General features: G+C 26.8%; 7 protein-coding genes across 17 annotated transcripts; 3 read left to right on the top strand and 4 right to left on the bottom strand.

Moving 5' to 3' along the window:
• Positions 1–15512: 15512 nt before the first annotated feature.
• Positions 15513–20999, bottom strand: LOC113548912 (neuroglobin-like). Its single transcript, XM_026950014.1, has 4 exons — positions 20781–20999; positions 19672–19897; positions 17735–17860; positions 15513–15793 (listed from the first exon to the last, which is right to left on the bottom strand). The coding sequence occupies exons 1-3, from the start codon at positions 20879–20881 to the stop codon at positions 17735–17737; spliced, it is 453 nt and encodes a 150-aa protein (XP_026805815.1). The 5' UTR covers positions 20882–20999; the 3' UTR covers positions 15513–15793.
• A 7505-nt stretch (positions 21000–28504) lies between these two features.
• Positions 28505–34273, top strand: LOC113548884 (protein PFC0760c-like). 5 transcript variants are annotated; one of them, XR_003404904.1, is made up of 13 exons: positions 28505–28652; positions 28905–29028; positions 30140–30266; positions 30391–30535; positions 30900–31041; positions 31213–31309; positions 31445–31511; positions 31576–32145; positions 32949–33192; positions 33281–33342; positions 33403–33486; positions 33564–33623; positions 34043–34125. XR_003404904.1 is itself a non-coding variant. In XM_026949974.1 (13 exons), the coding sequence occupies exons 1-13, from the start codon at positions 28647–28649 to the stop codon at positions 34204–34206; spliced, it is 1785 nt and encodes a 594-aa protein (XP_026805775.1). In that variant the 5' UTR covers positions 28505–28646; the 3' UTR covers positions 34207–34273. The 5 variants fall into 5 exon arrangements, 4 of the variants coding, with proteins under 4 accessions (XP_026805775.1, XP_026805774.1, XP_026805776.1 ...); XM_026949974.1 differs by having other exon boundaries at positions 30140–30261; positions 30500–30535; positions 33396–33486; positions 34043–34273; XM_026949973.1 differs by having other exon boundaries at positions 33396–33486; positions 34043–34273.
• Positions 34274–38653: 4380 nt separating this feature from the next.
• On the bottom strand, positions 38654–54680 carry LOC113560823 (putative uncharacterized protein DDB_G0271606). Its single transcript, XM_026966915.1, has 2 exons — positions 54609–54680; positions 38654–40992 (listed from the first exon to the last, which is right to left on the bottom strand). The coding sequence occupies exons 1-2, from the start codon at positions 54618–54620 to the stop codon at positions 39169–39171; spliced, it is 1836 nt and encodes a 611-aa protein (XP_026822716.1). The 5' UTR covers positions 54621–54680; the 3' UTR covers positions 38654–39168.
• Positions 54681–56776: 2096 nt separating this feature from the next.
• LOC113548972 lies at positions 56777–71536 on the bottom strand. Of its 5 annotated transcripts, none has more exons than XM_026950090.1 (12): positions 71459–71536; positions 66455–66579; positions 65618–65656; positions 65419–65560; positions 65188–65307; positions 63634–63835; positions 59521–59594; positions 59339–59431; positions 58926–58997; positions 58486–58601; positions 58233–58305; positions 56777–57586 (listed from the first exon to the last, which is right to left on the bottom strand). In XM_026950090.1, the coding sequence occupies exons 4-12, from the start codon at positions 65521–65523 to the stop codon at positions 57374–57376; spliced, it is 1068 nt and encodes a 355-aa protein (XP_026805891.1). In that variant the 5' UTR covers positions 65524–65560; positions 65618–65656; positions 66455–66579; positions 71459–71536; the 3' UTR covers positions 56777–57373. The 5 variants fall into 5 exon arrangements, with proteins under 5 accessions (XP_026805891.1, XP_026805892.1, XP_026805890.1 ...); XM_026950091.1 differs by having other exon boundaries at positions 65419–65506; XM_026950089.1 differs by lacking the exon at positions 65618–65656 and having other exon boundaries at positions 65419–65596.
• A 2780-nt stretch (positions 71537–74316) lies between these two features.
• LOC113550177 (protein draper-like) lies at positions 74317–104675 on the top strand. Its single transcript, XM_026951878.1, has 18 exons — positions 74317–74537; positions 90819–91016; positions 93345–93474; positions 94308–94476; positions 94545–94791; positions 94961–95081; positions 95712–95849; positions 95907–96118; positions 96478–96644; positions 96909–97145; positions 100373–100537; positions 100725–100934; positions 101372–101524; positions 101601–101777; positions 101899–102009; positions 102977–103192; positions 103471–103785; positions 104042–104675. Exons 2-18 carry the CDS (start codon positions 90898–90900, stop codon positions 104155–104157), a joined length of 3003 nt encoding a protein of 1000 aa, XP_026807679.1. The 5' UTR covers positions 74317–74537; positions 90819–90897; the 3' UTR covers positions 104158–104675.
• Positions 104676–114510: 9835 nt separating this feature from the next.
• On the top strand, positions 114511–128297 carry LOC113550178 (protein draper-like). 2 transcript variants are annotated; one of them, XM_026951879.1, is made up of 14 exons: positions 114511–115092; positions 115527–115656; positions 117002–117176; positions 117258–117338; positions 118510–118638; positions 118741–118869; positions 118983–119075; positions 119427–119564; positions 119684–119812; positions 120751–120927; positions 125843–125956; positions 126545–126706; positions 127352–127612; positions 128057–128297. In XM_026951879.1, the coding sequence occupies exons 1-14, from the start codon at positions 114734–114736 to the stop codon at positions 128176–128178; spliced, it is 2199 nt and encodes a 732-aa protein (XP_026807680.1). In that variant the 5' UTR covers positions 114511–114733; the 3' UTR covers positions 128179–128297. The 2 variants fall into 2 exon arrangements, with proteins under 2 accessions (XP_026807680.1, XP_026807681.1); XM_026951880.1 differs by lacking the exon at positions 125843–125956.
• On the bottom strand, positions 128272–143280 carry LOC113550176 (aminopeptidase N-like). 2 transcript variants are annotated; one of them, XM_026951876.1, is made up of 15 exons: positions 143155–143280; positions 142301–142511; positions 138887–139183; positions 138461–138807; positions 137363–137662; positions 137099–137285; positions 136869–137013; positions 136716–136797; positions 135832–136012; positions 135543–135720; positions 133578–133855; positions 131567–131754; positions 129733–129900; positions 129534–129662; positions 128272–129476 (listed from the first exon to the last, which is right to left on the bottom strand). In XM_026951876.1, the coding sequence occupies exons 1-15, from the start codon at positions 143184–143186 to the stop codon at positions 128588–128590; spliced, it is 3612 nt and encodes a 1203-aa protein (XP_026807677.1). In that variant the 5' UTR covers positions 143187–143280; the 3' UTR covers positions 128272–128587. The 2 variants fall into 2 exon arrangements, with proteins under 2 accessions (XP_026807677.1, XP_026807678.1); XM_026951877.1 differs by having other exon boundaries at positions 138887–139156.
• Between the last annotated feature and the right edge of the window lie 899 nt (positions 143281–144179).

Raw genomic sequence — 144179 nt, 5'->3', positions numbered from 1 at the left:
ACAGCTTTCCTCATCCTCCTTTACCCCAATTCGAATTGAAGATATTAAGATGTTTCATAAAAATAAGCTGAATGGAATGGCATATGCGTGTAAAATGTTATATACTCATAACTCATATCTTAAAATACGGTTTACCTAATAATTTGTACGACTATTTTTTTTCTCCGTTAAAATTATTACAACCGTCAATCGTCTTCGACAAATAGCGGTGATTGATGATTGCCATAGATGATAGATTAATATGATAAATCCATAGACTATATTATACTATATTATTATATTGTAATAATTATTATTAGCCAGACATTTAAATATTTAAACAACAACTAATAACTAATTTAGATATTTCAAAAACAAGTCAACAATGACTGATTAAGAACCCCGTATTAAATTTTAAATCATATTTGCCTAACGATTATTTTTTTCGGAATAAAATAAAATAAAAACATCAATTGTTTAAAATTATACAATGTATAGAAAGTCATAATGTAGACAGTTGATAAAATTGTCAACATTCTACAGTTATAATTGTTGAGTTAAAACTAAATTAATAAATTAATTTTGTCCAAATTATACAAATATAGCGTAATAATTCCAGTTTTCTTAATTTTGTTGTTGTTTTACCGATATTATGACAAAAGATCAGACTTTTTTATTTTATTTTGCTATTAATCATCCAAGGTACTAAATAGGTTATATTTGCTACAAGAATTCGAGACAGACAAAAAAAAAATATATAATTGTAAAACCAATAATCATTCATCACTACGTCCAAGATCCAAGGTATACTTGACGACTTAATTTTATTCTTGACTATTTTATGTAATGGACCAGTGGGTGGTCGGCAACCTTTTTGAACTTAAAGTTTATTTCGTAATTAATATTTATAATTTAATATTAATATTTCGTATTTCGTCATAACCAGGCCTTGGAAGTTCTAGCAAATGCATATTTTTCTTGGTTCGTCCTAGAACATCCAAAGTAAGATACAAATATGTTTCACACTTCTCTGATGTCATACACGAAATTTTATTTTGCTATTTTGCATATTTACGGTTTTTACTGCTATTTAGCTAATTTAAGATTTTTAGTGCTATTTTTGGGTATATTTTCACATAAATACATATTAAAAGGAGCTATTTTGCTAACTTGGAATTAATTGTTTATGGGAATATTTTTAAAAACTAAATTTAGTTAACCTACCAAACAGCCGCCTACGAATATGTGAACAAAAACAAATTGTTTTATTTTATGATGGTACGCATCCGAAATAAACGAACTTAGACCGTTGTTATAGTCGATTAAACCGGACAATTCCGTTCGTTTCCAATAAATTGTTTATTTTTAAAATCGTGTCAGTCACATCGTACTATCGCACTATCATTGGATTCGTTGTATTATTGTGCTGCAGTCGTATTCCTGTCGATACCTACCATAATATTCTATGAAAAACATTACAAATCTGTAAAATTAAATATATCTTAAATTTCATGTTTAAAAAAATTTGTTGAAAATTTTGCATATTTTCCAATTTTTAGTGCTATTTATAGCGCTGATATTAATGTTTTTATGTGCATATTTAAGCGCTAAAAATTAATTGTTTTAGTGCTATAACTTCCGAGCCTTGGTCATAACAAATTATGCCTAACATTTCTACTATTTCATATTAAACTATCCACCATATAAATTTTATTACTTTCTGAAATAGTACTAACTGTCCGCGGTTTTCATTTTTCTGGATAACCGTACAAAGTGTCCTACCATCCATCCTACCAATCCATGGGCCGCGAGCAGCGTGATACTATGCCGTGAACCATATAATATTAAATATTATATATATTTAAAATAATAGTAATACATATTTTTATTACATGAATCATGATTACCAGTTAAATAACAATAAATATATATTTTTTTTAATAAATATAATATGTGTTTTAATATTACTACTTAACTAATTTTTCTACATTTTTGTTAATGTAGAAATTAAATTTAAAATTTATAAATAATGTTCCAACTCCTAAGAGTTAGTATAATTGTATAACGGCTTTTGACATACTAGATATTGTTGGGTGATCCTTCATCTGTATTAGTGTAAGAAGGCCAGAAAATAACAATATTGAATTCTGTAACAAATAAAATGATTAATGAAATTCAATGAAAATATTTCATATTTCATATTAAGTTTAAAATTCAAAGAAGAGCGATAAATTTATTAAATTTACAATGATATTATGTCTTAATAATTATTTTTTGTTTGTGTGCCATACAATAGGTAAATAAAAAAATGATTCTATCTTGGAATTTAAGAATAGTTCCTGATAGAAAATTTATTCTAGCTATTGCTCTTGAGAGGTCAAAATTTGGATTTTTATATTTTTCAAAAAGATAACCAGAAAAATAATCAAAATATTGAATAAAACAGACATTTTTACAAAAACTTTTGACGAAATTATTTTTTTAATGTAACTCATAAAAGAATAACTGTAGATGTTTGATGTTTTCACTATTTATTTAAAAAGCATTTATTGTACATAGTTGAATTTTAATTTTTTTTTTGAATCTTTGAACGATTTAGTTTTAGTATTTAAAAGTATAAGCAATTTTCGAGAAAAATAGTTTTACGTAAAAATTTAAAATAAATAAATATAAAAACTATAAAAACTTATAAAATGAAAAATACAATATGTTAGGAGGCCGTAACACCAACATGTGTTGTCTCCATCTTACAAGTACGTAACATAGCAAATTTATGCTCAGCAGATCACGTTTAGCTCCGTTATTTTAAAAATTAGAGTCAATCGACCTATTATGAAACTTGATGGTAAGAGCATTATCTGTATTTGTATGTTGGTTTTGTACAATTATTAAGTTTATAAGTGAGTAATGAGCATTTTTAATTTACGCTATATTATATACGCATACTTACTAAAAAATTGAACTATCGTAAAAAACCAACATGGAAATACAGATAATTTTCTTACCATCAAGTGTTACAATAAGTCGATACACTCTAATCTTTAAACTGACGGAGCTAAACGTGATCTGCTGAGCATAAATTTGCTGTTACGTACTTGTAAGACATAGACAAGTGACAACACATGCGGGTGTGACGCCCTCTTAATGTTACATAAATAAAAAAAAAAATACATTTATCACTCTACTCTAAATGTAATATCATAAAGATTACTTATATGACTATGACCATATAAAATTCCATGTATTATGTATAATAGAAAATTTTGAATCAGTGCAGTAGTTATTATAAAAACAAATTGTATTGATTTCAGTAGTAATAGGTTTGAAATTTAAATAATTTCTTACTTTTTCGTTTGTCAATGACAATACTCACGTGAAAGATGCTGTATTGGCAATATCTAATTAGCAGTGGTAAACACCAAACAATGATCGATTTCAATGACGTGTTAAGTGGTGGATATCCTACAGCAAAGTATAAATAAATAAACATCAATGAACTTGTAAAACTAAGCGTGAAATACCCTGACAGAATCATATCGTAACCTAAACTGAACACTTTTATTATTTCACAAAAATCAGCATGCAACAATCGTAAACACTCTATCGACATTGTTGTATTCACCCATTCACCCGGAATTTCTTCCAAACCATGTGGCAAACGTTTCCAGGCATCGTTTAAAGCACAAAACCTGGATGCCACGCTATTGATATAAAAACATCCTCCAATAACAATTACCATGTCTAAGAAATTTGGATCCAAAAACCAATGGAATGTTAGAGTAGGAAAATCATATGCTTTCGGCGGCATTAAATAACACCTAGAAGTGTGATAAAGGATAAAATATATTGATAACACGATCGATATTTTATTCAAAGTCATGCATTTATTTGTTGCACGTGGGTTTTCCATTAATATTGGTCGGAGTAACATTAACTGTTTTCGGTCAAATTCAATGATGTCGTTAATAAACCTAAGAAAAAAAAATATATAAGTTATACCTAATGATCTAATTTGATGTGCTAAGTATTCGCATAATCCGATTTCTATAGGGCTTAAATATACGTAATAGGACTATTAGAATAAAAATACTTGAATACATAAATATTAATATTTTACCAAGATAAGATGTGTGTTTTTTCACATCAACCTTCTATTTTGAAACTAATTAATTTATATAGGTAATTATTATTTTTTCTTTCTTACTTTACGGTCTGATTATCTGATAGTCTTGTGATGAAAATCAATAGCCATTATTTAATTAAAGCATATTGTCGCGAGAAAAAAAACCAATCTTGTGAATTGTGTATGTAGAAATTAGCATCACAGGAATAATATGTTGAGTTAATTGTATTTCTGATTAGCAGTCCCGCTTCGAATGTATATGACCAATGCAGAAGCCCTACAATTTTTGACCATATTATTAAATTTCTGGTTTCTGTTTGAAAAACGTTGGCCATTTTTACGGTAGATAAGTTAAATCGGCATTAAGAATTGTTTAGAATGTTATTTTACATGTCTATACTACCTTAAAATACGTATTGACCAACTCTATTAACTATATGTATTTTAATAATACAGTTTACCATCAATCTAAATAATCTGTTTATAGGAAATTATTATTTATTCAAATTATTTGTTCATTCAAATATTGTTTGTTGTCAAACAATTACCGTGTCGACACTATTATATATTATTATTATTATTATTTTAATTTAAATTTTGTGTTACGATTAAAATTAAAAATTTAGATTTGCCTAATATTGTTGAATATATTATAGAACTAAAAATAATGAGTTAAAACTATGGTTCACTTGGTTCACTAGATACAAGTTTTGAATGAATGGCAAATTTCCAATTTTTAATGACTAGTAGTAAATAAATTGTACTGAAAAATATCATGTACTTACATTTTTCAAGAAAGTTCCATGAACACCATCAGAGCTCAGAATATTGTTCTAATTTAATCCTTCGCGTTATAAATGTTCATTAAATCTATAAAATGTCCAATGTGATAGCAGATCGATATCATTAGTTATGATCTTACTGTGAAGTTAATATTATTTATGGTAAATCCTTTTTAATTAATGAATTATTATTTTTTAAAACTACTATATTAACTCGATTGGAAGAAATTAATATAAAAGTATTTTAATTTGGTTTTTCATGAAATTAAATTGAAATAATATAATAAAATCGAATGAAATTTCTTATATTGTAAAATGAAAATTATAAGAAGATGGATTTGTAAGACAATTATTTTAAAATTTTTTTGTCAATTATTCGAGAATCTTTGTGTTGTTTGTAGAAGTGATAAATGATTACTACAATTTTATTAATACGTCAGATACACCATATACTATACATACACAATTAAAAATATATTATATTTAAAAATATAATCATACACGATAATATTAGCTTATAATAAAATCATTGTTAACTCGATATTAAAAATGCATTGAACACATAGGTGCAAAGGAAAATTCTATGAATCATTACATTATAGTTTTATGGTGGTTTTCAATTAATATGAAGCCACGGACCCCTAGCGAGAACTTAAATTGGTCTGCGGACCCCCTTTTTGTATATCCTCTTGTTTACCCGTGTTACTGTGTCATAAACGAGTACCCCCTGCTAGTCTTACTGTCAAACACACACAGCCGTGGACCACGTTTAGACCATTATATTTGAAATTTAAGTACTTAATACTTATTATGCATTTATTTAAATACAGGCAATACAGCGTAACTAAAATAGCTTAAACAAACTAACCTATTCAAAAAATATTTACGAAAAAAAGTTACTGTGAAGTAATGGATTAAATAGGCCTACACAGAGCCTCTCGTTTTTATATAAAATATAGAATAATATATTAATACGATGTCTTTAAAAGTAAAATCATACCTATAATTTTTTCAGTGATAAATATAATAATATAATATTTCCTGGTTAGGTTATCTTGGTACACAGTAAAAAAATTACTATAGCTTATTATATCTATATAGTTTATCGATCTCTGTAAATGTATATTATACTGTCTGGTACCTAAATATTTCGTTTTTATCACGGAATATTATAAATAAGTTGTACTTGTAAATTGTGTTTTTTAAGTTAACCACTTTACTGGTTAGATTAAAATAATGAAATCGTTCCGACAATTTGGTATTCGTTAAGATTTTGTAAAATTGATTATTTTTATCATTGTAACAGCCGGAAACGCAATAATTGAATAAACGATTTTTCGCAACCCGAATAATGTGTATGTTGTAACGATACAAAATTAACGTGTATATTTGAACCAATAATAAAAAAAATGCTACTGTACTGCGATCATGTGACTACGCACTGTATTTCCCCTAAAAATCAATCGAAAAAATCAATTGTTTTATCTCAAGTCACATTAAGAACAATATTGTAGATTTGAAAAAAAAATATTAAATTATGACTTATTTAAAAATATAATATATATAAATACTGCTTCCAAAAATCAACGAAATTATTAATAGGTATCGCGTATTGTCCGAGACGCATTTACTAGGCCGATAAAGTCAAAATTGAAAATATTATTAAACTCGCATCCTAGCTGTGAAAGACTGTTTTCTATTAAAATATTTTTTGTATGAATAAGTATCTCATTCGTTTTCTTTTGTTACTAATTGAATATTCAACTGCTACAGGATGTGAGACCGAACTACGCAAATGCACAAATGACGAGGATTTGCATTCTAATTAGTCAATATGCGCTAGTTCAGTGGCGAATTTATATTGTCCTAAACACGTGCGTATGTTATTACATCAAAGTATACGTTATACATAAATACTTAGTCTTGACGTATTATTCGTATTTTGTGATAAGCCATTTGAAGAATTTAATTCCTTTTCTACGATCCGCGTCGTCGTAGACGTTTTTTGACATTTAAAATATTTTACATTTTGTTTTTCAAGAATAAATGAATTAATAATAAATAAATAAGAATATGTCATTATACTAGGTATACAAATTTATATTATAATTTGTTTAAAAGTTTTGATGGAATCGCGATGAGAGTTGAAAGCTGATAATATTTTGTCCGGGAGAAAGTTTTCATAAGTGCGTCATTCAGTTGGTATAATATAACATGCTTTAGGTATAATAGTTAGGAAATATCCACATAAACGACGCATTGAAAGTAATTTTATATTCATTAGGAAACTGTGTGCAAATTTGGTACAACTTGGTTAATAATCAGATTAACCTGCGGGTTATTAGTAGTGCCTTGAGTTTGTTTTTGAATTGTTTAAAAGCGACTCGTGGAGTGTTATTGATGCGTGAACCGCTAAGTTTAATCTCAATGCGATAATAATTTTCAGTCGCTGTCCGTGTAGATCGGCGCTGTATTTACAACGCACATATATATTATAATGTAATATGTAATGTATGCATTATATCATAAAAGTCATCGCACCTACGAATGGAGTAAATCATCTCCCGTGTCGTATCGTCGTTGAAAAGACGCGAAGGCGATAGGTACCTCTTAGAATGCGCGCCGGCTACGCAATAGTTATAGACCAGTACATTAGACCTAAGACTTGGGCGTTTATGTGCGTTGCCCGTACATTTCGCGAGTTCATCTTTTATCCGCGCGGCGAACCTAAGAAAATCCAATATTGACATTATTGCGGAGCACTTTTAACGCTTCTGCTCGCAACCTTGGCCAAACAAGAACAACACGGTGTTTTAATTCTATACACTCGACTGTAAAACATAAAATATACGTATGTTTATATACCACGTGTATACATATAGGTATAATACATATATAGTGTTTTAACAGCTGACAATGTTTGCACGGTGTACGCCACTTGAACGCGCGTCGGGTTTCTGCGTGCGGGGTAGTATTATTATACTATACCTGTACGCATACCTACATGTATATTATTGCATACCGCACGAGCGGGCGGGGGTAAGGGGGGGGTTGTCCTGCGCCGACGATCGATTCAATACGGACAAAATATAACGATGTGGATGAGAGATCACCGCGCGGTCCAGCCGTTTCATATAATAAGGAGTATGGGTAGGTGGTGTAGGTAGGCAATAATAATATTATCGTCCTGACTACACAGCACAAATTAGCGCACGTCAATCGGCTCCCGAAACACATAATCACACGTTGTTTACGAATGTTACCTACTATTACCTCCCCCCCCCAACACGAGCGTACGTCGGAGCAAACTATAACGTATTCGACCGTTTAACGGAGGCGGCGGTGCGATACCCCCGTACTACAGTGGCGCGAAGCTTCATAGGAGACAATGAGACAACGTCTAACCCCTATGAAATTAGAACATCGGACAGACAATATTTTGTCTTATAAAATATTTACAAATTTGAACGTCATTTATATTAAAAAAAAATGATATATGTTTTAATATTTGTTAAAATCGGTTTTTCGTTGTGCAGATATAGTCTTAAAGAATTCTTAAAATAGATTAGACGCGGTCAAATATTACTGGTATTATATATTTTATATATCAAAGAGACGTTGCGGGTACAAGGGGAATTTTAATGTGAGCGGGGTTTACTATCTACGCTATGATACGTCTCGCCATTCGTATTTCCTCAATTATCGACATCGCCTAAACGTTGCCACGCCATCGTTCCCTGAAAATCGTAGTAGCCGATATACCTACCTACGTGTTTCTTAACATTTGTTGTTTTTATATTATAATCTGTAATTTGTCCTCAATTTCTCGAACGATGGAATTATTAATTGTTCGTACGAACAAAAAATGTATTATCGTATAGATAAATTAAAAGGAGGAGAGTACAAGCGTATTAGTGTCATTTTTTTCAACGTCTTCCCAACCAAAAACTCACGCCATAAAGCGCCATACTCACTGGCCCCGTGGTCCGATAGCGCATAAATCCGCATGTGTGTAATTGCAACAGCAGCTTAATAAACGATAATTGCAACGCATATATAATTACGCGCGTTTGGCAGATACGAGTCCGCGTGTGCAAGTACATGCGATTCAATAAATAATACAATAATAATAGTAATATGTAACAGTGTATGAAGTCCGTAAAATTCTCGTTTTACGCGCGCTTCCAACGACGACCGTATATCATAATAATAATATCGCAAATATATAACATCCGCGCACACGCGCTCTCCGTGTACATATATTATAATATTATTATATATTTATGTGTACGTTCAAATAGTCGCGTTCGGACGTGCGCCGCACTCTGTATAATAATATTATGATAATATAATATACGCTCGAGCACGGCACCGTCGTTTTTCGTCTCCGTTTATGCCGCGTAGAATATATATATATACACATACGATTTTAAATCTACGACTGCTATAGAGGTATAACGTCTACACGGCGTCGTCCCGCGCGTCAAACGCACTCGCCTCCCCGCCGTCTGTCCGTATCATAAATGCCATCTAAATTAAAACCGTCAGCCGTAGGGGGTTCGAGTGGAAATCGTCCTGTCCGAAATTTAGCGTTTAATATTTTCGACAAGCGTATATAATAACAATCTTTGAGTTACTTATACGTCATACACGCAGTTACCGCGTTCGGTTGCATGTAGGACTGTACGCATTATAATATAACATATCTTGTATACATTATTATATTATGCGTATGTATTATGTACAGTCGACTTGTCTATAATAGCATTACACTCCTCATTTCTGCGCGCACACGAACCATAGTGCGTATTACGGTTTTCGAATATTATCTGCGTGCGACATTTCGTGGATTCAGAAAGCGGCCAAACCTGCACATAAATCACCAAGTGATAGAATGCGATAGAATGACGCCGTCGTGTGAAAATTATCGCATCTACTCGCCTATCGCTCACGTGTAGTTGGAAAATTGAACATTGTTTGCGCTTGTAAGAGGCTATTTATTTTTGATTTTTTGACGGATCACTCGTCTGTTTTCCAGTACGCTCTGAACTATTTTCGGAATCGCTTTGCGAATGCAATAAATTAAGCTATATAATTTGAATTAAAAATAATAACCGTGTCCTATGATAGTTTTGTGCAAGGGGAAATATGACGAGTGAACTACATCCAACGGCTTTTAGCTAGTCTCCTTCCGGTTCTTTATATTATTTTTATTTTTGCACATATTAAAAATCGACGATAATTAATGTAAAATTACAAACCTAATATTTTGCTCTACCTTGCAAAACTATAAAGTATATTTGTACAATAATATATTCAAAATAAATACAATTTCAATAATTAGTGAAATTCAAAACACTAATTAGTACTCATAAAGTTGTACTTTTTTTCCTCCAAAATAATCTTATTAGTTGCTATTTCCATTTCCATTTGACGCAAACATGATATTGAATAATTCAAGAGATAAAACCTAGAAAAGAATATAATATAGCAGAAAAGGGACTAAAGACTATATTTTGAATAGGTAACATTTTTAAATCCCCAAAGATTTTTGAAATATCATATAGGTACTTATCTATCTCGACAATTTCATTACTGTCTATATTGTACTAATAAAAAAAACTTGTTTTTAAAGGATAAATTTGAAAAAAATCAAAGTTTAAAAAATTGAACATATTATAATATAACTATTGCACCGTTTGTGTAAAATAATGTACACAATTATAATAATTAACAACATACGTTTTCTTGAAATTTGCTAAAAGTATTTGTATAATTACTCGTTATTTTATAATTCTTTTATTTTTATACTTATAAAATAAGTTGTAACAAATCAATATCAAATATACCGATATTTCGTATATTATGTAAGAATATACGCAATTTAGTATATATCTTACCTTTTCATTCCGTCAATGATGAATTCACAAAAATGCTTGTTTGGGAAATGCTGTATTAGAAATATCTAATTATCAGTGGTAAACACCGAGCAATGTTTATGTATATTACATGTCAGGTGGTAGATAGGCGACAGCAAAGTAAACGATAATAACCTTATGAAACTAATTTATTTATTATATTTTTTTTAGCAATATAACAATTGATAATATACAATTATTTACAACAATTTACATAAATAATAATGAATAAAATAAATGATACATAAAATAGGTATAATGGATAATATTATGTATGCATAATTTTTTTATTATTCTTATTCTAATTGTATTAAGTGAGAACATCATGGCGATCACCTAGCTTGGAATACCCTAATACTGCAACCCATAAACAACTGGACACTTGTTATTTCATAAAGATCAGTATTCAATAATCATATATTCAGCATCGACTTAGTTATTTCGGGTTATGTCTATTCACCCAGAATTTCCACCAATCCTAGTGGCTAATGTTTTTTGGCATCGTTCAAAGCATAAAACATTATTATATGGATATAAATATACCCTACAATAACACTTACCACGTCTATCATACTTGAATCCATGAACAAACTAAACGTGATTATTGGAAAATCGTACGATTTCCGTGGCGAATTATAACACTCCAGTGTTGTAAATAATTACTTAAACTAATAACACGACCATAATTCTATTCTAAGTCATACACATTTTTTTCGTTGCGCGTGGATTTCCTATCAGCGTTGATCGGAGTAGCATTCGCTGTTTTCGGTCAAACGCAATAATAATATCGCTCTTAGCCATTATATTATTGTCGGTACACAGTCTATCTGTCTACCCCTAGGCCCATGGTTTACTAAATCACTGTAAGGGTGACATATTTTACGCAAAGATAGACAGGCGTTAAAACCCTTCTGCTAGTTGTGTTTGCTGCGAGCTATATGTATCGATCGATAATAGGCAACGCTGTTCCAGTTTCGGGTTGAAATGAGGTACTACATGTAAAAATTTACTCAATCGAATAGGTGCATAATTTCTTGACAACATTAATTGAATATCTAAGATAACAAATAAATGATACAATAATATAATAAATGAATAAACAAGATAGGGCGGAGCCCATGGTTCTCAATAGCCGTCAGATACCAATAACAGACAAAAACTACGAACGACCCCGGGCGACGCCACGAGTAAAGACCAATCACTGACGATAATGAGCCGATCCTGTTTTGTGAACAGTCACGCTTGAAACTGGGCTGTGTCGACAGAATTCATTTAAATACTATGTCTATAAATACAAGTGCGAATTTTCAATTTATCTCAATCGGATCAATAACTGTTGCACAAAAAGAAGCAAAATTGAGAATCTGACGGGATCGAATAAATAATAATAATAGGGCCTGGAAGTGGCTTGAATGAACAAAAAAATCGCCAGATCAACTACAAATTTGAATTATACCTTTACCTACGAATCAAAATATCAAATTTTATTTTGCATATATTTGCATATTTCAAGGTCTTTTTTGAATTAGCTTACATATTTTTCAAATTGTTCGTTGCTAACTGTATATATTAGAGCCAAAAATTATGTACTTAATCGTTAAAATAAATTACTTCTAAAACGCCTATCAATATATAAAAATAAAATATAAAATTAATTTATAGCTGAGTTTTGCAGTATAGTATTTAATTGTGAATTTAAATGTTTTTAAAAAAAAAATTGATATTCATTTAATAATTTGTATTATTTTATAATTTTATAATTAAATATTTAGTTTTATTTTTAAATGGAAGTGAACGAAATTCATATAAAAATGTTTATATAAAAGAAATAATTTTTTTTTATTTATATTTATAAATTTAATAAACAATTTAAGCACATAATAATATATGTTTGTGAATTTATCAATAAAAAATCACATACGTACACGTATACCTATTACAGTAGTTCTTAATGTACAAAATTCTGGGCCCTCGTAATATATATAGTATTATATATAATCGTACTATATAATATTAATATATATTTATTAATAATACGGCTTAATATCGATCTAAATAATCGTAAAAACGGAATAATTATATTTATTATTTAGTATCTACTCGTCGAGTACTTCGCCAACAATTAATATACATTATACATTAATTTAGGTGCTAATCATGTGAATAAAACTATTTGATCTCAATTTTTTTTTTCTGAGAATATTTGGGAGATATTTTTACATTTTTACGATTTGTTAGCTTGTAATGTTGTAATATTTATGGTCTAGTTTTTATTTTATTATGCGGATATGTAGGTTGTTGTGTTAATTAGGGTTAGAATAATAGAATCCATCTAGTAATTATTCGTTAATTAATCGTCTGTAATGCTTATACAGTAAGTGAATGTTGGGTTGTTTTACTTGACACCAGACTTGGATACCGTATATACCTACGTCCAAATTTAGGCTATATAATAGTTGTATGACTAAAGTTTACTTTACCACGCCCTTCAGAAAATTAAAATAAATTGTTGGAACTTACTATTTCACCGAGTTATGAACGATGATACAATTAGAAATGTTCGCGTGAACTTTGTTTCGAAGCTGGAAAGTTTGGGGATCACCACCCAAGAAGAGGTCCATCGTCCGTAGGACCTTGCGTTTTACAACTGAAGTTGGCGAATACGATAAAAGGCATACCAGTTACTACACACGGACGTTTCACGTTGTAGCTGTAAATCCAGTTTTATACTCTATTCACCCTGTTATCACTTTTCTAAATTCATTACGCATCGACTAAATCAATATAATTTATCAATCAAATTGATAAATGATGAACTTCGATTAACTATAACTTCGAAACAAAGTCCGAACAACAAGTTCTTATTACATGTATCGTTCTTAACCCTCTCAACAATTTTTTTTTTAATTTCCTGAGGGACATGGTATGGTAAACTTGTTTCAGTTACCTAACCTAGGTATTGATGTGCATTTTATTTTAAAGCTTAATATTTAGATTTATCTGGTGGATAATAAATGTTGACTAATTCATATGAATTATATATTTTAATAATATTGTCGAACACCAATCAAAATAACTTGTAATAACGAAATTATTATTTAATCATCCAAATACATTGACAAGTATCTATTAATTCAGACGCTTATCGTTTCAATACAATTTTATGTTAAGGTTAGAGTAATAGTATTAAGAACAACATAACATTGATTATATATTATTATATTAAGTATTCAAAATAATTTGAAATTTTGGTTTAGTTTTAGAAATTATTCATATTCAAGAATCGAATTATTGCTTTATTAATATAATTTGCACTGTAAAATAAACATATTGTATAATATATGTACAGTGTATAAATTATAATATTGAAGACAATCAATATTTATTCTAGAGATATGCATTTTATATATATAATCAATTGTTGTTATATTTAGTAATACACATTTTTACACTCTGACTAATTTTTGATTAAAATTGTATAGAAAAAACTCATTTTAATTGTATATTTTACATGAGTTTGTTATTCTAAAATCCAATTTATAGTTATAGTAAATGAGTTGTGTAATACTACAATTATAATGACTTAAGTCATAATAATTACCTAATTGTAGTATTTACGTTTAGATTTACAGATTTTATTGTCTGGATTTCATATCAGGTAATACCTACGCATATTAATCTTATAAACGTATACTTAAACTAAAATTTTATACAAGATGATAATGGGCTCTACTGAATATGTTCGTGTTAGCTTATTAAAAGTATTTAATCCCATCAATGTAATATAATTTGTATACAGATAATCTTTTAGTTAAAACCTGTAAATATATTGCATAACGATTTTTGTTGTTATTTGTATCGAATAACTGTTGTAGAACTTCTAACTGAATATTTATTAATGTTAAAATCATATGTACACAATGATTATTAAAAACATCTCACGTCATAAAACTAATCATGACATCGTAAAACAACAGTTTTTTTAGATACTTATATATACTATAGACAGTAAACGTTAATTATGTTAATTATTATCGTTAAAATAATTCACATATTTTTTTATAAATCACCGGCTATATAAAAAAAAATGACTATAAGTACCTAGTGCAAAACGCTTTACTCTGAATTAAACCACTATTACTTTTAAACAATTGGCAAAGAGAAAATTTGCGGAGCCAGATTTCCTATGTGGCTATATTTTAATATTAACCAGGATATTACTTGAGAACTTTTATTCGATAATTTATAACGTGGAAATGCGTAATATTTAAAACTTCCAGTTTTGTTTTATTTCAATAGTAATACTGCGTTACATTATAAGTAGTAGGTACAAAAAAACAGTTAAAATATATGTATATATTATATATTGTATATTTTGTATATTTATACTAAACATTTACAATATCTAAATGTAATTGAATAATTGATTATAAAAACCACATTTTCACAAAATATAAGTGGTTAACATTTTGTAAGGATAACTTAATCATAATATACACACAATTAAATTTAAAAGTAAATAATTATAAAATATACATATTACATATATCAGGTAGTATTAAAGATATTTACAAAGATAAAACATATGTACTTCAAGATGACATGTATACATCGTTATATTATTTGTACAGTATGCATAATAGTCATATAATTTATATGATAAAATAAAATAAGTTTCAATGAAACAAAAATTATTTGAAAAAATAAATAAATAATAATAATTGTATCAATCAACTGAACGAGTGTTATAAGAGTTTCGTTAAATTAAGAACATGACATGTATTATTAATTTATTTGAACAATATATAGTACATAGTATATAGTATATAGTATATTAGTATGAGACCATAAAAATTAACAACCCTCGACAAAAATACACGAATAACATTATTACGAAAAGTAATAACACTCATCATCCATCAAATGACATATATAGTAACAATTAATAAATTGAGTAGTAACGATACCATCACTAAAATATTGTCACGAATCTAAAAAAATACATTTTATCTAGTTAAAAAATTATTTATTGTATTAAATGACAAAATTAAAATTGCAAAATACATTTATAGTAGGTGTTAATGGTTGTTAGTTAATATTTTAAATTTATAACTAAAATTTGAAATAGATAAGAGAGGAGGAGCTGACCCAGTGGAACACTAAGTTGACTAATGTGGTCACCGGTTACCATTAAAATAATATTTGCATTTAATATTAAAGTATAATGTGTTTATAATTTTTGAATAAAATTAAAAAAAATATATTAGAGTGAAAACGATTATTATAATTAATCCATAATTTTACTAAATAAGTTTAACAAACTAGTATAATATATAATATATATAATATAATAGTATAATACATAATGTACCTACACGAAAACAAGAACACAAATTTAATAAACGGTATTTGTGAATACATTTTGGTATAAGTAAACCAGATTTAAATCTAGAGTGGCCACATTTATTTACTTATATTTTTAAATGGTTTTTTGTAACATACGTGAAAACACTTGAAAAAATGATAAAGTATAACTACTTTAGCTGTGAGCGTATATTATATAAAATTGTAAAATGTTCTTTATTTTATTAACCACCATTGTAGATATGTAATGGTAGTAACTGATAAGTATTATGACAAATATAATGTTCTTAATATTAATTTTAATTTAAAATTGTCTTTTTTAACTTTAACTCATTAGGTTTTTACTTTTTACTATATTTACAGAAATCACTCAGCAATAATTTATCAACACTAAACATATTTGTGAAATTCTAGTTTAATTCTCAAACAATTAAAAACAATGGAAAAGTATATAATCGATCTTCTGTATAGTATAGGTCGAGTGTAGGTACATCATTAAAGAATAGGTCACTGCAATTAATACGTTGAATTAAAATTCAATGATTAATCATTGTATACGAAAAACTTATCTAATCTAAGATGGTTTGTCAACCTATATTACAAAATAAATTTTAAAGCTTAAGTTATAAAAATAAAAAAAAATAAATTTTAACACTTTTCAAAATATTTTCTTGATTTAGACGAATTTTGTAAATAAATTTGAATTTAAAGCACTTAAATATAAAACATCTTAGTATATACTTGATATTTTTAATATTTAAAAGAAAAATTTACGAGGAACTCGTACTATAGTTTTAAGCTTTTTTATCAACACTATACTAAAACTGAAAACAAAAAATTAAATACCTATAAGTTGTTTAAAATTAATTTAAATATTTTAATAATTTTATTGAGTATTGAAAATAATTTTTTCAATAACAGTAGAATGTATTAAAAATGTCTGCAATTAATACTCTCAGGATGACACTAAAAAAAACTAAAATCAAGTGATGAGAAACTGTAATTTTATGCGTGATTATTCAAGTTCATCAATTATAAACTTCAAACGCTCTTAAAAAATATTTATGTAATAAACTCGAATTTTTTTTATAATTCAAACAATAAAAACTTTTATGAAACACCTTGAATTAAATCTAGGTAAGAATTTTTAAAATTTTATGAATTTTAATTACAAAATAATTTACAAATTTTCATGATTTTTATAAATTTATTTTAGTTATTCGTTTATGAGTAACAAAAATAAGAAAATCTACTCCCTCTCCCTACAATTATTAGGAAAAGTACTTGAAAATTATTTATTTTAATCCACCACACCTCTCAAAAAAAAAAAAAAAAAAACAAAATAGTATCAAGGTATTGAAATTTAAAATAGAAGACATTTTTTTACTTTAACCAAGTGTCTTCAGACATAAAAAAAACCACATAGATTGTAAAATGAAAACATACGTTGCTTCACTCAGATCTAAAATTAAGTACCTAATTTGAATAATATAGAAAAACTTTCGAATTATTTTTGAAAATGATTTAAAACGCTTTTTATTTTTATTCAACGAACATGTTTTACTCACTTAATTGCATGCTGCAATCACAATACTTAGTACTGAAGTTAAACTGGACTTCCACAAATCTAATAATTCTGGATCAGTATCACCGATTGCTTCTGCTATCATAGCAACCAACACGTTACCAATAACCTTAAAAATTAATAGTACAGACAATAAGTTTTACGCCATAATTTAGCTTATCATTACAACTTTAGATGACACATCAGATTTTATAACAAACATATTATTTAGTATATACTGATGTTGAAATTACTGATCAATAATGCTGGTACTAAGGTCAAAAACTTATCAAACGCATGACACCGTTATATTTATTGTGTCCATCAAAAATCAAACATTATTATTATTATTATTATTATTACATACCCTCTTTAAACAGTACGAATCTACAAATCACATTTAGGTAAGTATAGGATAAAATTATGTCGGTTAATAATCAAGTTAACCTTGATGATTTTTCTCAATATTAATTTTTATTAATTTATGTAAATTCAAATATCTTGAATGTTATATCACTGTGACATCTTAGTATACTACGAGTATTTGTTAACAATTGCCAATCGATGTGCGAATACATGACGTAATGAAATAATTTAGTATTTATCAAATTTTTGTAGTACGTTATTTTTGCAGAAAAGTTATTAAAACATTTTTATCAAACCATCAAATATAATTTTAACTTAGCTTATACAATTTTAATACTTTTATGATATATAGGTACAATGCACATATAGATTTTATATATATAATATGGATATATTATAATTGAATAAAATATTCTGAGTTGGTTTAATATTAAATTTTATATTTTTTATCAATTATTTTATAAAATACAAAATTAGTTAGATGGGTAACTTAAAATACGGAAGCATAAATTCATTAGCATGTAAAAATTCAAACATCTACAAATAACAATTAATTTCAACCTTTGAAATAAGACAATATTTTAAATATTTAATTATTATCATACAATAAGTTAAAACACTTAAGTATCCGATCAGCAAAATAAATATATTTAATAAACCTTCATTTTATTTAAAAGTATCAAAATTATTACACTATCGTAGGCTACCTACCTCGTTTAAACTACCTCTTGTTGTTAATAAATAAACAATAAAATAAATATAATCAAGTAAAACGATATATATTCAATTTATGATTTTACTGATAAAATTATTATTTTTTTACTAGGTATGATATATTTACCATATATGTTTGAAAATTATTTATTTTATTGATTATGTGTGAATATAGTGCGCTATACTTCAATTGCTTATTTAATAAAATTAGATAAAATCCGTTTTTTGTATTATTTATTTTATTATAGATGTGATCAAGTTCATAATCAATAAAAAAATATATATCTATTTTCAATGATACATCATGATAATTTAAATAGTGTACAAGTATAATTTTTTATAAAATATTAAAATTTTCCTTTTAATAAAACAAAAAAAGGTTCTCAAATAAAACAAGATATAATTGAAATAAAAATACTAATTACTGTGCTATTTATTGTGAATGATTATTATACATGATTAATATTTAATTAGTTAATTTTTAAAGTGTGTAATATGATTTTTTTTATTACTTTAACAATCGATTTTTATACTATACGTATCTTGGTACTAAACATTTATAGTTGTGTTGAAAACATTTTACTTTTCAATTTATTTCTTTTATAGATTCTACGCTATGTAGATGTACAACTAAATTTTAACATTAAATCTAATCTTCCTTTAATATCAATCATACATATCGTTATTTTTCGTTTATTAAATTTACTATAAATTTAAGTATTTTAATCTATAATTATAAAGAAAAAGGAAATAGGCATTTAAATTCAATTGTTGTTATTTTTTAGTTTTCTAGCTTAATATATATTATTTTATTTTATTTTATCAATTTGTAATTAAAAAAAATAATGAATATTCACTCACCTGAAAATGTTTCGGTGTAAGCCCATATTTTTTATGTTTAATGCCAAGATTTGTAAGTATTTTTTCTAATTCTTCAGGTTTATCAAGGTGATCAATAGTCGACCCTAGTGCAGCACCTACTTTCGATGCATGTGACATAAACTGGGGATTAGACGCAAGTTCATCCATCGGCAAGTTCTTAAGCCGTTTGAATAATGATTGATACTCAGGATTTTCTTTGAATAACCTTATGGTAATAAATATTATTAAAAGCAGTATTAAATTAATTATATGCGGAGAAAACATGTAAAATCAAAAATAATTTGTCAGTATTGAATATTGATGATTGATGGTATGCATAAAACATAACATAAAGACTATTTGATTTCAAACATTTTATAGAAGAGTTATCGTAGCTAAAAATTAAATAAATTATTTTAATTAATATTATTTTTATTGTTTTAATATTTATTATAAGAAATACTACATTTTAAGAGTAATAATTTCATAGCTAAATGTCATTTATCAACACGACCTGTCGTGTTTAATGTTGTTGTGTCGATCAAACGTCAGCGGTTGTTTTAACAGTTAAAATTTCAAAATATAAACCAATTGTTTATAGTAATTAAATTAATAAACTTATAATACTAAAATAGGCTAAAACTTAAATACAAAATTAACTTTGATAATATATTTCATAATTGATTGAACTATCAACAAATGTATAAAAATTATATATGTTTTAGAGCTATATTATATTATTAGGTATGATGCAAAAGTATACGATTTTAATGAGGCATATTTTTTAGTTAACAATACCGTGCAAAGATATTAATATTAAATATGAAATCTTTTAAATGGTAACTTTTATTTATACGAATATTTACATTCTTGGAGATATTCAAAAAAAGTATGTAATTTTATATTAAAATTAATTTGTATGGGTGAAAATTTTAAATGTATTTTATTAAAATTGGTTTCATATTGGATTCACATATCAATATATCATTCATCTGTTAATTCGTTATACAAAGACAACATCAAATTTTTTTTTTAATAAGCCATAAACATATTTATGAGCACAGTAATTATATATTTTATATTTATGTATAAATAGGATAAACAGGTACCTGATGACTAATGCTGACGCCAATTGGGTCGGGTTCTGTGCAAGCACTGACCATGAATCTCTTAGTTGCGAAATTTGAAGAGGACTCAATGAACTTGCCATTTTATGTTTAAGTGTGCAATATGCCTGGCGACCGTTAGCGAAAGTCGGCGAAACGTAAATGCGTAACGTTTCGAGACAGACTGAAACAGTTGTATGAACTGTACCTACTCGTATAAGAATCCGCTACACACTGTACACGCACACACGCACAATCATACACACGCACGCACACACACAACGCACTCACACACACACACACACACACACACACACACACACACACACACACACACACACACACACACACACACACACACAAATTACGTCATATGTGTTTGAACACTTGTAGTCACGTCTAATACTTATTCAGATAAGGCGCGTTAAATGGCCAACCAGAATACATTTCGATCACATGTAGGAGCACTGATAGCCATATAATCGCCGGTTAAAAAGCGTTTCATTTTTAGACCCGCAGTGGCTTATTAAATTTTACTGTAGGCTTAATTGGAACTGAAAAAAAAATCAATCGACACTGCTAACAGAAAATGCAAGGGAGCCGAAGAATAGGTCATTGTGTTCATGTATACGCGGCTGAGATTTATACAGAGTGTAACAAATCGGAAAGATTCAATCATCTAAGCGTGGTGTATATATACTAACTAAATTTTACTCATTTTCGAAATAATCTAGATTGAAATGGGCATTTTACATGTCCGTTAGTTGATTTGTTAGTTTTTCTTCTGTCAATGGGTGAAACGATGATAGGTAAAAACAATAACTCTATACCTTAATACAATAATTAAATATGATTACTTATAAGATATAGTTTTTACATATTACATTTATTAAAGTAACAATAATTCCATCTTCTTTGACAAATGTTATTTTTTCATTTTCAGCGATAAGAATATCATAATTTAAAACAAAATTTCTTATAGAAAACCTTCTGAGAAGCTTAGTAAGAGTATTTGACGTTCATAATTCATTTGGTCTATAAACTAAAAATAGTACGTGATTTTAAGTTTTAACCCACTGTACTATAAATGTGTAGTATTTTTCTAACTAATAAAGCTTGTGGTTTTTGTCCATCGACTTTTTTAGAGTCCAAATTTGAATTATGAGGTTTTAGTATGTAGCCATATTAACATTTAATATAAAACTGTTTATATATATATATAATAAGTGTTTTTTAATTTAAATAAATTATCACATAGTTCTATCACTAGATTGCTCCGTTACCTAAGTCCCATTGTCTTTTATAAATTAACTAATTTTATTTATATAAAACCTACATTATGTGTTTTTTTTATTATAAAATACTTCATATACAAGTTATATAATTTAGAAAATGAGTATTAAAACTAAATTATAAACAAAAATGTAAAATAAAATAAATTGTAAGTAATAATCTTTTATATTTACTTATATTTTAGATACTATTTTTTAATAGTACGTATAGTATATTCGTATAATATGTTACATGTATCTAGAATTTTTTTTTTAATTTCGATAACTTTATTTTCATTTGTATAAGTACCTACCTATATGTTTTTATGTATCTGATGTTTTTTCAATGATGAATTTGGTAGAAAATATTACAGATCTACAGTCATTACTTAATACTTTTATAGTTTATCTTATGTTGTTATGATATATTGGAAAACTTTAAAAACATACCTGAAATGTTAAAACTTATAGACCTGTATTATGTTTTCATTAAAAATTTGAATAGTTTTCGGTGAAACAGAAATCTGCCTTCTTTATTGAACTCTAAAATGCTTCACAATGATGTACAGTTCAAAGTTACATTGGATTAAGGCCTAATTTTTGCCAATGTCTACAATTTAGTAAATAACTAATGTTTTTTGTACTATATAAGTATAATATATAGCATGGATAATGTTTAAGTCCCTCGTGTAAACTATTTCTCGATACGGCTTGAAAATAGTCTGCAGTTTTGAAATCACGTGCATACCTATCTTGTACTCTACCTGGCTTTGATGTATCACCAATCATGACCTCGTGCCTTGTCTTGTGTTGCAGTTCTGTTGTTTCGCTCGTAATGATCTAGATTAGGAGCTACCAATCAATATTTATATATATTTGGAAATCGGATAGTTTTCGGAGGCCATCAAAATGCAATGCACGTGTTCATTGTTCAACTAAAGAAAATAAAGACAAATTAAATATTAAAATAAAAACCTCATTTTATTCACCATCAAAAATAATATAATTTACAAATTAAATTTATTGTCTTTTAGCGTGAGCCAAGTATAGTACTTCCATGGACCACGGACCACAATTTAGTTATTACCATTACTTTAAAAAGAAAGCTGAACGAACATCAAGTCACCACGTTCCAAATATTTTTTTTTTATAAATAAGGTTCCCATAAATTCAAAAAATACAAATATATCATAAACATTCCATATGATCATTATTTAAACAACTTTACATAAAAATAATAATAAAATGATTGTTAAATAACTAAATTTAAATCGGTAAAACTTATGTTTGATGATAAGAAACATTATGTAAATTTTTTATTTATTAACATTCATCCGTCAACTTATTATTTACATATTATTATCGTGTTCATTCTTCCGTTTACAACTTATGACTTTTAATATGTATTTTAGACGTCGAGGATAGTTATACATAATAAGCTTTTACAAGGGCGCAAGGCTGATCAAATTAACTATTTTTATTAAGTTGAAAGTTATTTTTATTTTTAACTTGTAAAAGTTACAAATAGGTATTGATTAGGTCTGTCAGCCTACATTTAAACCTAAATTAAGTATTTTATGAGACTTTTTTTCCGATTCTTGGCAATATTTATTTAGGTTTAGTACTCTTTAGAGATCATAGAATAATTAAAAAAAATTATGAATAAAACTCTTTCCTATTAATTTATAATTATTTAAATAAATGTTGACGTGCGTACTGCGTGAAGTTAGCACGCCAGTGGCGCCAAACCCAGACTTTTTTGTAAAGCAAAATCTAAAATTGTTATCCCAACCATTTATCTGATTTAAATTATAACAATTATATATTACACTTAGTAATAGTAGTAGAGCGTAGTTAACAAACTGATAATGAATCCGTTTAGTCTTTTATGGGGCTACTATTATGTGTCTTATTTTTATACATTGCTCTGTACGATCTTAAAAGTGTGTCATTATCATTTATTTAAATGCAAGTTATTATTCCTAGTTCAATACTATTGTTTATAAATAGCTCATCGCTGCATAATCAGCCTAATACTTTTCTAATGGTTCAAAAGAGTCCTTATCAATGTCAGTACTCAGTACTCAATATTATATAGTTATTATATACCTACTATTGTATGCAATATAGTTAACTATCGATTAGTTAGATATTTTTACGTTAGTAATGAATTTATGATCAATCTATTGTACTTTAACTTCTGGCGTATATTTTCATATTATATTTTTATAATTATCAAAATGGATTACTCAGATTTTTCACTCGAGCAACAGCTCATCATTAGACTCAAAAGTGCCGTAGTCATGATTCGCTCCATCTATAATAATAACAATTATGACGTCAGTTGAACTTGAATTGATAAATAATTTTTTTTTTTTTTGATGATATATCAGATTGTCTACTCGATTTTGAGGAGCAAAAAAAAAGTAAAAAACGTTATTCCAGCTTGAAGTGTACAACCTTGACCGTTGTCACAAAATCTATATTAATTACTTTGCGTGTCTATTATTGATGCTCAGCATTATGTCTGTCATCGTATCATCTGTGGATGCTGAAATTACGTTGTTCATTTCTGAGAAACTACCACGCGATTAGGTACCTTCGATTATTATCAGCGAGTACTGTTCCAATTTTGTGTTGGTAGACACAACTATAAGTACGGTCTTTTCCGACATCGTAGATTAATATAAATCCGCAGTTTTTATTATATAATTTCAGCCATGTATGGTCAGTGGCGTATTTTGGGGAGGTGTCCGCAGTGTCTGGACAACCCCCAAACCAAAAAAAAAAAAAATCAATATTTAATTTTGGTAAAGTTTGAAGGGAATTGGCAAACAATAATATGTGATTCGTTACAAACTAATTTAATAATATATCAAGTCATAAACTAATTAGGAAAGAAAATTTATTTAGTTTTAAATAATATACTTATTATCCTATTATATTTTTAATTATTTATAAAAATGTTATTCTTATAGCACCACTAGTATCGAATGTAACAAACAAAATATGTAGCAATAATTAGTAAATTATTGTGACTGATGATGGTAACTAATGTGTTTTAATAATATTATATTATTATTATCCTATTACAGTAATCATGCAATTTATATTTTTATCTTACGGCTCCGTGATTTATTCATGTGTCTGTGTTACTTGCTTTTTCAGTGAAAATTTGTATATATTTAGATTATTATTTGCTTTTATTTTTAAAACTAAAATTATGTTTACAGTAGTCAGTAGGTATTTTATACCTGTATGATTTAAATTACATAAAAATTACTGCTATTTATTAAATAAATAAAAAATGTGTCATTACAATATTTGATGAGTATATTATGAGGTTAGTCGGTTAGTGGTAGTAGATATACAACAGAGAAATATTGAAACCAATTAACCTATATTATCTGGACAACCCCCCTAAAAAGCATACAAAATACGCCACTGTGTATGATTGTTTGGACATGGTACATATTCCTCACACAGAAAGATGTAGATTGCAAAACGTAAAATGATTAATGAACCTTGTGGCTTGTATTAAATTTTAAAATCATACATAGATATAAACAGAATAATGTTTATGAATTAATTGAAACTAACTACAATATAATTTTTAATCTTTGAGATTTTGATGAATTTAAAATTCTAACTTTAAATGCTTAAAGACAAAAAAATAAAACAAAAATCTCTCATGCCTATTATAATTATTAATAGCTAAAAAAAAGTCAAAATATTTTTTAAATTATACTATATTTACCTATATAAAGCGATATTATAAATATTTGGTGATTATTTTAAGTTTTTTCGGTTATACGTTTTTGAATCATAACAAAATAAAGAAATCAATTTGGACGTAAACTTTTTTTAAATAAAAATTCTCGTTTTTCCTTAATATTTTAAAATATTCTAGGAATTTTTATTTTTTATCTTTTTGAAGTATAAACAAGACCCAATTTTCTATACAAAATCATCATCTTCAAAGTTAAAAATTGAAACATGTTTTTCGTCAACTAATCGTGATGTATACAAATTAAAGACTTAAAAAATACACATCATTGTAAAATCAATAGATTAATCGCTCCGCTTAGAATTGAAAATATTAAATAGGTATTAGGTACTTATTAGCAATATTATTTGAATATTTACAACGTCAAGTCATTATATAAATATAGTTGTATATTAATAAACTACTTAAATTAAATAGTTAATTAATATAAGTACTACAAGTACCTAAATTTTTCTAAGAGTTCTTTAATAAATAAAATAAAGGTAAAATCCCAGTTAACACTACTATATAGATAATGTTACATTATGATTTATGGTAATATATATGTACACTTGTCACATAGATGCATACACACACTTGCATAAATCCGTATCAATTTTACCAGCAGATATATTTATGTTAAGCAATAATAAAATAATATTGAATATTAATTTAACAACCTAAACCAATACATTATGTAATTAATTCATTTAAAATTATTATGTACAGCAAATACTCTATAGGTACTCCATTCCAAACAAGAGTAACCTCTGCCAGTCGGGCGGCTAGCGTATGTGTACCTATTACTTACTAAACGAGATATACCTACCTATTTTAAATTTATAACCGACTGTGGCGAACATGCGCCGAATGTCGCGGTTCTCATCACTTTATTATTTTATCAACCGCTGAACCGCCTAGGACTAGCTTGAATTTTTCACTTATATAGAGTACACAGGTAATAGATTAAAATACACGGATATGGTAAAGCAATTTTTAAAAATCGAAAATCTGTTTAATTAATGAGCGTGGTCTGGCGAAACTGCGAGAATATCACAGGAGTTATCCTCTTTACAGTTATCCATTGACAAAATTAGTGCTGATTGAGGTATTTTTTTTACTTTTTGTCATAATATTTGAGAAGGTGATTTAAAATCACAGATATATTAAAATACCTATTAGATAGTCAACTCTCTATCTCTAGTCTCTTACTATATAGGTAATATAAAAATTATAAAACCGAAGAAATCTAAGATAAGAACATTTTGGTCATTTTGTCGGTTTCAAAAACCTTTACTAGCCGAAAACGGATTTCGATGTTTCAAACATGGTCACATGGACTAAGTCACTAAGATATCTAATTCAAATTAGTGTTGGGCAACGATATAATATTGTGTATCGATATCATTCCGATTTTCCTGATATTATATCGCGTTATCGTATCGAATTATTTTTTTATAAAAAATATAAGGATGGAAATAGTCCACCTGGGTGGGACCCCTTCAAGGTCATGTGGAAAAGTTGGGTAAAAGCAGACCTGAGCTTACATGCAATATGGAGCCTAACGTGTGGCCTAACCTAGTTTTATAAGCTTGTAATTTGTGTCTATTCTTAAAAGTCATTGATTTTCGATTAATATATTTTTACACAATAATTTTTGTCACAAAACAAAAATTGAAAAATTTATTTATATTTGCAGTTAATTATAATTTATAGCGTTTTGCGTATGCGTAAGACACTAAAAATCGTGAAACTAGTAGGCTATAACTTTAAAACGAATTATTTCCGGAAAAAAATTTTGGCACCATAATTTTTAAAACGTTGAAATACATAGGTTTTCAAAAAAAAATTCGAAATTTCGAGGGGGTACTAAACTAGATTTATACCTTTTGTAAATTAGGAATTGATGTTTATTATTGGTACATCAAAATAATATAAATAATATAATAATTCACATTTCTCGGGGACACGTGTACAAACTTTATTAGCTGACAAATAGTAGGTATAACGTATTACTTTATTAGTTATTGGTTAATGGTTTATTACACAGCACAGAGCACACACAATACAATTTACTAAAGCTTAGATTCTAAAAATAAAATGTATTTCTAAAAAAGTTATTAAATTTGATATCACGATATAACATACAATGTATAATGTATAGAACGATATCGGTGTCGAAATTTGTTACGATATCGATATCGTATCGAATTATCGATATCGTTGACCATCACTATTTCTAATAGACCATCAGCTGAGTATTTTGTCATATTTTGCGCCATAGAATTTGCAAATTTACTTGTTATATTTATAGTTGGTACCACGGTTTTATTGCGGTCGGTACGCAAATGACCAAGGTACAATCGGTAACAGTTAAACCGTGTGCTTTTTTCTGAACGTTTTCAATTAAGTCCGTTTGGCCGTTTTGTTTTTTTCGTGGTGGCAGACCGACTATAGATTGGTTTCTGACCTCTAAAGAGTGCAGACAAATGCAGCCAACTATTTTAAATAAAAAGTATTAAAATATTAGTAATTAAATACCTAAGTATAATATGCTATTACTGCAAGTTACCAACATTTCCTTACCAATGCACTTTGCACAGGTATTCGGTAACTGGTTTATGTTTCATGTAATATATGAATATATGATAGCTGGTGTGAAAGAACCATAATTTTTATTAATGTTTTCAATTTTTCACAAAAATTCCTGTAACAATAAGAACTAGCCACTAAGAACCTAGTATATTGTACGTACAGTACATCAGCATTTCGACTATTTTGCGCATTTAATACTCTGACAGTAAGAATTAAGAATTAAGAATACGCCTGTGCATGACAGTAAGTAATAAGTAATTAGCTGTTAGTATTTACAAAAATACAGGAAAATATTACGGTATACTTACATTGGCCACATTAACAGTTAGATCGTAGGTAGTTAAGTAATAGTACTAATTTATTTATTTTAACATTTGTCGTTCAATGATTTAATAATTTAATATTGCACCATACACACTATATAGGTATATATATATATATATATATATATTATACATATTACACCTGCTACCTAGTAATTAGTATTATTTTCAGATTCAGATAAAAATGTCAGGTAATGGTGAAAATGATACAAGTATTCACAATGACTTAAGTAAATTTAATTTGACTTTTTATGAAAGTAGTATTGAACTTTGGAGAATTGAAGAAATGTGTCGTTGTGAGTTTTGGTTTAATATATTTTAAATTTAAATTGTTCTTTTAAAAAGTAAATTCAGTCTTGGATTAAAATTAATGGTATTTTATTGTAATTAATAAAATAAACTTATTAACACAATACCTACATATTATTTGTAAGTTTTTACAGTTATAAGTAATAACTTAATAAGGAATTGATGATTTTAAACTCAAATGAGTATTGTTCATTATTATTAATTATTATTAGGTAAGTATATAACTGTATTAAACTAGTATCTACTTACTAATTTAGTTAGAACTTAATTTGATCTCTCTGTAGATAATTCTAATTAAAATGCCACTTCTTACTTAAATAGTTTTAAATAAGTATATAGATTAAGATAGGTATATATATATATTAATTGCCTACCCAGTCAATACTGTCTCCTATACACTTATTGATACCTATTTCATATTCATATCAATATGCAATATTTTATATACCTAAAGTGCACTTAATAATTTTAAACTAAAGTAAATGATCGATATTGTGGTAATGTGCAGAAAAATAAATAAATTAGTTATACTCAAAATTGCAAGTAAAATTTAGAGAGAACCAGCAGCCAACATGCAATAGGTACCTAATTCAAAGTTCCTAAAACTCCATTCTAACCATTATAAGTTATTTAATTTAAGTTATTTGATTGAGCATTAAAAGTGAATATTCTTATTATAAACCTATTTTTGATTAGTTTGCTATTTAGTTTTTTAAAATAAACATACAAATATGTGATGGAAATAAAGTATTTTTTGTGGAATTTTTACTACCTATGGATTCAAAAATTCAACCAAGCATAATAAAATATTTCCATTTGTCCTTAAAAAAATCTATATGTATTTACAAAAATTATCATACATTATTATACACATACATACTTGCTTTTTTTTACAAATTACCAACTCAATTTTTGTCTTCTACTTTTTTTAACATCTTAGCAATTCAAACCCTTGATAATCTAAAATTGTTATTAGTCCATTCAACAACAAATTCTACTGTATACCTATCTATATATCTTTATGTTTTACTCAAAGATTAGTTCCATAGTAATATACAATCAATTTAACACAGTTGTAATCTAAAATACATGTTTTAGTAAAAGTAAAAAATATTGAAGAAATCAAACATTCTGCTGAACAAGTTACTTTAGAAAATGAATGGATTGAAAAACAATTGCATGGTACTAAATCAAGATTAGATGAAGTTAGAGAAAATATAGTGAGGTAACATTATTAAAATGTCATTAAAAATACTACTTGTTTTAAAATTTAAAACAATTCTACTTAGAAAAATGTTAAATCTAATTCAGAATAAAATTTAATAATTTTATATTTTATTAATTTTCAGTATTGACAACATTACTTTCTCTCTTAATGAAACATTAGCTCATCTAGAAATCCAATATAAAAAGAAAGAATTTGCTTTGAATAAATCAAAATGTGAATATGAATTACAGCTGTTTATAAAAATGGAGTTGTGGCAAAAAGAAGAGGTTAGTAATTGGATTTTTAATAATATTTTATAAAAAAAAGATAATTTGTTAGAAAGGTAAATTTAAAATCTAACAATATTTGGTAAATAGCAATCAGATAGTCTATTTTAATTTGACCAATTTATTCATCTTAAAAAATAATTTATTATTCTTAATCATAACCATAATATTAATGCTCTATATAAATAAATAACCAATATAAAAATATATTCTTAATTTATGAAAGTTCTACAAAGTTTATCTAATATGTTATGCAAAGAAATATTTTGAAATAAATTTATAAAATATGATTTAAATATACATGCATAGTAGATACGATACATATTTATATAAGTAAAAAATTCAAATTCGATGAACTGTTTAGGAACGACTAAATAATATACCCGAAGTTAAATTATTAAAAATTGCTGATTCTGAACTGAAAAACACACAACTAGAATATGAAGAGTTATTGATAAATCTAAAAAATTTAGTTGAAAAGATTAACATAGCTACATGTGAAAATGGTAATTGCATTGCATTTATATAGTTAAAACAATTTAATACAAAGTGATTAGTTCTTCTAGAAATAGATTTAGTTTATTTATTTCAATTAAAATATAGCTAAATAAAAAGTACTAGTTGTATATATTATTTTAAAATGAATTGTTATACTTATTAAAATTATATTTTTATAGATGAAAAACGGAACCATATCATTGTAGAATATGCCAATGTTTATATTGAAATGTTATCTTTAAATAAGAGAGAAGAAAACTGCAAGACTCTTTTAAGGTAAATAGTTTCTTTTTTTAAATTTAATTTGTGGGTAAAATAATGATAATTTTAGATGAACAGCTGACATATGTAAGTATAGGTGGTACCTATAATAAATTAATTTTTACTTGATGGTATAATACTATATTTTAGGAAATTGAATGCAGAGTATAATGAGAAATGTTGTATGAAAAATGTACTTCTTGAATCCCAAAATAAGGTAAAACAAATATTTATTAAAACTAAAATGTTGTTATACTAATAATATTACATTCAATTTTCAGAGAGTTAATAAATTATTATTTTGGTCACATACTCCTAGCACATTTGACTCCAACATTTTCGATATGAAACTTAATTCACTGAGTCAAGATCACCTAACACCTAATTTAACATATTCCAGTAATTATAATCATGACAATTTTACTTATGACAAAAATGATGTAAATATTCAGAATTCAAAATTAAATAAACCGAAAAAAAATGTAACTTTTTTATTATCTTCTGATGATAAAATATCCCTGGAAACAAATGATGAGGATGTCAATATTTGCAAAAACTTAGATGTACTTACAGAAGAAATCAATGAAAATATAAATAACAACTTTTCACAATTAGAAAATATTGTGGAAGATAGTACTATTCAATTTACAAAAAAAGAATCAAAAGAAATACATTTTGAGAATAAAGATAAACATATGGATCATGACGGTGATCTAAATTCCTATACTAATATATCTAAAACTACTGATGTACTTTCTGGTATTAAATTTAAAAAACCATTCAATTCAGTACAAGATACAAGTATTATAAATCCAAAAATTATTCAACCAAGTAAAATGAAGACAAACAAGGTAGATATTTTAAATTTAAGTAACAAAGACATTTAATATTAATTTAAAATGCAGATAAATTAGTAGATATATATCAGTATAAAGCTTAGCAAAAAAGAATGAACAAGAATAACTTCTTTTAGCTAGTTGTTTGTTAATTTTAAATGTATAACTAAATATGTTTATATTCAAAATTATAAATACAAATACTGTTACTTAATATGCATATAATGGTATTATTACATCATTTATATAAAAGTATTGAATGAATAAAAAATTTTCTGAAATGTATGCTTACAAATAAATTTAAAAAACCAATATGTCCAAAACTCAAATTTTTAGAAAAAAACATATCCTGTACTAATAGGGTTTCATTGATTCCTATAATTGGCATGCCTATTAAAAATGATTTTTAATGGTAAATAAGTTAAGATTGTCTTGACATTTTTAGATCTGCAATTCTGCATAATATAAAGAATCTAAAATTTCAATTCCATTTTAATGGCTAAGGAGTTAGGTTTTTCAATAGTTTGATTCAAATATTTATAAACAGTCAATGTTTTGAATAATTAAATATTCAACCTTTTATTAAAAATGTATATTTTAAATTAATTCTATCTATTTTAATTTTTCTTTAGTTTTTAGAATATTATAACTTAAATAAGTATTTAATTTTTTATAAATTATAATAAAACATTTTTTAATGTAATTTAGATAGGTACCTAATCATATTTTAAATTCCAATTAATATATATTATCAAACTAAACTTAATTGTATATTATAATTTTTAAATTATTGATGAATTATATTTTTTTTCTTTAAGAACATAAATATGGATAATAATTGTTATCAAGGAAAATTTAAACCATTTAGTTTTTCAATGAACAATAAAAATGATAATGATAAAGATAGTTGTCTGATTGATGAAGACCAATTACAAAAAAATGCTATAAAATCTTTAGAACACTCAGATTTAAAAAAATTTAATTCTGATAATATTAATATATTTAATGATCTATCTCAATTACATGAAAACGTATCTGATAATCAAAACAAAGAATTATCTGGTTTGTATAAACAATATGACTTTTTTTCTATTATTTTATTCTTATGTATTATATGACAATATATTTCTTAATTTTTTTATTTTAATAGATGAATTTTGGAACTTTTGTACAGAACCGATGTCTCAAAATAGTGGAAATAGCAGTTTATGTGTATGTAAACTAATACATTTTTTCTTTTTAATGACTAATATCAATTTTTTTAGGGGTCAGATTTATCTGAATTATTTGGAAATTCTTATGATATTAGTCAATATCAAAATAATTCACAATTCCATTTTTCAAACTCTTTTAAGGGTAAGTTTATTACTATATTTATTATTTATTATAATATTAAACACTATAATTAAAAATATATACATTTTTTCTCTAAGATAACTTAGATGTAAATCCTGAATCAAATTTCCAAAGATTAATAATACCAGAACAACCAGGTTAGTTGTACAAAAATAGTAAACTAATTTTATGTATTATGTTTTATTATTTCATTAAAATTTTAAATCATATTTTTCAGTTTAATTTAATATCATTTTTTTTTTTTTTTTTTTTTGGTATAGAATAACATCACACTGTTAAAATAATATAATAGTTTACTGATATTAAATGTTTTAAATAAGAAGTAAACAAATTACTATAAATGTTGAAGTAACATAATTACTAATACTTTTTTTTTTTATAGTCTTATTATATTGTCATATTTTTATTTTATAATGTAGAATTGTATTTTATTAACTTAACCTAACCAATTAATTTAAAATGAGGTCCATTATTTTTTATAAAATTACAATAATTAGGTATTTACATATATATATATATATTTATATAAGCTTTAACGTTTGTATTAACTTTATAGCAAATTTTATATTCAATCCTTCACTAAGTGAATCATCTAAGAAAAGGAATATTAAGAAGAATTTATCTATTAATGAAACAACATCCAGTACATCTAATAATTTTACCCAACCTAATAAATCAAATTGTTTACCTTCTGATCAATTTAGATTCAACTTTTTGTAAAACAAAATTATAAGTAAAGAAAACTAAATACTTTTCTTTTATATTTGTGTAAAGGTTAAATGTATATGTTAACAACCCTTATATTAAATAACACCTAGTTATAGTAAGTATTTATTTGTATTGTTTTGCATGTAAGTAAAATCAATTTGAATTCATTTTTTCTTTAATTTGACTAAAAGGTAATTTAGATAAAAATTGACTTAACTTTGTTTTATAAATAATTTAAAAAAAAATGCATGTATACCTATTTATACACTAAGTTATTGCATGTACTTATACAATACAATTGTACCTGTGTATCTATACTTTACAAGTATATGTTTCTTTTGGTTAATAAATCTAAATAACAGTGTACACAAATATTTTATTAATCATTTAAGAAAATGTGGTTTAGGTGATCCAGGTTTCAGAATATTATCCCCACGAATTTAAATTATAAAATTACATACCTATGGGTATTTCACCTGCATGGCTGCATATTTAGAACATTAAAAATAAATTGTAAGATAATAACAATATATTTTTTAAATATTACTATATTAGTATTCATATTAAATAATGATAATGATAATTATTATTTATCATGATTAACCTCAAGTAATAAGTTCAGTGGCGTCATTTGTGGGATGCAAAGGTGTGCAAATACATCCCATGAACAAAATTATTGTTTTTTATTTTGTTTTATACTATAATTTCTATGAAATGATATACATTTACACAAAAAATGTGTTGAAAAAAATTCATGGAATGACTCGACCATGCGAGTGATTGGTATTACTTTAGATTTTCAATATTGGTTTTGCATCCCATGAAAAAATGTGAAATGACGCCTCTGAATAAGTTAAATTGCAGTTTTTCATATATTTTTGAATATTTTAATACCTAGGTCGTGCAGGTTTATAAATAATTAAAATAGAAAAAAATAATGTTATGGGCGTACATATGCAGATATTTTTATTAATCTATTAAATTATTTTTTTCTTTTTTTTTTTTTTAAATTGCATAATTATTGGAAAATTTGCATTATTGGTGCGTGCTTAAAGCTTATTCAGTCTATTTCCAATTGTATATAAACTATTTATTATTATTAGGTACTTAAAATATACTTAATTAAATAAATAGAAATTTATCATTCATCTACATATGTAAACGATTTTTAAAAGTTAAAATCGAGTTCGTTCTATATTAAAAACTTAACCTATAGCCGTGTAACTTACACACATTTAACGGCAATGAATACAAATTACAATCAACTATAATCTGCAACACTACAAAATACTATGGCATAAATGATGTAACAATTAGAAATATTTTCAATTTGTCCATTAATAATTCAAGGGCGTAATTTTCAAATAATAAATTTACTGTTAGAGTTTATAAGTTAAGTTTACGTAAGACTTAAATTATTAGTTTTTGCCGAATCTTTATTCTTTTTTTCTATTTCTACAGAAAATAGAAAATACAAAATTATACCTAGCTCAATGTGGCTTGATATCCACCTTGACTTAACTTACTGTAATATGTGCTGCTCTCTACCGTATAATGCTGCGTGTACACGACGATATTTATAGTTAGGTAGGTACATTTTATCCACTTGAGTGTGCACAAGTTATGGTTTTTCGTAATAATTATATAAGTGTTACTTTTTTCAATTTTTAATTTTTATAACAAATATAATGTTCAAAATAGCACAATGATAATTGACTATGTTTAACTAGAGTTAAATGAATTATACTTCCATGTCACCAAATCAAATAAACGGGAATGTCGCCAATACCGATCAGTGGCGTACACTATAGGGGGGGGGATAACTTTTCTCCAAAACTATTATTGCTAAAATGTGTTGGTTGATAGCTCATTAAAAAGGGATTATCAAGTAGATACAAAATGTGAGATTTAATTTTTCACAGTAAAAAAAATAGTTATTTCTTGATAGATTTTCATTTAGCACGGTAAATTACCGAAACTGGAGAACGGATTTTGTTATTTGGAGTCTTTTTAGATTCACATTGGCTAGGAGAAGTGCTGTGAAGATTTTCAGAACTTAATCTTCAATCGTTAACTCACTAAACAGAGCTATAAAGCTAAAAAACCTAATAAAATGTGTTTTAATTTTAAATGAAGCTCTGCAATGAATACTATAAAAGATAAAGTTCTGAAAATCTTCATTGCACTTCTTCTAGCCAATGTGAATCTAACAAAATCCGCTCTCCGGTTTCAGAAATCTATCTCACCAAATGAAAATGAAAATAAAATACGTTATTCATACTTATTGCATACAATTAATAAATTTCTAAAAATTGAAAATCAAGAAAGTTTACATGCCATTCTCTCACTTGTCAAGCGTTATTAATCCGTATTCATTACATTTTATACTGAAAAATAATTATTTACATAGGACAGATTAAAATATGGATTGACCATGTTGTACCCTGGAAAATAGATATTGTTTTATGATGTAAATAATTAATAAATCTTAGTTAAACAACATAATATTATTTTAATTTATTGATGTATTAAGTATATGTATATGTATATATTTTTTTTAATGTACCCCCCCCCCCCATTGAAAATATTTGTGTACGCCACTGATACCGATTAACAAGTATAGTTATTTTGTTAAAATTTAGTAGGTGCTGCAATGGTGAACGCAGTAGAACTTAGTTTGAAAATCGTCCGTTCACTTTTTGTCAATAGATAGCGCTGTCGCTATTGTTTTCGTATTGTAATTGAATTTTCTGATTATCGATTTTAATCCAAACAACTCGATTCCTAAGTCCTGGGATTGAAGTGTCAAAGGAATAAGATTAATAAGAATGCAAGTGAACTAAGTCCTTTCACCTCAAAAAGGTTTCTCTGTAATAAATTTTTCAAAACGTATGGCATTATGGCAATAAATAATAATGTGCTCATCCTCATGTGGCTCAAGTTGCAAAAAATTATTTTTTTTTGTTAAAATTAATTATTTATTTTCAACAAATTAATTAATTTTATTTTTAAATTTGAGTCCGGAATTTTCCAGGTATCGAATAAACTCCAAAAATACTGAACGAATTCAAACCTATTATTTATTTGCAGAACAAGTCATGAGCATAGTTTTATGTAGTATGTACCCAACACTCGTTTCTGGAATATTTAGTCATCTAGTTATGACGAAATAGGAATACACTAACGGTGACATCTGACCAGTAAACAATATGGGATAGAATAATAAGATTGATGATAAATATTTGCTACAATAATTCATAGAAAGTAATTACAACTTTTACTGTTAATTAAAAGAAAACATAGTGTGGCCCGTGTAGGGTACCTGAGTAGGTATCTGTTAAAAGTTTAAAACTGCGATTGGCATCCCTGGCAATACAACGGGAGTTTTTTTCATTTTGCCATTAAAAATTTGAAGAACATAATATTATTATATGAATAGTGTTGTCGAGTGTTGACTGTTGACAGAAATAATATATAGGTAATTATAACTTGTCTGTAATTACCTCCATAATATGTACCAAAACTAATGTTTAGTAATATTTAGTTATGAATAGAGTTCGATAAGCTTATTAGTCTCGGGTCTATTTTTTTAAAAACTTAAACATTTATAAACTTGTATATAAAAATGTATAATTATTAACTGGCTTGAATATAATATTTTCACACATATTAAATTCTATATAAATTTAGTTTGATTATAAATGATTATATTTTATGAAAAATTATAAATATTTTTAAATAACCATATTTAATTATATAATAAATATAATGTGTGATTTGGAAGTAGGGCTTAGACTGCTCTTTAGTCTTAAGCCCTTCATCATTGCCAATCAATGCATGTGGTACATTTATTTTAAAATCTTTAAGCTATATCATATTGTGCAGAGCATTTTACTTAAATATACTAAAACGTAAGTACCTACATTATTTCTATGAATTATTTATTTTTTTTATTAAATGGCACAAAATATAAGACAGTAAAAAAAAATAAAAATACATAAATATATAAGTCATAACATTTATTATTTATAGTTTGATACTTATGAATTAATAAATTTATTTTTGATTACATTTTAAATTACTTAATTCTAAATAATATAATGTTATATGTTTAAGTTATAATAGTTTGTTTACCAAGTCATCTATTTTTTCGTATACTATTAAAAGATGATAAAAATAACACAATTAATAGCATAATACATAAAAATGTACAAGATATTCGCATATTTGTAAGTCAGAGAAGAATGATAAGCCAAAAACTATTCAGTTAAACAATTATTTTAAAATTTAACGGAAATATTACAACAACATGAAAGTATAGATGCTAAACACATAAATATACATACATCGTGTGTATGTTTACTCGCAAATTATAACTTATATTATAGGTTATAAATATACATTAGTATACAATATGAATCTACTTTCGAAAAGAATATTAATTAATTAAACATTTAAAAAGTATAAAATATACGATATATAAAAACACGAATACACATTAAAAATATTATAATAATTATCTTACTATTACTATCAACATATATAATAATATAATATATTTTATAGTTCGCCCGGTTATGATGGTCGACAAAGAAAATAATAAAATATAGGCAATAAGTCTTTATCAAATTATTAAAAAAAAAAAAAACATTTGATGTGCGTAAAGAAAAGGAAATAATGCCCGTAAAAAAGTAAAATGTTCTGGACAGCTATAAACAAAAATCACGTTTGTACGATAATAATATTATAATTTTGTATCATAATAGGTTCGAAATGCTTTAGAAAATAATAATATTAAATAATGAGTTTGTGCTATTATAGAACGTTACGTCATTGTTAAATATTCTCATTCTGGGTCCGGTTCTGCAAGCGGTGTGGGACAAACGCGACTCGACTAAAAATATTTTTAAAAACAAAAACAATAATACTTAGGGGATGATAAAATAACGATAACATTACGACACTAATCGCTGATCAGAACAACAACGGCTGAGGTCCGACCACATTGTTGTTTCTGCCCTCGTGGTTCAAAGCTAGCACCTTGTATACTACGTCCAGATCTCCCGGAAGTCTGGGTACTGACAACCCGTAACCGAAAGACTGCGATTGTGGTTGCCTAAGCACTCGTGCCTGCTGCTGCTGTTGTTGGATAAACTGCGGAAGAAGCGTCAACGGACCGTCACCGAACTGCGATCGCTGTTGTTGCACAAATCGGATGGGTTGCTGTTGCGGCTGCACTTGGACAGGTTGCAACTGCAGTTGCTGTTGCGGCTGCACTTGGACAGGTTGCAACTGCAGTTGCTGCTGTTGCTGTGGCTGAAATACCACTGTCCTTTGTTGCTGTAGCAATTGCTGTTGTTGTTGCTGCTGCAGTTGCTGTTGTTGCTGCTGCAGTTGCTGTTGCTGCTGCTGCTGACGTTGCTGTTGCTGTTGCTGCTGCTGTCGTCGTTGTTGTTGTTGCTGCTGCTGCTGTTGTTGTTGTTGTTGTAGTTGTTGTTGTTGTTGTTGTTGCTGCTGTTGTTGTTGTTGCAATTGCTGTTGTTGTTGCTGCCGTTGTTGGGCGATTTGTTGCCGGCGCTGTTGTTCCTCGAGCACCGCCCTTTGCTGTAGTTGTTGTTGGAACCTCAACTGTTGTTGCAAGGCGAACGACTCTTGCTGCTGCAGTTCTTCCCGCGACGGTACCTGTTGTTTAGATAACTCAACGCTTTTCAGAAAGTCCAGTTCGTTCCTGTCCGGTTCGACAGTATTCCGGTCTCCACCATTGCCTGATTCTGCCCGGGTTTCCAAAGCCAGTATCTTCTGCCTCTCTAGCTGTCCTGGTTCCGTGAAAATGGGTATGACACGCCGCGGGACGCCCGCAGAGTCCTGTTGCACAGTAAACGCTGTCAGCAAAGGCGCCTCAAAAAAGTCAACTACTGTGCCGGTGTCTGTAGATGGTGCGACGGACGTGCCCGGCGATGTCGTACGTAGAACATTGTTTGGTGTCTTTTCCACGTCGTCATTAACGATCGATACGGACTTAGTGGCCGCGAGTGAATTGGGCGTCGGCGACAGCGTGGGTAATAAGCCTGACGACGTGGACGTAGCTAACGTCACTGCCGCCGTCTTGGGCGAGGCTGAAGTGGGAAACGCTGCCGTCGGAGTAGGCTGAAATACTTCGGTTGGAGTGGTAAACGCTATCGTCGAAGTGGGCAACGCCACTGTCGGTGTCTGAGACGGTGTAAAGTTTTGACGTTCTTGTTTTGTCTGTTCTGTCGGCTCTTGCACGTTAAAATGCAGTTGCGGTTGTAGGTGGTTCTGTCGCTGTTGTAAGTCTTGCGAATTCTCCAGTCTTAGCTCTTGGTCCTGTAATAGCTCCAGTTTCTGCTCTTGATCCTGTAACTGTTTTTTCTGTTGATCTTGTAACTGTATTTGCTGTTGCCCTAGTATTTGTATTTGCTGTTGATCTAGAATTCGTATTTGTTTCCGTTGCTGTTGCTGCCTTTGTCTTAGTTGTTGCTGCTGTTGTTCGAATTGTTGTTGAAATTGTTGTTGCTGTTGTTGAAACTGTTGTTGCTGTTTTTGGAATTGTTGTGATTCGACTTCCGCCAGTTTTACTTCAGTTACTCTGTCTTCTTCTTCTAAGCGATTGAGTACTTTAAGCAAAGCTTTACGTAACTTTGGATCCAGTTTCACTGGCTTTTTGGCCAGGTCATTGATGGACTCGGCGTCGAGAGAACTAGGAATTCCTAGTTGTTGTTGTTGTTGATCCGCCCAACAAGATCCGGCGATTAAAAGAAGCACACATAATGATGATACCTTTAAACGAGACAAAGTAAAGTCATTAGTTAAGCATTTACAAAATAAATCAATTTGATAACAAATATTTTAATATTATATGCATAATACACATTATAACACGAGTCGAAAAATTATAAAATAGTAGATACGATAGGTTTTGAAATGGATACAGAAATAGCGACGAAGTAATTATTATATGAGGTTAAAGAGAAAAGTATAATATAGATGTTGAGAAATATTAGATGATTAAAGAGATTTTGTTGCACGATTTTAAGTTTTATGAATTCTGATTTTTCAGAATCAATCTACAAGCGTGAGAAAGCGTATTATTGTTGATCAACGAACTCAGTTTATTAGGTAAGAGGCCAGTAAAACAATTGGAATCGAAAATGTTGCACAGTAATAATTTTAATCTAAATGTGGAACGATGAAAATAAAAAAAATTATTGTTCATAATTTTGTAGGTATATTATATAGACTATATAATAACTTATAGGTATACAAAAATTTGTATTTAATATTTTTATTCTCAAATGTTCATTATAATAAATTGTAATATCAAACAAGTACGTTAATTTTTTCAAAGAAAGTGAACATAAATTATTAATAATAACTTATACAAGTATATAATGTATATATTTTATGGTTTTTTATTGTGTACCTATCGTAATTTGGTTTTGTGGTGTAGATAAATTTGTAGAAAATTACAATTTAGCTGTATGTTTCTCTAGGTACTTTAAACACATTGTCATTACTCGTTACTGCAGAACGTATAAACATCATGCAAGTTATATCAACACAAGAGGTAAACCTCAAGTTGAATATTATATTGATAATTACGTGTATTTTACACATCATTCAATATATTATTTTCGCATTATTTACTTTCATTGAACTCACGATTGACAATTACCGGTAGGTATGTGCAGTGTGTTAGTATGTATAATTTTGTCAATGATTAATGGAAAAATAAACAAACAACTTTGCAGGATTATCTACAGTCGTACAAATATAATAACTGTACGCACTTAAAAAGTTACAACTATAATTTTATAACACGTTTTATTAAGTATTTGTAGGGATGCTACGAGAACGATTTTAAACAATATCGAATGATTGTAGCGATTGATATAAATATAATGCGTGTACATATCTGTTCACGCTTGACGTCCTAATATCTACCTTTTATATGAATTATGACAGATGTATGGCAAGGTTATGAAAATATTTTTGCAACACGTCGCACGTGTATTAATTAGATACATATAACATAACTATAATTATTAAAAGATAACATTGTCTATTTAAAAAGTTAAAGCAAAATAAAAAATGAATTGTTTTTAACTTTAACTTATCTATGACTAGTTTATTTTCTATTATAATAGCTTAACTTTTCTAATTAATTTAAAAAATAATATAGGCACCTTCATTAGATAATAACTATATTCAAATAGGTATACAAATTTATAATTGTAGTTAAAATTTAAAATTATTCAACAATTGTTTAGATACATAAAAACATATAATTTCTTAAGTTACTGCAACAATTTAGTTTGCTATAAAAAAAATAGTACGATGCATTTTTAACAAAGTGGTTAGTTACTAAAAAAAAAATGAAAGTTGTCGAATAACTATTAATTACTTAACCAATAGTTGATTTTTAAATACAAAATATTCAACATTTTTTAATTGTGTCGTATAATAATATATTAACATATATTTTTATCTGTATTAACTTTAAACTTGCACGGTTGAATATATTATTGAGTATCTAGATGTGTCTATTAACTTTTACTGGATTTAGTTGAATAATAGCTTCTAGAGTTCTAGACACATCATTTTTACCTTATAGTCGGTATATGTTAGGTTAGAACTTTGGTAGTCTATAAGTTGTGTATGAGTATACATACAATTTTAAAACGTTTTAACAAGAATTGTATGATATCATACTATATATTTTATATTAATATTATTACCAATGTTTTTCGCAAATATATTATCATTATACGTATGAATCAAATTTCACTTTTTAGTAGTTAAAAAAGTTTTCCCTTTTAGTATTTTACTATAGAATTATTCGCCCTCTGTATGACTCACACTTCGTGACTTACAAAACCAAGTCTGGCACTAAGCTCGATACGCCAACACACACCTTAACATTGCAGCCTATATATAATATAATAAACGGTCCTGAACACACGTGCTTATAAGTTATAACTATGTACCTATAATAATAAGTATATTTATATTTCATTGGACGGAACAGTATTCAACAATTTAACCTATACATACTATATTATTTATTAGTTATAGACAGTATAGTATAACATTATATCGATGTGTGGTGGACGCTGGTATTTTCGTTTCCGCGACGTTAAGTGCTCCGATAAAGAGCGGTTTGTGACGGAACCGTACACACTCACATATATAATACGTATACATTATCATAGCTGCAAATACCATTGTAATACTCCAAGCAAAGTGGTATTATTATTGTATAACATAATAAAATATTATTATCATCATAGAAGAGCGCCCAGAGTTCTTTTCCCCACTTGACAGTCGTCGCCGTTCGTATTATTTATTTATTTTTACGTCTCACGAGGCGGTGCGCGGAGAAATCACCCACATGTGCGGTTGCCTATTATAATGTACGCTCGCTCGTTTTGTTTACTCGACGGTCGTGTGCGAAATATCAAGTCATGAACTGTTGACCCGTCTGCGTACAGACATGACCTCTCCGAGGCGGCGGAGGCAGAAAGCGTTGGAGTGAAAGCGTGTTCGGGTTGGGCTCGATGTTCTCCGTCAAATTTGTTTTTTTGTTTTTGATGCAACACGTCGTAACTCTGATTTATCATAATAATAATAATAATAGTAAATAATAACATCGGACGCGTCCGAGACTCGTGGCGAAATCGTAACGATATTTTTTTTACTTTTTAATTCGATATTTATCTATGTATTCGTTTTGCGGTCAACGTTTAAATACATGTACTTACCGCTGTATAATGTACGTATTTTATGTAAGTACGTGAACGAGAAACACGAGTAGAAGCTATTTTTTTATAATAGTGTCCGAGTCGAAGAGTTCGTGGTAGTACACAATACATGGATACGAAATCGATGATTGTGCACAATACTACAAGCTATAGTATAATAATATTGTAATGCATCATTATAAGAATTGTGTAATGAACTATTGAGACGCCTGAAGAACGTGTTCAAATAAGGTCTAATATGTTTAATCTATGGCTTATGAACTTATATGTACGTTAAGGCCATATATTTCATACAATATACAATATTATCATGAGCAATGGTTGACATAGTGCCAGTTTAAAAGCACAAAACGAGGTATAAAGGAAATAAATAGTATTATCTAAAAACATTTGATATCCAAGACGGTTATCTATGTATTATTTCAGATATTGAATATAGAACTATATCATTAAAAAGTTCAAGTTTTTAAATTTAGTATAATTTATAACAATTGGTTATTGACGATTTATTATACTTGGCAATAAACTAATAAATTATTAAAATATATAAACATTGGCATATTGTAATAAGTATGATTTTATTTGTTTATATTGGGTACTTTTTAAAATTATGATTACTATTTAATATTTATATTATTTATATATCAGGCATGTTTATTTTATTAAATATTAATATTGATGAAAGTTATATTTATTGTATAATTTAGGTCTTATATAGGTATACTATTTTATAATGGAGTTTCTTTAACATTAATTATTTTGGTGTATGTGATAGGTTAGGTACAGTGCTGAACTTAGAGTCTCAGGGCCTCAAGGCAGTTACTATAAAGAACATGTCTCTTAAAAATATATTAATGAAAACTGCTTTTAATTTGCTTTTAAAAATGTAACCTAACCGATATACATTATCATTTTATACATCCATAACAATATAGTGTAACATATTAATTTTCAAGTTACTATACCTACCTCATGATAATATTCTTATAAGCCTTAAAAACAATAATAAATAAATAAATAATATTCTATGCACGAAATATTTCTCCATGTTAATCCATTTCGAATGACGTTTTTTTTTAACCTGGCCTGAGCCACAAGAAGTTAAGTGCCCCCTAGGCAGCTGCTTAGTTTGCCTGGGCAGAGATTCGGCACTGTATATATATATATATATTATTTTTTGCGCTCATTCTATGTACGAGACATTATAAAAAAATACCTACCTATGGAAATTCAATTGAAATTAATCCCAAGAATTTTCATATTCTTATATATTCTTCATAGGATCTATATATTTTTAGTATAATATGTAAAATATCACAAAAGATAGACGTAAAAATGTATAGGTAACTAATAGACTATAACGCTGACAAAAGATGAAAATAAAAATATTTGATTATACAAAAAATATTTGTGATGTACGCATATTACGAGTAATATAATATAATTGTAGTATACAATAAACATAGATTGGATTTTGGATTATTCGTATTGTATAAAAAAGAATGTAAGCATTTTAAAATCTTATCGAAATAAGGGCGCGCGGTTTTGGAATCTATTATTCGGATTTACTGAGGTCCATCATCAGCCGTAAGTTAGGAAATATATACGTTGTGGCCACATGAGTGTACCTATATATGTGAAATAGTATAATACGAGTAATATGTAAAATACATAATAATAATAATAGTTGGCAATAAAGGCGGGATTTTCGGGTGAAAGCGATAATAATACCGTAGAAAAACTGATTTTGATTATGAATATCGGCAGCATCTATGTAATGGCCGCGTACAAGCGTAAAAGTGACGTACAGATATTATCTTATAGGTACTGTATTTTATGTGAAACACGAGTAGATATTCTGCTCCTCCCGAAACGTATTATAATATATTGTTTCTAATCTGCGGGACACGCGTAATTACCGAGATCTGCAGTACGCGTATACCTTCCTCTTATACACGCGTATCCGAGGCTGCCGGATAAGCGACGATATTATGGTACGCGATTTATTTTACGACGGGCCGTCCGCGTTCACACGCTACCGCGGCGCATTTTTCAAATCGACGAGACGTCGTAACCGCCCATTTCGCGACTTACAACGCGGTCGTTAGCGGACAATGTCGGCGCGAACAACATCGTCTTAAAGACGCGTCACGAGCGTGATATTAAAATAAGTGTGCGTACGCTAACAACCAAAAAAATTAACACACGCGCGTATTTTAGGTTAATGAATTTAAATTTGAAGTGGACGCGCGATGGGTACGAGCTTAAGGTACCCTATTGAATGGTGTGATTTGGTCATGTATAGTGTTTAGGGGGACAGGGGGTAAAATTATTTTTGTTTATATCATAAGAGCAGCTCTGGAGAAAACTATCGTAATTTTTGTGTATATAATATAAGTACATGTATAAAAGTATGCACACATATGGAAACCAATAATTGAATAATTACATTATATTTGAATGTATACGTTCAATAATTGATATAGTTATATACACTAATACATTACACCACGACATTGCTGATGTATAAGTCATTTCCAATCGGTCCACGATAAAATAATATGCGACCGTTTTGTGGTTCATCTTTGCACCACAATACAATAAGATATATCTATTTGTGCAACAGTGTTTAATATTGTTGTATATTGATAAGCGGACAATTGAGTTAACAAAGAGTTGTTTTTAATATAAATTTAATTTAAGAATAATTATTAATTAATATAATACGGATTATAACGACTATTATTGTACATTTTAAAATCAGCAATATTTTTTTAAACATTAAAAGAATATCTTAAACCTATATCTATGTGAACAGTTATTATTATTAGAAGTTAAGATTCACCACTATCAAAGTCGAAGTAAAAATCAGCAAGACTATATTGCAAGCCTACAGGCGCATACAGCTTTTGGGTTTATTATAACTTGTAATATGCACTCCGAGCACTCCCATCGATTATACTATAGGTGCCTATATATAATGTCCGCACATACATAAATCACACTTGAACACGACTTCGTATTATCACCAGACGACGTTTGTGTGTTTTGCACACAGTGCGTATATGGGATGTAATGCATAATCGCGGAGAAAGTTCACTCGTCGTACACACACACACACACACACACGCGCGCGCGCCCACCCGATTACACTGCCGCCGCAGCATCGCGGTATAGGCAATAACATATGAATATCTATATATCGTACATATCGTAGTAGTAGGGCGACGATGATTTAGTCTCGGACGACTACTTTCATCCGATATCGATCTGGCGGTACATAATATGACGTATTAAAATGCGCCGTGTGTGTGTGTGTGTGTGTGTGCGCGCGCGTGTGTACACGTTTATAATGCGCACGTCTTATTACGACAGACGACACGTAGGTAGGTATAATAATGCGTATAATATTATACGAGTGTGTGTAAACGAATAATATTCTTCTCTTCGCCGCCGCACCTTTGCGCCGGGTGAAAGGTCACGATCGTCGCATAGTGCATAATAATAATAATATAACGTATCGTATTATAGTATTATTAGGTATATTATTATAAACGACAATTATCAATTTATTATTATTATATTGTATACACATTACTATTACGAGTGTATACGACCACAGGCACTGCCGCCGCGCCGTCACCGAATATCAATCGCGAGCGCGTCTCATACCTCGGGCCACGATAACAGTACTATTACCTATGACCGTTTTATGACTAATTATTATTCTAAACGTTGAAAGTCACTGTACAATATAATACAATAATGCACATATTATATAGATATCCATCCGAATCGTCCGATTGCCGTCGCGCGTAATATATTAATATACTGCCGCCGAGCGTAACGCGTCGCAATGGTCGTAGTACGTGTGTTATGTACGTACACCTACGGGCTACGATCTTCCCGAGGATACCGAGTTTCTTACCGTCGTTCGAGGCTGTTGAACCGGTGGCCGCCAACATTTACCGCCGACCGAAGAGTCATCGGCCGGCATCCGGAACTTTATTGAACAAAAATGCTGTTTACCGAAATATAATAATTATTATTTTAGTAGTTTAGACCACGTGCACATCACGGTCTTATAAAGTGAATTATCTCTTTGAACATCTGGGTTATCTGCAGCCACCAGAATTATCGGAAAATCAAGTGAAAACTAAGAGAGAAATACAATAAATACAAATTTTATTTTATATCGTTCTATTCAATAATTTTAGCCCAGTTGACATACTCTACGTTTGACGTGCCTGTGGCTCTATTCTTATAATTTATTCGTTTAAAACTCAACAGTATATTATTGTTGTGGTAAAATTTAAGCTGTTTATACAATTTTTTCACTGTTGCATAAAAAACGAAATCCCGTCGGTCGTTAGAGAAACCCCAAGATATGTGCCTACGTGCCAAGTATGCATTTTTTACGTCCATTAGTCGTTACGCAAGACATTTTTTCATCGTGCCCTAACACTAAAATATATAATAAATATTGTGTTTATGACTATTGTGTACACGGTGCGGCTGATGTGCTCTTTTCGATTGTTTGTTTTTCTCGCGAGTACCTATATAGTCGCCGCGCCGGGAAACAAAATACATACCCATATAATTAGGCTGCAGGCATAGGTAAGTACAAGGTAGCTATACCAATTATTATTATATACCTACATGTAGCCGACTATCGTCTACAATAACTATCATAATGCTATACCGTAATATTATTATATGGATGTTTAAACAGTGAGCTCGCTTTCGATTTTTTTATTATTTTTTTTTCACGAATAATTAATTAACTAATTAATATTTTATGCGTGTAAATTATTTATACGCTCCGGTTATCTCCACAACTCCACAGAGAAACAACTATATGTATTTTATTATTGTGTTACGATGCGCTGACCATTTATATTGGGTCATAGTATTTATATTATGTTGTTATTATTATATTATATATATATTGTATAATTGAATTGTGTAAAATCGAGTTGCGCAATAATCAACGTGTGGTTTTGTTAGACTGGTAAGGCGATAAACTAATAAGACGAACGAAAATCAACAAAAACCAAAAAATCTTAACACGTCTGTTCGATGCGATTTGTTATAAATACAAAATAATTTTTTTTAAGGTTAAAAGCTTTTAATATTTTTGGAAATCATTATTTAAGATGTTTTGAAGTTATAACAAATACATGAGGAAAATATTAAATTCTTTACTAAGTAATTTTTATTGTTATCATTTATTAAGTTTTTTTTAAATAACAGTATATATTTTAAAGTACTTTATTAATTATTACTTATTAGTATTTAAAGTTTTGATGAGTGGAGTGATTTAGGGGCACCCTAAAGAAAAAAAATGTCTATAACGTTAAAACTCTTCGAGACTTGTGTTTGAGCATCTTTAAAATACTTTTAATAGGGCGCCTTCTATATATATTATAATCATATTAAAAAAATACCTTTAAACATATAATCTATTATACTACGCGCGGACGTTGTATTTATATTAAATGGACGGTTTTGTTTTCAAAATACGATCCGAAAGATCTTATGATTTCATAATACTTGCGGGTAAATTGATAGTGCTATAATATAACTTAATGTGTAGGTAAGTACCAATAATATGACGTTTTTATAGTGTCACGTGCATACACTTACAAGTTTGCCGCATTAATACATCAATAAAATGTATAATTAGTTATAGTCAATATCAGAAAACATACGTGGCTCGTCTCTTGTAGAATACTATAGAAATAAAAAATAAAATAAATATTATACTTATAATAACTACCTTTATAGGTAGGTAAAATATGTAATCGCGTGCAGTATATTATCTGACGGATCATGGATGTGTTGTGCGCATACGAGTGCACTGTTCAGAATCGCTAACACGAACCTTTTGAACCTCGAAACCGTGCCGAAACTACGGTTGATTGTGATTTTATTTTTTATACTTTATCGAAATTATTTAATAATTTACAGTTGTGAATGCATTGTTTTCATCGTCGGTTATTGGCTACGACTCAAGAACTTTCCTATAGCTCTTTCTCGTATATTATATGATGTTACACAATTATATTGTAGGCAAACTATACAATTTAAGCGCTTACTCAGAAAAAAAAAAAAAACGAAGAAAAACATTAGTGTCACGTAACTCCGGTATATACTTATAAGGTACCATAGAGTTGAGATATGATTAATCGAAGTTCGCAACCCCTATTCAGCAATTCGTATTACAACGGCTATAATACTATTATAGTAAGTACTTGATGTGCATGAAGTTTTTGCATATAGACTTTGAATGATTGTAATAAAATTATATTATTAGGGAGGTATGTATTAACTACACTGCGTATACATTGTTATAATATAGAATGTTCCATACAAAATGTCCGAGTTTAAAAAAAAACTTAACTCCGCGGCGGGTTTTGATCGCAGTGCAATCCATCAAGTGTCTAATGAATTAGGCGAGTCTCTAGTTTTCACCTCTGTCAACAACTCTTGACAAACTGAGAAAGGGCCGTTAGCTTAGTTACACCTGACATGTTAGTCAGGGTTTGGGACGAGACTGATTATCGTTGTGGCCTCATAACCATCGGTGTATGCTTTGATTGGTTTGTGCTTTAATTTTTTTAAAGTATAATCCTTTATTAAATATTCGTTTTGAAACACAGACGTTCTTTATGGAATACTCTGTGCTGTGCATTTGTTAGGAGTTTATCGGGGTATTTTCCATCAAGACGTATACCAATCAAACTGTGTTTCGTTGCTACCGCAGATGATTGGAGTTAGAAGCGATAAGATCTTACGAAAAAAAAGTTTATTGCAATTAAATATGGATGTTATACGAGTACATGGTCGAAAATATTTTGGAAACCACACCGCATTAAAATTGCGCATCCCAATATATATGTTTATAATAAGTTATGCTGGTGGCTAACGATAATAAACAGGTTCTTATTACTAACTATCTATAGTTATTAATTGTAAAAATTGTTAATATTTGAAAACTTATTGACGACGTTTTATGTTATTTATAATTTTAAAATGTTCAATTCGAGTTTCTAATATTCTTACATAAATAACATTTACTGTAGTGTTACTTACTTACTTATTTAATAAGCAAAGTAGTTGGGCACATTCAAATGATATTAAAATGTCATAACTACGTACCTATTGGTTGTTGTATAGTAAGTGATAAAAGATAAGGCCAACTTGAAAAAGATCATTTTTAGAAAATTATAAATAATACAATAAATTGTCAATCCGTGAATTTTGTACTTATTTTTATAGTTTATTAGTTGATCAAAAAGTGAAAATTGTGAATACTGATAAAAAAAATGTACAATTTTGAATTTATTATTCTTGGCATACTGAATAAAAGTTGCATTGACTTGGTTTGTATAAAATTATATAGTTATACATTTTAAACGTATAATAAAGGTTGATATTATTAACTTTAATTAATATCTTTTAAAGATATATAGTTGTATTCTTAATAATAGTTTAATATTGTTTGGAATGAATGCGTTACGTTTTAGTGTCATGAGTTAACTAGAATAAAAATTAATTTTCGTTGTTATATTATTACGATGTAATCCTCTCAAAAATAAGTAGGTGATAACTTATGACTAATTAGATGTATTTTGTAAAAGAAAATGGTCTGATGATCACGAATGACTTATATTTTATAATCTATTAAGTAATATTATTATGTGGTTCATTTTGATTTTCTATATAAAAAAGTGGATGCTTCTTTATTATATTACACGGTAATAATTATTGATCACTGATCATTGGCATTTAACATAGATTTTTAACTCATTTAAATATTTTTTATGTACCTATATCGTGTACATATTATTTTAACTAGTCATTGGGATAATAATTTCCAATGGTAATTGCATAAAATATTAAGTACTTCGAATTTCACCGAAATTATTAATTTTTGACTTGTCACGTACATAATTTATATCATAAATATAAATTTTTCAGACTTGTACTTTCATTCATTATCTCGCATACACCGGTACTGTTGGTTTTCATAAAAATAAATAATTCTCTTGAAAATATTAGGCGCCTAAATGCAAGGAACTCGTTTACTTAAAGATGTCATGAATAAATATTGGATATTTGGACGACACAATTAATGTACGTATTTTCGTTCTAACACTTCTTACTGCGGTCAAGTGTGTACATTATAGGTAAATAAACTGTTATATAATTTGAAAACGATCGTGTAATCGGCTTCGAAGATGTGTTTGGTTTTTATTCCAATTTATTGTGTTAGGAAATTAAGTATAATAAGACAACAACGAGAACCAGCATCGTATTAAAAATATTCGACAGTAACGCAATAATATATTTGTCGTATCAAAATACGTGATGTACTGGTTTTTATTTACCTCATTTGATTGCGCGTATTTTTTACGTGGGTTTGCTGTATCTTCAAATTAACATGTAAGCAAAAGTTAAAGATTTTATCTGTTCAAAATTACCTCCCTATCCACGTCAGTGTTCACAATAATTATTAATTAAATGCTTTAAACTCATTATACAAAATGTCGAAGTGTTATCGAACTATTGCAAGCACGTATAAATTGAATAATAATATATTGCGCAAAGTGCAAAGACCAATAAAAATTATATTGTTTCGACGATCTATACTCGATTTGTCTAGATAATATCGTATTTAGACATAACATTGCACGTTGGCTCGCAAAAAATATTACACGTTTTCACGTAACGGATTTATCTATCTATGTATTGACATAATCTATTAGCACGTTTAATGATTTTTATATGAATAGCAAATATATGTAATTATTATATTTATCGTATCGGGTTATACAATGTCTCATATATAGTAGCTACATGTGTTGAATAATCATACCCATCTGCAGTGTGATTTTTAACGTAAACCCCTCATTATATTGGTTACATTTTGTTCTCTTCAGAAGTATATTTCCACACACCAAGATATAGTAAAAAGAATCTGTATTATATAGGTTCCTACTACGTACTATACGATTAATGAAGTATATAATAATTTGTACGATTTTGAAATTCGTGATTTAAATTTTCTATATTTTTAGATTTGAAAACTTAACAGAGCAAGATACTTTTATAAAATAAGTAATGATGTTGAAATATTGACTATAGATTAAATAGTGTTTTTAAATTATGATAATACCTTAATTTAGAATTAGATAAGAACAGTGAAATATTTGGCCCATTACCTTCGCTTATTTAAACGTAAAATCCTTTTAAAAAAAGCTATTCGTTCAATTAATACACAAAAGCGTTTTTTGAATAATATTTTGCTTCAGATTATGAAGCTAAAAATATATGTTATAAATTATTATTAAAAAAATATTAAAAAATTAAAAATCATAACTATAAATAAATGTAGCTAATTATAAGGCATTATTTTATTTTTATTTTATGTTATAACAATTAATAATCACTTTCAAGTTTTAACCATGTAAAGGACTTTTGCAAAAAGCATAAAAAATTACAAATATATAAATATATATAATGGATATGGCTATATCTATCTAGTATATGTAAATGTATACATGGCCATTTTATATAAAATAGTGACAACAGAGTAATATTTATCATATTAAATAAAAATCTAATCAATAACTAAATACGATAAAAGGTAAATTTGTACTCCAAATAAAAATTAATATTATAAAAGTCGTAAGATTACATTACTCTAGTAGTTAATCATGAAATGATCGAGAAAATAGCAACAATAATTTCCATTACTTATACCATGTTAAAATTACGCTATTTACATATTATATATTCATGTTTCATGTGTACATTGTACATATAAATATAATATTATTAGCTTTAAAAAGTTATATAATTTTAAGAATTATGTATTTTTCTTTAATAACAAAAATAATTATTTACAGCTATACATATTAATTCACACACTATTTTTTAAAACAATTGGTAATATAATATATGTTATAAAATTAGTAAAAGTGAAAATAAAGTAAGTATAATATACACACGATTTATACCCAAGTAATTATTTCATATTTCCGCTTTACCCTACTTGATCAAAAATAAAAATTGTTTAAGAATAAGAATTGTGTAAACAATAATATAAACTTTGTATTCTATAACCAATAATATACATTTTACGATGAAAAGTGAAATTTAATTTGTTATAATTAAATTCATAACATCGATAATTAATAACTATTATTTCGTTGATTTATTCAATCTCGCTGCTTTGGAGATACATTTAATTTTTAAATGCTACTATACGTATACTAATTTAAAAAAAGAAAAAATTGTTATTCGTATTCAACTCTTACTATTGTACTTACAAAATATTTAGCTATAAATAAATTTAAGGAAAAAGTTTTGAAAAAAAGCCTAAGAAGTAATTACAATTAAGTGCATTTAGACAATGTATTATAATTTATTTTTAGTGAAATAATGTAGAATTAACAATAATTTAAGTACCTAAATACTTTTTATTAGTTTGAATATAAAAAAAAAAAAATTTATACTTGAGATTCTATCGCACGTAAAATCACTACTATTTGATTAAACATTGTTAGTAAATTAAAAAAAAAAAAACAATATAAAAATATGATTTATAAATAATTGTATTCTACTAACCTGCGGTATCATGGTGATGTTGTTGGTAGACGTTCTGGATGGCGACTAAGCCAGTCTCAAAAACAATATCACGACGACGATGAGCAGATCGTAATGGTAACCGGTCCCCTCGTGGAGAACTATCAGTCTCCGGGGGGCGAAAATTTCACTTTTTAAGGTCACGGCGATTGATGATCTTAACATGAACAATGTGAATAATAATAAATCCCTCGTGAAATGATGTATGATTAGATAGTAGTATAAATGTATGATGCTTCCGGTTATTTTTATTAACGAGTGAACCGTTGAGGAGTGGGTAGGTACATATGCATAGACGAGGCAGATAAGTAGTAAACGCAAATAGCGCATTTGGAATGCACTCGGTAAATAATGGATATCATTTGTCGTACAAAAATAAAAAATTATACTAATGATTAAAATTACGAAAGGATTTGGAATATTTTTTGATCTTATCGTATAGCTATTACTTTATGTAACAATAAATATACACTTACAACTTACGTGAACAATTTTTACTTGATCACTATATTTAAATTTTAAAATATATTAAACCAAGAATGTTCAAGACATATAGACTACAGTGTAGCTTAATAATTACTAAAAACTATAGCTTTTGTGTTCTAAAAAATATTGTTAAAACTCATTGAATCAATACTAAAGAGTAAAGACTAATTATGCATACATTATTAATCCATAAATAGTATATAATATATATATATATTTTTTTTTATTAAGCATTGACGGATATACAATTATTTTATTAGATAACAAAAATAAAATTAACAAGTAAACAACAATGGTTAATAAATTATTTAGGTGAATTAACTCTAAAATAAATCATTTTTTTAATATTATAACAAAATATATTAGTAAGAAAACGTAATATCATTATACATTTAAATTTATTGTTAGGTATTCTTTATGCTAAAAATAAATAAATAGTAGTATTTTAAAATATTAATCGTATATATAATCAAAAAATAATACATTTTACACAAAATATACAACAGTATTATGTATCGTTTGGGTAGAGACACATTTATATTTTCAAATCGGAAACCGATGAAAGGGATAGATTTTATTTAGGAACACCAAATCTTTATAACAATAATTACATTTATAATTTATCAAATAAATGAACAGTTGCAGACAGTTATTTTAAATGAAACATTACGTGGTGTCATTAGTTGTTTGTGTCCACGACAATTTTCATTTTATAGTTGTAGTTTCTAGTGATTTATTTTATAGGAGCGAACATATTATTACAATATTTGGATTATGGATTTGCAATCATATAAAATTTATTATGACATCGACAGTTTTATTTGTAAATGAAATAAAAAAAAATTAAATCTTAGTACATAATGTATAACGATAACATATAATTTTTTTTATTAAAACAATTAAGTCTAAAGAAAATTGCATTTTTCGATGAATAAGAAAAGAGAAATCTGAAAAAAATATTAGGTACTTGCTTATGTCTATAATTATATTGCATTCAGAATTTTTTAAAGTGAAAAGTCGTTAAAGTACGTTTAAAAAACATATCGCACATTAATTTTAATCGATGTTTAAATGGATAAGTATGTTTTTGACATCGTTATTATTGTATTATCTTTAGAGTAGAGCTCAAAAGCTATATTTAAAATAAGTAGTGTTATTTCGTTTATTTTTCGGAAAACGTTTTTCTTGAACACAGTCCATATTGTACACATACATTATCATTCGTTTGGGAATTAAACTTATAGTATTTTGTATTTAAAAAAATTATTTTTTTTAATTTCTCAACAACAATTCAAACTTAATTAAAAAGAAATAAAACACAAATTATAAATATGTAAAAATAACCGTTTTTCAAAAATAATTTTCGGGAAAATTGGAAAAATAAATCTAAAATTTTAAATAATAGAAAATAGAGCTTCACGAGCTTTGAGAATCATTCATCTAACTTCACTTACTTTAAACTTTGTACCTATTATATTATTTTATATTTTAAATGTGATAATATTATAAACATATATTATTATTATTGATTATAGTTATAATTTATAAGACACGATTTAAATAAAACATTTAAAACAATGAAAAAATATTTAGAAAAAAATGAATGTTTAAAAAACATTTTAAAACGATTGATTGTATCATTATAAATTATGTAATTCAAGTGTAAAATTTAAATTTTATTTAAAAAAAAAAAGACTAGGGAAAAGCTGGTCAAAGATATTTCAAACACATGTACCTATATTTAATGTTTTTTGAAATTTAAGTTATTCGTTAAATTGTCTATCTTGCTTGTACTTATAAAGTCTTTTTGGGTTACTTAAATTAAGATTAAAATCATAATTCAAAATTATTCGTGTTTAATTTCAAATCCAAGAGCTATTGCGGTAAGTAATAATACGTTTTAAATATTATTAAATGTAAAATATAGATCTATAAATAGAAAATAGGAAAAAAATAAGAATGTAGAAAAGTAGAATTGCAGAACTAATAGGTATATTATTTTGTTATAAACGTAAAATTGTAATAATCATAATTGTAAATAATTTTATTAAGTCGAACAAAATTTGAAATCGGGCCATGTGCAATAAAGATTAAATTTTATAAATAATGAAAATCGAATTTCTGAACATTATCCTACGAACTAAATTAACACATACGTTTACTCATTAGTCGTTACATAAATGTTAAAAGTACCGCTATTCCCATTGTGGTCGACTACAACTGAATATTATAATAAACGAGATAAACTGTAAAAAGTTGATTTATTTTTCAGGTGATTTTTTGCAATCGCTGCAATTTTTTCTCTCTTCTTTTTCTTTTAACCTATTAATTATAGGAAGTTGATAGAGCATATACTCTAGATTTTCTTTTTGTCTCGTTGTTCCTTTTGGTGCTCCACCACCTGGTCTACCCCAAAACTCATTCCAATTTTCATGGTGCTTTTGTCCTTCTTGTATATCTTCTTGGTGCTCGTGCTACAATTATGGAATTAAATAAAAGTCAAAAAAGTTTTAATAAACTAGCAATAATAGACTTCCCAATGATTTTGATAACTTATTTTGGTAAGCAGTTATTTTTTTACTTTTAGTAATTTTAAAAAAGTAATTTTATTGCTCCTTAATAATTCCTTTATACATCTTATGTTTAAGTAAATGTGATTAATCGTAATGTTGTATTTATAAGGTAAATTTTTAAAAGGTGACAATTGTATAAGTAGTAATTATTGATACATATTTTATACTTTACATCTGATTATTATTATATATTTATTTATAAATTATTTAATAGAATTTTATCCTTAGTATTTAAAGTAGAATAACTCAAAAATATTTCGTTTAAAGTTTGATTAAAATATAGGTACGTTAATATTAAAAAAAAAAAAATCATTTGGTTTACAATTTGTTTTAAAACTTAAAGATTCTTTTTTGAAAAACAAAAGTTGGTATGGCCACATAATACTTCATACATTTTGTGAATAATCTAAGTAATATTTTTTTTAACTACACTTGAAAATTGTAAAAAATCAGAATTTAAATATTTCATGTATAATTTAAACATAAAAATGGAATGAACATGTTTTAAAATTACCATGTACATATATTGTATTAATGCGGTTCTTACCTGTTTGCGTCTTTCACGTCCACTTATTTGTCTTTCAAGAAACTTATGATATTCTTTTTCATCGATCAAGAAACTGAAAACAAATCATACAGTTTTATAAATATTTTTAATATCATATTAATTATTCATTAATTGAATCAAAAGTTTTTCATTAATAATGATAAGTTTTTTAGTTAAAAAATTTAAAAATTATTATAATAATATGTTACAGTTAATAATCATGTGTATAATTTGTATAAAAAATAAAACTTGCTTTGATTTAGGATCATATATTTTCGTTATATCACTTGTGTGCAAAGGCCATTTACTGTCTTGTCTTCTTTTTGACGCAAGTAACGGAGCTAACTCTACACCACCCGTAACTGCTTCCTATAAAATATGTAAAATAGATGTTTAATATTTCAAAAGTTTATCATACATGATAATGTATTGTATAAAAACGGAGTTGAAAGATTTTAATTATGTAGTGTTCTCATACACCATTATACGTATATCATATTATCTGAGTTTAATTGTTAGAATATTTAATATTAATAACATATTATGCATTTTCTAATGATAATTTGTTTGACATTATACACCCGAGGCGATGATGAGCAACCATATAATTATAATGATTATTGCAATACTAAATAGTTTTAATAATAATTTTTATATGTATATATATATATATATATATATATAAAGTATTACAATATCTTCAGTGCTTTCTTTATTGTCGTTTGGATGTGATCCCAATTTTAATATCTTTCCATCCACATATCCCTAAAAAGAAGAGAAAATATTATGGTTTTATTATTTCAAATAATTATTATGAACTATGCGTAAGCAATATACGCTATAATATTAAATTACCATGCAAATATTATTATAGTTTAGATATTTGTTTTTAATCAAGTTCAAAACGTATTATAATATTATTTTATTCAAGCCATAAAGCTCAAGCTAATATAGAATTTAAATGTTTGATAATAAATAAAAACACAAACAATAATAATTTATAAATAGTATTATAGCAAAAAGCTCAAGAATTTGATAAAGCAACGATAGAGTTTATCGTTTGTAGGTAAATGTATAATGTTAATCAATGTTCAGAAAATTGTTACCAACGATCGAAAGAAGTTTTTTCCAATACTTTTTGGATCTCTCCAAATAACACCCCCTGGGCATGGTGTACCCCAGGGATCTGCGATCGAATTCTAATAATCATTTTACAACTAACCCAATCAATATTAACATGTACAAATTGTTTGAAATATTTTAATAAATACTATACAATTAAACTTACCAGTTTTTGATCCAGGATCATTTCTTTTCTGCGGTTTTCTTCGACTATTTCTTGTTTTTCCCTGACCATTTCATCTGAAAATATTGCAATTCATTTTTTTACTTATAATAATATTTTTATGTATTGCGCCTAAGGAGCTGGAAATAGGCAACCGTAATGTTTCAGAATACATATTTTACGTTAGATACAACAACGCGAACACAACATGCTATTATGATTAATTTACATCGCGACAGGCATGAATCCAAAGTGAGGATCTAGGAGGTGCCATTCATTTAAAAATATAAGTACCTACGATGTAGAAAGAATATATTAAAGTAGAAGGTGTTTTTAATCGAAAGTTTTCTTGGTAATATTTTTACAGAAACTTCATAGTTTAAAATTGTTATGAAATACTTGTTAGATTAACTTAAATATTACATTTTAATGAATCATGGTTTTGTACCTAATAGTACTCGTATAATAATTAATATTACAATAAGTGTTAGATATGAACTCTAATGTACATACACTTATTTTCAAATTTAAATAATTAGGTAACCAAATTAAATATTAATTATATAAAATATAATATTTTTCTGATTCATTAGCTTATTTTGACTTTATAACAATTAAATAAAATACATTAAAATTAAAATTATAATTTATAGAACAGTAAAAAAAATATTAATTGTAAGAAAAATTAAATATTGTTCCATGATAAACTATCTGAAAATTAATTTCTTATTATATTATTGTGTACAGAACATAGTAAACAGTGCTTTAAAACATTTATATTTCATGAAAATTGTTCCTATAAAATATACTTGGCTGTCCAAAAATGTTTAAAAAATAAAAAATATATTTCGATGTATTACTATGGGACAGATGTCTTTTAATTCTTATATAATAATATACACATGAGATATATCATTATAAATTGTTTACAGAAACACAAAGACTGTGTACTCAAAAAATATTTGTATAATTATATGAATCTATAAAACATTCACAAAAATTAATGTTAATATCCGAAGAATTATAAAATTAGTCTTTGAGTAATTAGTGATGCCATTTACAATAAATCTTTATATTAACGTAATTTTCCATAATTTTGGCATTCGTATTGGCATAGTTTTATGTTTTAAATATAATGCGTATACCCAATACATATTTTCCTCAAATACTTTAGAATTTTAGATTATCATAGAAGTATAACGTCATATTTTTAATTCCTCATTTTTTTTATGGATGTAATTTATTCATTAATATATATTTCAATATATAACCACTTACATACAGGGAGATTCTTTTATAAAGCAATACTCATTTTTTGAAAAAAATTTTCATTTTTTTTTAAATATTTTTTTTACATAATTTCCAGTCGAAATAAATCAACATTTTTTCAAAAATAAACATATTTATTAATATTTTAATTTCTAAAATATTTTATGTTTTTACTTTTTTGAATGACAAAATGCATTTTTAATTCCATATTATTCTGAAGTGGAATATTTTTCAGAATATTTCGATAATACATAAAAATTTAAATTCGAAGAAGTAGTTAATCAGTTATAACTAATAAGTATTTCAAGTAATGGTGAGCAGAGTGAAGAAGTAGCTTCCAAAATGTTGGTCTACTACTTTACTTGTCTACATTTTAAATACTTAGAACTCATAAACTATTCGTCCGAATTTTGCAATTCATGATAATTGAAATACTCCAAAAAATAATCTGCTTCAGAATATGAAATTAAAAATGTGTATTGTCTTTCAAAAAGAAAAAAAAGAAAAAATTTAATTAAAAAAAATAATAATTTATCGACTAGAAATTATGTAAATAATTTTTTTTCAAAAACGTAAGTACTGTAGTTTACTTTCTTCCTCGTCCACTTCTATATTAGTTTTTGAATCAGGGCCGGTGAATCTCAATGAATATACAATATTATAGGTTGGTAATATAATGGACATACAAGTGGTTAACCACTAATTTATAAATTATATGATTGTTTTGTCATTTTATGCAATCATATAATTATTAATTTTTGCAATTAATAAATAGTTTAACGGTAATAAATTGTTATGATAAACGGTCGTTAGGTAATTTAATAGGTGAATGGCGATATCTATTATACCTCTGTATATGAAAGAAATACCATGTTACTTGTATATTTTAATTGTTTTTATTTTATCTATGGGAAAACTTATAATTAATTATTTTTACCACAGATAATATAGACTTGGAAAATTTATAAAAACACAATCAATTTTTAAATACACACATATTTGTTATGCAATACGAATTTTTTTTTAAATGTATTAATAAAATATAATAACGTATGTACATTGTAGAAATATTATATTTTGAAATATTTTAAATATTCATTTATTTATTTTGAAATTATTTGAATATTTTGCTTGTTTATGCTTATAGATAATATTATTAGTGTATTACTAATAATTAACCGGTCTAGGACCATATATCTATTTAAATTATTATTAATTCCTATTATAAATTTAAATTTCTGGTTCATAACACCCGCTATTATAACTAAAAATTCGGTATTTTTATAATTTATTTGAACAAGTAACACTAAAGTATATTTAGTTAGTGGTTGAATTGATTTTTCAATAAAGATAACTAATGCGATTTAATTGAATAAACAATTATTTAGATAGTGCATAATTTTATACATAACCGTATGGCATACTATTGTGTTGCCGAGGTGTGCGTTTTTCAGGCGTTCTTATTAATATTTTGTTTTTTACGGTTTGAAGTATAGTTCTGTTCAATAAGACAAAGTTTCATTTTATATGCATTTCAATTTCAAGGATTTGAAAAATTCGTTAAAATTACGAAAATTTACAAATTATAAGTATTTTGAAATAACAAATGCATAAGATTTTCAATTTTTAAAGTCAAAGTATGGTCATTTATTAAAATGCTCCTCATAAGTATTCGATGCTGTAACTAAAAAATCTAAAAAAATACACCAATAGAATAATTTTTTATATAATAATAAATTCGTAATTTAAATTTAGACGAATTTACGTATTTTAATGATGAATAATAATTTAATTTATTTTTTTTAATAATATTTTTATAATAATTGAAAAACATTAAATGTGAGGGGACGTCAAACTTTTATGCATATAATAAAATTTACGTTAACCGAACCTTACCGCAATCAAATTTTCAAAATTTGTAGATTGGTTTTTAGATATTATCTATTTATATATTATAATATAATCAATTCAATTATTTAATAACAATAATAATTTAATATTATAAATAAATATTTATATTAATTTAATACATTTTTTTTGGAAAAATTTAAGCAACTTATCACAATATTAAAAGTAAAATAAATTACTTAAATGGCCAGAATAGCTATATCAAAAAACACATTATGAACTACACCTAGTATGTAGGTTAAAAGACCACCTCTGCTCAGAATAATTTTTCCTATACAATGATAGGTATATCATTGAATTAAAATTTAGCACACCCATTACAGCGATCCACTCGACACCTACTTTATAACAGAGTGGTATCCGTATTTGCTAATATGGAATTTACTAGATTTCTAGGAATGCATCGTCTCTTATATAACGTAAATATGGTTTTTTTAAACACATTTTAGCTTATAGAATATATTATTATTGCATACAGAATAATCATTGTCTTTTTTTATTTCTAAGTAATTCAATAAACGCTAAGAAAAAACTGCCGAATACTACGTAGAAATGTAAACAAGTTTCGTTTTAAGAACTTTTATGTTTTGACTGAGTTTTGATTACAATCATTTTCCGAATATAATAATTATCAATACTTTTAAATTTATTATAAAAATACATCTGCGTTCACCTGAAATCAGTGAAACTAAATAAATGTCTAAGTCAGATTGAATGATTGGATGTCAGGGCTCATTTTGTATCTTTATGATTTATTGATACAATGATACCTACCACCTAATTTGACAAACAATTAGTTCAATGCATTTAAAAAACGTGTAGAGTTTTACTAATTGTTTTAAATAACTAAAAAAGTTATAGCTTATAAATAACTGTATATTTATTCATATATTTAAATTTAATACACTATAGAATATCATAACACTAAAATATTCTTACCTAATTCTAACTTATATGCTCTCTGATCTTTCAATGGCATTCTATATCGAAGATCATTGTCCACCATATTTCTATCAGGAGCGTGAAATTGAAATCTAAGTTGTGGGTCTTCGATACGGAAGTTTTTGATTTTTCCGGATGACGTCTTTTGAGGCGCACCGCCACCGGGCCTTCCCATTTTTGTCACTTCATTACTAATTTCCTGAAATTGTCCTTAATAATTAATTTTTCATTATTAAATTATACCTAAATATAAATAAATATGTAAATTATAGTACCTATATTGATTGCAAATAATACAACCATGTTATAAAATATCGTTTTGGTATATCTAATTAGATTAATTCAATAAATTATACATTGAACATTTATATTTATTCTATAATAGAAGTATTATAATAAAACTATTATACCTATAGATGTGTATGTTTTTCAACACTAGAATATTTATATTCTTATAATAGAACCAATAATGTTGTCAGTGTTGTCAACCAATTTCAAGTGTATCTAACATAAATTTACATGCAATTTAGTTTGGTTCATAATATAGTACCAATAGAAAGAAAGCATAACATAATATATTTTACATTATATTTTATGTTTTATGTTTTAACCTACGCTGATACTCTATAAATAATAATGTTAGGCTATTAAATAATACATTTTATAGTATATTATAATTTATTGGCGTATGATTTGTTTTAATACTAATTATTGAGTACCTACAGGTACATGATTTATGATTGAGGTATTTTATTCATATAATTTATACTTATATTGAGATAATTTTTTATAGGCATAAGGTCTAGATAAATTTGATGACGATGTACTATTTTCAAATAGTTTTCTTTTTCCCATTATAGTATATATTATATAATAATAATATTAATATTATACATTATTTTAGTACCTATATTACATGAATGTATATTATGTAATGAAGTATAAAGGTTCCGTCAAATAATACAATTTGTTTGACCATTATTTTTACAATTAACTTTATAAAATACACAGACCCACAGTATTATAAATATATTTTTTTTATATTAATAAAGCATGTTTTTTTAGTCTGCTTATAGTTCACACGTAAAATGTTTCTCACATATAACATTAAATATTGATTTTATCTTATATTAAAATTTATAATATATTATGTAAAAGAGAAAAAAAGAGTTTTACCTAAACAGTTATTAAAAAAAAAAACATTTTGAAGTGAGTTTTTACAACAAATAAAACAAATATCTATTTAATGTATCGTGTAATAGAATTAAATAGTATCTTTTTATAGAAAAAAGTCGATATTAATTTCTAATTTTATATATAAACATAATATATTAATATGCATAATATGTAATAAACAGGTACCACCATTTTAGCATAATATAGATTAATATTAATTTATATTCCATTACTTGTAAGAAACAATTTATTTGTATGCTGTAAAATTGTATACATTAGCAGACTATAATACCAATTACCAAGACGAAATTTTAGTTAACGATTTCTATATTAAACTTATTATATAAAATTATAAAGTTACAAATTATCAACTACCTTCCAAGGAGGAGATGGAGGGTCTGCAAATATTTTCCTTTTTCGAAGACCATCGTCGTTGGGAGCACCATGACCAGGTTTTCCCCAAGGATAATAATCATCAACAACCGACGATAGAACCTAAAATAAATAAAAAAATCTTATTACAACATTTGTAACCTACCTTAATATTTTTTTGTCATACGTAAAACACTATATTATATAAATTAAAATATTAGATAACGAACTCACTTCTTTCTGTTCATCACACGTGCGTGTTACAGGTTCCTTTTTTCCAGCAGAACAACGATGACACTCATTATCAGGCATTGTGTTGTCACTAGACATATCACGCATATATTATTATGAAGATGAAACGTTTAAGATGGATGGTCTATCACAATAGTTCACAGTGGTACTAAGAATACGACTAAAACATTTCAACACGTACCTTTGGATATACTCGCTGAGGATTTATACGGTTTTGTGCCTTTTCGGGCGCAGTCAATTGAATTCAATAAAAAAAAAATTGTTTTGACATTTTTTATTACACAACTAATAGTAAGCATCAACAAGTATATTGGCTCTTATTGAATAGGTGGGTAAAGTAATTATTGTTTAACCTCGAAAATTGAGTTTATGGTTCAGCGGTTACGGAAACGACATTTTTTTCACACAAGGATATAATTTATATAGTTAAGTATAACATAAGGAGGTACACCGTGTGTGTTTATTGTTTTTAGACATCATGTAGGTAATATATTATAATATTTTTGAGTACATTTTTAAAATAAATAATTATTTTAATTTTATTTTGCTTAAGTGTTTAGGTAGTATTAATAAATGTGAGCATTTTTTATTTAAATAAATTATTGTCATTACCTATATTTCAAATTGTAATAATATTAAAAAAAATATATTATTATTGTAAAAATTAAATTATTATTAAGTAGTAGTACAATACTTACATAATTAAAATATTAATTTCGCATTAAATATGTAATTTTATAATAGTTAGTCAATGCTGATGTTTATTATCCAAATAATACAAGTAAGCTAAATTATTATGATATTATTGTATTTCATTTTATAACAGAAAACAATATTATCAAGATATTTAATTTTTTTAAATATTTAATTAATTATCAATGATCATTTGGGCACTACCAATATATTTTTTTTTTAGATGTCTAAAATTTATTTAAATGTTATACGTAATTAAAAGAATCAAATAGGTATTTGAGATAAAAGTATAATATGTTTTACTATGGAATTTATTGCCTTTTACCTGTACACTGTTGTGTGTTGGTATGTACGCCCTTGTCAAGAACTACAACTGACGATCGAGTGGGTTACGCGGAGTATTGCAATTGAACTTTTAACGACGAATTGTGCTCCGCCTGGCACCGAATTCTATAACCAAAAACCATCGGTGCTATTTATTATATACAATAAACGGAAAACAGGTCGAAGTGACACGATCCATTTATGTCTGTACCGTCGTACTTTTCGCCAAATTATCGTGACATCCTCGGGTTTTTTTTCATTACAGTTTGTTATTATTATTATATTCTTTTTTTTTTTTGCGAAATGAGATTCAAATGAGTTGTGTACATGAACGTACTTTACTGCGAGTTTAAATTGCGAAACGCCAAGGAGCTAGAGACAATAGGAGCCATGAACGCAATAATATTGTTTTGAATTAATATTACTTTTATTGTATTACACTATGACATTGTTCATTTTATTATTTTAATTTAAACATGCAATTTTTATTTGATTTATAGGCAATAGGCATAATATTATAATGTAAAATATTATCTTTATATAGTTATTGTCGGCATATACATACAATATCGATTATCAATTGTATACAATATTATAATGTAGATGATGCGTGAAATATATGTCTTCGGGATAGTTTGGGCACATAAATATATATTACTTATATTATATGTGCGATATTATAAAGTTCGAAAACCTATTTATAGCAGTTTGGGGTCACCGATATCGAGGAGACCTCCTCGTTCAACGATTGGATACATGAAATGAGTTTGATTATACCAACTGAATATTTTTATTTCTATGTTTTTATGATTTTAAAAAACATTTAGCTGTAGCTTTAATGAGGTAATTTACATATCCAAAGAATATAAAAATATAGATCATGCGTTATGGACATACTTTTAGAGTACAAACATTTTCTACATATTTATTATTTTATCTACATAATATTGTGCCTACTATTGAGTTAATTATTATTAAAATACCTAATTAACCCAACTAAAAGCGTAAAAATACAGGTTCGTTATTGTTATTAGTTTGTTAGAAAGTTTTATGTTTTACAATTGGATACACTATATGGATCATTAAATAATTTTGATTTAATTGATTATTATTTGTTATATTTTCATTTACCAAAAATCTGTAAATAATAATTATTTTATTTTTAATAAACGTTGTTACTAGTTATTATACATAATATAGTAAGTTCTTGAATAAAATTTTAACATAAACAAATCTTTTTTAATAAATATTCTAAGTTCAATCTTTATATAAACAATATATTATATACCTACATTTAATTTATTATTAATTAATATATTTCGACAGCAATGGCTGTTAGTTACAGTGTTTAAATTATGACTACTAACAGTTATTTAAAATGTTTACATTATGTTACATACATTTTACATTTCAATTATATTTTGTCACTTAAATTTGTTAAATGTAATAGTTTTAAAATAGTTTTTAGAGAGAAACAATAAAAACATTTATAGATATGATCTACGTCCATGGATTAATTATGTGACAATAATTATAAAATTATGTCCTTTTCAATAAACAAGTTTTCATAAAAATATTTTTTATATTTTTCAGCATATTAAAATGTATTGAAAAACCTTTAATTCTCTAGATAATAAGAATCAGTGATAATAAAAATGGTTATCAAAAATATTATTATAATTATTGTATATATATATATATATACTATAAAGCCTTAGTTTGGGCATTTATTTTAAGATTTTTAAAATTTTGGTTGCACATTTTATTAGCCATCGCCCATCAGTCTACGCACTACGCACACTCGTGAATGCAGCCAATTATTTTTATAAACAATAAACATATAAATATGTTGCTTATTAAAAAATTTAAATATTTTATATTATTAAAATTAGTTTTTATGTGAGAAAACTATTCGATAAGCTAAATATTTTATTTACATTCATCCCACACATAGTATTGAGAAATCTATTTTTTTGTTTATTATTTATAATTTGATTAGATTTATGATGACGTCTGAACGTACATTTCATAATAATATAATTATTTGAAATTATTTGTTGACATTTAAAAATAACTAAAGTAATAAGCAGTAATGTGGCTATGTTAAGGTTATATACGTATTATACTATTATGTATACAATCTATAAAATCTATTAATATTAATTTAATACATTTTATTTTATGAGAACGAACTTTATTAATATATACATTACATGAATATACCTACTTAAATTAATTCCCAATAGAGTGTTTGCAAATTATATTTGTAAGTATAATATGTAAACATATTTTGATTATAGGTATTCTATGAAAATATATTGTATTGATTGTTTTTGTTTATATTAGTTACGTAAATAATTTTATTTTACTTCATATTAGGTAATATGATTTTAATTTAAAATTAATGGCAATATTAAAATTGGGACGTGACCCATTCGGCTCCCGTTTTAAAAAAGTTACATTTTTTTTCTTAACAGCTCCCGTCAAAAAAAGTTTTACGAACAGGTAATTACCCAAACGGCTCCGGTTTTTTACAACACAAATTCTTTCCCACCTCATACAGACTTAGGACTATCTCAAAAGAGGTGTGGCTAAAGATGTATTGGTGAACACTAAATTATAAAAAAAAATGTATAAAAATGATATAAAAAGCATATATTATTGTGAGTTACATTTTAAAGTTAAAAAAAAATAAAAAAGCATATTATATTATTGCGTTATTGTGAATTAAATTAAGAATAAGTTAAAAAACAATGTAAAACGTGTGTATATATAAATATATAAAAAAAAATCAAAAATTTAAATTATTAGTGAATTTTTTTGGCACAATTTTTTTATAAACTCAATGCGTGTTATTTTGTTCAATGAAAACTCGTCGATTATTTGCGCAATGGGCTCCTATTTTTTTTTCATAAAATGCGTTTACTTATACCAGAGACTTAGAAAAGCTCAAATTAGTATACCGGTATTACCGTTAGCAGTTTGGGAATTTTCCTGTTCGTAAAATCTTTTTCGACCGGAGCCGTTTTGGAATAAGCAAACAATGGGCGGGAGCCGTTTGGGGTGTGCCATAAAATTGAAATTAAAAAAAAATCTAAAGAAATTTACAGACGATGAAACAGTATTACGATTCACGTTTTAAGAAGCATGTTTTTGACAAGTAAATGAGAATTTCTATTTGTATAAATTAACTTCTCATGAATACACATACTTATTTATTAAATGTTACGAAACGTAATAAAACTTTAATTTTTAGTACTTTTTTTAATGTGTTTAAATATTTTATTACAATACAGCACTAATAAAAAACACAATACTCGAAGAAATATTAGTATTGTGTATCTACAAATTTGAATATTGTATTAAATTTGTAAATAACCATTTAAGCCATAGTAAATGTATAATACAAAGATAAATTAATAAAATATTTAGATATAAGAGTTAAGAGTAATAAGTTAACTTTCCAAACATTAATCAATTTTTTTTAACAATTTGTTCACAGTAGCCACTTGCCAGTATACAAGTATACCGCGCACTAGTTTAGTTAGAGGTAGTCATGATGTCTAACAATTACATGTTATTCTATTGGTCAATATTTTGTCGACCTTCTACTGTCAATTGTCATGTGTTTTTAGTGTAAGAATGAAATAATCAATTTTCTTAATGCATAAAATCCTTGAAACAATTTTACATTTGTTTTTATAGTAAATAATCAAAATATTAGATTTATTTAACTAGGTTTCTATCAATTGCATTATTTATATAAGTATGCGGAGTAAGTCAACTTTTAGGCATACAATAATTATTAAATTTAACCTATTTATTATAACACTAACACAATAGTTTATGTAATTTTACATGTGATCTTTAATAATTGTAGCTTAATTTATACATACTTGTACTAATTGTATTTATAATCTAATATAGTCGTATAGATCATATGGGTAATAATATTGAGATAGATAATTATAGACTATATTATTATATAAATATTATATAGTTATCGAGAAAATATAATAATGGATATTAATTGATCTATAATGAATCTACAAATTAAAAAGATTCATTTCTACATATATATTTTAGTATAACATATGCATTTTATTATGTACAATTTATTTTGGGTATAGGTTACCTACAACAATTTGCAAGTTTGTATGCGTCGCAGATAATTTGAACAATAAATATTAAACGTACCTTTATACCTAATGCGCTATAATGTAAAACCAGAATACGATTTTATCTTTATCAAAGGCGTTCAAAATAATATATAAAATGTATTAGTATAAATTTCCCGATTAGTGTACAAATTAAATTGTATAGTAGTTTATTGTAGTTTTTGTAAAAAAATAAATATTTTATAATATAATATATTAAATCAGTTATGAAAAGAGTATAAACTGTAGTTATATTTTTATTAGAGTATTAGACTACTAAATAACTGTAAAATCATAATTGAACCATCATGATAGATAGGTAATATTTAATCGAGTCTATATGAAGTATGATAATATTCATATTTGTGTATAAATTCTAAACATTCACAGTATCTGTCCAAAATAATTAAATAATTAAGATTATTATAATATGTATAATTGTAGGCATCAAATGTTTAAACTTTAAAGTTCTAGAATGTCAAAGATAAGTATATAGTCGGGTGAACTAATAATTATAATCATATTTTATACCTCTTAGTGGTATCTATAACAACGAAAAAAATAGCTAATTTCCGCGAAAAAAAGTAGGTTCAGTAAATGGTATGATGTATCTAGTAATTAATTTTAATCAATACAGAGGTTGACGTCACTACAATATATTTCGGATTACATTCCTCATCATGTTATTTACCTACAACTTACAAGTTTGCGGTTTAATCGCCATTTATCCGATTCACCCATTCGTGACATTCGTTTATAGTGTACCTAACTGTAAAAACTACAATATTCGCACAAATTCGTGTTAGACCTGCAGTTTAGCAGTGACGGCGGCGACGTAACCCACTTACCGTATACACAGCGTTGATTTCACTCATACATTAGTAGGGCCCTTCAATATTTATGTTTGACCTAGTTTTGGACATGCCTCAGTTATCTATATTAATATATTACAAATATTAAAATTTTCTCAGACAAAAAAACACACGTATGATAATTTCACGTTGTTACGAATACATTTTTATATTTTTTTTTATGTATTAATCAAAAGTATCGCATAAGGCTGTTACATAAAATATATTCACACGGTTCCCATACGACTACACAAGACGTTGCGGCTGTTGCAGGCGCGTGATTCCATGGTGGCTCGCGACGTTGCAATGACCAGAGGCACAAGTGAAATAAATTATTACTGTAGAATCTTCATTATCCGAGGTAATGGTGGGGATGGGTCATGCGCGGATAAATTAATACTACGGTTAATCGAGACTTTATTTTTTATATTATCAAATTATTACAATAATATATATATATATTTATATATGTGTGTGTGTGTAAAATGCACAGAGTTATAAAAGCAATGCAACAATGTCTGCAGCATGTTAAAAATTTAGGGTTTGAAATAGTTTAAATATGAAGTAATCAGTCTTTGTTTTGTTGTGGTTTGAAATGATTTTCCCAATATAAAATGTTTGTCTAATATCTATGTATAATACAGTCTAGTAGTCTACACATTATTTATTTAATTATTATCACTTATCGTTCTTAACATACGCACAATATACAGAATATACTGCCTGTGCGCCTATGCCTTTACTTTTGGTACATACAAATTTTCGGAGGAATGATCACGATTCACGGTTAATCGCAAACACGGATAATCGAGGTTTTACTGTATTCGACAAGATACCGTAATTTGAACTCGAACGTCTCGAATAACTAGGAACACTATTTGAAAGATAATTAGAGGGGAGGTGTAGGTTACCTTGTTTGAGAGAAGGCTATAATCACCTCAAATCTCCATTTTTGACTTACAAGTCTAAAGTTGCAGCTACAAGATTAATAAAATTTATTAATATATTTATCATTTTATCATCATAAAAATAACCTGTAATTTCAGCTTTATTTTGAGTGTTTTATTCTGTCTTTATCATTAATCGTTATCATATAAGCTCTTTATTGCACATAAATACATAATACTCAAGAGTCGCATATAAAAGATCAATTTATTATTATAATTTACTTTTATTTGAAACTTAAAAGTTTTGTAATGGAATATAAAAAATATCATAGTACCTATCGACAACTGGCGGTCATCCGGTGGCGGGGTGATAAATTGTATATAGTGCAGTGGCGGAGCGATAACAAATAAGTAGGCACTTTATTACGACTAATGAAAAACAGAACATGTAAAATATAATAAGGTGCCGGAGTGTTGTACACAATAATCGTAGTCAAAATAAAAGAATTTTGGATATATAGGTAATTCAATTATTTAACTTAGTACTATAATTTTTTCTATCGAAAATCCATATGACTATTATTAACTATATATTGTCTATTGCCGTTGATTATTGAGTATATTTAATAAATATTATATTATACTACCTATAATAGATACTCAATGCTATTGCAGTATTTTGTATTACATATTTACTATACAATGTTTACATTTTAATTGATATTTAAATTAAAACTTTAATTCAGCCCACCAAACTTTAGCCTTACACAAGACTGTTAAGAGATGTAACAGAGGATTTCTATTGTTCATTTGTTTTAAATAAATTGCATTGTTTAAATAAAAAATATTATGTGATTTTAAATCATAAGTATCTTGTAAGCATGTTTTTTCGATTTAGTTTTACAATAATAAAATTAAACTGTATGAATAAAATATCAAATAATAATAAAAAAAAAAATAAAAATAACAGTGTTAATAAACACATTTGGCATTTTTATATGCAGTCACCATAAGTTTTTTAATTCATGATCAACATTTTTGTATTTTACAATTTGTCGTACCTACTGTAAACCAATTTTGTCACTACTCTGCATATTATATAGTATTTATTTCAATGTCTTTAATATTACAGTTTAGGAGGTACACAAACCAATAAAAAAAAAAATCAAACATAACTAAGTCACTTCAAGTGTGACTGCAGCGAAAGCCGAAAATATAAAAAAAATTTAGGGGATTTTCAAACGCCCAACAGAATCGTATTAAAAACTAAATGTACCGCCGCGTAATTTTAAGAGTAGGTACCTATTTGTATTTTTGTATATTATACCTATAGACTATAACATAATATATATATAATAAGGTCAGGTGGGGTAAGTTACAAGTTTAATTGATGACTACATTAATATTTTGATATTTATGACCTTTGTTATAAATTTTAATATTTATTACGTACATGCGATGTCAAGATTCTAAACCTGTTCTCAAAATCGATTTAAAAAAAAAAAAAAAAGTATAGGTACATTTTTGCAAAAAAACCTAAAATTATGCACTTTCCCCAATAGACGGGCGAGTGGAAAACGGTAACTACTGGAGCTGCGTTACTACCAGCCAATTACCAATACGACATTATGACGTAACAATTATAGTACTACTGGAATAGGCGACGGCGGGAGCGTAGTGTATGACGTATGAAACATGTTAAATAGGTATTATTATTAAATCATGATCTACACATGGCAAAAGTGCCGGTAGACGGAGGTGGCAGTGCGGTGCACATGGTGAGTGTGACCACATCGTATACCGCTCGACGAACAGGGCCGCACTGAGCACACGTACCGCGTACCCCGCTACCAGCAGACGTACCGTCATCTGCCGCCGCCGCCGCCGCCGTTTGTCGTTCGCGTGACCAGAGGGGAGAGCGAGATTCCTGATTGTTTTCTTCAAATTCAATGTAACATAATACTACGTTTACTCTACCGACCGACCAGCAGTGTGTCTCGTGACGTCGCTCCGTGTCGTTCGTTGTTGTCGTTCATTTGGTTATCTGTTTTGTTTTGTTTTTTTTTTACATACTTCTATCCGTTTCGTTGTCTGTTTTGTTATTGTTTCCGCGTACTCGACTTCCGTTTTCCCGTGTTCGCTCGCCCAAGCTTTGAAAGTCTTAACACAGGGAAACACGTTCAATGAGGGTAAGCAATCGATACCGTGTTTTTATATTCATAAAACTTGAATACTTGATCAACAGTAACTTCCTAAGATATAACATAACACAATAATGATTATCGATTGCCGATTATCCCATTAAGTACTAATATCGGGTGCGTCTGCTACAGCTGCATTTTAATATGATGGGCAAAAATTAGATGGGTGATCGTGAGGAGATGTTTTGTAAAATCTGAGGAGCTGCTCGAAAAGAATAAACATAGACTGTATTATTGTTATTTATGTTACAATAAGTGTTACCGGTGGATTTTAAAATCTTTTTTTTTCTTTGGGGTGATTAAAAACCTCCCCAATATCTACCAGTGTAGATGATTTACCGAAATATCAGAATGTATGTGCGTTGATAGTCAAAAGTTTGGTTTTTTTTCTCTCTATCGTAACGTACTAAAGACAACAAAAAATACGAATTAATAATGCGCTAACGGGTTTATACAGTCGTCTTTGTAATAAATATGCTATGACATCAGACAGGTAGTTGGAAGGAAATTTTATTATTATTATTATAATATAATGTCTATTATACCGTAGCTACACCTGCTCTAAACCAAATCAACATTTCTTTGTCTATACACGTGCACGCTTGATTTTATTTTGTGTCAATAAAGAGATCTTAGTATAACTACACTAGTTTGTTGTTACATACCTAGTTATATTATCGGTACAACTACGATGACGTTGTTTCGTAGCCTAATTGCGCTGCGGTCGCTGTGGGTCACAAAATCGTCCTACTGACACGGCAAGAGATTTGAATGAACGTCACTAGATCGTCGCACAACTTTCAGTTCGAAATCTATCATACAACTTTTCATTTATTCTTTTGTAAAGTCGAGATTTTCAGCATTGATTATGTATTCATCAATGTACTGTTTATTTTCTTATGTATACTTGTATATTGTACAGGATTTCAGGAATCTTTTTACAACATAAACACTGTTAGTATTTAATCAAAGGTTTCAACATCTAAATTTAACAGCAGTTTTCTACATTATTTTAATTAATCGCAGAATATATTTGTACTAAAATGTTTATTAAAAAAATATTACGTCAAATATACTGTTTCTAATATTATCGTGTGACCTCAAATGTGTATGTACTATTATATTATTGTTATGTATTTTCCGGATAATTTAAATGATATATTGTGTATATGCATTATAGGTATCATGTATATCCTGGTAGATGATTGGTTGATAGTAGAAATAATTTACAATATAATAAACATACATAAATAAGCTAAATACATTCGCATGTCTAAATCGTTTACAATTAAAAATCTTCATATTTATTTTAATTCATTATTATTTGCAATTCAATTTTTTTTTCATCATATTTTGTTTATTAATCTTTATGACGAATTTAAAAATTTTTTAAAATATTACTTAACTTAAATAATTTATAATTATCATTATATCATTATTCATTATATACTAGTATCACATAGATTTTTTAAAATGCAATAGTAATAAAACTGTAATATTTGAATTGGATAAGCCATTGTCCATATCTTTACGATTTATTTAGTACTTAAAAAGTTATATCATAATATTTTGATTTTTTAAATTTATTTTCCAAAAATATTAGGTACCTACTGAAAATTAAATTACCTTTGTCTTTTTTAAATAATAATGTGTTGATTAACACATAATATGTAATCAGTAGCTTTGTTTCTCTACTCGTGTCATAATATACAAAATTATAATAATTCTAATCAACAGAAATACTCTATAATACGTACCTACCTATACTATAAACCTTAAGTACAATTTGTACAATTAAATGATGGAATTATTTAATTTTTTTAAAACCTCAGTGAAGTTTTCTGTAATATATATAAATATTAATTAAGTAAAAAGTAATCTTATAAGTAATCTATATCGGTAAAATGTATTGAAATATGCTTTATAACCATAATTCATAATAATGGCAATCTATTAACATAATATCACATACCTACCTAATTATAAAATAACTGATATCACTAGCGCTTTAGTGTTTAATACCTATAAGATCACTAGAACATATAGAGTAATTACTGTATTAGTTAAAGCCAGGCAGTATACTATCTTAAAACGTTGCTAGGACTAATACTAAGTAATATACCCAGAGTTTGGTGTTAGATTACCACATACAGGTTTTGCTGTTACCAATGAACTTCGTTCCGATCGCAACGGGAATAGATGTATACTGATCAGAATAATATGCAGAGTTGTAAAATTATATACAAATCGTTGGATTGTTTTCGTTATATAACCCTATTATATAACTTTTAATTAATAATTTGTTTTATTTCAAGCGTGAATTTAATATTAGTATCCCTAAACTATAGCTAATATATTATTATGATGTATAAAGTTTAGAATTGTATAGCTAGTTTGTGCTTTGTAAATATTTATTATTTTCATTAGCTTTTACCCCTCTTTCATTGCTCATACTTTGAGGTAAAACTCAGTAGTTAAAGTGTAAGACCCATAACTTACTAATTTAGTAATAGTAAGTTAATTATGGCTAAACCAACGTAAACACGTAAATACGTAAATGTTTAGTTTATAGTCAATACCCTTATACCCCATGTGTATGGGGTATTTTATTAAACACAATACCTACCTACATCTTCTATATAAGTTTTTATTTTTTTTATTATTTAAAATAATTGAAAAATCTGTAAATACAAATTTAAAAATATTTTACATATTAGGTATGGAATTACATTTTGCTCGGTGAAGAATATATCCATTAATAGCACCTAAAATGAATCATATTGTTTATTGTTATATTGTTAGGTACTTAATTTAAATTTTTTAGTTTAGATGGTCTCTAAAATAATGTGATTATCAACAAAATAAAGGTATGATATTTTCACTATCATGAGTAATTGAAAATATGAATTTCAATTTGCACTTGAGTAAAGATATATAATTTTGTACCACCCGTAAATAAATGATAATAAAATACGGAACTGTACTAAAATTAAAATCCTTTATCTTAATCATTAAAAAATGTTTACATTGATTATGACATAAGTTTTTCGTATAATATAATATATATATATTATATATTCACATTGGTATGTCTATAAAGTATAAAGTATAAGACATGTGTGAACCTCAGCTAAGAACAAGATAATATGTTATATATAATATAATATAGTGAATAATCGCAAATTTTAAACTTGTTAAATCCAAAATGATAGTTTACCATTTAAAAATACCAATTCAAAATACTAACGATTTCAATCGTATATATGAAAATGTTGGGATGAGTTTTTGTAAATTGTAAATTTAATTTCGGCGGAATCGATATACACCTATTATCCAAAAGCGTTTATAAGTGTATTGTATATAAAGTGGTAACTATTACAAGTAATCTTGAATTTCACAGCTACTGAAAAGAACACTGGGTCAAATATATGTTTAGATTTAAAGTTTTTGTCTCAAATTATGAATATTGTGAATATTTACGAATATCATTCATTAAAACAAAACAAAAAAATACAAGTATGTATATACGAACCATAACGGGATTTAAACCTACTTTCAACAAGAAAGTTTTTAAATAATTTAAATATTTTTATGTATAATAATAACTATTTGTATACTAATTACTAAAAAATGATCTTTTTTATTAATTTATTTAAATCTAAACAACTATTGTTATTATCTATCTGATTGATTTTAGTGAACTAGGATTTTTTTTTAGATATTTGATTAGTTACCTAAGATTTATGATATTAATAATACTAATAATATAGGTATTCAATTAAAAAATAAATATTAAAAATATAATCGTATAATATTTAAAATCTAAATATCTACTGCCTTATACTTAAGAACATTATAAAACATAAGTCATTTATTACTAATTATTAGTTATAACTTATTATTAATTATAATATTAAGTAATAATGTATGGTATAGAAACTATATATACTATAAATAGTGATTTAAGTTATTTTATAAATATTTAAAAAAAATGCTTTGTCATTACGGTTGTTGTATCAATAGCGATTAGCAGAATTATATCTTTTTATACATTGGAATTAAACAATTATAATATATACCTGTAGTTTATAAATATTAAGTCTATTTAAATAATATTATTGTGTAAACAATAAGTACAATTTATTTACATTGAATATGTAAAGTGGAAATAGTTAAATAAATGATAGTTATAATATCAAAAATTGTAAAAAATAATTTAGTACCTAACTCGTAATTGAATAAAAAACCCGACATTGCGGTCTCTGATGTGTTAAAATGGCTATGTACTAATAAAAATCGAAATGTCTATAGGTACCATTACATAATATTATAGATAGAGTATAAATTGTACTCTAAAAACCATTTATTTTTATTTTTTTTCTAAATATTATCAATATTTTTAAGATAGTTTCAGTTTCAAGTGAACATCGAAATTTAATTTTAAAGCAATATGTAATTTTAAATACCTACACATTTTTACTAAGATAATACATTTATTCATATTATTTATATTCCTAACATATTTATCAAATTTAAATATACAAACAATAGCACATTAAGTCTTTTTGTGATAATTTTTGTTTCTTATTAGAGTTGAGATAAACATAAACATTGTATTTTAAAAGGTATACCACTGTTTTAAGGTCATGATGGATGATAAACGACTACTATAATATAATGTCCCTATTGTCTACCCCACCAACTAACTTCAATCTCACTAGTTATTTTGGTACATTGTACATTGGAACATCTATAATACTAGGTTAAAGTAGTGTTGTGGACACCTATTAAAAATTAAATTATTAATATACAGGGTGTCCCGCGAGGATTTACCCATTGCGATATCTCCTGAAATAATGGAGATATCATAATTCTGGTTTTTTAATAAGATTCAGAGGGACAAGAACTACAAATATTTCATGTTTTAATTTATTTTTATGTTTTGGTAAAAAAGTTAAAAAATGTATTCTTTTTATTTAATTATTTAAAAAAAAATTGAAGATAGCCATTTTGTAGAGTTTTTTTTTCTGAAAATATTGACGTTTTAACATTTTAATTTCATCAATTTCCTGATTTTTAATATTTTTTCTAGTTTCGAAAAAACTGCGATATTATTATTATGTTTATGTCTTGCCAAAAAATAGGACAAGATAATAATATCAAAACATTAAATTAGGTATTTAAATTGTGGACTATGCCATACTCAAATTACTAACAAACCATAAAATATTAACTATTACGTATTTATACGTTGGCGGACAAAACACCTTATTTTTTTACTAAATTCAAAGTAAACAAAATACATTTGTTTTATCTATTTATTATAATTATTAAAATATAACCGTATTTAACAAAAATATACATATTAATATTTTGTACAATAGTTATTACCTTTATTTAAATATTTTACAATGTTGAAGAAATAAAATATGACGTTTATTGCGAGCCACACTGAAACCCGTTCGCCAGCCGTACGAGCACGCGGGTCACATGTTTGATACAATAATATACTACTATGGCACTATCGTATTAAATAATTCGCAGATTTTTCGAAACTAGAAAAAATATTAAAAATCAGGAAATTGATGAAATTAAAATGTTAAAACGTCAATATTTTTAGAAAAAAAAACTCTACAAAATGGCTATCTTTAATTTTTTTTTAAATAATTAAATAAAAAAATACATTTTTTAACTTTTTTACCAAAACATAAGCATAAATTAAAACATGAAATATTTGTAGTTCTTGTCCCTGTGAATCTTATTAAAAAACTAGAATTATGATATCTCCATTATTTCAGGAGATATTGCAATGGGTAAATCTTTGCGGGACACCTGTATAATATAATATAAACATGTATTTTTAGTTATATTATATTTAATTAATCGATTTTGACGTTAATATTTTTACTAATAAAATGTTTATTGTAAAAATAATTGTCAATATTCAATTTTATTCATTATTTAATTTAATAATTTGAAATACAATTTACATATTATTATGTATTGTGTATAATAACTGATTATATTTAAAAAAACTTCTCTGAACCAAATTATTTCAATACTGAGAATAATCGACTAAATAATTTAAAATGTTGTTATTTTTGAATTTAAAAATATATCTCATGTTTAGATATTTATTTTTAACTTTGTAAATGTTTATAAACAATCGATTATTATTGTGGATTTTTGATTATCGAACTTGTGTTAGTTCGATTTTTATTGATATTCATCACATTAACTTATTTATTATTTGCTGTATAAAAAATTACATGTAAAAGCAATTACAAATGTATGTTAAAATTCAAAGATTAATACATATTGTAAAGTATTAGTTTAGTAAAATATCACGTAGTTTTCCATGAAAGCATTATTATTTTTAGTCTACAAAATGATTTGAAAAGTAATTAGAATTAATTAAATTTTACTAATTCTGTTATACTTAGTCAATGGTCACAATTTTTTAATTATGTATTATTATTTTTTTTATTGAAGACGAATTTAAGCAAAAACGTAATATCATTTATATAATTAATAATACAAATATAAGTTTATATTAAATTGAATATTTAATATTTCTTAATATATTGTCCGAAAGATATATATTAATGGACTACAAACACTGATTTTAGAGTATGAGTCAAAATATTTTTTTTTAATTTGATGAATTAATATTGAATTAAAATTGCATTTTTTTTTATTCGGACCTCAAAGCAAAAGCGACTAATTAATATATTATCATAAATGATTGTACATTTAAAATATTTTAAAAACTTAAATCGATTTAAGGACTTAGTAATTGGGTACTAAATAATACAAGGCTATACAAGATACCCTTTATTTGCCCGCATGTCAATCTAACTTCACAAGAAATGCACCCCTATTTATGATGATGCGAAAATACAATATCTATCATTAACTAGTAGGTACATAGATTTCATTTTTTTTTTATTTATTGTTAATAGTATTAATTTAAAAATCCGTTTGGCATGTATTTTGTAAATGTAAATAATAAATAAATATTAAGGCAATTTAATGACTAAAAATATTAATATATTAATTGTAACAATAATTCTTGTTTATTTTTATTTTATTCTTCATTCAAATCATTATTGTTTATCAATTTTATTGTTTTGATTTTTTTAATTTATAATTTGTTTCATCACTAATATAATGTATTATGATTATAGGTTAAAACTGACTTTCTTCAAAATTAATGTTTTTTGGAAGTTTTTCTTAAATTTCTTTATATAATTTAAAGTTCTTCCAAAACAACATATTTGAAAAATAATAATGTATATATTTTTACTGTTTTTGAATTGTTTTTCGATATTTTTTAAAATAAAATATTTTTCTGAGAATGTGAATAAAGTTATTAACCTGTATCAAAAAAGAATTTCAAATAATTGTTTAATTAGTTATAACTTATAACTATAGAAGGTGAAAGGTTTAGGAAAATGTTAATATTTTTCGATAAAATGAATGTGTTTATAAAAATTTCCTTGTGTTTATTATATTTACATATTTACTCGTATGTACTAACTTTCTTTGTTTAATTTTTCAACCAAACCTTTGTTGTATTAAATAAAAATAATTGAAATTAAAAAAAAAATTAATTGTGACAATATTTTGGATTCTTGAACTTAACTATATTTGATATAGGATATCTAAATATCTTTAGAAAATCGTTTAGTATGTTTGAAATCTCTATTTGGAAAGTGGTTCAACAAATTGAATTCTCTTCGGATTAAAAAATCCATAACGTAACTTTAATAACATCTCTCTTTTAAATTTTAAAGCAATATTGTATTAATATACAATGCTGGGAATAATGCAATATCTGAGTATAAAAATCGTTTATATCGGTAAAAATACTGAATGAGAAACAAAACCCATCACACATCAATGTCACTAAATATATCCTGATTTTCACATAGTAGGTATAATAACACTTTCTAGAATCTAAAACTAAACATTTTTTATTTATTAAAAAAATAATAATCGGCTTTAGGTATCTATTTTTAGTGAATTGACTCTACGTATTAGACATGAATATAATATATATATATGAATACCTTTTTAAATCGTGAAATAATAATATAATAATTATATTACATAGATATTAAAAATTAATAAAATAGTATTTAAATGTGTTCGAGTACAATTCATATTATTTTAAATCAAATCTTGATCAAACCTAGTTGTTGTTTTTTAGAATATTTGATTATTTGTCATTTCGAGTTCTACCCATATAACATAGGAAATAAACTAAATAGTTGAGGATGTTCTTATTAAAGTGTACTTGTCGTGTATTGTATAGCTTACGACCGACAATAATACAAATTACGTGTACAATACAACAACGTGTTTCATCGTAATATTTCAAGTTTGAACTTATCAATCAATAAATTGTATTCATGATTTTAAGAATATATTATCGCACCTCAATAACATTTAGAACATTGAAATTAATAGTAAGATATATATTATTTTTTTAATTAAGACATGATCTATCTGTAAATTATTTTTATAATTGCATGCTCAGTATTACTTTGCTATAATTAAAAGAAAGAATTCTGATGTTCTATATATTTGTTGTAAATAATGGTTTTACATAATTGAATAGACTAGGCAATTAACGATGAACAAATTATTCTTAGACTTTGACTTCTTCAAGTTCACCATATATTTTGCTGATACGTTATTTATAATCCACAAATGGCTTTAATACGAGTGCATCTCTGAAGCTTGAACTTCACCCTTTATCGGTATTCTTTGATATATTTATATTTGTTATTGTAATACAACACATTAAATGTGGTTGAGATAATTTGAACTAGATGCAACTTATAAAATTGTGGTTTATTTTTGTTATTATTTTTAGTGTCCATTAGCCTCAAATATAAATAATATGTATCTCGTATCGGATCATACGATTCTTTTGAGTTGTGTTTCTCGTATTTTCTTCAAAATTATGCGTTTTCAATGTAGGTATTATAGTATTTCTAGCATACTACATATTAACATATATAGTAACACATTTTTTGTTTCGTTCTAGCGAGCAGTTATGAGACTGTATTTGGGTAATGGGGGGGGGGGGGGTAATGGGACTTGTCGTAGGTACAGTATCCAATTAAAAATATCACACCGAGAAGCCATCGGAGATACGATGCGTTGCACACATACTCTGGGCTTCTGCTGGCGACCGCCGGACGTTCAAATATCTCACGAAACGGCGAGCGTCGGCGGTTTTCGAGGCCGACCACACCTAGCAACACCCGCTAGCATCGGATCCTGGTACACCGGTACCCACACGTTTCTCAATTTCGACGCTGAACCAACCGTTGCGGATTTTCAACTAGACGACGCAAAAATAAAACAATGTCTATACCGCGATAATATTATATTTTCCGCTTATTGAAATACAATGATATTATACTTAAACGCGTAATACAAAATAGCAATAATTTATTAAATAAGTCTATACTAACATAATAAAGCTGAAGAATTTATTTTTTTTGTTTAAATGCGCTAATCTCTGAAACAACTTTTTGGATTTGAAAAATTCTTTTTCATTTGGTAGTTTAATTCTTGGGGAAGGGGTTATAGGCTATTTAACATCGCAGTACGACCCTCGGGAGCAGAGAAAAAAGAAAAAGTCAGAAAGAACGTTAAGTATAAAAACGCAGTAACTGCTCAGACAGTGATATGACGTGGTGAGCCGCGGCTGACAATGTCCACAATATCAGTTGATGATCAGTCTTATATATAAGGTGGAATTTTTTAATTATCAACTAAGTGCATGAGGATAGCTAGTGGTTAATTATTATTTTACAATATTAATTTGATCTTTAAAGAAATCTCAAAAGCAATTTTTAGCCAATGTTTTTTTTTTAATTTTTCAACTACTTCCATAGTAGTGTACTCCACGTCCGACTTAGTGCAAACAACCGACGCGGTAACGTCGGTAACGATATCGTTTTCGTTCCGCACGCGCGCGCGACACGGTATGTATCACTAGTGCGTCGAATTGAGAGAGGCCCATAAATAATAAATTATAGATAGGTCACACTTATTACCATCGCGCGTTTCCGCGGAAGAAGCAATATGCTTTTTTATTATTCCATGAAAAATTTTCCTACCTAGACTTTTTTAAATGTACAATATAAAATATTATGTATGACCTGTTTTACATTTTAATACAAATTAATTTTTGTACTTATTCGTGCGGATTTGCCTAATAACCCTACAAACATTTTAATTGGTAACTTTGAAAAATACTTTCATACAAAACGATAGTGTTGAATCGTCTTTGTGATTAGGTGAACCATTCACACATCGATGTACCATAAGAAATAAAAATAAACGTACCTCTACTAACATATAATATCTATTTAGTAGTTAGGTAATATAATCTAAATTTTGAATCACTCGTTTTATTTATGTAATAAAGTCATATTGAATTGTATAATAACGATAAAATTAGTTGAATAATGTCTAAAGCATCCGACCATGGTTTGAACAGTACAATTTGATTTTGAATGAGTGATAACATAATGAAGATACAATAGAAAGTTATACAAACACTTTTATTAGGCAGAATATTCTGTTCTTTCAGATTGTGGTACCGTAATGTTAGCACTTAGTGACATAGGTGTCTTAAGCATGTTCTATCTATTCTTTTAATCTTTAAAAAATCTGACGTCATAATGTTATTCTATCAAAATATTAATGTTGAGAAGAGTATAATCAGAACAATATGAACATCTTTGGATGATTGATAGCATTCATTTTTTTTTTGCGTTCTTCGGGAAGTACAAACAATTAAAAATCATCGAATAACATGTGATTTATGAAAAAAAAAAACGTACATCTGTAATAAATTCGATAGAGACTTACATTTTGTAAATTTTCGATCATTATAAATTTATAACCTTTTCAAAAATAAATAACCATTCGATCGCCTAATATTATTATTTTTATTTCCATGGGTTCTATGTCATACATTCATTGTCAGTGGTTCGTCCGTGACACGCTGTTATTAATTATTATATCACGACGTTCTCTTGACGTTTTGTTCGTTTAATTTTTTACGATTATTCTTACCTATGGTTGCTATGGTTAATGGTTTTACTTTTCGTTGTTCACGATCTCAAAGATTGTGATTTTTGCATGTATAAAAGCATAAAAATAACGATAACGGTTCTTTGGTATGTATTTTGAAGACAACCAATTATTTAGGCTAGGAAATTAAGAATATGAACAATTTTTAAGTATTCTATTACATAATACATTGTTTATTAAACATTCTTTATTGTATGTATAATATGTTAAACGATAATAATCAGTATTTCTTTGAAGCGTTGAGAAATTGTAAGCTGATCCAAAACAATAATATTGTTCTTCCTTATAGTATATTTATAATGTTCAATGATGGATCATGATATTCGTGAAGTTCAATAGACGTAATTAGATAATGTCTGGTTTTTATTTGAGTTTACGGATGTGAAATTTTAAATTGATGGTACTCATATAACTACATCAAATAGTCTTAAAAAAAATAATTTTTTTTGTATATTACATTATTATCTAATTTAATTTAAATACACTCTATATATTGTCATAAGTAATATACTTAATGAAGAACATCATGAATAACATATATTATTCTTACATAAATAAATATTTTTTAATATGTTTTGTATGCATTTAATTATTTGTTTTATAGAATATATTTACTAAAACCGTTCAAAGTTTCGATATTGATTAAAATACATTTTTTATAATGTCATAAATACATACAAGAATTTTTATTAAAATATTTCATTATATGTATAGAACAAATATTAATTTATCTCATTATATACACTTTTCATAAGTATAAACATAATATGTATATAATGTTAAAGTCGTCAAACAATAGTTTTAATTCTGTTTAGAATATTATACAGACAAGTCTATTCATATAGTTCTTAGTAAACAGAATATGAAAAAAAAAATGATCAGCGTTTTAGTCTCGTGTGTTTATTTTTGTAATTATTTACATATTTTCTACATATATGATTCTAGAAGCAAATACTTTTATCTATTTTTTTTTTTTATAAAACTATGAAATGTAGAAAATATGACACATTAAAATATGTTATTCTCAACAAATGTGCTTTATTCGTCTTTGTTAATTGAAGTAAGTATTTTAATGTTGATAGAAAAGTATAGTGATATTATAAATAATTACTATTTACAAAATAAATTTAACTATAGCTGTGTTTTAAAATAATTATATATTAAAATACTTTAGTACCTACCATTAATTATAAGTTATAACACAATTGTAAATTTGCATTGTATAAATACGCGTTTTTGACATTAAGTTATAATATTTTCTATGAAAGTCTATTTCTTTAAATTTTGCTATGATTTGTTGACTAGAAAATGTATTTAAACTTTACTTTATGTAGGCACCTATTGTAATAAAAATATGAAGTCATACATTATATCATGTTACAAAAGATATATTTTACTTTCCAAACAAATTTGTACATCTTATATCTACCAAAAACCACTTTACCGATAATATCTTTAATAGTCTAATTTATACCGTAATATAGTTAAAAATATGTCATCACACCAATGTTCGTGTGCATTTGGGTACTTCAGCTAACTATAGAAGCATAGTGTATGATATCACGATGACGTAAATATGTGATGCATATTTTACTATGATAATGTATTGAAAACTATTATTATGAATTTATAACTATACCGGAAATATTATAAAAAATACATGTCGTTTATTTTTGACAGTGACTAGTGACTAAGTACACATAATATACAACACCACAGAGCTTTACATAACTAATCGATTAATATTCTATTGTGCTCAATATCTTCACACAGGTATAGACGATTGTGCGATTGGCGATTCTTCCTACGCGTAGTTTAGGTGATCTGCATCATGATATAATATAACATGACGAATATAATGCGACATACAGTGAACCGTAGTCCGTATTGTAATATACTATATTATAATATCGTTTCAGTACTTAATATAATACAGTATTCGAGTGAAATAATCTTTGAGTGGCTCGTGAAAATTAAAATACTCCTTGCACTTTTTTATATACACCGCTGCGGACCGCAACATTCATAACAATCCCCCGTCATATGAATAACTGCGGTTAGGTGTGTGTATAACTGTGCCATACGAGAGCGTCTATCTACCCCCATACGTATAATATATTATAGGAACTTAATACAATATATTGGTTATAAGAGATATATAATTTAGTCGTTGATTAATACCTAGTTAATTCGTACTAATACACCCTAATAAAATAGAAATTTTGCTCTTAAAGTATATTATTTTTTTTTACTGTTTCAATGACTATCGTATTATAATCTGTAAGTATATTTTTCTCAAACGGCATGGACTTAAGAAAATAAGCAATAATTGCTTATTTAGTTTTGTTTTCTGCTTAGTTTCGAAAGTTGACCTTATATATTCCAAGTATGTTTAAATTTTTTTTTGCTTTTTATATATATGATAAAGTGATAATCACAAGTCACAAGTACCATCATATTGGTTATTTTTGTTATTTAAATATACGAGTGTAAAACAAGTTCTAAAAATACAATTTTTTGTTCATTATTTATAATATATTTATGATAATATTATATTAATTGAATTTGAAGTTTAAAACAATAATAATTATAATTGTAATTATTTTAAATAACATTTTTTTATTATTGTTAATTGTTATAAGATACGAGTACTCTAGGTACTCGTATTCCACAATATATACGTAAAAATGTAATTACGTAATTTTAAATAACATAATTATTAGTAAAATTGTAAATTCAAAATAAAAGGATACCTATATATAGGCAGGTATATGTGAAAAAAAATTATTTTAATTGTAATTATTTTAAATGATACTGCTATGTATAGAAACCATAAGTTTATATGATATAAGAATAAGTTGTCATAACATTTTAAATAAAAAGCCATCCATTAGTGACACTTGTATATGAATTGGTTGATGAGTTACCTATCTCTTGTCGAAACAGATTTTTATACATTAATATGGGGTTTTAAATTGTTAGCACTGAAAAGATTGACAAGAAGATGCTTGGTAGTGATCAAGTTAGCTGTAATTTGTATTGGTTAAAAAAGTTATGAAATATTCATATTATTTACACATCCGTGTCACTTAAAGTCAACCAAAAAAAAAAAAAAAAAAACGGAGTATCAAAATTCGTTTTATAACATGTGTTCCTTATCTATAGAGTTAGTATAAAAGTTCTTCTTAGGTATTTTTTTAGTGATTTATACCATACTATTTATCATGAATGATAAATTTATCTTTGATTAGTTTATAATACATATACCTACTATATAGGTACATGGTTCTATCATGAACTTATTTTATTACTTATTCGTTAGGTTTTATTATTAAATTAGTTAATGAAATAAATTTAAATGTGTTCTGTTTTATATATTGTGCTTTTGTCAGTCCCATTATTGAGTATGGATGTATTGTTTATGAACTTCATATTGCTAGTAACATATTAAGGCAAATTTAATAAGTCCGGAATAAGTTTTTATGTTTTGTTAATATATTTCTTGTTCACCTTATGACTACTTTCCAATAGCAAATCGACTATAAGCTTATTATAATTTACTATCAATGTAATAATATTTTTGCAGAATGTCTCGACTGAGCGGATGCATTTTTTCATCTATAATATTACAATACTCGTGCGCTAAAGCTACAGTATTCCTATACTTTTCATATCAACTTGGTACGTAATTATCACATTGCGTGGCGCAACCGATCCATCGATTGTTTATTGTGTTGTATATGCATCACGTATGCATCGGTATAAGAAAGTGTAATACAGTTATATATCTCGTCGATCGATGTGTCGCACAGCTATGTGGTATAGACTTAACCTCATACTTTGCATTATCATAAATACATAATATGCCCTGTACCTATCTACAATATTATTTATATGTAGGTACGTGGTCATAACCATGTTAGGCGCCTAAGGAATTCTGTAGTGGATTACTGCAATACCTATATAGTATTCGTAGTATTATGGTACGAACAAAAACAATTATAGTGGTTTTTTTATTATTATTAACCTGTGTTTAGTTAAGTTATGTTTAGTCGAATGCAGTGACACGTCGACGATTATTTTAGCTACTAATATAATTTAATATTTCTTAGTACGGTTTATGAGACAGTTATTTTTAATACTGAGATTATAACTAATATTTAAACACCTATTAAGAAAAAAAGAGTTATACTTTTATTGAAATATATTATGATATATGACAGTTTAATGTTTATTACATGTGGTTCAAATGTAAAAAAAATATAGTTATAACTTACAATACAGATATTACAGATATTATATATTTTAATATAATTATTAATAACTTATTTTTAATTATAAGTTATCAATAGTTTGATTAATGTTATTAGTTTATTACATGCAAGATATAATTTGATTAATAGTAGGTTGGAGACAAGCACCTTTATTTGTTTTGTTACACATATATTTTAAATAAACTTATTTACATTAACAATATTTTTTCATGGATATATAGGTTTTAACGTTGGTTTTGTTATTTTATGGTTTGTTTATTATTTTATAATTTATTGGGATTTTAACGGATTTCCTTATTCTAAAAACTGATAAATGTAGTGATTGCGATTGGTTTGTTAGTACATCACTCCTCTAAATGCATTATCGTACAATAATTTGATATGTAACGATTGATGTGTCGAAACAAATGATTTCAGTTTTTCCTAGGATACAATACATATTATTATAGCTTGGCATAACAGTTACGCTTGTACGACCAATGTTATACTATATTCTGCCAATAAATAGCAGGGTGATGGTTTATGGATTATAGTCAATAATACACTTAACCGTTTTGACCTTATTACTTCGCATTTTATTATTTATTACACAATACGATTAACAAGACAAGATTTTTTAGTTTAATAATTTGGTGAGATTCTTGTTTAAGAGCATACGTAAATGTAAAAAAAGTTGTGTATCTACCCCCGTACTACAAAAAGTGAATTACTATCATGTACTATTTCCATTGGTTTGAAAACACGAAAATGAGAAATTAAAAATATAATTTAATTTATTGATTATTTTTAAATTTTTTTTGTCATTTCTTTGATTCTAAATGGATTGATAAATATATTTGTTTTACAATGATTTGTGTGTTTTTTTATTACACAGGTATACATAAATCATTTGAAAGATCACCACCATGTAAATTAAAAATTTTTATCAAACGCGATCGGGATCACTATCCATCATGATGCGTTATTGTAATTTGGGTATATACGCTGCGGCGTTGTTATTTGCCCACCTGTGTTATTCAGCTCAATCGGAAACTGAACTTCAAGGATCTAATGTTTGTACCAGATTAGAAATGTAAGTGTATTTTTATTTAAACATTTATCTAAATAGTTAGTGTATTTAAGCTAATATTGTTATTAAATAAATGTACTAGATACTATTTCATATGAGTTGATTATAGTTACTGTAAAATTAAAATGTATTAACAAAAAATTTTACTTAGGCATGGTCATACTTAATTATTTTACAACAATTCATTACATTTAATTATTTTATAACAATTCATTAAAATTTAATTATTTTACAACAATTCATTACATTTAATAATTGACAAAATAAATTACTTCTATAAAGTAGAATGTACAATTAAAATGTTTTGAATTGTTCAATGAAAATGAATACATTTGGTTTTAAATTCGGAACAAAATGCTGAGGAATGTAATACTTTTACTGCAGTTATATAATTTATTTTAGTTATTATAGTTATTTGTTTTCTATTGATATTTTATTCTACAAGCAGGAGTATTTACATTTAAGTCCCAATTGAAATTTTATGTCTAATAAAATATTTTTCTTGTTTGTAAATTATTAGAATTTAGAATTTTAGGTAGATTTATTTTATTGGACTTTTATTAGATAAGCATAAAAAATTATTAGAATAAATTGTTTTATATCAGTTTTATTATCATAAAATGTATATTCTTATACTGAGACATGAAATGTTGAATACAGAAAATCATAACTAAAGTAGTAATTTACTACTTTTTACTCTTCTAAATTAATAAACAAACGGTTTTACATTTTCATTTTTGGCGCGTTTTTTAATGAAAAAAAATGACTATATTTTTTTTTAAGTTTTTAATTAAAGTATATTTTTTATAATTCTGTAGATTGATTGAAGGTTAATCATTTATATTACATTAACTATTTGTATGCGTAATTATTAAAATTTAAAATAATATTCTATACATAATCAAGTAGTAATCACAGGACACCGAGTTCCGATCAGAATTATTTGGTTGTATGTGGCCATTTACCATAGCATAATTTTCGAATCTACTACATAATAATACACTATTATTCTACGTAGAAGTGAGTGATTCAACTCCGTATAGTGTATGGCTCTATACCTGTGGTGATTTACTAATCATTAATAATTATATGTCATATAGGTACATACAGGTATTTGTTGAATGTATTGTTTTTCTACATTTTAAAATGGCTATTTAATGAACATTTTGTACACAATATATACTAATATATTTATATTAATACGTTTTTTTTTTTGTACTAATTACTTTACCTAAAAACATAGCAAGGAGAAAATAAAGTTATCATAAGCAAGGTATCGAATAGTTACACAAAAAAAAAAAAAAATTTTATGTCGTAAAGGTATAGGTAAAATACGATAATAGGAAACAGCAATAATTAAATTATATGTATTTGTAGCTTATAGACTTAAAAACCGAGATAGAAAATTCTTGTTTTTCCTGTATATTATAACGTTCATACAAATAAAAGGTGATGCATAAATGCCCATGCCACATACTGAATTTCGGGTGCACTAAGAAATATTTTAGAGCGTGTTGATTTTTCAATTATAACGGTTTTTCTAATCGAATTTTGAGCAATGGAAGATAATAACTATACCAATAAAATGTTGTTTTTGTTTTTAAATATAATAGCTTTAATTTAAATTTCAAAATAATTGAATCATATATTAATTTTACTATAAACAAATAAGATACCATTATGTTTTTGTTTAACATTTTAATCGTAAAAAACTAAATAACATGATATATTTATTGTCAATAAAATATATTGATAAATATAACTTTCTGTTTTAAACATGGTTGTTCTGTTTTAAATACTTATCAATTTTATATAAAAAAAAACTATGGACTATGGAGTTTATTAGATGTTATGTATAATATATAGGTAGTCACTTTATTATATATAAAAATAATATTGTAGTAAAATAACTTTTTTTTTTTTTAAATAATTTTATATTTCTATTAAATAATTTTTTGTTTTTGTCTAATAATATTAATATTAATAAAATAAACCATGGCTACAATTTCCCATAATGCAAAAAGAGAAATTTCTTAACTTGAAGATGGGTGTTAATGAATTAGAGTTGTGATGCTATCTAACATTTATAATAATAACAAAAATATGTTAAGAAACAGAATATAAAGGTACATAATGTTTTCAACTTATGACTTACATTTATATTATACGTGTATCAAAAAATCTTTTTAATTTTTAATTTTTTTTATATGAAGCCTTTTTAATAGTATAATTACTATGTAAAATTACTTATAATTATCTAGTTAATATATACATTAAATTTTATAAGAGGATAATTTTTATAGTTTATTAATTTTTGAAATTTTTTTTTAGATATAATGTGACGGTAAATGTCACTGAATTGAAACCATACCAAGTACGAGAGTCTTATTTCTGTTTTACAGACTTCAAATTAAAATGTTCCAGATACCGAATTATAATGAAATCGATTGTTTCGCAGCAGGTAAATTCAAATAAAAATCATCTTTGTGTAACCAACGTTTTATAATTTCAGAGAATTTTTAATATTTACCATAGGTTTGCAATAATAGCCAATATTTATAGTTATTTGTTTTTTATTTAATTAATATTGTTATTTAAAAAAAAGGAATTTATGTTATCAACTACATAACTAAATTAGTAGTAATTGATGAAAGCAATGTTAAAATGTATATTCTAAAACTTATAGTGTAAAATAATTACAAATAATTATTGTATTATTGTATTTGTTTCTTATTGAAATTCTTTCAACCAAATGTGTTTATATTTTCCATTTTATCTAATCGTTACTATTTTTAGATTAAAAACATCTTTTGTAAGTTTATATTTTTATTCATTCAATGACTTAATTGGTATAGTTCAAGTTTTAATTTCAATTATTGTTATATTTAGTATTATTATCCCACTTGAGTGTCGCACATAAATACTACATATTAAAAATGATTTTAATTTTTTAAACTTTAAAAACTTTTTAAATATTTTTTTGTTTACGTAAATTAACTTTTGAACTTAAACATATGATTTTTTTTCAATTTGTATTTGTGTAAAATTTTAAAAATCGATTTTTTTTTCTTTTATTATTTTAAATTTAGTTAAAAATTTTAATTTACATTTTGTTTTTTTTAAATATATTTAGTACATTTTATGAACTATTATTTTAGTATTCTGCTTTATTTTATTAAATACATTATTAGTAGTGTTTTATTTGAACAGTTCGTTAATACTTTATTGTATATAGATACTCTCTATGAGTCTTGCTTGAATGAATGGTAAAAAATTTATATATTATATTTACAGGTTTTAGAAAAAAAAAAGCCCATTGAAGAATGCTGTAAAGGATTTGTTATATCACCCAATAAAACTAATTGCATTCCGGTTTGTCAGAACAACTGTGAACATGGTACTTGCACGTCTCCAAATATTTGTAAATGTGATGACAATTATGGAGGACCTTATTGCAATAAAAGTAATAATGAAAAAAATGAATAATATTAAAAATATTTCAGAATCTAAATATAAATTATTCATATGTAGCATGCCCAACTGGAAAATTCGGCGAATTCTGCACAGAAAATTGTCAATGTGAAAATGGTTCACCGTGTGATCCATATGATGGACAGTGCAAATGCTTAGCAGGTTGGACGGGAGTTGACTGTTCAGAGAAATGTTCGCCTCATAACTTTGGCATCAACTGTGTGGAAGAATGTCCTTGTAAAAACGGTGCTATTTGTGATCCAGTCACTGGAAAATGTGACTGCCCGCCAGGATTTAGAGGACCACTGTAAGTATATTTCGAGCAGCAAGTTATGTTTTGGTTTTTGAACAGACCAACACAATTTTATTACCAATTGTCTATGTTTTGAAAGAAATTATGTAAATGAGAATAACCAGATGTTTAGTATAAAATAGTAAAATATATCTCTTCAATATATTATTAATTCCAATTATAGATGTGATCAGAGATGTCCTTCTGGTCGTCATGGAGATGAGTGTCAAAGCGAATGCAAATGTCAGAATGCAGGTAAATGTGATCCACAGACTGGTCATTGCTTGTGCTCTTCTGGATGGACGGTATGTAACATTCAAATATTTATTTTATAAATCACATTCTAAAATATCATTTTAATCAAATATCCTTGATAAGAATTAAATATGCAATAATTTTCGTTTAAATTGTTCTTTTATTTATTGTTAAGGTTTATTGGTTATTATCTATTAGATTGTTAAATGCAATCAGACCGGAATAAAATCCATGATTATTTCACTGTGTCAAATAGATAAATAACATCGATAGTTTTTTTTTTTTTAAATAACTTATAGCATGCCACATCAAGTTTCTCATAAGATTACTAAAGAAAACAATTGAAAAGAAAGTATTTAAAAGTAATTAAATACTTATAAATTAATTTGGTTTTTGCACTATTAAATCTGAGTTTAGTTTATTTAATAAATAGTGAAAACTAAACTTAGTTTAATATAAAAAATAAATGTTCTTAGTTTATTACTTTTATAAGGAAAATTACTATTTGGTTATATATTTATGTATATAAACGTATGACAAAAGTTAATTAGATCGCAAATGTTTAATATTTTAAATACCATTGCTAAGTTTAAATCTTAAAATATCCTTGAAAAATAAAAAAATAGTTTTTAATAGTTATATTATAACTATATATTACAATAATACAACTTTATTTTTAGGGAATGGTGTGTGGAGAAAAATGTGAGCCCGGAAAATGGGGAGTTAATTGCAGTAAGTCATGCGATTGTTTTAATGAAGGTAATTGTCACCATATTACTGGGCAATGTCAATGTATGCCTGGATATTATGGCGAAAAGGTAACGAACATTTTTTAGAGTTAAATTTCAAACAATAATTTTTATGTTTTGGTTTAGTGTAAAGATATTTGTCCGGAAGGAATGTATGGTCCAAATTGTTTGAAAAATTGTAATTGTCCAGAAAACTCTTATTGTGAACCAAAACATGGAAAATGCATATGTGAAAAAGGTTGGAAAGGCGATAAATGTTCCAAACGAATATGTCCAGATGGTCTTTATGGAGAAAGATGTGACAAAATATGTCAATGCGTTGTTGAAAATACTAATTCGTAAGTAAAAGTCTTGAATATTAATAAATTTACCATAATTTATTATTTTCATTGCTTATTGAAGCTTATTAAATATTAGGCACTTTTTTACCCTTATGGGCGGTTCTGTTTTTCTTGCATTGGAAATACCACTTTTTTCTCTAACATAGAAATAATAAATTTTATTCATATTAAAAAAAAATGTTATAATACTAAAACAAAAAAATCTATAAATGTGAAGTGGGGTCAGCGAACCCCCTTCTACTAAGCCGTCCAGTTATGTATACTTTACCCCCACTACCTACTGTATACATTTTTATTACAAATTGTGTATATATTTTTGTTTGCTTTAGTAAAAAATATATATATATTGATTTTAGATGTCATCCGTGGAAAGGAACCTGTGATTGTGTTGCAGGTTGGGATGGTCCGACGTGTTCTAGAACATGTCCTTTGTATACTTTTGGCGAAAGGTGTCGAAGAAAATGTGATTGCTACAACAACGCACAATGTTTACCTAATAACGGAACATGCATATGTGGTCCTGGTATGTTATAAGTTAATAATTCTCGAACATTACGGCCCCTAAGTATATCAACTATATAATATGTTTATTAATCATTTTTAATTTGATAATATTTTGACTATAGTTTATAATTTGATAAATTAGTTTATCAACATAATTGAATAGGTACTTAATATTAATTTTGAAATGCTATATTAGGTACGCTTGTTATGATGAATTTTTCGATATATGTACATAATTTATGCTCTCATTTTAGTTGGATAATAGTCTAATTGTTATTTTTAGGTTATCGTGGACTCTCGTGTAACGTAACTTGTCCTGAAGGTACGTATGGTGAGAACTGTAATAATCAGTGCCAATGCAACAATGGAGCTAAGTGTTCCCCTGAATCTGGTATGTGCTTATGTCCTCCTGGATGGAGAGGGCAACAATGTGATTTGCCATGTGAAAAGTCATTTTACGGCGAAAATTGTAAAAACGAATGTCAATGTAAAAATGATGCAGCATGTAGTCCAGTCGACGGTAAATACTAAATATTATAATAATTATATAATATATCACATAAGAAATAATTTAATTTTAAATTAAATATAAAATTTTTGATCGTATATTCATATGTTTGTTATGGTCAAACATATTTTTCTACTGCTTAATTTATAGCACATGTCATAATCTTGTTTTATCACGTATTAGATAAAGATATATAGCCATATAGGTAAGGTGTTAATTTGAATTTAAAATGGTTCTGCAAAGAAAATAACAACGTACAGAAAATTGAGTCTATTATTTCTAGTACCAATTAAATAAAACAATAATTTACATGCATATGTGATACTTTTGTGTGTATGTTGATATATAATATATATATACGAGGTCTAATCAAAAAGTATCGAGACTGTTAAAAAAAAAAAAAAAATATATTAGATAAAGTTATTTACATTCAATCTCCTTCAAAGTATGCTCCTTCTGAGTCCATACATGTTCTCCAACGTTCCTGCCATTTTTGAAAACACCTGTGGAAGTCATTTTTAGAAACTCCTCGTAGCTGCTCCGTCGCATTTTGTTTTATTTCATCTACATCTTGAAAACGTTTACCCTTAAGCGCCATTTTTATTTTTGGGAATAAAAAAAAATCACATGGAGCTAGGTCTGGTGAATAGGGGGGTTGAGAAACAACTGGGATACCATGTTTAGCCAAAAACTGCTGCACAACATGGGCTGAATGGGCTGGTGCATTATCGTGATGCAATTTCCAACTACCAGACTCTTTAAACTCGGGTCTTTTTCTTCGTACAGCGTCTCGTAAACGGCGAAGAACATCAATGTAGTACTCCTTTGTTATAGTCTGTCCTTTAGGAGCATACTCATGATGAACAACACCTTGGTAGTCAAAAAAAACGGTCAACATGACCTTCACTTGACTCCGAACTTGACGAGCTTTTTTGGTCGTGGTGAATCAGGTGTCTTCCACTGCGAAGATTGTACCTTTGTTTCTGGATCGTAGCCATATACCCAAGTCTCGTCACCAGTTATAATTGATTTTAAAAAAAAATCATCAGATTTGGAACACTCTAGCAAATCAGTGGCGATCTGTTTTCGATTTTCTTTTTGCTCACCTGAGAGCAGTTTTGGTACAAATTTGGCTGCAACTCTTCTCATGTCTAAATCAGTCGTCAATATGGTTTGAACTGATCCAAATGAAATTTGAAACTCATTACTAAGTTCCATAATTGTCAAACGACGGTTACCTCGTATTGCTGTTCGTATTTTTTGTATCATTTCCTCATTGCGGCTTGTTGATGGGCGTCCTTCACGTTCATCACTTTTAACAGTTGTTCTACCCTCTTTAAATCGTTTAAACCATTCAAAAACGCGAGCACGGGACTTGGTTTCATCTCCATAAGCTAACAATAACATTTGGTAGGTTTCAGTAGCCGATTTTCCCAGTTTATGGCAAAATTTAATGCACACTCGTTGTTCTGTATTTTCGCTCATTATGAAATCCGACGGGACGTAAAAACATACTTGACTTAATCGCACCTAGAAGCCGACTGAAACAATTTTAATCTAATCTATGTCTAATATATTTTCCCAACATATAAAGTTAGATTAATATAGCACATGCAAGTTCATACTCAAACTGGTTTACGATTAATCGTATCAGTCTCGATACTTTTTGATTAGACCTCGTATATATATATATTATTATAAAATTAAATTCGAAATCTAGAATATTGTTGATCATTTCATATAGATGTTATTAATAAGTTTGCCTAAAAAAGTCTTATGGTAGTTAATTTTAAATGGTTTATTAGATATTTTTAAACCCCATATACTGTCTTTAGATTAGTATAAAAAGCTCCCTGCCTATATGGCTATATGTATATCTAGATTTTTAGATTTATTATATCGATTAAAGATACAGCTAAATATAAATACTAATTTTTTTTTTTGTAAATAATATTAATTTCACTTCACAAAAGTTTGAAAACATAATAATCAAAATAGTTTATACTTTAACAGATATAATATTATATATTCACGCATCATAATATTTGTATACTATTAAAATACTACTGAAAAATGGTTATGACCCTGAATATTAAAATTGACTTAGCGAGTATAATAATAAACGTCCCGTTGATAGATATGTTTATTAATTGAGTTGTTCATCTATTACGACGAGTTTGCCTAGCTATACTTCCATTATATAAGTTCTCACGCTAAACGTATGAATATTAAAATAATTAATAGTTTATTTTTATATAGATAGTCTATTATATTTAACCACATAAAATTTAAATTCAAAATTTCTATAAAAAATAAATACCTAACTAATTTAAGTAGTGTTCGTTAAATTATGATGTCAATAGTATTTTAATATTTATAAATACAATTCAAAATGTAAGTAACTTAAAATCAGTATTTTGAGTTTATAATATCCTGGGTACTATGTACATAGATAATAAGTTGTACGGATTATTTGTATGACCGTAAATCGTTTGCGCTTAACTATTTTTCATTTCAATCTTTTTTTGTAAGACATTTGTGAATTCTTCGATTTTTGGTTATGCGTATCATTCGCTTTTCATTTACTTCATGTCAAATTATTGTACATGGTTTGTGCATTGACGATTGATATATTTAATAATAGAACTGGAAGATATAAAGAGTATTCAAAAGCTTAAGTAGCTTACTAACTTTTAGTTCGAAATTTGACGCTTATCATAATATTAAATTTTTAAATATTGTCATAATATATAATATTTTTTATTATTTTTATTTGAGTATATTACAAGATTGAACAATTGAAGAACTTTAAACCTTTGACCTTTAAAGTACATAAGTATTTTTGTTTTATAGGTGATCACTTGAGTTTTTAAATGTATTTATTTTTGGTCAATCGAGAAAAGTTACATGGTTTAGGTTTTTAAGGATTTATTTACTAAACAATTTTCAAAGAAATTGCTATTTCTAAAGTTGAATATTTTTTTAATACTGGATATTATTTTTAATTTGTGGATGATTTCCAAGGCATAGTGTGTATTTTGCTGATAAAACACTATTTTTTTTTTTTTTTTTTGATAATAAGTATGAAATTTTACACAGTGTACAAGGCATATAATAAGCTAGTAAGATACATCAAATAGATACACGAATGCTTAATTTCATGATGCCTATTATTGCTAATAATAAATTACAACTATCATTGTCTGTTGTATTTAAATCGATATAATATATTATTTCAGGTACTTGTACTTGTCAACCGGGTTTTACGGGCGATAATTGCGATTCGTCTTGTCCACCCAAGACTTATGGCAGAGACTGTAAGCAGACTTGCGAGTGTAACTGGGAAAATACAGCATCGTGCAACCCGATGACTGGTGAATGCAAATGTGTCGAAGGCTGGAACGGTAAACGACGTTATACTTATACCTATTGAATTAGTGTTAAAACTAAAATGCATAACAATATCATTTCGCGGCCGTATCGATAGATACTTTACAATAAATTTCGTGACAACCTATATATTATAACAGCATTCTCATGCATTGTATGGGTTCAGGCTTATTGTTGAATTAATTGTTTTAACGTTTTAAGGTGTACATTGCGAGACACTATGCCCTCCCGGCACTTATGGTGAAGATTGTCAGGACGAGTGCGAATGTCATAACGACAGTTCATGCGACCAGAAAACAGCTAAGTGTACATGTACTCGTGGCTGGGAGGGGCTCAAGTGCGATCTGCCATGCAAGCCGGGCAAGTACGGTTTCGGGTGCAGAGAGGAGTGTTCAAAAAGACATTTAGATGGTAAGCCGTCTTCTCTATCTATATGGTTTATTTATATTTTAATAGATTTAAAATAAAATGCTTTTTTCTTAAACGATAAAAATAGGTATTAAATTATTTATATCTTACACATTTATAATATTCAAAATATATTTAATTTATAATCTTTATTAAAATGGAATAAACTTCATTTTTGCTCTTCGGTAGATTCTTTATTTTTCGATATTTTATTTAATGATTAATTTATCGCGATAATTTTGAATCTATTTATGATATAAATTGATAAAAGCTTGCGAAAACTATGCCTTGTCAATGAAATAACGTAGGTGCTATATTATAATGTATGAATAAATTATAAATGGTTAAAAATGATTAATATAGTAATTATCACCTAGTGTTTATTTATTATTACGTATACACTATACAGTTATACTAAAATTTTAATTTCCGTTTCTTAGATAACTTGTCGTGCGATCACGTAACTGGTAAGTTTGAATGCCGCCCCGGTTACATTGGACCAATATGCCAGCATGCTTGTCCGGCCAAATCATACGGCCGGGGATGTCTTAAAAAGTGTGACTGTGAATACGGTGATTGCCATCACGTCACTGGTAAGAATAACTTTTGTCACCAGTTTAAGGGACGCGTGAAAGCAAATTACACTCATTGTCCTTTTTTTTTTTTAAGGTGCATGCCACTGTTTTCCGGGCTGGACTGGTTCTAACTGCACAAAAGTATGTCCATCCGGCACGTACGGTATCAATTGCGGGCTTCCGTGTAAATGTCTAAACGGAGGTTCTTGCCGTGCCATCGACGGTGTTTGCCACTGTAAACCTGGATTTACTGGACCCGCGTGTTCCGAAGGTCAGTATATAATATATTGTTTCAATTCAAACATAATAAGCAGAGAAACGCTTATCTCTTTAATATGCCTACAACTGTCACTAAGCATTAAAAAACTGACAAATTATCTACGATTTTACAGTTTGTCCTGATCAATATTATGGCGATCACTGTATGTCTACATGCAACTGTCCCAACGATAAATTTATCTGTCATGCCGTCGACGGTTGTGTATGCAGACATGGATACACAGGTATCTTTACAACTTCTTATCTACCTACCTATTATTTATTATACATCATTATTCTTATCTAATTTTTAAAGATATTTATTATGTATTGTTTTTACAAACTTTATTTTATGACTTACTATTAGTAAATTTCTAAATAACTATTTATTGAAAGCTAATGAAAAAAAAAAATAAATTTGTAACTATACGTAGGTATTATCAATTCTTTCAATATGCTTAAATTGTATCTTTTATTTTTGAAACATTTGTATACTTATAATACTAATAAAATAATACCTATTAACTATTAAGCCTGATTCACAATTAAATATTTAATATTTGATACCTAGGTACCCAGTGGCATAATTGCGGTGAGGGGGAATTGGGTGTTGTATCCCCCCATGACCTTTTTTTTTTTAAACTGGTTAACTACATTTATTCACTGATTTGACAATAAATATTATTGTATATTATTGAATATTTTGTGATTATTTTATTTCCGTTTCTTATGCGTAGGTACATACATTTATTACACTGAAAGGAGATGCTTATGATAAATACAATTTTTTTTTTGTGGGGGGGTTATAAATAAAATTTAAAAACATTTCACCACCCTCCCCCCTTACAAACATGACCAAATTATGCCACTGTAGGTACCTATAAAACTTTTTTAAACTTTTAAATTTTATTAATAAATCATGGTTACATAAATTATCGTGGTATAAATAATATTATGATAGCTCTCGATAACCTTAAAAAAATTAAATTCCGTTGGTAAAAATATAAATACCAAATAGTTATTGAAATATTATCAAAACCTATAGGTATCTAAAATAAATAATTATTTTCATTATTGACTTGATTCTTTAAATATCAATGAATAGTTGTGACTTTATAGCATACGTACATGGTGTGTAATCATTGAATTAATGTTTTATTATTATATATGTATTGGATACTTACTAAAATAGTAAAATAACAAATGGTTTAGGTGAGAACTGTGACGAACCCTTAACTGATCGAATAATTGGTACATTGGAAACCGAAAAGAGCTCTACAAGTGCATTTGCTGGAATATGTGTTGCTATTTTGGTAATAGCTGCATTTATTATGGTGTTATTATACTACCGTAACCGTGTTGCTGGTCTCAAAAATGTTATACATGCACATGTCCAATATGGAGCCGATCCGCTTACCTTAAATCAAGGTAAATAAATGTATAAATTAAATTAATTAATATTTTTTAATTTAATAGTATATAATATAAATAGGCATTGTAGGTTACTCTGTGGCCTTTTATGTATTATTAGTGATCATGCTTCTCGTTTTATGCTGAAGTTAAAAATGTACTTTATCTTTGTGCCATAAATGATATATTTTAAAATGGGTTTAAACTTTTAAGTATAAATAAATATTAAGTGCAGATATATTTCATCTAACTGAATAACAATATTGTCATTTGATGATTTGTATGCATAATTTCAGATCGATTCCATTTCGACAATCCTGTATATTCTTTTGGACAGACTAGCACAACAGTAGGAATGGTTAACGAGCACCAAACATTGAACAACTGTCAAATAAAAAATAATTTAACAAAGTCTAATAATTTGGCAAAAGCTGGTTGCTCTTCATCATTAATGGACGACAGTGATAGTTATGGTATGCCATCAACTAGCTCTTCATCTTTCAAAAATATGGAAGCGGATTTAAACAATCCTAACATCTATCATAGTTTAGATGATTTGAAATCAGAAAATCTATATGATGAGATTGAAGATAAAAAGTTAGCTGCAGCAGGTGAGCTATTATTAAATCTAAAATAATAAAAGATAATATATAATTATAATATAATAATATGATTAAATGTTGTAACTTTTTAATAACTCATGAAAAATAATAAAATGAGTTACATTTTCTTTTTAACTATTGAAATTTCTGTTCAGTTATAAATTCACATTATTTCACATTGCTTATAAAATATGAACAGATTATCATTTTAGAGTGTTTATGATTAATGTATACATTAACATTAATTTTGATATTTGTTATATAGAACAAGAATACGACCATTTGGACTATCAGAGACCCAACGGTACATGGAAGCCTCATTATCAACGAATGTCAACAAGTTTAAAGGCTGAAAGTAAAAAGAATTTAAACACAGAATAAAACAAATTTAAATACAAGACTTGCCTAATTGTTCATGATGTCCTAAATAACTGTCAATTTAAGATAATACTACTTGACTTTAGTTATCAAAATTAATCTCTTCTTTTTTTTTATTTATATATTTTATTGATAATTATTTACCTACCTTTTATTTAATTAGTATCTAATCATATTATATTATGTATAATATTTTTTTCTACAAAATTGATATATTTTATTATTGAGGCGCTCTGTGATATTTTATTAATATACTTGCGTAGTCCATTGTTGATAGACTTTTAAAATTTGTCTTTATGACTGAATTTAAAACAAAAATTAAAAAACATATTTTAATGTTAAGTAGTTAATGTAGGACATTTTATAAAAACTTTTCCATAATATATTATTGTATGTTACTTTGAAGTGTTATTTTAAGTATCTCACATTGTTTACATTATTATTATTTTTAAAACTTTTTTTCATTTTATATGTAATTAAAAGAACAATTAATATAATCTTACTTTATGTGGGTGCTACCTACTATAAATCTTACTTCATTTCTTTTTTACTTAGACATTATAGTATTAAGGAGTTCATATTTTATTTGTTTGTAATTATTGATCAATATAGGTCATGAATTGAATTTGGCTTATTTATATTTTACTTTGTTAAATTTAATTGATTTTATTTAAACATTTACTATGATTGTACCTATATAAATATATAATAAATAAACATGCATTTATTTTATCAATGATTTTTTTATATAGTGTAAATTATAAGAATTTTATATTATTATACTACGGCAAAACTGTAACCAAAGTTTATACAACTTTACTTGACTTATAACATTCTTATCGTAAGACTCAAGTACAAGTATCAATAATACACCTGTATCTTTTATCATTTAAAACTTAAAGGTACAAGATAGGTAAATACTAATAACTAGTAATAATTAATATAAATTAGTACTAATCAAATGATTTATAATAAATGATAATTTATATAATTGTTAAAATTGTATGTATTTTTCATATTTACATCAAACCAAAAAAGGTGATAAGTTAAATACTAATAATACGCAAAAAAACGCAGATATCCTGTCCACTGTCACTTGTATTATTTTAGTAATATTTAAACTTTTCCTTTTCTTGTCATATTTGTTATAATCTATAGTTATAAACTGAGATATTGTACGAGTATAAAAATTGAGAAACATTTAATATGCATTAATATATTACCATTTCATATATTTTTTAACAGTTTATATTTTTAATAAAATAATATGATTTTTGTTGATTTTAACAATTCTTGAAAAAAATACTTCATCTTTCATATTTTGAAAATGATATCATGAACAAAATGTATATATTTAAGGAGCTTAAAAAAATTTTAGGTCATTAAAATGAGATTCTTTTAAACATGTATTTTTAATATACCTATTATTATGATTTATGATCATGATATTGTATCAAGTTTTTATCTGTAGGACACATGGTTGATATCAATATATGAGTAAGATTGTTTTTAAATGTTGATATAATTTTAAAAACACATGGTAGGTGCATGTGGTAAATACAGGTTACTTATTTGGTATTTATTTTATATTTTTAATTTGTATGTACCTATAACCTATCTTAATACAATAATACTTCATATTTTTGTTATAAAATTTATATTGAAAAATATGTATTATCTTTTTATAATTGATAGTTGATAATATTTTTATGCAGGATTGTTACATACCTAATGTAGGTTTTTAAAATTCGTTCCCTACCACCAAATGGTGATTAGGAGTGAATTTTTACCTAATGAAGGTTTGTCGTGGAGTGCTGAGTAATGACTAGTAAGCATTGCATATTTAGTATGGGAATACTGCGAGTTTTTGAATATGAAATCAAAAAAAATATGATTCATAACTAGTGATTGACCATGGTGGTTGACTTGGTTGAGAAAATGAGAAGTGGTAAGATTCTTAGTTCTACCATAAAAATTATACCTATAAAAAATGTTAGTTCCTATTAATATAAAATAAAATATGGCATCCCTAAGTTGGTAACAGTTGGATGATTTTAAATTTTATTTTATTTAATGAAAAGTTGATAAAAATTTCCTGCAATTACTTTTCAGTTTTCAATATCACAACAATCTTAAAGGTAGGTACCTACAATCTATAAAACAGATATTTATATAATGAATTGAACGTTTTAAATGCTTTGAATTGGACAATTTTATCTTGTATCGTGATACATAATTTTAAAGTATCAAGTATCATGTCATAATCATGATACATCTTCTAAAAGTATCTATCTTGTATCATTTTTTTATCAAAAATTACAAGATACTATTATTGTAAATATTTGTGCTGAATAGTATCAAGAAGTTTTAATTCCATTTTCAGAACTTTCAAAACTTAGATAAATGAAAAAATAATGATAATTTTTATTATTTATTAATTTTTCTTAAAGAAAATTAAGATTTTATTTATAAAAATAACATTTAATTTAAAAACTAACCATAATACTGCAGGTAACCAATTAAATTTATATATTCATTTTTAACTAAGTCCATAACCAATTAAAAACATGTATATTATATATAACTAAAATTTAAGTTGTATTTTTTATGTAATTTACTAATTTTGGTGTATTTATATACATATAGTGATTTATTAGTAATAATTTTATAATGTATATTGTGTATTGACTTAATTGTACCTATTTGCTATAGGCTATAATGCTAAACTACTATAGAGTATAGAGTATGGATAGTATAGTGAATTGTGTACAGGCATGTATACTGGGGGGGGAGGTTGGGATTCAACCCCCCTCTCCGAATTTTTTTTTTTGTATACGCGCCTGATTGTGTATACTGTATAGACCTAGTTTTACGTTTGATAGTTAATAAAAATCAATTGGAAATATAAAAGTATCATGTATCAAAACATAAAGAATAAAGATACATGTATTTTGTATCTTGTATCTAGATAGCAGATACACTAAATGCACGTATCATGTATTATGATACTTTTTTTTAGTACCTATCTTGTCCAACCCTGCATGTAAGTACATTAAATAGATTTGTTTTGTATGAATCTGTCTAATCAAATAAGCATTACAAAACAAATTGATAATTATTTTTAGTTATCACTGTTATCAGCTACCTATACTCGTTGTAGAATAATTATGTATTTTTAGTTCATACATTAAAAATATTCTACCCTCCCCCCTTAATAGTAGATAAATAATATAATATATATGTTATAAACCTACATAACTACATAAGTCTTGAATCGAAATCCATTGGAATGAAGAGCTTGCGCACAAGCCATTAAATAGGTAACAATGGTAACATCCATAAGTCATAAGACTGTAAACCATTCTCAAAATTTTGTAAATCTATTGAATGATATAGGTAGTAGGTACACGCTGGACGATTAGATAGTTTATGGAGATCACCGAAGTTACAAATAATGCAAAATGTATAGATCTAATGTATTAACCAGTAGCGTATATAGGGGGTTAGCCGGGTTATATGTTCAATCCCCATTCCCCTCCCCTTCAACCTCAAATGTATGGTTGGTATGGCCGGTACGGGCATTGATTTTGATTGTATATTTAATTGGAATTTAAGAAAGGAAATTTTTTTTAATCTTCCCTGAAATTAATTTCTTTATACGCCATTGGTATTAACCATATTTTCTTGCCACATCTAATTGAACAATAGTGGCGCGTAAAAACTGTTGATGTTTTTTTTTGCAAACGTTGAGACATTAATAAGAATGTTAAGATAAATTCAAGTAAATTAAATTAAAACATATTTAATGTAAATTGACGAAAATATTTACTATAACAATAATAATAACTAATAATTATATAATATTATAATTTTTATTATAATTAAATACATATAGTTTGATAACCTAATTAAAAAGTAATCGTTATGAACGATACTATAGTAATATAGTAGTATATAGTACGAACGTACAGGAATACCAACAATTAATAATTTTTAACTATTACTTTAACTTGAATAATATAACAATATGTGTTACAATAACAATATTTTAAATTATCCTCAAAACATTTTTAAATATTTTAAAATGTGACCTGTCGTGATTTAAAATCGAAATGAACGTAACAGGGTCCAATGAATATTATCTTTGTAATTGTGTGAGTTGTGATCTATAGTGACTCTACAGTGTCCACTATCTCTTTTTTGTACGTCGAGCAACGGTGCAGTGATTTAAAATCGAAATAAACGTAACAGGGTCCAATGAATAAACCGTACATGTTTGATGTTGTTTAATCGCTTATTACTGCATATTTCTTTACAAACAAGGACGTACAATAACTCTCGACTTTTCGAACAATACATTTCGTTCTATAGTAGAAAGACACCTATTGCGAATAACATACGAGTAACAAAATAATTTGTTTTACTTATCAAGTGGATGTACTACGTTTTGGGTGATAATATTTAAATAAATCGTCGAAAACGTAATAATAATATTATCGTGTTGTCTATAATATTATCTGAAAATGGAAACAAAGTACCTATTCGTTGTTGTCGATAGCCGTTTCCGTACAAATACAAACAAATAAACAAATTGAAATAAATGTATAACATTGTTTATATTCTCTATTCAAAATAAAATTCTTAACGCGTTTTAGGCGAAGACCGCAAATGAAATTGTATACACGACTTATTGGTTTATTTATGATATATCGATTAAAATGCATTATTATTATCATGTGTTCATGACGTATCGGAGCGCTATTTTCTTGTATAGAAATAGACGTATCTCATATGAGATGTCATCTAAGTTCAATGACAATGATTATTGTACCACTTGTACCTATATTTTATTGTAGGTATATTGCTTAATGTTATAAATTATAATAATGTTTACAAGAACGATGTAAAATTCTAAAGAAATGATTTTTTATTCATTGCCCAAGAAACTGCAGACTTGTTTTATGTAGTTGTAGTTATGAAATTCACGAGCATCGTGTAACAGGATCTCATGTGTTCAACATCACTTTGGTCATGCGAACACGACCTTGGCTGTTTAGCTTCATAGGCCTGGTAAATAAAATAAATATTTCAACTGCACCTACTACCGTCTACCTATTTAAATCATAATATGCGGTTCGGGAGTAGTAATCGACATTTTGACGAATATTGTAATACTAATAATAATAATACTCTACACCACGGTCTAAAGATATCCGAAGATAGTACTTTTATAGTAAATAGTAATATCATAAATTCTCAAATCATGAGGGTGTTCATCTCCTATTCTTTATTAGACAATCGATAAAATATTATACAAATTAACTGATTAAACTCAAGATTATTCGTTTTAATTTAATTTTATACTTTTATTTTTACCAACTTTTAATTTAGGCATTTTCTGAATTATAATTTATCTATGAACTATAGTAGTTAATAATATTATTCGGACTTATACATCAGACTAATGTCCAGCTTATATAACATTACTGTATTTTAATTTTTTTCTACTTAAATTGTTAAATTTTAATGCATAGGGCAAGTGTTCTATCGATTTTTATTTTTTTTTTTTTGATACATGAATTATTAAATATAGTCTTATAAATTATGTTTGCATTTTTTATTCTTGGTTATTTTATTCGATTTTTAAAATTGTTTTTGTTTACAGGCGCCCATATTCCTCTTCCAATTGTGCATTATATAAAATATTATTAATTCGAGTTAATTTTTTTTTTATACTTGTATACTTTTATCAGTTATACTACGGTGTCTTGAGTCTTCTAAAGCTTTTAATGAACTTAAAATTATTAGCGATTTATTGGATTTAAAAATCAAAATAGACTGCACTCTTAATAATTTTATATACATATATTATATCAGATTTTTAACTTTTTTAAATACATACTTTAATCGCGGGTGCTTCTGCATCTCTTTTCATTTGATTTTAAATTTGTGTACATTTATACATTTTTATACTTTCTTCAGTTTTTACTATTAGTGACATTTGAATATCTATCTATTAATTAATTTAATATAGTTATAATGTTATGAGATTTAAAAACCAGAAATGCTGCAATCTCTTATTTTTAAATTTTTAAAATACATTTTCCTACCGAAGCCTGCTCTATAAACATAGTATTGTTAGTATTGGCCATGGCTGTATATAATATAGTTATTGATTGCCCATCATTCCATGATTCCAAAATAAAAAATATCTATCGAAAAGAATTGCTAGTCGATATCAAACAGTGAAAATTTAAGCACTTGCATTTGCATGTGGTAGTAACCATTATTTTATTTTTTATTTTTTCTTCAATAAAATAATGGGATATGCAACTACTACCAATTTCCCAGGTATATTATACCATAATTGCGTTTTTAACCATATTGTCTTTAAAGATAACGAATTTTGTAATTTAAATATTTAAATATTTATATAATATAGAATAACAAAATATTCAAAAAATATATAATGTATTATAATGCCGTATCACTTGTTATTATTAACATTTAGGACGCACTAAAACTTATAACATCTTACTTCCATCGTACAATCCAAGTTAATTCCCTCTAACAAAAATAGAAAAGGAAGTAAAAGTATAACATAGCTGTTATGATCGGAAGCACATTTATTGATTTATTACATTAAAACAAGTATAAAATGTTTTACTGACAACTGACTACTAACTGAAGTCTGCATGACATCAGTTCACCTCTCCGGGTATACTACCAATACACACCACACACACAACTTCTACCGAACTGTTAATGACTTACGTGCTAAAATATAATTTATTATAACTATTATAACTTTTATTATATTTATAGAATATAATACTGTGTTTCTATGTTGTATATTGTTTATAGTTATTTATAGTGTATGGTAATATATATATATAATAAATACATTTAACACATTTATATATTTTTCAATATTGTAAAAATACCTAGTTAAATTAAACGATCCGTTATATTTAAATATCTAGCAATAGTATACTATATAATATACTATATTATATAGATTAAATATACATAGATAACCCATGGTCAAAAATAGGTAAAAGAAAATTGCCTTTGACTTATTTTTTATCTGGTTCATCGATAATAAACGATTTAATAATAGATGTGATAAAAAAATTTATTTAATTAAGCTGTATTCTTGTGAGATTCATTTATTGTGTTCAAGATTCTAATAAATCAGCTTTAAAACATTTAGGATTTAATAAAGAAAACACATTCATCGAAATAATTATTAAAAATCATATTATAATCTATTCTATTTTAGACGTACGGCAAATTATCAAAAAATTTCCAGATAATTTTTAAAAAATAATTTTACATTTAAAAGTCAAAAAGTTCTCTTTTAGATACACGAATATACGATTAGCCCATAATATTAATAATATAGTCATACCAATAGAGCCCTTTTAAAAACTAACACAGTCATACAAATCCTGGGCCATTTCAAAAAATTAACTGTAAACTAACTCTCCAAGTATTTAGTAATTCAGTAGCAGCTGTTTTAAAAACGTGTGTAACTAGTAACTATTAACTACAGGTCAATGCCAAATAAAATTTAAAACAGCTGCCACAACCGTTGAATTTGTTTGTGAGTCGTTTACAATTTATTCGTTTGTCTGAATAGTAAAACGTTGTATAATTCAAATACATACGTATGTGTATTAAATAAAGATAAACCTCAAGCTTATAATTTTTTTGAGGTTAACGGTTAACTAAAGAATGGTGTGCAAAACTTTGAGATGGTAAAACCTATTAAAATGGTAGGAAATGTTCTACCTTGTTTCAACATTCAATGCTACGGTTTGGTCCATAAATGTCATATTATGTTAGGTATATATTCAACAAAACAATTTCAAAATTATTTTCAGTTTTCTTCGTTAACCTAACTTAATGATATAGTAGTATGAATCGATTCATATTTTATCAGTTTGGTCAGTTTTTGAAAGTATGGAAATCCTTACGTTTTATGAGTTGACAGTGTTGACACTTTTAAATTTAATAATTTATTCTATAAAATAAATCATTTCTCGATTGACAATTACACAATATTATATTTTAGTTATAGTTCTGTAATTTATTAATTATAATATAACGAACACATTGAAGTGAATTGACCTTACTTATGTAATCACCATAAAATATAATTGTTGCAATAATATCGTTGTTGAACGATTATCTTCGAGTATTTATTAGATACAATTATTTAATTTAAGAATGTGATAGTGATTTTATGTTAGCGTAAACAGTAAATACTAATAAAATATACTCGTGGATGAAATTTCTTTACTTTTAAAATGTTAAGCACAATGTATCTTATAGTTACGATTTATACTACGCACGGCTATTTCATCAAGATGATAATATTTATTTTGTAAAAATCAATTATTTCATTAATATTTTACGTTACGTTGTGTTTATTAATATGAGCTCCTTTTTAGACTGTTTTTAATAAAATTTGAATACGTTAATTTAAATAATACTATTGAGTGTAATTCCTTTGGCTTTAAGTTGATATAAATATTTAACAGTAAATAAATAAATACCCTTGTACATATTTTTTATATTTTATTTTTTTAGTTGACCTTGTTTTTGTACATGAAATATTATTTAATGTACGTATTTTAATGCTGAATTAATTAATTAAATAAATAAAGAAGAATTAATACACGTTCCGATATAATTTATAATAATATATTAGACATTTTTTTGATCAAAAACATTGTTATATGATTTGACCTTATTTAGTTTCAGAAGAACGTTAGTTAAAAATGATAAATATCATCATTTATTGATATTTTATTAGATATATAATTAGTTTTATACAAATATTAGTTCGTCAGTTACAAATTAACTTAATGATTTTTGTCCATCTGAAGCATGTTAGGTCATTGTTGTTGATAAAAATATAATTAAGTATAAATATACGATAAGTTAGAATTTTTATGCCGTAGACAAATTAACATATTTATTTATAAAATAATGCGTTAATATTTCCGCAGATTAATTTATTTCTAATAACAAACTTAATAAATGCAATGTATAACTACTGACCTTTCCAGAAATATTGATTCATGTGAATAATAAAAATTATTTTATTTCATCTAAAATACAAAAAAATAAAAATGCTAAATGTTAATATTTTATAATATGGAATTAGCATAATATATATTTCTTTATAATAATTTGTTTACACTCATTTCATATACACTTGTAATAACATAATATTATTTTTCTATGTAAATATTTTAGTATTTTCTATTTGGCTACGTGGGAAATATTTTTTAATACAATTTTATAATGCAATTGCGCGAAATATTTTTAGTCACTTTTATAAATACTTTTTATTTCATATTCAGAATATAATATATTATATAAGCAAGTCTAATAATAATTATTATAATTATCGTTATTTATGATATGATTGGACATAGTTATAGTTTTGACTATTACAGTAAATTTTACAATCAATAAAATTGTTTGCGACTTCTAGTATTAATCTGGTATATTATAACTACAGCTGTGAATATTTAAATCCTTGTAGAGATACTTTAGTCGACTATAAGTTCGCTAGAAATCACATATTACTATCGTTTTAAATTAAGTTGTTGTAATTGTGGGTGAAAATTTCTTTGCAAAACTTTAAACATTAAAAAGTTTAGTACAGAATTTAATACATAATTTATTTAGTTGAATCTATCTAATAAGTGCGAAATTATAAAAGCGAAATAACATGTCGTTATAAAAACAATCTAAAAAGTTCATCCGTTTAACTGCTCGTTATTCGTTGAGCCAATGACTTGCTGTATATAGTTCACGCATTAACATCATTTAGAACAGCTGAAGGGTATATGTACAACAAATATTAAAGAGATCTTAAATTGTAGGTACATCACATATTAAAAAATTTTCAATTCAAAATTTTGTTTGAAATTAATTTACGAAAAATATATTCATAATGACGAGAACCCGTACACGCGACAAGGAATTGATGTCCAGGGGTGTGCATTATCATTATCGAATCGTTCGCAGAATTTGATCGGATCGCGGCACGAAGACAATCTATCAACCATACTGATCCCATAATGTTATATTTTTATTATGTGCTCGTGATACTATCAAACCGATTATGCTGCGTGTGCGACGATCATTATGTCAATCATTACGAGTTTGTGATAAAACGGAAAAATAACATCGTAAAATTATCGATCGGGCGGAGTGACGCGATTTCTCGTCTTCGTCGATCATTTACGTCGTGTCCACGTGATCGACTGTCGCATACCTATGGCACTATATCATACATACATTATTAACCACCACTGCAGTAGTCCGGTACTTTTCGACCGGTCGTCGGAAAACTCGCATCGTAGGTATAACAGTGATGGACTTAAGTTGAGCGGCCTGCAGTGTTTGCTCAAGTTTTGACGACACCGTCACTGTTTGTATACTCGGATTGTGGTGAGTTCTCAGTTCCGTCATTAATCACCACCATCGCCGCCGCTGATGAATCAAGTTTCCGATTATTATAATATTTGTAGTAATTACCGCTATACCTATAGTTATTATGGTCAACAACATGAACGTTCGATTCGTTCTTGTGACCACGATCGTGTTATTCGGGTTGTGCGTCCACTGCCCCGTGTCTTCCATCACCAGCATCACTAACAGATCCGTCATCGACGACTTGATAAAATTTATCATCGAAAACTCGGGAAATGCCTCCAACAAAACTATGAATCTTATCATTGAAAAAGTCATGGATATCGTTAATAATAATTTTACAGATATCGTTATTGATAACTCTACAAAATTTATCATAGGAAACTTCACGAAATTCACTATTAACAACTCTACAAAAATAATTTTCGACAACTCTCCCAGCCCCAAACCCACCGGACCGAACGTATGCACGTTTATCAAAAAGTAAGTGATGCATCAAAAACTGGACTTCGACGACATTAATTTAAACAAATTAGAATTGCTTAAGTTAGGTATACATACTATACATAAATAAAAGCAATAACAAAATATAATAATTAAGGAAATATTATTATTAGTATATTTGAATCATTATTATATAAAATAATAATCTCATTATACAACATGCAACATTGAATCACTTAGTAAATGTTGTAATTATTCTGAATTTATTGAAAACTGAGCAAAAAAATTATTAGTGTTACATATTTTTAGGATTTATTAGATTTTAAAAATTAAAATGTAAATAACTCTCGTTGATTTAAAATTTGAACATAATTTATTTTACATGTTTGATAATATTATAACAATATAATTGTAGAATTTTTATCAATAGTTAAAATCAGAAGACAAAATAATTTTAAATTTATAATTTTTAGTTACGTTTCAAAACAATTAGTCACGAAATATGAAATCCATTCATTCAAAACTCCATACTTCTGTTTCAATAATTGGAAATTTGTATGTTATTTCGTAACTGAAACTGCAGTTCCAATTCAAACCGAAACCGTAAGTCCTGGTTTATATTGTTTTTTAATAAAATTAGTTTATGTATTGTGTAAGATTTAAATATATTATATTAAATAGTACTTAATATAGGTACAATAGTAATAAATAATAATATATTGCTATTTGCTATACTTACTATACAGCTATATAATTTTGGTTATTATTAGTTATAACTTTATAAGCTATAAATAATTTTATATCCTAATGTTATCTTTGTAATAAGTAATAACATACTAGATATTGATAATATTTAATCACTTTTTATAAAATTGAAAAAATATGAAAACTCCCTAATTATGAGTTAATATGTATTATACAATAATGTTTGTCGGTTGTATAGTATTGTGCAGTAATAAACCAATACATGGTAGATGATTAACAGAGTATATGCATAAATTATATTATACAGTATTTAAAATTATAAAATGTTTATTTCAAACACTTCGTCAAATATTTTACTATATGATACTGCTTTGTTATATTATAATAATTTGAATATAATAGATTGTGATAAATTTCAAGATTTTGATTTATTAATTAGTCTTATTAAGAAAATTGCCTAACGAGTTATATTAATATACCAAATGTATTGTTTTATCTTATCGTTATTTTATTTTTAATAAGTTAATACACTTATGTAAGTCAAGCTAACTAATTTTTGTAATTTGAAAATAATATAGAACATACTGTAAATTAAGTTTAAAGTATTTTTAGTAGTTTTATATTATAAATTTATAACATAGCTTGAGTTAGGTATTTATGGGAACAACGATATAATTTCAGCATAAGAGTCAATTTAAGAATGTTAACTGTATATAGTTACTTATTACCGTATTGCCATTGTTCTAATTGCATTAAGCATTTTTAGTTTATTATGTCTTGGAATAAAAAACTAACTAGTGAGTGATTTTAACTACCTACATAATAAATGCACTTTTAATTCTTAAATTAAAATTAAATATTATGTAATAATGTATTTGCTTTGGACGTAACTTAAAAAAAAATCTATGGTACGACAAAACAAAGTTTAATATTAGAATTATTACTATATAGTTAATCAGTATAGACTATAGTTTACGTACAAAAATAAATAACCAGTGACAGTGTAAATACTTAGCATTGTTATGAGCTTATTTTTTAATATACTTGTGCGTACATTTAATCACATTTTTGTGGTTTTTCGAAATGTTAATTAATTGTATATTTTTTATCGATTGATATTAAAGTATTTCCACCATCTCGAATAAGGAGTGAAATGCTATATTATAATATGAATATTGTTGCATATACAGAGATGTCTTATAAAAATTATAAACCATTATGATCTAATAAATCTATTGTTTAGTTAGAAAACAATTTTGAAGTCATCAATACATGCTGTAAAGGTTACGAAAAAACACAAAATGGAACAAAATGCCGTCCTGTCTGTAAAGATCCTTGTGTATGGGGCACATGTATTTCACCAAATGTATGCCGTTGTGACGAATATTACGATGGACCATCTTGCCGCATACGTATAGGTACATTAATTTTATGAAAATTAAACATTCTGGTTTAAGAAAAAAATAATTTTATAAATAATTCACTTTTATATATTTAAGGTTGTCCATTGGGAAAATACGGATTTGATTGCACGCAAACGTGTCAATGTCAAAATAATGCTAAATGCAATTATTTAAATGGTAGGTGTACAATATATTATAATTCGATACAATCAATATAACTATACTTATTATTTTTCAGTATTATATTGAGTTTGAATTTTGAAAAAAAAGACATAATTTTTTAATTCAAAACAGTTATTTAGTACGTTTTATAAAATAAATCTTCTAGTTTTATTTATTATTAATAATGCATAACTACCCTCCTGATTATCGATAAAGTCATTATTGTATGTGATAAATGTATTATTAATTTGTAAGTGAAAGATATAAGATAGCGAATGTTAACATAGAACATTTGAAACGTTTAAGGAGAAGTTAAGTGACACGCTCTAGACAACTAATTTATTCAAGTTTTCTTGAGGAAGGTAGCAGTTGGAGATTGAGCCGACACATGGGTAAAGCTTTATGTTATCTGAAAAAATTAGGAGAGTTTGGCATGACGTAGCACCTATCGGTCCGAATTTATGAATAATTTAAATAAGAAAGGATATAGCAAAGCACCTTAAGGAATACCTAACATCTAGGTAAACACTTATCACAGTTGATGATGAACCATGGATTGATATAAAAAGGAATATATTTATTATATACTATATATAGGATCATAACCAGGAGACATAGGGGTTGTCTATGCTAATTATAAGTCGATAGTTTGTTTATCATGATGAATTGTTCTATTCGATCAAATGCTTTATTATACCTTTATAGGAAATCCCGTATATTTAAATTGTATCAACTTAAGTGTTTGCACAGAAAGAGTCATAAATGCAATTGGTTAATATTTTTTCATTTAGTTTAGTCATCAATTATTTAGAAAAAAATGTCAAGTTTTTACGGTATGGTTATTTCTTTTTAATAACAGTAGTTAGTACTTGTACATAATCAATTTTATAGAAAACTTATGTTGAGTAAATATTCATATTTCCCACTGATTTTTGATAGTTTTTCTAATTATTATTATAAAAGTACTAGGAAACGAGAATTACCTTCATGTCACCAGATAAAACTAGATCAAATTTTCTAATATAAACTATATTAAAGATTGAAACAATTTCTTCACTACAAATTGTGTCGTAAGAAAAAAATACATATATTGTAAAGCCTATACAATATATTCATATTCATTATACACAGCCATTTTTAAATTAATTTTTATCACCAAATTATACCGTCGAAACATGTTTTATAGGTAATTGTTCTTGTCAGCAAGGGTATTGGGGAAAATATTGTGAAAATCTATGTCCATCTGGATATTATGGTCATAAATGCCAACATGTATGTAAATGTCAAACTGGCGCAAAATGTAATCCAGTAAACGGTATTATATATATATTTTTTTTTGTTATATAATATTGTTAAATATATTTATTAAATAGTATTATGATAGGTACTTATCCACTTATACAAAGATATTTTTTAGGTGTTTGTTACTGTTTATCAGGATACACAGGTATTAATTGTGAAGTACAATGTCCATCAGGATATTATGGTTATAAATGCCAAAGTGAATGCAAATATCAAAATGGTACAAAATGTGATATAGTTAATGGTACAGCATCTTATATTGGAATATAATATTGATAAATTATAATTTGTATTTTAAATATTTTAATCAAATTAAGTCTAAGTAAATAATAATAAATTAAATTATATTTTTTTTAGGTGATTGTACTTGTCTAACAAGATATGAAGAATATGATGTTGAATTAAATAAATGCGATTGCCAAACTGGTACATTATGCAATTCAGTAAATGGTATAAATAATTTAAATTTTAATTCAAAATTAATAATATTAGAATTCATAAGGGCTCAGGAAGAATTTAATACAAAATTAATCATTTTAAAGAATCTTAAATTTTGTAGTTTAAAATTTTAAAATAACGAATATTTTATTAATATTTATAAATAACTTAATTTAAAAAAAAAAATTAAGAGGACTGTTCACTTTGTGAGTTTCCTTATGATAAAATGTAATATATATCGAAACTTTTATTTTCATCTAAATGTGTTTATATGTATATTTATATGGGGATGCTAAATGTTTCATAATATTTTATGACAATATTTTAAGTAAAACATAATAACTATATAGAGATTTTTTCCAGAAACTTGTTCTTGCCAACCAGGAAATTTAGGGAATATAGGGAATAATTGCAAGCATACTTGTCCCCAAGGCTATTATGGAAAAAATTGTCAGAATCTATGTAAATGTCAAAACGATTCCAAATGTGATCCTGTAAACGGTATAATTAATCATAAATAATTTTATACTTATGTTTTTTTCAAATAAATACTAAATTGAATTTAAACAGAAATAAAATATAATTATTATAGGCTAAATTATAATAAAGTTATTTTTTAGGTGATTGTGATTGTGCTCCAGGATATACTGGAGAATATTGCTCGTCGATTTGTCCATCAGGATTCTATGGTTATAAATGTCAAAACGAATGTAAATGTCAAAACGGTGCCCTATGTGATCCAGTTATTGGTACGGTGTATCATATTATTAAGGTTTCAAATGTTTCAATACTCATAAGATATTATGATTAAAATATAACAATGCAAAATTCAAAATAATTTTAATTGAGTTAAACGATTATCATCATTAAAATATAAATGTATCACACGAATTTACGTATTAATATATGCGGATAAAAAACCTAACCAAATAAAATTTTTTTCGATAGTTTGATTCGCCATAATAAAATTATTTACATTTACACGACGCATTATTATTTATTTATTTGTTTAAAGGATCTTGTACATGTATATCGGGTCTATCGTGAAATAACTGTTTTACTGGGAATAAAACCAGAATCGACGGTGAAAATAATAAGAAGGTGTGTGATTGTAATTGGTAAAAATATGACTACTACGAACCATTAACCGGCACATGCAAATGCAAAAAAAACCTATCGACGATTGTAGTGATATATTACGCATTAATATAAAAGTATAATTTGTGTTTCCACAATGTGACAGGTCAGATATTGCGGCGCGTGGTTGCTTGGGGTATATTGAATAAAATTGGTGTAGGTACTCTTAAAATATATCCAAGGAATATTATTATTCCTGCGTGATGAAATGAAATCTAAGTACTGAGGCGTAACGGGAATGGAATAATTTATGTTTAAATGTGTTAAGAGACAGTAAAAACATTTACATTTGTGTGGTATGTTAAAAAAATCATATTTTATGATTACACAATTAGAAACTAGACGGATACAATTTTTTTTTAATCTTACTAAATAAGGGATAAGAAATAATAGCACAAGGATAACGTTTTGGGTAGTTGGGGTGGTATTTTATAATAAATACTATTAAGAATATAGATTAAAATAATATCCAACGATTAAAGTTAATCATATAATAGTTCGAAGTTTTTCATTTATTAACAACCACATTTATTATGTTTGTATAAATTAGGAACTTGTGTTTGTAAACCTGGTTTGTTTGGCAACGAATGTGAGCAAACGTGTCCACCCGGTATGTACGGTTTAAATTGCAATTCAACCTGTAGATGTCAAAACCAATCAAGATGTCGGGAGTCCGATGGTATTTGTTTGTGTGAACCCGGATTTTACGGACCTACGTGCTCGGAAGGTAAGCTAAATATTATAATAATTTCATAATTTCAATATTAAGAACAACAATACGCACAGACGAATATTTGATCGAATTAATCAATAAGATACCTTCTTCAATGTACTTAAATTTGTCCTCAAGATGGTAATGTGATATCATTATAATTTATAATTATAGAAAGGCTGCAGATAAAACAATTTTTTTATAAATATTTATGCTATTGTCGCTATCTAGATAAAAAAAAAAATGTTGTGACTAATGTTAGGAGTATTTTTTTAAGCCAAGACCAGTAGATAGCGTACTTGCTTAAGTAATATAAACTTATTTTATTTGACAAAATAATATTAAAATCACTAGTTCGTATGTACGCTACAAAAATATAATGCGCTAATCCATCATAATATTTAAAATATGTACGTATTACTTATTTATTGAAATTAATCATCTATATTTTCGTGATTTAATTTGGCTATTGTTATATTAACAGTATAATAATATAATATTAAATACGCGATTTGTATAAAAAAAAAAAATAGTTAAAATATTGATTTTTTATAAGTGGATTGAGAAGTTTTGAAAATTATAGTGTTTTATAAAAGTTGGTGCAAATTAAATTACAGTAACGGTGAATACATTGAGATGAATGATTTTATTGGAATTAAGACATTAGTGTGGAATGGGTGAGGTATGATGAATTAATGTATTAGGTGAAAATGATAATTAATACTATATAGTATATACTTACAGTAATAGGTTACACGTTTGATTTATTTTATTTAATATAATATTCTAAATTAATTTGTTAATCTGTGTACAATAATATACTCAAATGTTAAACACCTAAGTATACACGAATACTTTTTTTAAAAATTAAATTTTACACTTACCTACTTAAAAATCCCATTTTAAAATTAATTTTTATACTTATCAATAATCATACATAATTACAAAACTGTTATATTACAATTTGTCTTAGAACAGCGATATACTATATTAGAACTCTTGAGTCTTAATAATATATTACCTAATATTTCATGCATTCAAGCCAATTAAATTCGTTTATTATAAAATATTCCTTAGTCATTTCAAATAACGTTATAGTTTGATTATAGATGATCTATAAAGGATAACTAAAAAATGAATTGTGTATAATGTTCTTATAATATTATTATGGAATCATCGAGCAAATTTAAAATCAATTAAGAAATCATATTTATTTCATTATTACATTGACATTCTATAGTTAAAATAATGTTTTTATTATTTGATATAGGTAGTAATAACTAATAATATATTAGTAAGTATACTGTCATGCAAGTATAAATACAATTAAGCATAAAAATTTAAATATATAATTAAATACTACTTGAACCTTTAATAGGTACCTCTAAACACCTTTAGTAGATTTACTATGACTAGAGATTTAGATTATTCTTTAGGATATAATATTTTTATATTACCTTTTAAAATACACATACCTAGGTACACCATAGTTAAATAATAACTTATATAATTGTATTTAGTTACAAAATAATATATTTCTCAAAACGAAAATTGTATTATTCATCTGCTATACTTTATTTTGTTTTAAAAGATTCATGTGACACTGATAATTACTTTTAAATTATTATATGTGTTGTAAGTTTTAAAATTAATAAAAAAATAATAATTGTATTCAAAAATTTATTTGTAAATATGTATACTGTATTAGACTAGATTTGAATTAATTGCATACTTCGCGTTTATATATTTATAGGTACATAATATTAAGTACTACATATACACTTCATACCGTTATATAAAAATAGTTTTTTGAACAAATAAAGAATTAGAATTAAAATTATAAGCATATGGTCTGTATGGTTTTATTTTTTTGTTCGAAATCATACATTATAAGTTTCTAAAGTAATATCGTTGTAATTTGACATATGTCAAAAACGAGCTTACTGCGTTTCACTCAAGTCACACAAAAAGAAAGTTTACGAGAAAAGAAAATCAGAGGAAAATACAGTTTAACTTTGATAATGAATTTGGTTGGCATGTCCTGGTTTTCAATTTAAACTTTTTTTTCTTATGTATAATATTGTAATTGTTATATTACACTTTCATTATCATTTGTACCATTTATTTTAATCATTTATTCGCAACAAGAGATCATATTATTATTATAAAGAGTACAGTCTAGATATTTTGTGCATCACAAAAATGCAATAAGTACTATGTAAATAGAATATGTAGAAGTAAACAATTTCATTTACGATAACTTAACGATGTGACATTCATACTCGCATATGACCAATATTATATGAATGAGATATTAGCAATAATTATAGTTGATTCGACATTAAAGGCACACAATGGGAAACGTCATCAAAGTGAAGTGTGGGAAAAAATCTTAATTGGTGCTTATGTTATGGCTCATATAAAGAATTTTCGATATAAATCATGTAAGCGGGCTTTACATATATTTTCATCGCACTAGGTAAAAATAAAAACCACACAATTCATTTTTGCATTATAATAATAAAATTTATTAGAATATCGTGGTCGATAGCTTCTCGTCGCCAAAACAGTTTTATTTTCTTAGTAATTTTCACGTCGTAAATTATAAATATTTTCTAGGAAAAAAGTAGGTAATATCGAGCAGAGGTAAACAATAAAATATTTAAGTGCCACCAGTTCATAGTTGGGCGTTGAGTGTACACATAAAGACATTGGTGACTTGGGATTTTATAGTAATAGTATGATAAATACATACTACATTTTTTTATTATTTAATAGACTTGCATTGTAAAATGAAAATGTCAACCCGATTTCAAGGTATGCACAGATAGTAGTGTAGGGAAAATTACGGTTAACCATTTGTACTAGTACCCGGTTAACGGTTGTCACCGGTTTGAGGGGTGACCGGAACTTCGTGTAACACAATAATAATAATTCCGGATTAGACCGAAAACGTGCACAATTTGTTTTCCGACTTTGTGACAATCGACCCAGCAAAACGCACGTAAACCTGTCGAAATACGGTAGCGATTACAGTATTTTTTTGCTTTTTTTACTATCAACAATTTTTACAACCAAACATTAGCACGATTTCTGATTTTCAATATTACAACAAACTTTTCATATTCGTTGTTCTTTGTTTTTTTTCTCTTGACGTTGAAAATTAACTTAATAACTTTACGCTTATTTCGGTCGATCGCAAAAACAAAATCGCCTAATATATTAACTTATAGCGTACGTAAGTACTTCGTAGTTTATATCAAAATAATATTAAATAGTTAATTGGATTTTTGATAAAATTGTTCAATTAACATCATAACTTAATACTATAGTTTTATACCTAGCTTTTAGTGAATTTATAAAATAATTTGTTGTTTTTTTTGTACCTCATATATTTATAACTATAGTTAAAAACTTAAAACCAATTAATAAATTGTTTTTTGTTTTATATGATTGTATCATATAATAGTCTTGCATAAAAATAAATAAATGTTCCTTGATTTAAAAGTTTAATTGACATTAACATGTAATTGCGAAATTATTTAAAAAACTACCAACATCTATAGTGCTTTGTAATAAAAAGAATAGTAGGATGTATTTTTAACAAAATATTTAATTATTATTCAAAGACAAAATTAAGGTTACAGCAGTAATTATAAAAATAAATAATTAACTTCTTTAATCGAGTTAATCTAAAAATTGTTCACTTTATCATTTAATATTCTAACGTTTAAATAACTAATTTAATCCATTTTTTTCTTAGCCACTTTCGCTCGGTGTTTTAGAAATACTATTTTTTTATTTCGCTAAGGATTCTAATCATAATATGAGTATTGTTACCGGGTTCTGAGTATTTTCAGTTTACGGTGAATAATAAATAATAATATTATATTTACGATATAAAACATTATACGCGTGGGTTTAAAAGTCACTTTTCTTACACTACAAGTAAGAAAAAACTGCAAAATGTATTTGTACGTACATTTACGTATATTACTTAGTTTTCCAAGCGTAAATTTTTATTTAATCCGTTTTAAGCCGAGTCAAAATGGATGAACTATAAAAATGTATGTTTTAAAATATGTAACCTCGAATCAAATAGTTATATTGTAGTTTATTGTTTATTCATGTATTAAAAAATAATAATTTTTAGTATATTAGTATTTAGTATAATATTAATTATTTTTATAGAGTTTTGGTTTAATTAATTTTAGTATATTATACGATAATAAATGACCAGCATAAAATAAAAACATTTATAAATCATAACAAATATTGTTATTGAATAGCCACTTACCTCTGTTGTCTTAATTATAATACCTTTTTTGTGATAACAAATAAAAATAAAAAAACTTAGGTTTTTGCGACCAGAAAGTTTATTTTTACAGGAAACTATAAGTCACCAGTTCTTACGTCGTCAAAGATAACCATTTTCATTATGTTTAAGGCTTTTACAAATTAATTCGTGTTTAATCTATTCATCTAAACATGTTAAGATCATTTTAAAAGCGTATATTATGGAAACAATGTTATAAGTTTAGATAATAATTTAATATTGTCACATTTTAAGGAACGTGAGTGTGAAAATTGATCTGATATTAAAATACTTGTGCTTTTTATTATGAGATGGAATAAATATATGAAATCAATATTAAAGGAGGGTGTGATTTATATTAAGTAAAGGTTTCTCGTTACGATACATTGCTATAAAAATGCTTAACTGTCAACCAAAAATAAAATATGTTCTTTTTCATCACACTTTGTATATGCACCCTAGAAACTGTTTTTCAAAATATTTTTATTGTAAAACCATAAGTTTCCTTTGCTCTGTAAGATCAGTTAATTTTGTGCTTACTGTTGTACTGCCAAGTATAATTATTATTTCTATGAATTTGAGCTTAATTTATCGATTTATTTATTCTCATTGTAGCTTGTCCCAAAAATTATTATGGAGATATGTGTCTGCGTATGTGTATGTGCAATGTGACCATGGAAATTTGTAATCATATTAAAGGATGTGTAGCATGCAACAGCAGTTTTCCAAGTAAATATGAAAATTTACATATACATTTATTATAACTGCATAAAGGGATGCGACAACAATTTGATATCATAGTCTTAGATGAATTTATTGTATCTTATTGTTATATCTATGAAACATTACCACAAAAATTCGTAAAAAATAATTTACAATAAAAAAAAATTGTATATTATCTGCAGTATTGAATTTGTTATAAATTAGTTGACTTAAGTATTATTTTTTTAATAATTCAATAATTAATTTTAAGAGTCAATAAACGCTATTAATAGTATAGAGTATAGACTATACTATAAATTATACTGTATAATTAATTAAATATCAATAAATCTGTGTAGGAACATTCAGCTATTAAAATAATTGTTGACAATTACTCTTATGTATCTAATATTATATTATACGTATATTTTAATACATATTCGATAATTTATATTTTATTAAATACGCATTTGAAGTAGTGTGATAATGTTAAGGTACTTGAGCTATAATAAAAATAAATCGATTAATTATTCTTATAGATAAATATGTTCTTAAATGTATTTATGTATTGAATATAAAATTGTAAATTATATTTTATTCGTTTTAAATTATTAGATGAAAATGAATGCCTCAATGCCCTTCAGTTAGAGTCATCAGACAATGAAGCGATCTGGATTTTCGATATTTTGGTTATTTTGATCTTCTTGATAATTTCAACAATATGCATGGCAATAATAATGTGCTGCTATTACTACTGTAACCAACGTAAAATTCAAAGTACGTATTTATGATAATAGGTGTTTATGTGTTTTTGTTGGTATAAAAGGAGGAATAATCGAACATCTAAATAAAATAATAGAATAATAGAATAATATCTTGGGATGTTTTTTAATATAGTAATTGTAACTAACTTACTACCACGATAATGTCATTATACCAAAGCTCATAAAACTAACCAACATGGCAACATATCGTCAATACACTGGTATCGCTTATGAGCATAAGTTCTTTCAATTTCATAAGCCTGTAGTCTTACAGAACTAAATCTATAGTTGTATGGTTTATATCAGAGGGTCTTGAACCATGGTATGCGCATACCGATGGTGGTGTTAAAAATTAATTACATTCTTAATGATATTTTTATTATTAATAAATCAATATATCATGCAGTCGATTATACATTTTTTCGATAGACAAATAACAGATAAAACCTATCTAATGGGCACAGTAAAAATTACCATAATATTTTACTGATTTATCAAATTGAATAATTTTGGTATAAAACGTTTGTGGTACGCGTCTGATGTTAATATAATTAACACATAAACTATATATAATACACGATTAAAAAAATTGAGAATATTTAATCTACAAAAATAATCTACAATAAAGGATGTGTATAATAAACATTTGTTTGTGTAGAATATAATATAGGGCATGTGGACAATTTTGAACTTCGAAAATCTACCAACACAGAATCAAACCATAACCATATTGAAGTGATATGTACTGCTAGTAATTGTGGTATGAACATAAGAAATAATATGCTCGATTCGAGAATACCGATGACCAGTTATACGAATGAAACGTTTTACAACAATTATGCGCGTGACCACAGTTTTGATGATGATACCGGTGAAAACTTGTACTTAGAAATCGACGAAAGTACTTTTAAACGTGCAGGTATATAAATTATTTATAATAAACGAATACATGCCAACAAATATTTACTTTGCAAAGTAGTTAATCATTGTGTTTAACAAGGATCTGTTAATTTATTTAAGAGCTAATATTTAATGTCAAGAACGGAACTTGAAAAGAAATTGCAATTTAAACAATACCTATACTTTTGATTACAAACATAACAATGTTATGTTTATTTTAATGGTTTAAATTAAAGAAAGCATATTGGGTAATAAGGGAAGGCTAATAAATGATTTTCATAGTCATTTATTGCAATATATTTTTCATAGATTTTTGTTGTTTCTATAGTATCTATACGGAATTTATAAATATTTGGAAAGTAATTGATATCATACTGAAAATGTACTGGTGTAAAATAATTCTGTGTGAAAAAACTCGAAGTTAAAAATATTATATTGTTGATTTTACCATGTTTTCTTACAGACGATTTGTACGATCATCTAGATTTCCTACGTCCAACGGTATCGTGGAAGCCGCATTATCAAAGTGCAATGGTGTTGCAAGATCAAGGCAGCAGCAGTTCGAAAAAAGAAGAGACAACTTAATGTATTTTCTCATTTTATATAATAACGTTTGTTTTATTATTAAATTTATATTATTATTAATATACACAGCGATAAAGACGTAAGCATTATAAAAAACAATAAATTTTAATATGACAAATTTTATTAGTACGATTAATGGTTTTATATAAATTGCCCATGATATAATTCAAAACGATTGTATTTATTTTAAAGGAATGTCGAGCGTGAATATTGTGGAATGGCGGAAATTATTGAATAACGACAGTAACATCAATTATTCCATAATTTCCGTCGATAATCTTTCTGGAAACAATTTACCACGTGTCAGCGAGGGATTATATTTTTACATGCGACGATGTATACTATTTTATAGTATTATAATTAAATTTGTATCGTTTATTAACTAGTGAGTTTTAAAATATACTTGTGTTCACTCGCGTGTGAGAATTTTATTTTTTTTAGATCTACTTTTCCTGACCGGTTCGGGTTTTTTCTCCTCGGGCGTCTGCTGGTCGGGGCTATTGGCTTTGTTTTCGAGTCCTCCGCCGACAAGTGCCGACTCGCGTGCTTCAGTTAAATTCGCAGGGCCCGCGAGTTTTTCGACTTCGGCCGTCGCGGACATACTATTAGTTTCGGCCGCTGCCACGGCTGTGGGTTTATTAGTTTCTTCGGCATTTGGTTTATTTTCTTCGGCGGCCGGTTTGATTTCATCAGCGGCCGTTTTCGTTTCTTCGGCGGCGATGGGTTTGATTTGTTCGACGGCAGCCGGCGCACTTTCTCCGGCTGCTACAGTCACAGCAGGCGGTGCGCTTTCGTTGGTAGCGATCATCGCGGCGGGTTCAGGTTTTTCGCCCAAAAGATTTTTGCTCGTCTCCTCTATCACGGGTCGATCTGCTTCGGACGCATCCGTTTTGGGAGGAGTGATATTTTCTTGTTTAGTCTCTTCGGTTTTTACAGAACCTGTGTCCGACAGTTTTTCTTTATCCGACTTTATATCGTCGCTTTCGCGTTTGACATTTTCGGTCTTGGATTTTAGTCCTCCGTCAATGTTGTAGGCTCTAAGATCGCTCTTGGCTGCCTTCGGTGTTATCCAACTTGATATCACGTTTTCATATTTTTCCTTCCAAATGATCTTTTGTCTGAGTATCTCTTCTTCGAAATGCAAGACTTCCAATAATGTTGGATTCCGGTTTTCGACGGTGTTGCCGAAATATTTTTCATTAAAGCTCTGTAATATTTCGAGATCCGCTAAGCTATTTAAAGCTCGAATCCCTGCATGTAACATCGTACTCAATAACCCAACATTAGTATCTGCATATCTAATTCATACATTACATAAATGATCACTTGTTTTTTAAATGCAACATTAAACTTACTCTTGATTTAAAGTTTCCCAGTTGTTTCTCAAATAATTGAATGGGTACTGACCCGCTGTTGGATTATCTAAAATCGATTGCCAAATGTCGGCCAAGTCGTCGAATTTCACTTCTTCCGCAGACAATATCCTGTAACGTTTCATAATAGAGAATTTATGTAATAATATCTGTTTGTCGTTTAATTTTTATCCGAATGTACTTTTGTAAAAATTGTGAATTTCGTGAACACGAAAAGCTTTTGGCTATGGATTTTCTATCTAGTGTCCACTTAGAACTTGCGTATTTACTCAACATAAATCTATGGTCGTACTTGGTGGCATATTGCATGGCAGTGCAGTAAACGGATTTACGATCGTTCGGTGCGATACTGTAAAGGAAATTAACATGTTAGTACGGTACCTACACATGAATCATTTAGTAAATACAAAAGTTTTGTAAAGAAAATTAAGTTCATAGTTTAAATATAATGAATATATATGTATCAAGTATGTAAACATGTATGAGTTTCCGTGCGTGCGTGTGTCTGTGTATGTGTGTGCTGTATACATATTATGCTGTAGACGTTATAAATTACAACACATCCGAATGAACTTATCATTAATAATTTACATTTAAAATGATTTGCGCATGTTTGTATAGTTCATAATATTTTTGGTAGTTAACACTAATTTTATTGGTTATTAATTCATTATTAATATTACCTATTTAATAAAATCGATTTAAATTTATTGGGTGCTTATCATATTTTTATGTAATTTTAGTTTATACAGCAAACAATCACAAAACTTCTTATATTGTATAAAAATCGCATGTATTGAAAATTTAAAACTATTTGACTGTGATAAAAAAATACATGGGCAATAATAATATAGACTACAGTAGAATTAGTAGTAGAATAATTATGCTACTGAGAAATTAAAAATACAATATTAGTCGATGATAAACGTATAATATTATAAAATTGGAATTTTTATGAACCTCTCATTTGGTATTAATATTATGAACTAAATTTGTTTTATTTATACTTTTTGACTTAATTAATTTTATCTCAAACGTTTAAAAAAAAAGTAATATATTTTTATTCTACCCTTAATTTAAGTTTATCTCTATTAGACTCTTTTTGTTTATACGCTTATGAAGTGTAGACTTTTCGTTTAATTTATTTACTCATCTGTATTAGTGTGACATTATAGTTTATTTTGAAAAAAATGTAATTTATGATATCAATTTTTTGCATTTCAAGTCATAATAATGTTTAACTCCCAAGGCACTTTTATAAAATTAAAAACGACTCTTTTCTCATTTAACATAATATATAGTAAGACTGAACTCATAAAATATTAATAATAGTGTTTGTCAAATATTTGTAGTTTCTTGCAACGTGTAATGTGGCTTGGATGAAAATTATAAAAATAAAGCTCCAAGACTATCTAGTAAATACTAAATATACCAACCGTGTTATTTGACAATATTTTAATAAAAATAGATAATGGTTGTTGCCACATTATAATTATTTAAAAAAGTAAAATAAAAGCAATTATTTTATTCTCAGTTTTGTTATTAATCTAAAAATTATTCGTTGTATTCCTGTATCATCGTAAAAACAGGATCGAAAAATTATCATACTTTTAAATTTAATCTTATTTATATTATATATGTAATTTATTGGCGTATTATAGTTTAATAATAATAAAATAATATAAAAAGATGATCCATTATCCACTTATTTTAGAGTGAATCACTAATAGGTATTATTTAGCTGGTCTATAAACAGTATAAGTATAGTCGCGGACACACAACTGTTGAATGTCTATAGTGGTTAGATAAAACAATATATAAATATAACTGATACTCATAGACCAATGCCCCATTGATCGACAGCTAAGTTTTAGATTTCAAAAAATTATAGATTATGTAAATGAAAAATTTAAAAAAAGTCTCATTCATATACTTTTTAAATTACTACTAGACCTAGTCTAGTATACATAATTTTTTTTACTAAATATCGTTAATTAGAATGAAAATATAGTTACGGATTTATTTCAGTTGTAGCCTGTTTCCAATTATTAAACTGTTCTCTAGCCCACCAGACACATTTTTTCAATTCAACACGTCCAGCAAAATATGATGTATCCATTTTGCCTAATATTTTGTCAGGTGAATCAATTGTACTGGCTTGGAACATATCATATGCTTTCTCAACCACCGTTTCCATATAAACCTTAAAATATAAACATCACGTTTTAATTAATATGAAAAAAAAGTTTACAAAAACATTCTATTTTTGATAAATAACAAAGGACTAAAATATACATTTATTTTATTTCCATTTTCTGGTTGGCATGTGATAAAAAAATGTTTACTGTTTATACTTAAATTAGTTTTTTTTAGATACTTAAGTAACTATTGAATCGTCAAAAATACATTTTAGTCATTAATATGATTAATTGATTAAAATAAAACTGAAGTATATTGGGTACTAAGAATAAATCATATAAATAAACAGTAATTCAAATTTGCCAATAATATGGGTACTGAATGATGATCGAATTTAGCTGAAATTCGAATGATAATTAATTGATTTTTAGGAATTTTACGCATTCGGTATAAAATATAAATATTTAAAATATTGTATTATGTAACCACTTACTGATAACTAGTTAGTAAGTACCTACTTTTATTTTTCTAAAATGATTTAAACGGCATGGTTTTACTGATTAAGATGCAATTCATTTTAATTTTTTTCGCTCATTAATAATTTTGTACGATATACAGAAACATTTTATTATCAATGATTAATATATGATTAAAGAAACAATTGTCTTCTAAAAAAAAATCAACCATTCCGTAATTGGAAATTATATCTCCCACAATCCCTCGATCAGTCTGGTTAGATTTGGTTAGACTATTTGCTGTAGTAAGCGACACATTCTTTACTTTTCCAGGAATCAATAGTTTGGTTTGACATGTTTAAAACTGTTATAACTAGAGTAAGGATATTTATGCGTTAAAAATTATCAAATAAGCATTTAAAGATATTCATTACATTTTGTCTTTAAATATTTAATTTATTTTAATTATTTTACTTTGTTTGAATTTGTATTTATTATAAGTATAAAAAGAACAAAATACAGCCAATACAGATCTAAACTGACTAAACTAATCTTCCCATTGACCATTAAGAAAACAACTAGTCTCTATAGTTTTTATGACAAATTCACAATTAATATAATTATTAACCTTAAATAATAAAAAATATTCACCGAAGTGCTCTATTCCCGATAAACTATAAAAATATGCTATTATAATCAAAACCATGTTCTTTAAACCCGAAAATGAAAAAATATGTAAAAATATGCACTAAAAATTTTGAGTATTTGAGTACAATCGTTGAGAAATATGTTGTGTACTTATTAAGTATACATAAAAGCCAATTGGAAAAATATAACAATGTATAAAGTTCTAGACTGTCCTTGCTCTAGTTATAACTAATTAAGTTCTAAAGTTAGAATAACATATTAATTTATAAGAATATTTGAAGGTTCAGATATTTGTTTTTTTAATTTTCATAAAATGTCATGAGCGTTCACTGTTTTTTTTTAAATCACCAGTAGGATTGGCGTTTACACCGTTGTAAACAAAAGATTCTATGCGCATTTAAAATATGTATTAACTGACATATTATTGTATAGGTGTGTACTGAAATAAACTACATCGTTTACTGCACACATCATTTTATTGAATGATGCGGTCACAGCTTAAAACGATCAGTATTAACAAATTTAATTGTTGACCTACTAATAACTGATGGCATTTACTCAAAACGTTTAGATATAAATAACTCGTTATAAAATAATTGTATTAAACATCTTAAATACAAATCTGTGTATTAGAATGTCCTCTATATTCTATAATAGCTCTAGTATGGCTTATTTCGCATACTGCAAAATTGTCATTTACAGCAAATAGCCTATTAACAACCGAATAATTATGACGTGTAGACATTTTCATCGTTGTATGAATATAATATTATTAAATACGTACCGACAGAGAATCGTAATGTTTAGTGTTGTGCAACACAACTTCTATTTTATTAAATGCATTAAAAATTGCATCCCAGTACCCGGAATTTGGACCGGCTTTTTGAATAACCCTTTCTAGGAATCCTAAAGCGTCGCTAAATCCGATAACACCGGCAAAAGCTCCTTCAAAAATGTCATCGATTAACTGTGCCACAATGTACTCGTCAAACGATTTACCATTACTTATCTCGTAAGATATTCTATCTAAAAGAGCATCCTCGTATGCCACCCTGTAATAACCTGAAATAGGTACGGACAATGATTGAATTAAAATATAAAATTATTGAAGATAGCAAAAATATGTGAATTATTGCGGTTATTGTGGGTATTATACAAAAATGTCCAAAGTAAAAATGTCCGAAACCAATAATGTCCTTGGTAAAAATGTATGAGGTGAAAATGTCCGAAACCAAGAATGTCTATGGTAAAATTTTCCAAAATCTAAAAATTGAATGATCGTAATATAATAAAATGGGAACACTCTGTAACACATTAGTTATCCATGTCAATCTGCGTACAGGTCCGAGGAATTTTTATTACAGCTATTTTTTGTTTGTTAAAAAACAAGAGTCAAAATACGTATGAGAATGGTTTTAATATAATTTTAGAAAAATGCGATAATATAAATAATAATATAGTATATATAGATAAATAATAAGGACAGAATCACAGATTTTCTAAATTAGTAAATCGTTCACATCCAAGTATATGGTTACTCATAAAAAAGATACGATTACAATATCAGGAGTCGATGTAGTTAAAATTGGGCAAAGATATATTGAATAGCCTCCGGTAAAAAAAATGTATATTAATATGCAAGGAAAATTAAAAAATAATTGTGTGGAGTATAATAGTAACAAAAGAAGTTTTGAAAACTTCTTAAAATGTATATATCATTGACATTTATAAATTTTAATTAGGCAAATGTGTGTGTTAATTATCTGGTTTTTTTTTGGACATTTTTAAATATACAGCAATAACAAAAGAATTATTAATTATTAATTATTATTAATTATTTTTTTTAAATATTATAATCAATGATGTAAATACACTTTTTATATCTAACTATTGCAATAACGAAATAATTGTTTATTTTTTTTTAAATATTATTATAATGAATGTTGTAAATATTTTTAAACAAGGTGTTTTACTTAGTTTATTTTGAATAATTTTATCATAAACATTTTTGGACAATTTTACCACGGACATTTTTTTTCCGGACATTTTTACCTGGATTCGTTATTGTGACGGAGGTTCTTTTACGTATCGGCGTTATTGTGTTCCCCCAATCGCTTTTTATTGATTTTAAACCATCTTAATTGTATAAAATTATAGTTCAGTGGCTGTAGTTGTCTCCAATTATTAATTAATCGTTGTTAGTTTTTTTTTTTTTTTTTTAACAAACAAATAAAATTGAATATTATATAACCGAGTTTTTACAACGAAACATACCCATCTAAAATTTTTATTTGGGCATGTATACCTACTGTTGAAACATAAGGGTTTTGAGATGCATATTTCATTGAGTTACATATGTTGATATTTACCCTACCCTAAACGTCCAACTTAATTAGTTAATTATACAAATTATCATCGTTATTAACATAATATGAGTGTTTTTTGGTTGGAGACAACATTTTTTTTTTTTTTAATTGAATTTTTTTTGATTGCTACAGTTGCCATGACAGTGAAACAAAAATTATGCTATAGTGTTATATATTTTTAGCATTATAGTACCTAGGTTACTCCTAGAATTCAATGATTAATACAGCTAATTTACCATAACAACCTTGTTTTTTTTTTTAATCATGACTTTAAAAACGTAAATAAATATTAAATAATTCAATATTTTTTAGTGTAGCATAGAAAATAAAGAAAATATAAGGTAACATGATTCATTTTTTTTTTAAACTATCACTGACCTAACCTGTTTGGTATTGGTTGACCAATATCCATGTGCCATTCGATGCTGAAATATATCCTGGGACTCTGGTTTCTGGATTGTTTTCTAGCCATACTGTTGTGCTATACGCAGCACCAGAAGTCAAAGTAATTGGTATTACCCAATCGTTAGTGGGTTTAGGTTCATCATAATCGAATCGAAACTAGATAAATAAAAATAAAATAATAATAATATTATAGTTTAATATTTATTATTACGATGTTATATTATAGGTGTACACTATAGAAAACAAAAATTGAACTCAATTTATTACTTGTTTTACAACTAAATCGTCGCCGTCGATTTGTAATTTGATCAATGGATAGTTTTTATTTTTCATCCATGTATTCACAATTTGCAAGACAGCAGAACTTTCTGGCAGTTTGATGGATTTATTTCTGGCATTATCGTCCAACAATGTCCAAAAACTTATCGTATCTTTATATTTGTAAATTCTAAAAAAATATATTATACATAGCCTATTATATTATAATATTAAACTTACTATAATTACTTACCAACTAAATGTGCTTTAATATAATGTTTCAATGCATACATAAACTATAAAGATTGGCTACCGTACAAACATTTTGAAGAAGCGATTAAGTTGATTCAAAAATAAAAAATAAAATAAAATACAGAAAATACAAAAAATAGTATAGATAATATCCTTGCAATCAAGATTTAGTCGTTCATATACTGTTCATATTCAAAAATCAATTATTCTGCTTCTGATTTGAAATTAATAATGTAATACTTACAAAGTTATAACTTAATGCGAAATTAAAAGTATTATATTCCAAAATACGAAAATATTATATTTTTTACAAAAAACCTACCTATTATAATTATAAATCTGTTTGTATTTAATAGTACTTTTTTTATAATTTAAAATATATTTAATAATTTTAGATCTGTATTTAAATTAAAAGTTTTTTTTTTTAAATTGTTTAGGTTATAAATTTTATAGTATTAATGTGGTGTGTTCGTTAATTTTTTAGTTGCTATAATTCATAAGGCGTTTCGATATATTGAAATAATGAAATATAGGTACTTTATAATATAACCAAATTTTTAATATTAATATAATACTTTAATTTTATAATTTGATTAAGATTAAAATTATTTATTATATAATATTATAATAACTAAACTTACTCTGTGTGTACGAATTCTCTTAGGGTCTGTTTGAAAATACTTTCGGTAAAAGTATTGTTCAACATTCTCAATATTGACGTACCTAAAAAAACATTTATTTTTAGATATGGTATTTTTGAATCATTTAACTATAGCCACATAATAACTTTATACCTTTCACAGAATTTATGTATTTATATATTTCTGTATGGTGTTCATAGTTAGCCAGTGGCTCTGAATTTGTCCAACTATCGTAAAACATGACTGGTTGAATCGTATCCAGTGGAAATCTTGTTCCGAAATTCCAGGCAGGTTTGATCTTAACACGATTAAAATATATTAAACACAATAAATTATGTTAGTTGTATTTGTAATTGTTTTATTTATAATTGTTTAAGTCTCACGTGATCGATGTTCACTATTTTGAGAAAATTAACGATAGCTTCGTTTAGCCATTTGTCCTCATTACTTCCTCGATCGAGCCCTCGCAATGGCATAAGCCATTGTCGAATGACGTGTACAACCATCGACTCTACGGATTTTTGGTATTCGATGATTGACGATTTATCTATGGTACCTAAAATTGAATCTCTAAAAATATATAACAACAGAGTTTTATTTTAGACATTTAATATGACCATAGTATGATTGATTTTAATTAAACAAACTTAATCATGATTAAGCCTGGACTTTCGGCTGTAGTCATGACTTCACCGGGAACAACGACTATATCGAGTTTGTTAGTCGGAAAATTGGTTGCCAAATATGACGTCATGAAATCCAACGTTTTTGGCACTACGTCTGTGATCATTTCAATTGAATCAGTTGAATCGGGGCTCCATACTGTCAGTTCTAATGAACTGTCTGTTGGTATAGGATTAGACTTAAAGTTTGACATAAACAATCCTAAAGAGTCTGGTCTGATAAGTCCGGTTTTCTCAAAATGATCTACGAATAGATTGTCATTGCTGTAACACGATTTACCAAATTTGTTTTATCTATTTTCTTTCTAATAATGCATCGTTATTTTTGACACTTTTTATTGAATATTTTTCTACCCTTTTTATTTGAATTAAGTATTAAATATATATTTTAGTCTATTAATTATTATGAACATTTAGTATTCATTAACTTTTATTTAAATTTTTACCTAAATATACATCATGATGTTATATTTATATCAATTATATCAAACCTATTTAAATTAATAATTGATACATAATATTTAATATGATATTATTTAGGACAATTGAAAAATATCAATTTTGAGTTAAAATTTATATTTGTTTTTTATTCTCTATTAGATTCAATTGAATCTATTATTACTATTCAATAATGTATTTCCACCAACAAAAAATAATTAACATACATACACAATGGCGTAAAAACTATTGCTTTCGCACTTCGTTTAGGATCTATAATAAATTTACGGTAAAAATTATTTTATTACAGTTTACAGTTTACGCTAACGAATAACAAACGTTGTAGGAATTAAATTATAGTATAAATCAGTGTTTCTCAACCTAAGGGTGGCGACTCCCTTAGAGGTCGTCAACTAAATTTTTTGCGTCACCTACACGTATAAAATATGTATGTACGTTTATATAAAATATATATTTAGGGGTTGCTAAAAAATTGAACATTCGTTTGGGAGGTTACCGCGGTAAAAAGGTTGAGAAACAGTTGTATAAATTTATTTTAAACAACATTTTTCGATTTTCGTTTTCAATGAAAATTCACTGTTTATAATATTTGATTACACTTACTATGGTTCCGTTGCTCTAACTTGGGTGTTGAAAATAACTTTGGTGTCCTTGCTTCTGACCACACTCATTTCAAAAATGGCTTTGTGCTTTGGATTATCCACACAGGGCATTAAATGTCTTGCCTTGCGAGGAGCTAATTTTGTTGCCACATACCATTGGTTCTTGACGGCTTTTTTTTTATCGAATACGACCTTGAAAAATCCCCCGTCAGGATTCTGACCGATGGTGCCCGTGAAGTTCACGAACAAACTGTAATAATGTCCAGATTTCAGAGTTTCACCAACGGTCACCGTCAGTGTCTCCTGTTTTTCGTCTACTTCAGTGTTGAGCTCGTACTTAGAATCGTCCTGAAACGTTGTCGCAGTCAACCATACAATAACTATTATAAGACTCGACATATCTATTCGTAAATCACGATGCATTTACTTTTAGGACTTGCTCGGTCGGCGTGTCCATACTTAGTCTGCGCTTTAGCATCGTGTCATCGTCGATTTTTAAATTTCCTATGTGCAAACTAATAACGGACGTATCGGTTTTGGGTCGGAAAATCACTTCCACTCTGCCACTGTAGTCGACGTCATGTTTGGAAACCGTTCCATCGGCGTCATACAATTTTGGGTCCAAAAAAACCTTGTAACTCTCCGGCTCGACGGCCAAAAATGGTATTTGGTTGTCCGCAACGCCCGATTCAGCCTTCTTTACGAACGAATCACGATATATGTACTAAATAATGACAATATTAACCCTATCAATGTACGTGTTTTGTTTTATGTACGCCACATGGGACTTAACAACTTATCAACAATATTCTTACGTGTCTTGTTTTAAAATCAAGAACTGTTTTTATTTTATTTTTTTTATTTGTCAATTATGATCTTCAAAAGTTTCTGAACGTAAATAAAAAATACATTATTCAACAAAACGTACAAATTATTAATTAATAGATCTCTCAAATTCGTTATTATAAATAGTTTTTTTTTTTTTATAAAAATTAAGTCCGAGGATAGTATTTAATTATTTAATCAACGAAATAAATAAAATAATTTATTATTTAATATTTTGTGTATTATTATTATTGTTATACTGATATTACCAATACATCGATTTTTAAAACTATTTATAATAATTGTAACTCATTTAGAAATGTATTTAATTATTATATAAAATATAATAATTTTAATTATTTAAAGTATAAAATAATAAATTAAAAATAATAAAATGTTCAATCTATTTGATTATATATACGGAGTCTGTTTTATCTAAGACCATATATAATATATATTATGTAGGTACTAGGTACAAATAGGTTATACGTTATAACAAAAACTTATGTACGCAGAACGATTTTTACTTGTATAATTTTGTAATTTATTAAGTTTTTTTTCTTTACCGTTTTATAGTTTTATTGTGATGGTTGTATATTATAATACAAGATTTAATTAATTAATTAAGTACCCAATTAAGTGTGAAGAACTTACCGGTTAACAAAAAAAAAAAAAAAATGATGATCAAGACATCTATACAGAGGTGTATTAAAAGGGAATAACCAATTAGTAAGTGTATTTTATAATTATTTAAATCAGATGATCGAATTATGCCTTAATTCATTAATACAAAATACTAAACTGGAACAATTAAAATCCCCAGTTAATTGTTAAGTTTTGCGTAGCATCGCTTATAGCGTTTAAATATAAGATTCGATTTAATTTTAATACTATTTCGACGTTATTATGAGTTATATTTTTTATTCATTTAGTAAAAAAGGGATAATATTGGTGGTTTAACTAAGTTTTATAACATTTTATAACATTTTTGTCTGTATTGTGTATTTTATTTCATATTTCATTTAACTTATTTTCAATTGAAATTTTTTTAAATTCTCAGATAATATATTAAGTAGGTCATAGATGTAGGTATATGTTAAAAAATATTTAGTAAAAGGTATTATAGTGAGGTAGTGGAAAAAAAATAAATTATTCAATTTAATACCACAAAAAATAGATTTGCATACAAATTGTAAAATATGTACTGTATTTCAGTGTATGTGTTTACTGACGATGTATCAATAATTGATTAATACAGTTATTTAAATCAATTAATTTAGTAATTTAAATTTTCACTAACGAATAATAACTAACTATAGTCTATAACAATTTTTTTTTTATTGTAATATTAATTTAAGTGTTATAAAGGCTTAGCTTAGCTTAGCTTTTATAGTGAGTAAATATAATTCAACATAATTGTAATTTTTAAACTTTTGTGTATTTGTGTCCTGACTCCTGATTAAAAGTACACATATGATTCATGACTATAAAGATAATGGCATGATTATAATTTTATTACATTCGTAAAAGTATGATTATAAACTGGTGTACGTATCACCATAAGATCTGTACCTACTATTTACCTACAAAATAATCGTTAAATTGTTATCGAAATATTCAAACTTGACTGGTTGATGGGTTTGAAGAATAGTAGGACATATTTTCTACAGAGGCACAACAGTATAATCATTTTTTTCTGTCACACAAACGTTTAATGATATGGTTGAAACGTTTAAAAATTATAATTCACTCATTATGATTACATAATAAAAATAACATTATCTATTCATTGCCAGGAGCTTTTTAATATATTTATTTGTAATAAAGACCATAATAGTTAGGTATAAATAACTATGAATTAGATTAGTAGTAATAATAATATTTTTTTTAAAAACCAAAATAAAAAAAAGCTCCTGGCCAAACACAGATAATATTTTTCATTATAATAATATGACAAGGAATAATAATTTAATTTTGATAATATAATTTTGCATGAGCGAAATATAGAGAGAAGATTTTATTATGTTTTACCGTTTTACACACATAAGATAGACTAAAAATAATATATAACTGATGCGTCCTCCTAATCATAATATAATATAATACATTGTATCCTAATTTAAGTCTACCAAGCACAACTTTAAAATAATAATAATACAAATATGATATAATATTTACGAGTATAACTAGCACGACAGAGCCCGTATCTATCCGTTAAATAAGTACATGCGGGAGCGGGACCCCCAAGAGATGTGAATAATAACAATACAAGTCTCGTACAGTCGTAGGATGATTTTTTGTTTATTTCTAATACATCGAATGATTAATTATTTCCGAGGTTCAACGGATGTCACGTCAACCTGCAGCAGAAATCGGTATCGTCTAGCTCGACTACACCGGTAAAATTGATAATATAAATATTATACACACGGGTACGCGACGGTTAAAAAACGAGGAAAAAATCAAAATATTTACTATATTTACCTACTACCTATGTATAGATAAGCGGAGGTCAATTTAAACTATTTACTCCACATAATTCACCAGCTTCCCCGAAAACATTCCACGCTCAATGATTATTTTATATTGTCGAAACAGTTTGTTAATATTTTTAAATCAATTACGGTTTGGTGGTTTTTGAGACCTAAAGTTAAATAATTTGGTCCAACCAGTCTTATTCAGGATAATATGCAAATTTTTTTTTTCACCGACAGATAGATGGACTTTTTTCAAGATAGAGTGAAACTTATTTGAAATATTTATAGGGGCGATGGGGCTCTGTGTCTGTGAATTGATTTGGTTACCTATTTAAATGTAAGCTGACTCTAAAATTCAACGAAATCTCCATCTATGGTCATAATGTTATGCACGTCAGATTCGGTTATTATAAGCAGAAGATAGAGGTCGTCAAACGACCATATTATTATCGTACATTTATATGATAATGTCATACTGAAATAATTTTAACGAGTAAAACCGTCAAAGTCGTATTATTCGATTCGTGTTTTCGTTTTACCTGTCTCAGCTGTCGTTCGGCCGTGTAGCGCCCGAGAAAAGCTGAAAACGCGGTCAACAGGAATACGATGATGACCAGCAACACGATCTTGGTCCGGTTGAGGAACACGCCACCCTCGCGGTCGTATTCGATCTCGTTGAACGTGGTCACGCCGTCCGGTATGTTGTGGCCCCGGTGCCGGGCCTGTAGCGTGGACATCCTGAGCGTTTCGCTATTTAAACGTCGGAAAAAAAAAACCAATATATTTTAACGCCATACTAATTTACGACGATTATTTTTGATTTTATCAAACATATTATACAAATCTCATCGTCATCGTCGTTGTTGTTTTGTTCACTGGCACGTTACACCCACACGTGTTATCTCAGTCGTACAATAGAGCAAATTAGCGTTCAGTAGAACCCATTTTGTGTTGTTAGCATTGATATTAGAGTGGACCTACAATAAATGTTAAAAGTAAGAACATAATCAGTGATTAAGCGTTGATTGTTTTAAGTTAGACATGAGTTATGTAAAGTATTACAAACTGGAAATGCTCAAATGGAGCATTTAAAAATAAAATATCGAACGCAATTTAACGTTTTATAAGAACCGCTATTTTTCTTACTTCAGGCTTCGATAATAGGTCAATTCTTTCAAACAACACGAAATAAGTTCTACTCGGCGCAAATTTGCTGTGCTGTATGTTTGTAAGACTACAGAGACGACACGTACGGGTATAGCGTTCTCTTAAAGATATATCCCCGATCGGAAAAAATAATTTATTCATAAAAAAATTTTGATAAAAACAACGACAAAAAAAAGAAGATTTCTAAAACACGATATTATAATATAGACACGGGGGTCGTACTTACGCGTTGCTGGGATCGTGTCTGCTAGTCGCCATGTACGGTATGTATTGTTGTTGACGTTGCCTATTATTATTATTTTTTTCCCTTTTTTTTTTTGTATAGGTATTATTGTTATTATTATTTTTTACAGGTCTGATGACTAAACACCGGTGTGTGCTTTCGTGCGTGTGCGCGAAGAGGGGGGCAGCTTTTTGGGTTATCTGCACACACGACCGCCGCCGACCCTATATTGTGCGAAACACATTTGTTAAACACCGGCTGTATTTAAACAGTGCAATACCTATATAACTATATAATATTATACGGAAAATATTATTTTAATAGTAATACATTATATATATTGTAGTTGTATACGCATTTCTACATTTTTTGCTTATACCTTTTAACAGTTGGATTCGTAATTATTATTATTATCACTCGCTGACTATACTGACTCGTGGCCGACGTTTTTCGTATTACCGGCTGCATCATTAATATCATAATGCACATTATACTGAATAACTCACCGACTATGCTCTCAATCCCAATTTTTTTTCCAATAATATGCATTTATACAATGTAAATTCGGAAAATCGGAATTTGTAAGTATACTTAAAATTCTCAAAATACTTGGATTTCATATCATTTAATGAGTGTTTTTTTAATAAAATAGTGTACAAAATTCTGTCTTAAACGAGATTTCGAGAATCACCATTTTTACTATTTAGTATGTAAATGCGTAAAGCAGATAATTTTTATGAAAATGTCGATGTATTGAAATCAACATTTCAACAAGTTAGTACTTTCTAAGTTCTTATTCTTTATGTATAAAGGATAACCTATTATAGTCTACGAATAATAGGTTGAAAATATCACATATATCTATGTCTATGATGGTTTGAAAATTATAGTAGGTAACTAATATTATTAATTATTATACCTATTAACATTTCATAATTTTCAAAATTGCACGAGTATGATAAATACTATATTTATTTTGATAATAGGTATTTATTGTTTATACTGTTTATTTATGTAGTATAAATTAT

This window comes from Rhopalosiphum maidis, chromosome 1 (genome assembly GCF_003676215.2).
Source record: "Rhopalosiphum maidis isolate BTI-1 chromosome 1, ASM367621v3, whole genome shotgun sequence".
Lineage (NCBI taxonomy): Eukaryota > Metazoa > Arthropoda > Insecta > Hemiptera > Aphididae > Rhopalosiphum > Rhopalosiphum maidis.
This window is presented reverse-complemented; position numbering and strand designations above follow the sequence as displayed.

What these genes read in the sequence shown, in the direction of transcription:
- LOC113548912 (XM_026950014.1), bottom strand. Translation starts at nt 20,881, where the DNA reads ATGGCAAGTTCATTGAGTCCTCTTCAAATTTCGCAACTAAGAGATTCA. An exon ending in GCGTCAGCATTAGTCATCAG is followed by an intron (nt 19,898 to 20,780) that starts GTACCTGTTTAT and finishes TATTACCATAAG; the next exon opens with GTTATTCAAAGAAAATCCTG. An exon ending in TTACACCGAAACATTTTCAG is followed by an intron (nt 17,861 to 19,671) that starts GTGAGTGAATAT and finishes TTAATTTTTAAG; the next exon opens with GTTATTGGTAACGTGTTGGT.
- LOC113548884 (XM_026949973.1), top strand. An exon ending in AATTGAAGAAATGTGTCGTT is followed by an intron (nt 29,029 to 30,139) that starts GTGAGTTTTGGT and finishes TACATGTTTTAG; the next exon opens with TAAAAGTAAAAAATATTGAA. An exon ending in TTTTTCAAACTCTTTTAAGG is followed by an intron (nt 33,487 to 33,563) that starts GTAAGTTTATTA and finishes TTTTTCTCTAAG; the next exon opens with ATAACTTAGATGTAAATCCT.
- LOC113548972 (XM_026950090.1), bottom strand. Translation starts at nt 65,523, where the DNA reads ATGCGTGATATGTCTAGTGACAACACAATGCCTGATAATGAGTGTCAT. An exon ending in CGTGTGATGAACAGAAAGAA is followed by an intron (nt 65,308 to 65,418) that starts GTGAGTTCGTTA and finishes TATTTATTTTAG; the next exon opens with GTTCTATCGTCGGTTGTTGA. An exon ending in AGCATATAAGTTAGAATTAG is followed by an intron (nt 59,595 to 63,633) that starts GTAAGAATATTT and finishes CAATATTTTCAG; the next exon opens with ATGAAATGGTCAGGGAAAAA.
- LOC113550177 (XM_026951878.1), top strand. Translation starts at nt 90,898, where the DNA reads ATGATGCGTTATTGTAATTTGGGTATATACGCTGCGGCGTTGTTATTT. An exon ending in AGGACCTTATTGCAATAAAA is followed by an intron (nt 94,477 to 94,544) that starts GTAATAATGAAA and finishes ATTCATATGTAG; the next exon opens with CATGCCCAACTGGAAAATTC. An exon ending in CTGGATATTATGGCGAAAAG is followed by an intron (nt 95,850 to 95,906) that starts GTAACGAACATT and finishes GTTTTGGTTTAG; the next exon opens with TGTAAAGATATTTGTCCGGA.
- LOC113550178 (XM_026951879.1), top strand. Translation starts at nt 114,734, where the DNA reads ATGGTCAACAACATGAACGTTCGATTCGTTCTTGTGACCACGATCGTG. An exon ending in AAAATGTAATCCAGTAAACG is followed by an intron (nt 118,639 to 118,740) that starts GTATTATATATA and finishes GATATTTTTTAG; the next exon opens with GTGTTTGTTACTGTTTATCA. An exon ending in AAAATGTGATATAGTTAATG is followed by an intron (nt 118,870 to 118,982) that starts GTACAGCATCTT and finishes TATTTTTTTTAG; the next exon opens with GTGATTGTACTTGTCTAACA.
- LOC113550176 (XM_026951876.1), bottom strand. Translation starts at nt 143,186, where the DNA reads ATGGCGACTAGCAGACACGATCCCAGCAACGC. An exon ending in AACATTACGATTCTCTGTCG is followed by an intron (nt 131,755 to 133,577) that starts GTACGTATTTAA and finishes TTATATTTTAAG; the next exon opens with GTTTATATGGAAACGGTGGT. An exon ending in GCTACAACTGAAATAAATCC is followed by an intron (nt 129,901 to 131,566) that starts GTAACTATATTT and finishes TTTCCTTTACAG; the next exon opens with TATCGCACCGAACGATCGTA.